General features: G+C 37.1%; 4 protein-coding genes across 12 annotated transcripts; 3 read left to right on the top strand and 1 right to left on the bottom strand.

Annotated features, from left to right (window-relative positions):
• Positions 1-50037: 50037 nt before the first annotated feature.
• LOC130429117 (A-kinase anchor protein 13) lies at positions 50038-115953 on the bottom strand. Of its 8 annotated transcripts, none has more exons than XM_056757520.1 (38): positions 115701-115953; positions 108037-108073; positions 103729-103885; positions 100549-100836; positions 98744-98927; positions 95705-95897; positions 93342-95169; positions 90362-90444; positions 78378-78444; positions 74346-74458; positions 71544-71827; positions 70905-70952; positions 70164-70229; positions 68892-69078; positions 67746-67848; positions 66749-66791; positions 65786-65894; positions 62421-62571; positions 61889-61956; positions 61723-61789; positions 61507-61651; positions 60295-60398; positions 59957-60103; positions 59622-59872; positions 58574-58699; positions 58378-58495; positions 57950-58201; positions 57719-57795; positions 57400-57581; positions 56896-56978; positions 56333-56500; positions 55986-56138; positions 55317-55378; positions 54168-54212; positions 53605-53652; positions 52641-53078; positions 52271-52565; positions 50038-51975 (listed from the first exon to the last, which is right to left on the bottom strand). In XM_056757520.1, the coding sequence occupies exons 2-38, from the start codon at positions 108067-108069 to the stop codon at positions 51917-51919; spliced, it is 6825 nt and encodes a 2274-aa protein (XP_056613498.1). In that variant the 5' UTR covers positions 108070-108073; positions 115701-115953; the 3' UTR covers positions 50038-51916. The 8 variants fall into 8 exon arrangements, with proteins under 8 accessions (XP_056613498.1, XP_056613481.1, XP_056613491.1 ...); XM_056757503.1 differs by having other exon boundaries at positions 53605-53655; positions 115701-115951; XM_056757513.1 differs by lacking the exon at positions 115701-115953 and adding an exon at positions 112569-112682 and having other exon boundaries at positions 53605-53655.
• Positions 115142-131583, top strand: sv2ba (synaptic vesicle glycoprotein 2Ba). 2 transcript variants are annotated; one of them, XM_056757571.1, is made up of 13 exons: positions 115142-115283; positions 123283-123949; positions 125273-125453; positions 125536-125687; positions 125774-125907; positions 126071-126160; positions 126321-126434; positions 127728-127816; positions 127953-128117; positions 128216-128349; positions 128456-128659; positions 130584-130743; positions 130890-131583. In XM_056757571.1, the coding sequence occupies exons 2-13, from the start codon at positions 123490-123492 to the stop codon at positions 131071-131073; spliced, it is 2067 nt and encodes a 688-aa protein (XP_056613549.1). In that variant the 5' UTR covers positions 115142-115283; positions 123283-123489; the 3' UTR covers positions 131074-131583. The 2 variants fall into 2 exon arrangements, with proteins under 2 accessions (XP_056613549.1, XP_056613558.1); XM_056757580.1 differs by having other exon boundaries at positions 115142-115288.
• Positions 131584-134844: 3261 nt separating this feature from the next.
• Positions 134845-135981, top strand: mespba (mesoderm posterior ba). The gene is made up of 2 exons (XM_056743140.1): positions 134845-135507; positions 135856-135981. The coding sequence occupies exons 1-2, from the start codon at positions 134845-134847 to the stop codon at positions 135979-135981; spliced, it is 789 nt and encodes a 262-aa protein (XP_056599118.1).
• A 4444-nt stretch (positions 135982-140425) lies between these two features.
• On the top strand, positions 140426-141374 carry mespaa (mesoderm posterior aa). Its single transcript, XM_056743127.1, has 2 exons — positions 140426-141016; positions 141288-141374. The coding sequence occupies exons 1-2, from the start codon at positions 140426-140428 to the stop codon at positions 141372-141374; spliced, it is 678 nt and encodes a 225-aa protein (XP_056599105.1).
• The last annotated feature ends 1266 nt before the right edge of the window (positions 141375-142640 follow it).

Raw genomic sequence — 142640 nt, 5'->3', positions numbered from 1 at the left:
TGTGTCTTGTTAGCTGTGCAGCTCACCTGGAGACATTACTGTCGTGATGAGGGCTTTGGGTAGCAGTACAAGCCCCACAATGTGGCAACCTCATTGCAGTGTTTATAGTGCGACGCCGTTTTAAAAACAACCACAGATGAAATGAATCTCACAAAAAAATGAAGTGTAACAAAACTATGGGTTTAATTTGTACTGCTTCTATACGTGAACTTATAGGCATACTGTACGGATAATTTATAGTTCAGCACGTTTTAAGTTTATGAAAGTACACTATCAAGTATACTCTGAGTAAACTACTGTACTGTTTAAGTACTTTTTGTATACTACAAGTATACTGTACTTGTAAGCTCTCTAAATAAACTAAATATTATATTTACAGTTTACTAGCATTTTGCACTATATAAATAAACTAGCATTGCAAGTTTATAATACATGCAGTATTTTTAAAACGGTATAACGAAAGTATGCAAAAGTACACTGTAAAAAGTGAATTTTTATATCTCAACAACCATATTATATTATGTTATGTAGCTTCTAATTTAAAAAAAAAAACATTTTTAGCTTAACTTTAAATCCTTTGATGATGCAACACAAAAATATTAATTACAAGAAAATCTCAGAAGTATGCATAAAGTGAATGGAAAATTTAGAGTTGTGCAAATTAAAGTTAAAATTTAGTTAACCTAACATTCATTTCCAGTGCAAGGAACTTAATATTATCAGTACAAATGCTGTGAGGAATACCCATGAGCCCTTGCGTCTAAAAAGTTTGATTATTCATGCTTTTTTAAATAAAAAGCACTTTTGGGGCATATATATATAGATGTTAATTTTAAAATGTAAATGTATTCTGTATTATTGATGTTGTTTTGTAGTGAACAACCGTTTTCAGTGAAGTTACAATTTAGGTGATTTGTGTTTGCTTTGGTAAGCATAGACCCTGTTCAACCCATCATATTTCTTACCACAATAAGGAATACACACATCAGAAATGCAGTATGTTGTGTGCTTCTGTGAAGAAATGTCTAAAAATGGTGCACATGTATTTTAAGTAAAGTCAACACATATTTTTTAAACTGTACGTGTTCAAAATAATAGTAAACACATAAAGCATACTTAGAATTATTCATCATAAAGGTACTTTCAATTATTAAATTAAAAGATTGAGAAGCCTACAAGACAAGTAGGTCATATATACTTATCCTTCATTTTAAGTGTACTGTATGTCTGAGAGTACATAAAAAGTAAACTAAAAGTAGCTTATTTTTGAAGAATACTAGCACACCTGAATCAAATTATTTTTTTTATTGTTAGTGAAGGCATTTATTTATTTATTGTTTTTTACTTATTGCATTAACCTTAAGTTTATATGTACAGTCACAAAAGTTACACAGGGCTCAGAAACAACCTTTCATAGCCCATAAACATCATAATCATGTACTCTACCAATGTGCCTAAAGTGTGACACATCCTGTCTTTTAGTAACAGTTTACAGTGTCAGATGAAAATTCAGCCACTATTGCTAAAGAAGTTGTCTTACAAAATATCTCTAAAAATCAAAATCTCTGTATAGTGTACAACTTTCTAATAGATTCTTTGAAGTGCGTCTACTTGGATGGGAGACAAAAACGACATTGTGCTATGAGGTCAACTCCTTGCGGCAAAGTCTAAAAAGTTTGAGTGGTGAAGTGCAGGTTCGTGGCGTGATGTACCCATGTGTGATGAATGCTTTATGAGGTGTTTTCAGAAGAATGAACAATGCAGAGAAGGTTTCGAAGTCGACCGTTCTGGAAATCACACATCTGACTGGAGAGCAAAGTTTTCATTATATATGTCTACTGTACTTTTGACAAGGTGTTGTCTATTCTCCTCAGCGACTTCTGACATAGGCAGTGCTGAAGAAAAGATTCTTTATGTTGTTCAAAAGCTCTACAGGGGTCTGAAGAAGATGTACTAGATGACGTTTGGCTAGAATCCTGTGAGAAGAGCTCAACCATCTGCTATTCGGTTCAATAATCAAAAGCTGAGGGGTTAGTCAACCGTCTTTCAATAACATTTCCACTTTATGTGTGCGTCTATACACATACATCTGCTTCGGATTGATTTTTCCCGAATGTATGACTAAACAAGGCAAGTTTATCACAACCTAATAGAACTAGCTTTTGATAGTTTATGGCACTTTTGCATCATCTCTAGTCCTGATTTATTGTAATAATTTGTTATCATTTATTTACCCTCAAACAGTGTGACTTTCCTTCTTCGGTGGACCAGCCAAGAAAATATTTTGTGTTTTGTTTCCTTACAATGGAAGTCAACGAGGTCCCATGTTCTTTGGTTACCAACATACTTCAAAATATCTTCTTTTGTGTTTTTACGAAGAAAGAAAGGCATTCAAGTTTGGAATGACAAAAGTAAATGTAAATAAATGAGCACAGTGTGGAGTGACAGAAATATTCTGTAAAATAGAAAAAATCCTGTAAAATTTCAGTATATAAGGATATATAATAAACTGTTTCCTGTCTTTCTTGTAAATTTGCTGTAAATTTACAAACTTTGGCCGTATTTCAAAAATTCATGAAAAATCAAATTTTATTTTCTGAAGAAAGCGTCAACATTTTTTTTACATTATACGTGGAAAATCTGTATAGAATAACAGAAACATTTTGTACTTTTTTACAGTGAAATTACATGATGACGTTAGTAAATAAGTAAATGATTTTTCATTTTTGGGTGTAGTGTCCCTTTAAGATAATTTAAATTGCGAAAATATCTTACAGGCACAGTACACCCAAAAATAATTTCCTGATAACCCATCCAAAAGCTGCAAGCATACAGTATTTTCCTTCTCTCTTTTTCTCTTTATCTCACTCACTTCAGTCAGGGTGATTGGAATACCATCCAACCATCTCTCTCAACCAGCTATAAGATCTTATAGTCACTTACTGAGTCTCGCTCTATGTCTCTCTCTCTGCCCTTTCTTCAGCAGATATTGTTTGATGTGGTGTAATAAATCACAGTATTTCATAATCGGGTGTTAAGTGATTCAAGTGACAGTTGGCGTGTTTGTTATCAATAACGTGTGTGTTAAAACTCTGTCTCGCGCGGGGGTCATCCTTGAACAACAATGAGCTCAAAACTTCATTGCTAAAGTCTGCAGTAAGTATATTACAGTCATTGCCATCAAGTTTCTATATAAAAAATGAACATGCAGTATTTTAATTTAAACCTACTAGGTGCAAAGTGCAATAACCCTTCTCGTTTGGGCTGATGTCACATATGCCTAGTACAAATAGATATTTGTAAAAACAGAAAATTGAAAAATGGCAAATGTATTTACGCAGAAAATATCAGACAGGCTCTTTTTTACATTTACATTTACTCATATAGCAGACACTTTTATCCAAAGTGACTTACAAATGAGGTAAACAATGGAAGCAATTGGAACAACATAAGGAGAACAAAAAGCATAATTGCAATAAAACTGGTCTCATATAGCCTATACCGCAGTATACAAAGCCAAGGTTTTTTTTTTGAAAGAGTAGAAAAGAGATAGAAGTCAGAACTGATCGGTCAGGTGCTGACGGAAGAGATGTTTTTTCAGCCGATTCTTAAAGATGGCTCCAGAATCTGCTGATCTTGTAGCAGCGGGCGCATCATCCACACAAATGTGGAACTGATCCAGAGAACGTACTTGAGAGAGATTTTTACCATTTTGGGATGGCACTACAAGACATTGTTTGCAGAGCGTAGAGATCTGGTGGGTACATAAATCTGCATAAGTGAATGAAGATAAGGGGTGCCAAACCAGTGGTGGTCTTGTAGGCCAGGAGCAGAGTCGTGAATTTGAAGCGAATCGACGCTTGATGTTTGTTTCATTTAGACACAACAGAATGTAAAGGAAAAGGTTAAGCATTAAAGTGTACATAACCAGGAATTTTTAAGGTCCTACTTTGGTTTATGGAGTGTCCAACAACAAGTTTATATACATAGAAGGTCTAAAAACACTATTATTTCGTAATAATAGGCAGTTATTCTTGCTTTACTTCTTGACTGACTCTCAAATGATTTCTTCCACCATTCATCTGTTTATACACTCTTTTCCGCTAGCCTAGTCTGATGTGATTGGTCAGATGGTCAAGTGTGCTGTGGTCTACCGTGAATGAAGCTCACGAGCTACAGTGTTTGGAGGAGAAGAGTGAAGTTTTTGTGGGCAGTCCTAGAAAGACGTAGTCAACGTAGTTGTGTGATTCAGAGTCGACTCCCTTTTTCCAAGCCAATAACTTTATTCATTCACCTTCGGATTTACGACTTGGCAGACTGCTTACTTACAAACACTGCATGAAATATCATTTTCATGATTTCATGTTATGTACTCTTTAATATAAAATGTTTCATCATTTATTCACCCTCATACTTATAATAGAAGTGTATGACTTTTTTTAAAGAAATCAAGAACAGATATCATGAGTTTAAATGAATAACTTTAACTTTGAATAACTGAAATGAAATACATTTTCTGTTCCTCACACAAAGTGATTGGATATCATCAGACTTAAACACATTAAGAAAATAATATTGATTCAAACAATTAGTTTTATGCTTACAATATACAGGAAAAAATTGGCACAGAAATTCTACAAAAATTAAGCTTCACGTAAAAAAACGTACAGAGGAAATAATGACTATAATAATAATATTTTCCTTTCATTTACTGTCTGTCAGTCATCACCTATCTCTGTGAGACGAGAAAACATTTAAAAACTCAAAAATAGTTTTGCTGGCGCTCAAAGCGTTGTCAGCTATTCATTTGTATGACTTTATGCAACAGTCTGCCATCTCTTTGGCAAGATCCATCAAAATAAAGCCGCGGCACCTCTTTTGACATCTAGAAATGAAGGTAATGTTCTGTCTGTACCTCCCTTGGAAACGCATGGAAGGGCATTATGGGTGATTTGTCATTGTTGGCAGGTGTTTTATGCAGTACTCACTGGACCTGTAGTGCAGCGTTTTCTCAGACAGACGCTGGGCCGCGTCCGACAATCAAGTTTCTCTCCTTCTCTTGTGTTGTGCCAGAGCACTATAAGAGCCTGTCTGATGAAATTCTTTTAACGCAGTGGACCAAAAAAAGATGCCAGGAAACATGGGACTGGGGCGGAGACGTGTTTTGGAATCTCGGCTTGGTGGGCGTGTCCTGTGTTGTTTGCTATATTGTAGGTCACGGTGAAAAATCTGTGTGGGTCACTTATCTCACACTGGTTTTAACACAATCTGATTTTAAATCTAGTTAAACACCTCATTTTGTCCAGGCGTACAGGCATCTAATCTTTGTTTTAACTTTAGTTTTATCTCTAAAACCTATTTAGTGTTTACTCAGATTTTTATGTATATTTCCGGTTGGCTCTTTTGGACAATGGTCTACTACTGTTTTTACATAATACAAACATGAAAGTGAAAATGATTTCAATATTCACTCAAAGTCATTACAAACCTGTATGTCTTTTTTCTGCCGAGGAACACCAAAGAAGATTTTCTGAAGAACGTTGGTAACCAAATAACATTGGCCCCCATTAAACTCTGTTGTTTGGACAAAAGGACACCGAGACATTTCTAAAAATATCTTCTGTTTCTGAAGAAAGACTCATATAGTGGTTTGGGTATGGGAAATGAATGACAGAATATCTATTTTGGGGTTAGCTATCACTTTAAGGACAAACTTTTATTAAAATGTTGTTGTATGTCAAGTGAAAAGATCCATTGACTGGAATAATGAAAGTGAGACTCTCTCTTTTATATCCTATTGTGGACTTTTCAAAGGAAAAATGTAATTATTTTTGCGATATGAATCAACATTCAAAAATGTTGACCCAAACTTTGACCCAAAGCCCATCGTGTCCAATTATAAAGTCTTCACTTCTGCTTCACACTTGAAATGTGTGTAGAAACTAATGAGACAAAGTTCTTATCTGAACAATATGGATGAGAAAAATCACGATACCAATCACTGACTATCTTCATCTATTAAGATATATAAATTAATATCTGATCTGTTTGGTCAAATGCATTTCTTAATCCAATTCATAGCCATGCAAGGCTTAAACACTGTAAGCTGCGAAAGGGTTTAATGAAATGTAAATGTTATTCATTTTTCATTGTGTTGGAGTAGCAGAATACATTTGGTGACCTCTCTGGTAGCAACATTTCAGATCCGCCACTGACCTTTGACGTCTCACTGGTAAAACCTCAAACCGCCTTCTGCGATTCTTACAGCTTTTCAAAACACAGAGAAATAATTATACGGCAGATTTGTTTAAAATGGAGACCATGAGGGATAGGAAATATCTGACATGGGAAAACTAGAATCTGTTTATGTATATTTCCAGCGTTGTAAACACTAGAGACCGTTCCTTTGTGCCGAGCCGAAAAAGAAAAGCTTACAAACGGAGCCTAAATGACTCATCTTTATGAGCTCTAATTTGTGAGCAGGACTGCACAGAAAGCTCATGTAGATTTACTGATTACGGATGTGATTGGGAAAGCTGTTGTGTATAATCGCATCACAGTTTCGCTCTGACATTTCACATTCACGTATAAACATCATTGGACTTTGGGCTCATGGGTGTTTGGCTCCGAAGATCTTTTGGAGACATTACACAGTTGTTGAGAATAATGGATTATTAAGCATTTACACAGATATACTGATGTGAGAGTCACACATCATGAGACCATGTTTATGAATGACATAACATTTATTTTTTTACACAGAGAACCTAAAGAATATATGAAGGATTGGACTTTGTCCAGCAGGAATTCATGTATGAACATTGGTAGTTCAGGGCATTGACCTGAATTCGGTGGGTAAGCAAATGAATAAATAAAGTAGTATGAATATTTTTCTTAACTAATCTTTAGGGTAAACACTAGGGGTGTAACAGTACAGTACACGAAATTCACGCTTTGGTAAGTACCTCGGTTTTTAAGTCATGGTTCAGTTAAAGGAAGGAAATGCAAAACAGAATTTTGCTTGCATTTTACTATCAACATTTGAAACATCAACAGTTTACATTTTTAACACAATATTAATTAAATGTCTGCTTGGTTTAAATAAAAAATAAAATTGAATAAAACATAAAACATAAAACAAGTTCTATACCATAAATTATATATTATAATTATATATTACAATAAATACATTTCAAATAAATTAAACACAATAGAAAATGTAGTAATAAATAAAAAAAGGTAGTATAGTTATTAAAGTTTCATTTTATTTAGTTTGAATTATATTTCTTTTAAAAATTTTAGTTTCTATGTTAATTTTAGTTAAATGTTTAGTAATTCTGTTATGCTTTGGTCATTTTATTATTCATTTATTAATGTTTTATGTTGCTATTTGACATAAATACAATTTTAATTTGAGGGTTTTTTTTATCATTTTAGAGCCCTAAGCTTATTTCAGTTTATTTCTGACACATCATTTCAATTTTTTGTTTAGTTCAGGTATCTTCAATTATTTTTAGGACAATACTTTGAAATAAACAGGCCATCAAAACAGAAGTCACTCAAACAGATTATAATCTAATAGAAGAACTTCACAAATGACAGCCAACAGTATATTTTAAGACGGCCCACTGGACCACTTACACACATGTATCATGTACTCTGTGATGATCACTAATAAGAACATGGTCTTTTTTATGTTGCATGTCAATTGACTATGAAATTGCCCATTTGTTCTTCTTGGTGGGCATTAAATTTTTTCCAAACACAAGTCCACACTTTCCCTGTAAAAATGCTGGTTCATTTTCAACCCAGTATTGAGTCAAAAGGGACAAACACAACCACTGTTCCAAAATGCTGGGTTGTTTTAACCCATGGTTGGGTCAAATATATGCTTTTCTGGGTTAATTTTTCCCAGCAGCTGGGTTTATCTCTATTTGAGCCTTCACTGGGTTGAATATACTACAATATTTTTTTTAAGTAGAAGCTTAATCGTAATCTTGCATCTCTCATCTGGGAGATAATTTTATTGAATACCTGTAACCTGAACAATATTCAACAGAATTGCATTACTGAAGGGAGGTAAACAAAAGTAAGGTTTTTCTGTTTTTATTTTCTATTTACAGTACCTAGAACCAAACACATTTTTTAATAGTGTCTCGGGGCGAGAATGTTACACTATGTTTGTCAAAGTCATTCATTACAAGCAAGATGTCATACTCTGTGAGGAGTAACATTATTCTCTCTATACACATTAACTTGTCACACTAGATTAAAGTGAACACATATCATCAGATATGTGGCTTTACATGCAAGTTGCTCGACATCAGCAACAGACACTATGCCTGGTTTTTACGTTAAGGATGTTGAACGCTTGGTGCTCCTGGAGTAGCGCATGCATCATATTTAATAATTGAACAATGTGGCTGTTGTTAACAGTGAAATATTTATGTATTTTCTGCCGAGTTAGGGAGGGGCTGGCATGAAGAACAGAGAGTTATTGCAGCATGCGCATTATTGAGACTGTATAATGGCTAAAATGTATGGTGGTTATGATGGTGGTTAGAAACATTAGAAGAAAAAGTACTTCACTGATTGTGTCATTATTTACAAACTCGATCCTTCATGCTGATTGGTAAAAAGCCATATTTTATTCTAAATTTCTTTTGACTGAGGTATGACGACAGACACCACTACTTTATAAAATTTCGCATAGCAGCATTTTGTGAAGATTTATACGTCAGGTGCTACATGACTGTAAAATGGGATATAATTATATAATTTAAATGTGTATTTATTTATCAGATTAAAGCCACCATATGGAATAATTTTTGTTTTGAAATATCCAAAATCTCCCCGTGACCCGAGGTAGTTCGGATAAGCGGTAGAAAATAGAATGGAATATCCAAAATCACTTGTACAGTGTGATATACGCAGCCCGTACGACTGTATGATTGTTTTAAACACGTTAAACTATGTAGCATTAGGCTACCAAATCTATTGACAAAGTCCAATATCATTCGTGGGCTAACGTACCATTACATTCCACCTTTCCTGCAAGCTAATTCATTGCAATGACATAAAATAAAATCCATTCATTACCTCGTCCGTGAACATGACGGGCGATCTTCATACGCCTATGGATGGTGAAAATGACATGTCTCATAATTAAAATCTCCTACTTAACAAAATTTAGCTTAACATTAAGTTAAGTTGGATGTTGTGGTTAAGATGATGTTCTATTGTGAATACATTTACAACTAAAGGTGCTCAGAGCAAGTTTAATACATTATTGCTTAAAGCAGTATTCCGTAACTTTTTCGGTAAAAAAAAAAAATCTTTAATGGAGCAAGTGAATAAAAACCCTGCAATTTCAAGTTTTTAATAGATATAGCAAAATGAAGGCAAAAGTTACTTATTGAAGCTTTAAAGAAGTTAATCCAACACAATCTCACGAGAATTCGTAACAATTTTACAAGGAGGCTAATTTGTATACATCCGTACTGTGATTATTAGTTTTGAGCATCTGCCAATTGTGCATAGTATAGCTGTTTACTTTTTTATTTACAGTCTAGCAGAAACTATTTCACATGGACACATTCTCATGTGGGTTTTTGAAGTATCATCAAGGTAAGTTTTCACCTTGACACTACAAATGTGAAACAAACGGCTTTATCATCCCCAAGGGGATTTGAAAAGTGCAGCTATTAGGTGTCAACTGAAGTCAATTGAATCTGGTTACAGGGAAGCTAGAGATAAAATGATGTATTGCTGTATCAACTAAACAGATGTATTGATATAACAGTGCATGACATAGTAGATTGCTAGTTCCATGCTCTAACCGCTAAGCCGCAGAAAAGCTAGAATTTACTTTTCCACTTGCCAACCATTGACCTATTTTAGGTGTGAGAAGCAAAAACACACCAATGTCAGATTGCCGGTCCCTGAAATCCAATTAGAAGCATTTTGTGAGGGAAAATCTTGTTTGGCAATGAACTTCTTTTCTAGGGAATATATTTTCAAATTAAAGTATGAAAAGTCTATTGTTTTTCATTTCCATAACATTTTGGGGTTACTTTTCAATTCATGTAATTTAATAATAAATATAACCGCACTTGAAGGCCTGGATTGGAATGCAGAAGAGTATTAACATCCATAAATTGAGACTTTGATCTCTGTGAAATTTCAGTGACAGATGAGGAGGTGCATTACAGATACTTGAAAGCCAACCCAGAGCCCAAAGTACAAAGAAAAACTGCTTCCTGTAAATTGTGTATAAATGCAATCAGACCGAAAAGCATTATGTGCATGTCACTTATTTACATGAAGTCAGACAGATTATGTCTCTCACATTGTCCTTTTCACACATTGTGTTAACGTGCACCACGTTCATTGTGTTAAAATGAGATTTCACCCGTTAGAAGTGTTAAAGCTGCCCGCACAAGAGCACAATTTCTACAGAGGAGTATACAGTACGTGTTACATGAAAACTATGTCAGGCAAACAATGCAAAACACACCTTTCTGAATTGAAAATAAAAAACACACCTGCAAGTCAAAGATGCTGGATTCGTTCAGCTTACACTACGGAAAAAAATAACGCTGTGAACTGTTGGTCGAATATAGGTGCATATTCAATGAGATGTAATTAAAATGTCTAGTCTATGCGGTGCCTTTATTGTAGCTCAAGTGTTAGCAGGGTGAACGTCATTGGTTTGATTGCTTAAGAACACACTGATAAAATTGTACTTCGGCTTCTTAAAGGTATAATATCATGCTATTAGTATACCTATTTTAAACAAAAAGAACTAGAGTATACATTCAGTCAACTTTCTATACTTCTCAGAAATATATTTAAAATGACACTTTACCCTTTCACACATACAGTGCCCTCCACTATTATTGGCACCCTTGGAAAATATGAGCAAAGGAGGCTGTAAAAATAAATCTGCATTGTTTCTCCTTTTAATCTTTTATTAAAAAAATCTACAATATTCCGACATTTCATGAAAGTTAAACAATTTGAAGTGTGGTGAATATGACGTTATGAAAAAATGTTTTTTCTCTAAAACACCCTGGTAACAATTATTGACAATCCTAAAGTTCCAGTATGGCAGATTAATATGGTTGAGGTTCTTTTTGCATGAGAGCAGAAGATTTACGTTTCTTTTACGTAGGAAGATTTACGTAGGTTTCTTAAACAGTGTCCCAAACAACTTGTGATGATGGAGGTCCAGTTTATCTTTATTTTTATTAAATGCTTTCTGACCACAAACTGATTTTAGTTTAATCAACTGATTACTGCAATTTTCCATGTGCCCTTTGAAGAGTCCTATGCCACTCAAATTCTTCTCCTTGCTGTGCATTAAGACAATATAGACAAAATAGACAATTCAGATTTTCAACATCTCCAGTCCATTAAAACTTATTGATCATTGCCCTGATGTTGGAAATTAGATTACTAATTTTTTTAACTATTTCCTTAAGCCATTTTGTATTTGTGTAGCTCAACAGAACTATGTTATTTGGTTTTATCCATTGTGATCAAGGATTAAGGGGGTTTGAGTTTTGTGTAACTAATATTTATTCTCCTGCGCAACAAGAAGTCATGACTGGACAACATCATGTTTCGAGTCACCTTGGTGTGCTAAGAAAATGTAAATATAAAGATGGGAGATATTATACTCATAAGAATTTCTAAGGGTGCCAATAATTGTGACCAGGGTGTTATGGGAAAACAAAACTTTTTTTCATAATGTTATATTTCCCCCACTTCAAATTGTTTTACTTTAATTTATATTATTAATATTTCAGATTTTTTATAAAAGATCGAAAGGAGAAACAATGAAGATTTATTTTTAAAGCCGTCTTTGCTCATATTTATCAAGGGTGCCAATAATAGTGGAGGACGCTGTATAGAGTCACGACAGTGGACAGTCCATGTAAAATGTGCACTAAGTACACTTTATTTAAGCAAACTTCCATAAGGAACTTAACGTTTTCTATTGCAACACATTCATTTTGTGGTTTTGTACCTCTGTTCAAGATGATTCAAAATAGCAAGGTTGAGTATAATTAGATCTTCTTAAGCAATAAAAACACACACACTTTTTTTTAACCGAGGTTGTCATAAATCCTTGCATTAAAGGATTGAGAATACATGATACTGATAGAAAAGTAAGTACTGAAAAGGAGCATACTTCTATTATAAAAACTACTAAACCAGTAATTTACTCAGAGTGTATTTTCATCAACTATAATATTGTTCTAAAAGTATTGAACTAGTTAACTATTAGTATACTTGAAGTTTCAAAAGCTAGTGAAGTTATACATTGTTAAGATTAAAGTATATTTAACAGTATACTCACATACTAAAAAGTCAATTTTTTCTTTTAAGTATACTACTAGTCCCTCAGTAATTGTACACTTACTACGTAAAGTATACTTGAAATGTACTTAATTATAAATTAAATAAATGTGAAGTATACTTATTTTTGTAATGTTCACCAACTAAATGAGACTTGTTTGGATGTTTATTGTTCACAACTTATTTAAAAATCAGCTTTCACTCATGATGTTGGGTTAAGGGCCGAAGTTAAATTTTTTCATCATTTAACCTGATACAAATTCAACAGATTTAACAAATTCGATACTTTGTAAAACAGTTCCCATAATGTTAGATTGAGGAATGTATAGATTTCTCCATTTTACCTAACCGCCAAAACACTATTTGATCCGATATTGTACAGGATTCTGCAAGCGTTCCATAAGTCACATGCCATCACCCGTGACCCCTCATCTCTTCTGGGACCATTACTCAGGTTAAACTGTCTGCCCGGAGCTCTCGACAGCCATGACCGGTGTCTTCAAGCCCGGCCGGCGCCTGCTGTGCCCTTGCAGCAGGAAGAGCTCGAGGGGCAGTGCCAGGGTGTGAAGACATGATGAATAACAGATGTTTCCCGATTGGCCGTGCCATTTGTCATGCACCTGCCTCGCCTCAGCCGTGCACAGCTCAACAATATGTCACTGTCACCGGGCGGATGGCCACGATGCATCAGCCCATCTGAGTAAGACTCAGCTCAAGAGATCTTCCGCTTTTATTGAGTCATATTTCTCCTCCCAGCGCTGAATAAAAGAAAACTGGACAGCTTGTGTTTTTTCTTACATATTATTTTTTCTTGGTATTTTCATAGCTCTGGGTTACGGTCAAGTGGACACAGTTGGGTGTTTTTTTAATGTGAGGACCCCACGGCTGGAAGACTTGTTTCATAAGCAGATTCGATCAGAATCAAAGGGCACACACCCTGCAGATTTCAGAAAGATTGTGTTTGTATAACAAATATTTTGACTAATTCGGGTATCATTTCAGCTATTGGTACAGTCGTATATTTTTAAGAGTGCTAGAAATTTGAAGTGTATGAAACATTTTTTGATTTTTGAAGAGAGAAAAAAATCAATAAAGGTCACATCCAAAGAATGGTTGCGACTTTTGATGGTCTTTTGATCTTCTTAATCGTGATTTTACAATCATTGGATAAAACTGCTTTTCGGACATTCATACATCATTTGATGCATAAAATAAGGCTGGTTATGTTTTCATATCTAAGTTGACCATCATCATACTGCCGAACCTGGTTGACATTGGGATGCACCATCACATGCTATGTACTGTATGGTGTGTTTCTTCTTAGCATTTCTCATTCAACCCCATTCTTCTCCTCACAATCACACAACGCCTCACAAATACCGGTCTGATTCTCCTTCACATGTTTACCGCTTCCATATTCCATACACACGACAAACATCTGATCTCCCTTTGCGACATGATCAAAAAGGCAGCTGAACAATATGTCTTACATTTTTCTTCTGATTAATATTTTAGATTTCTCGAGCATGTTGCAGTCTCTCTTTCACCCTCGAGTGATTAAAGAGAAAATGTGTTTTCCTCGTTCCACGTTTTTTTTCGTACCTCATAATTTAGGTATTATCCATGCTCGAGTTGTCAATGCTGAGCTACTTCAATGGAGTGCTGTTTTTCTATCGGCTCATAAGATTATATCAAACAACAGCCGGCGGGATTACTCGCTCGGTTTTTCTGAAAACACCTTTGATGAATATTATAAGAACTCAATTATAGACATCGACTAGAGTGCTATACTATACTTGAAGAGCTTTTACCCTGATAAATTAGCCTATATTTTACTCGCCCTCAAGCCGTCCCAGGTTTATACGATGTTCTTCTTTTAGCCAATCATAATCTGAATTAAAATGATTGATTTCCTGGCTCTTCCCAGCATTGCAAAGGAAATGGACAGAGACCCAGTGTTTGTAGCACCAAAAAGTGCATATACCCGTCATAAAAGTAATACATACTACTCCAGGGTTATATGTTCAAAGATAAAGTCTCATGACACAAAACGATACACTTTTGAGCGAAACTATTAACATTTTAAGCTAATTTAGTCACGTTTGGATGTTAACAAGACTATTCAGTATGTCCCAATTCGCCTACTTATACTGTGCCCTTATAGTAAGTATTGTTTTTGTGTTGGAATAGTAGGTACTTTTGATTGTATAGCAAAATATTATGCACACAATGGGACATACTGACGTTGTTTTTGGAGCTTCAAAAACTGGGTCTCTTTTCATAACCATTATCATTGCAAACTGGGAAGAACCGGGATATTATTCAATATAACTCAGAGTGTGATCCACTAATAAGAAAGTCAAATAGACCTGGGACGCCTTGACAGTAAGTAAAATATAGGCAAATTAAATTTTTTGGATGAACTGTTCCTTCAAGCATTAGAGAAGAGCATCTACTGTGGGTTGTCTGCAGTAACGTTTCTTCTGGTGGAGATAGGTTTATTAAATCTCTCTCTCTCTCTCTCCGCCTCCACATCTCCGCTCAGATTAATATCAAAGAAATGCAGAATAAGACAGTGATCGTTAAATGGTGTGGGTTTGAGATACCAGTGACCGCAGAGGGTAAAAGCACTCATGCACTCTTATTCAAACCAGCCACAAATACGTCCCATTAAGACCTCTGCTGCCATTTGTTGCCACTTACTGCCTCACCCCATCGGCACAGTTCTTCAACCAAGTATTATCTTTAAGGATATCGCTCTTGCGTTTTTGATAGTACAGTAAAATACAGTATTTACATGACAAAATGCTGATTTAATTTTGTCTCACAAAATCTGTTATTCAGCGCTTGAGAAATCATGCTAATTCAAGGACTGATAAAAGCAACAGTTGTGACTCACGCTTTTCATCCCGGCTAACAGTTCAAAGGATAAAATAAAGAATGCATTTCCATAATTTTCTACAATACGCCTGCTATTAATAATAGTAGTTGTGTTGTTTATACTGTTTTAAAGCTTATAATGACATGGAAATTATTCAATTTTAAAGGAAATAATAAGAAAATGTGTTCACTACAGTATAGGGCATGTTGGTGCTACCTGTTCTTCAGCAAATATGTATTATTTAGTCTCTGTGAACCAGAAGATGCAATCGTTTTTACTTCCGTATTTTGACGCAAAATAGTGGGTGTGACTTGTATTTTTACACTACGATTTAATCGGATGTAATAAAACAGCCGTTGCATTTTGAAATGGAATAAATAGCAGACTGACAGTCGAAGGGGGGGGGGGGGGGGGGGGGAGTAAACGGATGATCAGTGTCATGAACTGTCACGGATCTCGTGGCAAGACAGGGCAGGAGAACCCAAGTGCAGGCAGGCTCAGACGTAGGGGTAAGGGTAACAAAGATATTTATTAAACAATAAACACAAAACAAAAACCCACAATGGGGTAAAACAGGGTAAATAATAAACTTAAACAAGAACAAACACTTGATTACAAACTGAACTGACACTTACTTAGGACACTTAGGACACTTAGGACACTTAGGACACTTAGGACACTTAGGACACTTAGGACACTTAGGACACTTAGGACACTTAGGACACTTAGGACACTTAGGACACTTAGGACACTTAGGACACTTAGGACACTTAGGACACTTAGGACAACTCAGACTAGGACCAGGTATACACACAGCATACAAGTACAATGCACGAGCACAAGACAAAGAACACGAGGGTTTATAGGGGAACAAACACAGGATCATAACGAGCAACAGGTGCTGGGGATTAGCACTAAGGAGAGGTTGACGAGGAACGTGATGCAGGGAACAATGACGAGACACGAGAAAGAAACATTCAATCTCACATAAAACCATAGGTTATGCCATGACTCCACTCAAATAACACGAAATAAACATGACATGATAGTGGAATCATGACATCAGCCCGCATGCCGTCTAACATAAATCATTTAAGATGGATAGACACTTTATGGCGGATGTGCATTTTCCGATTTTAACTGAAGATTATGAGGGTATATGAATTTAAAAAGAGAACGACCCACATTGATGATCTATTTACAATAACGCTGAAATATATTATGAAAAAATTTGAATTTGAATTTCAATGGAACTTTAAGAAAGTTTAAGTTCTAATAGGGTCATGTTGTCACTGTAATTTATACACTGTAAGACTGTAAGTGGTAACACAATGATTGGCATTCATTACTTTGACTACTGTATTGCTTGAAATTCCTTATATGGTTGACTATTGTTTAATTATACAGTTTACATTATTGTGTGGATTATTTGTTATGTGGTTTTATTGTGACAAAAATGCTATAGTAACTAGGCCCTATATGTTATATATCTTAAACAGCTCATAAAGATGAGGTGTATGGAACAAATTGGCCAAAACCATAAACATGAATCAGGTAGCATTTTTTTCTACTACAAAAAACACTGCAAAGAAAACAAAATCTTGTACAGTTAAAACGTTGACAACGATTTTACAGTTGTCAGTTGTCACGTGGCCAGTTGTCAGTTGTTTATACTATGTCAATAATCTCTGTGCATTTGTTTTTTTTTACAGAGCCTCCTCAAATTCTCAAAGCTGAGCTTCAGTTTACACCCATAGTAAAACAATGCAACATGAATACAAAGTTCTTAGAACTCTAAAATCTTTAATAATGTGCAGTAGAAATCAGTTGTTCAAAGTTGGACATCTATATTAAAATCAATACATTTAATCATGCAGTGCTAAATGAACAATGTAAATGTAGAGAGTAATGTTATACAACTAACTGTGTGAACAGCCTAGTTTAATAAATTAGATTAAAGTGTGCTTTGTTATACTGCATTGATATAAAATGCATGTTTTGCTAAATGTAATAAATAAAAACCTCTTATCCATTAGGAAAGGGAAATAATAAAACAATCTTTTATTGCATCTGAAGGGGGATGAAAAACCTGGAATGAGATTTAAGAGGAATCTTCTGTGTGCCTTGTGTAGCAGCTTTGGCACTACATCAGATGAAACGGCAAAAAATTCAAAGTTTGTTTTGTACACAGTACAACCGCGGGTGCTCATTTATATCTGATATTTTCTAGCTGATAAATACAGTAATAACCAAAAGTGATGTCCAACGTTGGAAAGCTGACATATTTACAGTTTATTCACATATTTTATTGAAGACCTATTAAAAATGTTTGTGCGTGTTGTGTATTGTGACTGGCTTGTTAAGTGAAGCTCAGCTTTGGGAAGAATTTACGGAGGCTTAGCAAAAATAACACAAACCACATGCGCTTATTGAATCGAATCTCAGGAGAACTGCTGTTGTCAAAAACAAAATATGAAGAACTGATTAAAGTATAGTCAAACTTTGCTTTTTCTGTAAGCTTTTTGTTTTCTATGCTTTTCAAGCATTACAATAAATGCCATATTCTCTCTTTTCCTATAGTTCTACCAGAAAGACTCAAGATTATGTGACATTGAACATTTATTTAGACAGCTGATTGGTGATAGGTTACAATTTAGTAGCATATTTGTATCTTTGGAGTAGGCCCCGTCCATGGCTTACGTCCAGAGGGTCATAAAAACCTGGACTTTTCTTCCTGGAGCTGAAGGCAGGGCTGCAGCCAACCCCTGAGGTGTAGAGGCTTGCCTCTAGTGCGGGGCCTACCCCCAATGATGTTTGGAGAAGTTTCTACCCACCGGTTGATGTTACTTGAGGTTCCTGAATAACGAGATTAAAAAATAAATATGTTAGTTAGGCATCTATCATGAAATCCCCAGAGTAAGAGTGATGCGTCGTAACATCATTATACGCCTTTGAACATTTATCGTGTTGGAGAAGGTGCCGGCGTGGAGGCTGTGGGGGAGTGGGAGAATCTTAGTAGTGGTATGGTTGCCTAGACATTGAGACAAAGGCCTCGATAGGCCAAGATATTGAGTCAAAGGCCTCTCGATAGGCCATAACGTTGAGACAGAGTTCTGGCATTGTCTGAGCAGAAACTTCAGTACCCACATCTGACAAATCTTTTCTCAGTTCCTCAGCAGTCACACGGGGACTTTTCTCCACTCTACGCTTCAGGTAGCGCACAGCAGTCGAAGTCAGCATCTTCTTTCTGCCACGACCAGGTAGCGTTTCAACAGTGCCCTTTGCCTTGAATTTGCGAATGATGCTTCCTATGGTGTCTCTTGGTATGTTTAACATCTTTGCAATCTTCTTATAGCCATTGCCCTTCCTGTGAAGATTAATCACCTGTTCTCTTGTCTTCCTGGACCATTCTCTTGACCTCACCATGTTTATAACCACACCAGTAAATGTCTAGAAGGAGCTGAGTATCACAGTCATTTTAAAGCTGCCTAATTGGTGCTTATTAAGCTTTATTGCTGCTCCCTGATATCCACAGGTGTTTTCAATACCTGATTGAAAACACTTCATTGAACCTCTGTTCTTCAGAGTGGTAGTCTTTAAGGGGTTGAATAATTATGTCAATGAAGAATTCACAAAAGAAACATTTACTACTGTATTACAAAACTAATTGATGTCATTTTAGTTGCATATGGTTCTTTAAGAAGTACTTGTAGGATTTCATTCTGAATACAATTACAAATGTACAATAAATTCCCTAAAACCATTTACAGCATTGGGGGTTGAATAATTTTGAACACAACTGTATTTTTGAAATAGTTATGGTGGCGCCGGAACCCAGAGTGTCAGTTTTAGAGTGCTTAAGGAAAATCGTGAAGTATATACCTGAGAAACTGATGTTGGAGAAAGTAAGACCTCCTTTAGGGTCGAATTGTTTTGATTCTGATGTCAATTCCCCCGGGCACATGAAACCGTAAAAAGCTGATAAGAACAGAGCTTCTAGCAGGGTTTTGATGTAAGGAGGGAACTGTCCGTTGCGTACTGATGTGATTAATTTTTGTAGAATGGATAGGGTGATTGGTAGCCGTTTGTCTTTGTTTGTAAGAGGATTTAGCTAGACCTTTGAGTAGCAGGCGCACGGACGTTGGTGAAAAGGCTAGGATAGTCGAGAATAAATTATCAAGGTAAAATTGAATCCCTGCCAGCAATCTACGGATAGAAGATATATTTAAATTGGGATTCTCGAAGTTGTGATCTAGAAAAGACGAAATGGTGGTGATCATAATCGGAAAAATGGGGATTTGAAATGAAAAACAAAACAAAGTTAAGAGGGCCAACAAAGCCACACCTTTTGAAATGTAATATCGGGACGATTTAAGCAGATCTTCTAATCCAATATTATCTCCACTAAGGTGGGGCATGGTATTGAATTCTGGTTGGCTGGTGGGCATAGCTGTCTGAAAGCCTGAAAACGAAAGCGGGAGAGCGCATCAGCTATGACGTTGTGGTGGACTGGAATATGAACAGCCGTAATAATAAAATTGTGAAGAACTGACTGCCAGATCAGGCTTCTCAGGAGAGGCATAATTGCCTGGCAGGGAGATCTTCCTTTGTTAATTATTGCTACTGTCGCTTCCTTATCGCAGAAAATCGTAATGCGTTTCCGAGACCACGCTAAACCCCATAAAACGCTAGCTGCCGCTATGGGGTATGTTTCGTAGAGAGCGGGCGAAACGCTACCTAACGCCGGTTCGGCAAATTCTTCGGCCATTTCTCTGCGAACCATTGGCCTTGAAAGAATCCACCGAATCCAACTGAGGGATGAGGGGGCTGCATCCGTGAAAAGCTGGATTTCTAGGGATGATTCGGGAGTTTCATTGTAGAAGAAGGAAATGCCATCCCAGTTATTCAGTAAGTGAGCCCAGAAACTGAGATCGGACTGGTGTCCTTTGTCTAGATGAATGGGATCATATAAATTCAGTACGGAGTGGGCCATTGTTAGTAGGCGAGATATGAATGGTCCGCCTTGGGGAATTATGCTCATGGCGAAATTTAGATGCCTGAGCAGAGATAGCATGTCGCGTGTGGATACTACTTGTTGTGATTGTGTTGTGTGTTGAGATAAAACTTTTCATATCCGCCACAATTCTTACGAGCTTGTTGTTTGGGAGAGAAGCTTGCATATTAACAGTGTCAAGTCGGATGCCCAGGAATTCGAGCGAGGTAGAGGGACCCTGCATTTTCTCACTCGAGAGGGGACACCGATGTCGCTGAAGGTCCGTTTGAGCGTGTCAAGAATTGAGGTTTGTGGTTTGGGGATTTCAATTACCAAGAAGTCGTTGAGTAGATGTAACACGAGTGGGAGTTTGCACACATTCGATAGTATCCAGCATAGAGCTTCGGAAAGGCTATTGAAAATGTGAGGGCTGCTTCTGCAGCCAAAGGTGAGCCTCACTGCAAAATAGAATTTTGAGTTCCATTTAACGCCAAAGAGGGGCCACTCTGAAGGGTGAAGCGGTATGTTTTTGAAGCATCTGTGATGTCTGCTTTAGTGAGTCAGGAGCCTTGGCCAGGCAGTTTGATTAAATGAATGGCATTTTTTACCAGAATATTTGCGAGTTGCAACGCAAATTGAATTGATTCTAAAGAGAAAAACGGGAGGAGAATCAAAAGGGCCTTTTACGTATCCTTTATTTACTTCTTTCTCTGGCAGGGAAGACAATACCTCAGGTTCTGAGATGGCAGATTGTAAATTCTTTGCGATGAAAGAGGCAGTAAGATTAGACAGGACCCCATCCCTGAACCCTTGGGACAGGCCGGTGATTAAATAATGTTCGAAAGGTGGATCGGGGTGAGACGAAAGGAAATTCGAAAGCACTGGGACATTACTGGGTGTAGATGGGTGTGTAATTTGATGTTTTTCCAAGCCTTCCCTCCGGTTGTGGGTCTATATCGTCGTGGGCAGACCGATTTTGGATGCGGATCCTTGCTAAAAATACAGACATGGGCAAATTTGCATTGAGAGAAGGAAAAAACAGATTCTTTAAAATTGTTGCATAATGAAATACCATTAAACTCCTCGATAGGGCGACCTCTAATGTCGAATTGCGCTCTTACTTGTTCCGCACCGCGGGCATTGATCGGAACTTTGATATTGACTGATTTTGGGCAGAACGAAGCAGAATGTCCATGAGCATTGGATAGTACGCAAGTCAAGGTCTTCTGGCCCCCAAAATGGCGGAAGAGCAGTTCTGTATCGGTGACGGACCAGTCTAGTCTCGAATTGAAGAGAGAAATCAGAGAGGCGGATTTAGCGGAGAGATTTGTGTTACTCGTAGAAAAGTGTGCCCCCATAACGTTGATTTAAGCCTGCTATCATGGCTAGGTAGAGATATAATTCTTCCCTGCGGTCTAGAAAAACTTGGCACAGAATATCTCAGATGATGTTGTTTCTCAGAGGGGGAGACACCATAAAGACCTCTCTCTCTACCAGTCTATTCTCTCTTCCTTCTCTGCGGATGTCTCCTCTGCGAAAACTCAATACTACCACACTAAAATCAACAACTCTCCTGACCCTCATACTCTCTTTAAAACCTTTTCTGCTCTCCTCTGCCCGCCTTCCCCCTCACCTCCATCAGACTTAACAGCTGACGATTTCGCATCGTTCTTTGTAAAGAAAACGAGCACCATCAGCAATCAATTCTCTGCGGCACCGCCTCTTGACCACAGTCAATCCCCTGACACATGCTTGTTCCCCTCGTTCTCTCTTCTATCTGAAGAGGCAGTTTCCAAGGTAATTTCTTCCAAACACCCGACTACCTGCCCTCTAGATCCCATCCCCACCCATCTCCTCCAGGCCATCTCTCCATCGGTTGTTCCCTCTCTGACTCACATTATCAACTCGTCTCTCACCACTGGCACATTTCCTACACTCTTCAAAGAGGCCCGTATTACCCCACTACTAAAGAAGCCTACTCTTAATCCTGCACTGTTAGAAAACTATAGACCAGTATCCCTACTCCCCTTCGCTGCTAAAACTCTAGAACGTGTTGTTTGTAACCAGCTCTCATCTTTCCTCACCCAGAACAACCTCCTGGACAGCAATCAGTCTGGGTTCAAGAGTGGTCATTCCACTGAGACTGCGCTGCTCTCTGTTATCGAAGCCCTGAGACTGGAAAGAGCCTCCTCTAACTCATCTGTTCTTATCCTACTAGATCTATCTGCCACCTTTGACACCGTTAACCATCACATCCTCCTGTCCACCCTCAAGGCAATGGGGGTCTCTGGAATGGTGCTACAATGGTTCAGGTCTTACCTCTCGGGAAGGTCCTTTAGAGTATCTTGGAGAGGTGAGGTGTCGGAGTCCCATCATCTCGACACAGGTGTGCCTCAGGGCTCAGTGCTTGGTCCGTTGCTATTCTCTGTATACATGACATCCCTTGGCTCTGTCATTAGGAAACATGGGTTTTCCTATCACTGCTATGCGGATGATACTCAACTCTACATGTCTTTTCGCCCTGACGATCCGACTGTCTCTGCACGCATCTCAGCTTGCCTAGCCGACATCACGCTCTGGATGAACGCCCATCACCTGCAGCTGAACCTTCCAAAAACAGAACTGCTTGTAATCCCGTAGTCGCTCGCATCAAATTCAAAACTCTGCTCCTGGCCTACAAGACCACTACTGGTTCGGCACCACCTTATCTTAAATCGCTAATGCGGACATATGTACCCGCCAGATCCCTACGCTCTGCAAACGAACGACGTCTTGTGGTGCCATCCCATAAAGGTAAAAAATCTCTCTCGCGCACCTTCTCCGGATCTGTTCCACCTATGTGGAATGATCTGCACACTGCTACAAGAAAAAAAAAAAATGTATGAATGAATGGTTCCGTATACTGTGTTAGGCTATATGAGACTAGTCTTCTTTTTGATTGCACTTATGCTTTTGTTGTACTTATGCTGTCCTAATTGCTTCCTTTATCTACCCCACTTGTAAGTCGCTTTGGATAAAAGCGTCTGCTAAATGACTAAATGTAAATGTAAATAAAGCGCCTACCGAAATCTAGTGCTGGGACGGCTGTGGAGAGGTTGAAGAGAGGAAGACACGGGCGGAGCAAAATTATCCTGAATTTGTATCGGATCCGCGGGTCTGTGCTGTGGTGGAAGTCGAGGGTGTGTGCTGATTGTCCCTTCATCCTGGGTGAGTAGAGACTTCGGAGAGATTCAGAACTCGCCTGGGGGTTACTTACGTTGTTATGGAGGGTGCTTTCGAAGACCGACATTTTCGTTTCTAAACTTTTCACAGTCCGCGAAAGGCTTAGGAAGGCTTGGGCGAGTTGAGTGTTACCTGCGCCGGGATCGGAAGGATCAGGGAGAGGAGATGAAGTCCGTATATGCTGCGTGGATCGTTTAGTTGGGTGAGGTGGCGATGACTTGCTGGTCGTCTTCCTACCTGTTTGTTTTGATTGTGTTATCGTTGCTGGAGTGATCTGCGTTCCGTCCGAGATGACCGAAGGGCTGCGCAGAGTATCGTGAGCCAAAAGGAGCACATTTTACTGGAATACCGTTGGCCTCGAGAGTACTTGTATTTTCTTCTGTTGATCGCTGGGCCCATGGAGAATCACGGCACTGAATCCGTGTACTACACCTCACTTGAAGAAGAGATGGAGAGACGAATTCATCTTCAGAATCAGAATAGTCACATACGGCCTAATCATTTTGTGACATTGTTGCGAAATTTCCACGGTTTGTTCACGAGTAAATCCAGAGACTTCAACTGTGAATGCAGACATAGGGTAAGTGACGATCTTTTATACTACAGTTGTTTAAGTGATGATTGGTTAGACGATAATTGGTTCCCGACAGAACTTGCGCTGAAGCTTACATTTCTGTCAAAATCTGTCAAATACATTTTCAAACAAATACATAAACCAATTTCTATTTTTCCATTTTGTTACCTTTAAGATACTCTCCACCCAATGCAAGAGAAAAGACAGAGGTGAAGGATTTACGTCAAAGATTTATATATACATATGCATGGCTCCCACAGACATGAGGAGAGCGTGAGGAGCCGTCATGATATTTGATTGATGTAATGGAGGCAGTTTAAGAAGCTGGGTGTGTGTGTGTGTGACCCACTCCCTGGAGCAGACACACTGCCAGTTTGATATGATAATGCACCCCTGTGCCAGTTCTCTGCACCATATGCCAATCCTTTCATTGGGGAGATGGCTGCAGATGGCAGACCTCACTGCTAATAAGAGGAAGAGCTAAATTGGAAAGGGGGTGAAGGAAGCCGTAGTGTAAAACTCTAATGACAAGCCCACCGGCGGCACCTTCAGTCTAAAAGAGCAAGGTTCAACTTGGTTTGCCTTCTTTCAAAAATCACATCAATTTGTCATGAGCAGCATGTGGAATAAAGGGTGTTAAACCTCTTTTAAAGATTACTTTGCGGGGCGGCATGCTATGTAAGCAGGCCTGCAACTAAATTTACATACTTGTGTTCTGAATGGTGTGTGAATTACAATTCATTCATGTTGACTCCCGAGATGAATTTAAGCATGATAATGGTCATGACATGAATGTATTTGATCTCGGGAAAATCTGCTTACGCTGCTGCTGATGTTGCAGAGCAAGTATGAAGAATACACTACTAATGTACACTGTTTACAGCTTAAAACTGAAAAAATTGTGTATTTTGGTCATTTATTTACATATCAACAGCATTTGGGAACCTGAAAACACAAACTTAAAAAACATTCAAAGTGTAAGTGTTTTTATGATAGTTATTGTCTTTGCCTGAACACAAAAAAGGTGAATTTGCGACAGCAATATGTGCATGTGTTTTAAAACTAGCATTATTCCTAAATCAGTACTGTTGGTTTTACAAAGTGACAACTCTTCTGGCATGCATATTACAGCCAGAAGTGTTTTTAACCATCACGCAAACTACGCAATTGCATAGGGCCCCGCAAGCTTGAGGGCCCCCTAGTGGCTACGAGCAGTAAAATCATTTGACGCTTGATTTAGACACTCAGAAATACGCAATGAATCACACGTATCAAAGCGGTGCTCAAAAACGAAAGAAAGCAAAAGAAAAGAAATCTAATACTTATTTTACGAAAAAAGCAAAACAATGCTATGAAAAGAAGCATATAAAGAAGAATCGTGCACCTTTTACTTTCTTATACTGTAGCTAAAAGCATTCTGTATTATTCGTTATAAAACAAAGGACACGTTTTCATCCCAAAACCAAATTCTTATAACAAACGGTAGAGAATTTTGATCTGTTTTGTGCTGTATGTTCAACATAAAATAAATCCAGTTTATATTTGTATGTTTATATGTCTCAATAATTCCATGCACTTAACACTGCTGTTCAAATAAGAAAAAAATGATAGGCAATGTGTCTTGACTTTGCTTTGGGCTCCCAAAACAAAAACACTTCCCTGATTACATCGTTTTAGTCCTTTTCATGAATCTGTGTGAATCTATTGTTTTGACACTTTTAACATCTTTAGACCAAACCGTTTAAGCGTCAAATAAAAACTCCCATTTTAGTATGGAAGTATGTCATTGTCATGCAAAGGTATATAACAGTGGGCAACAGACTTGTTACAATTTTGTTTGCAGTTTTAGTGTAGTTTTACTAATACAAAATGAAATATTCAGCAATTTTGTTAAGTGCTTTCATCATTTTATTATTTATACATTTTTATTTTCATTCATACAAGTTACATTTATTTTGTTGTAGTCCTACGTTGGTGTTTATTTTATCCAAATTTATTGGAGAAAAAAGTAGCTAGTCAAAAGTAGGCCCGTTTTAAGATTATATTTCCCATAAAGCTTTGAAGCTGAAGAAATTCTGTCTTTAAATTGCATGTTAAAAATTGAGATATTGCTTGTAAAAAACAATGCAACAGAGGATGCATTTTATTTAATTTAATATTAAAGGTTCCGTAAGCGATTTTTGCAAAATGTTGTTGTTATTTGAAATCGCCAACAAAACTAATCCACTACTACGCAAAAGAAACACGCTCCCTCCTGTCTTGCTCCGCTCTCAAACGTGCTGTGCAATGCAGGCATGAAATGCTTAGCTTTATAATAGCTAAGACCATCCAAATTATAACAAATATTAATAAAACAAACAAAGACGAATCGAGTATATAGAAGGAGCACACTGGTATGAACAATGACGGTCAAAACCGCTGCGTTACAAAGCTAACATTACAACAATAACATGACGAACAGCAAAACCGATGTTAATTACATACTGATCCGAATCAAAGCCTCGGGGTCGCTTTTTAGACGATCTTGTTCTCCAACGTCTCTCTACTGAAAAGCCTTATGCTAGCGTAACCGATGCTAGCGTATCTTCGCTAAAAGTCTTCAGGAAAGTCTGGAAAGTCTTTATAATAATTACGCAGGTCCTAGCTCATGCCTTTCTTTAATCCTTATTTTTACACTTAAAATCGACAGACCCTTTATGTAATAAATAAAACATAGCTCTTTCTACAGTCATTCTAATGCCCGTTTGCTCTCTTCCCTCCGTCAACATAAGCGGACACGCCCTATAACTGCTGATTGGTTTGTTTTGATACTCGGCCCGACTCAGTTTTCTAAAGCATATCTGAAAAACTACTAAACGTGCCTTTAAGCAAATGCTTCTCTATTGTTATGATTGGGAGATCCACCAACAATATGGCTACTTCGCTTGTAGCTGTATGTATCTGCTGAGAAAGTATTTTAGCTAATTATATAATGGCTTTACCTTTAGCCATGTGTATAGATATTCCTGCAGTATTATTGACTCTAGTCAGTAATTTGTTTTGTGCGATGTTTTGCCTCTTTCCAACATAATTTGAAAGAACTCAATTTTCTGTATTTATTTCATTGACAAGTTTAAGGGAAGCGCTATCTGACATGACCACTGCATGTAATTGAAATTTGTCCAAGCAATCTGATTTGCCTTCATTCCTTTTCATTTTTTTTTTCTTTCAGTTCTTTACAGCTCACCTATTGATAAAGAGATTCTTACATTAGCGTTTAAACACATGAGGTCAGAGGACAGGACATAACTGATGGGCAGTATTAAACCTCGGTCTATCTGCTCTTTCATTACTGTCAGCTGATATTACCGTGCTTGTTTTCTCTCTGTCAACAGCCATCTGCTGTGTCAGTGGATAATCGGTGTAAATTGAGAGCAGAGTGTGGCTGAGCTCTGGGGAAGCTGATGTAAATGTTCTTTCTCAAAGAGTGAGATGTACAGTGGAAAGGGGTCAGGTTATTTACTTAAAGGTAGAATAAGAGATTATGTCCTGAAGCAAATTTAAAAAAAAGTTTTTCGGTGTATAAATAACGAAAGTTTTACTATGGTAACCATGGTTTATAGTTTTGTGGTAGGATAACCATGTTTTTTTTTAACTGTAGTAAAACCATGATTGTAATGGTTGTAAAAATCTCTTCACTTCTTACTTCACTTAAAGTAAGCGGCAAGACCATAAAATGTTTGTCCAATCGTGGCATGCCTTCCGATCGGAGATACTGCGTTAACAGCTAGCATGCTAATGCTAACCTCTCCAAAACTGCCTACCCTAAATGATGTATGAGATGCCATATTTTTGTTCGCTGGTGTGATTTACAAATCTTTATGATGTTTACACGATTTGTCTATCAAGATAATCTTTACAATTTAATAAAGTCACAACAGTTTTGACTTTTAGAGTGTAAATTCAATACATTAGCTAGAAGTGAAAACCTAATAATTATGAGGCTATAAACAGACAAGGCTACACTATGGTTGCTCAATATCAAAGTCACTACCACAAAGCCTCCGACAACTCAAACTTTATAAAAAATGTGTTACCTTGTAAGTAATAACTTTGTGAATGAATCCCCATCCATGTTTTTAAAGATCTGTGCCCATGTTAAATTATTTGTAAGATTTATATGTGCAAATATGTCAAGTGTCCCCGCTAAAGGAGGTAGTGGCTTTTAGCAACTTGTTAGGAACCGTCATCTAAATGACACGATAAAGCTTTAAAAAATCACTTGTATGTTATTACTGGTTTATTTTAGGTGCATTATTCGTGAATATATTTAGAGATTTTGTTAACCACAGACCTTATTTTGGGCGATTTACCAAAAACCCTTTAAAACAAACATACACTTTGGGGCAATGGAAACAGAAGGGCTAAAATACTTACTCGCTACCAGGGTTTGTGTACAAAAATACGTCATCTCTCCGGTTCTCCAATGCTCACATCAGAATTCTCTCATAACCGACCCGTCCTCTTCCTCTATATGACTTCATTTCTTCAGTTGAACATAAACAAAAACATTATAGTATTAAACTCAAAATGGCAAACAGCATTCAGCATATACTTCCATCATTCATTTATATGACTCCAGTAGGTTAATAAATGTCTTCTGAAGTGAGGTGATACGTTTGCAAGAGAATATAAATAATATTTTGTGTGATAAAATTTGCTCTGAGCACAAATGACAAATTGCCACAATTGCATTTGAAATTTTACTTTGCGTTTAAACTATTCCATTGAGCATTATAATGTCAATTATAAAGGTATTCTGACAAATTATGTACAGTATGTTTTAACAAAAGTATGTTTTATTTCTTATTCAGCAAACGCAAATTTTTGATCTTTACAGAAGTTATTGCTCTACCCCCAGTAACGAAATTAAAACAGCTTTATGTCAAATGATAGATCTCTGAACGATTTGCTATGATAAAGTTGGTCATTAACCAATCAGTGTTGTCTGGTCGTTCTTTTGCTTTTCACAGAAATAAATTAGTTACACATTAACAGCACATGACACAAATGTACTGTAACTGTATCCAGAACGCAGCATACAGGTGACATACCTCCAGGGCTGCGCGACTGCTTTGAGATAACTGGGAACTCTGATTCTCTCTGCACGTGTTATAGAATTTCCTAATACCTGCCAGAGCTTTCTATAGCTTTTGTGCGTTGTGTTCTGTGTCTGGCTAATGATCAAACAGACAAAATAATGCCACAGAGGTACATTAATGATATATTCAGACTCCCAACCCAGACAAATCCAAAGCAGGCAGTAGAACATCATGCAGTGGGCTGTAATGACTAAAGGCAGTGTATAGAGGCCCTGTGTGTGGTCCCAGACATATCCAGGTACCACAATTTAATAAAGACATCTGAATGGGTTTTTCTGACACCTGCAACTGGCCTATGAATCCCCTGAGGGCTCCAGGCATATCCAGGAAACAGAATACCGTACATTCATGAAACATCACACGGAAATTGCCAGGCTCTGACATCAGGGCAGTGCAAGCGCCACATTTATAAATTGGAAAAGCTTGGTTTTAGTTTTTTAAATAGAGTTCTCTTTTATTCTCATGGTTTTATTTATGAAAGAGAGATGTCAGTCCAGTGCTGTGCTGTAGGGAAGCTGGATTTGTATTCAGAACGCTACGTCAACTCATCTGTAGAAATTCGTGCTAGTTCATTTGCTGTAGAATGCAAATTTTTCCCAAGAAAAAGAAAGTTTAAGACAATTTCTGAACATAAAACCCGTATAATACACATATTCTTCGCTGGAGCCCCGGGTAAAAATATTTTCAGAGCTTGGAAAACATGCAATGAAAATCTCTCGGATGCCACAGGCTCAACGTCCTACTTTTAAAATGAGAAATTATGAATTTGCCTATACTTTTCCTATTAGTTTTACGGACTCAAAGAGAGACTGACTGAATGTTCTACAACTATTTTGAAACTTCAGTCTAATATTATTAGAAATTATATTCAAATTTATGAAAATATCAACAAATCACTTCACGAAAGGTCAACATGTCGCCAGGAGCCGCTTTTTTGAATGATGTGCTTTAGGAACTCTTAGACTGGTGGATCCCATGTACTCCCATTATATGAAGCAGAGAGGAATGCGGATTTACCAAACAATCCTCTTTATGGTTCTACTCAAGAAAAAATGTCACCTACATTTCGGATTTCATAAGGGTGAGTAAATAAACGGCAAATTGAAGTTTTTGGCTGAACTATCCCTTTAAGTCTGCTTTGTGTGGTAGGTACTTCGACTATAAATTAACTTAGAAATATACTGATAGTTACTAGTTCAATTTTTATAACGTACTAAAAAATTAGAGACATTAAGTCACCCAACAGCAATGTGAAAGACTGACAGCATGACAAGACACATTGATTAAAATGTTGAACTTTTACATGTTGTTTTGCTTCAAAATGAATATGAACTGTTTTCTTGCTGTATTTGAGGTGTAGAAAATACAGTTTTCATTTACTGCGACTTAAAACAAATTGTTATTTTAAATTTAAGAGAAGTAGTGTTTCTAGTATACAGAATGAAGGCTCAGATTTTTTTCTGCCGTTGTACATTCTTATTTTTAGTTTAAAATAAGTATACAAGTGCCCCACTTGAATAAACCATTTTAGTAAGGGAATTTTCAATTTTCTCTACTGTACTTATATAACATGATCATGGGTTCTGGGAGCATCTTAAAAATACAAACATTATACCTGTTCAGCTTGAAGACCTTGTTCACCTACACTAGCTTTCCCAAATATGTGTGATCATTGTATTCTTGTCGTATGTCTGTCTTGTATTCCCAGAGATGGTTCAGCCTGGCAGGCTAACAGCTGGTTGTGTAAACATCAACTCGGCTGTTATTATTTCCAACCCAGAGTCCGCAGTTCAGGTCACAGATGTGTTTTCCGTGGTTTAGTCGGACCAGAGCCTGTCATTAATCACATCACAAACACTGCAATGTGTTGGAGCTCCAACTGTGTGGATATGCAGCCAACAACAGCAAGCACCTCTGGGTTCAAGATACAATATCAAATGAGTGAGCTGACAGCATCAGTGCGATGCTCCTAGCAACAATTTATACAATAAAACAGCTTTTTTAGATTCAGAATATACTCTGAGGCCTCCCTGTGGGTTTTATATGTGTGTGGGAGCTTGCTTACATAATTCTAATTTTAGCATTAAGCAGTCTTGGTCCGTCTTTCACTGTTTTTTACGTGCCCGAATTCTCCCAGACATTCTCAAGTGAGTCTCTTTGAGGAGGATAACTATCCAATTATCAAAAAGCGCGTGAAGTGGCCAAGTGTACATACCCCATAGACACTTGAGCATCCAAGGGATGCAGGACACCAACATGTAAGAGGTCAGAATGTGGACATCCTCTTCAAATGGGTTTGGCTTGAAAATGACTTTTGAGGGATAATGATACAGGGAATTTTTTTTTCGTGAACATCTGACATATACTCTACGAGGTTATTGTAATCTGAGCATACTGTGCATTTCTGAACTCAAAACATTTTAGATAAATACATCTGTAAAAGCTTGACAACTACATATTGACACCTAGTAGAGCTGGGTTTGATATATAAATGCAACAAAATAATGTGTATTGCAACAGATGTTTCTATTTCAAATTCTGCAGAATGTAAATAAGTGGGTGTGGTTAACCCCTGCATGTTAGATCATGAACATGAGAGTGTCCAAACTGTTCTCAAAGCAGTGCGTGGAATAGACACAAATTTTTTTTTTGGACACTCAACACGACTTTCAACACACACACCACGTCTGTATGTACATTTCTATATTTATAAGACCTGATATCAAGATAAGTCATATTTAAGGAGGTGGCAACCAACACCTAAACCCAAACTGTAAAATCACAGCTGCGACGGCTAATTTAGCTAAAAACTAGAGTTTCACCAGGTGTCAAAGCAATAATAAATGCCTCCCCTTATTCCCCCCTTAACATTGCGTCACAGGGGTAAAGTCAAGTCATAACAAAACATACGAATAAGATAGGAAAAGGGATTTCACACGAATAAGCCACCTTGTGAAATGAGTAAGAATTTCCATCAGATTGCGTTGATATATAATAATTATCAAAGATACGGTGTGTTAAAATACATTTCGTGCTGAGTGACACGAAAAAAGCCCTATCCATCAATACAAATTATTAGAAAACAGTTCTTGATAATGTCAGAAATTCCCGTGGAGTGTGATGAAAAAATTTGGAGAAAGATAAAGACTTAAAGATCACGACTACACACAAACCAATCCGAGCTGGAGGCGGAGCTTATGAAAAGATTCTTGCAGAAGAATCCCAAAGTTTTACCAACTTCTTACTCCGTGAAACAGGGTTTTGCTCATCCCGCCCACCTCTAACACCTACATTGACTTAATCGTTTTATTGTTTGACTCTATTCCACTCAAAGTTCTCCGGGGGTTTTGTGGTTTATTTAATGTAATTTTAATTACATTAACATTTGAGAAAGAGATGCAGTGTTTCATGACACTGTGAGCTAAAGAGATTTCTCTTCAATTTGCTAAAATGTATAATATTCAATGCACAAGAAAGATGCCTTTTTCAAACGTGTCTTTTATTCTTGCATCTCCTTGTTTAATATGAAAGACTATTATATGTAATGCTTCCAGGCAGTGAAGAAACGTCACAAGCTTATTTTAGAATCTTGGAATTGATTCAGTATGTAAATAATTAAGAATAAGGATGTCAACTTCAAGTTATTTCTTCACTTTTGAAGATAAAAGCATCTGCCTAAATGTAACTTTCCCAAATGTGACTTTTCCAAAAAAGAGCAAACAAAGTCTGAAAGAAAATAGCAAACACATCAGAGCTCTCACAGGTCTCCTGATGGGACCCAGGCATCAAGCTTCATCTTTTGGTATTTGTTATCTTTGTATTATTTTGAACATAAACACTCATAGGTAAAATCTATACTCATAAATAAATACAGTACATTCAAACAGCGTGCCTGCGCAACGAACAGCATCCCATATGGATTTAATGAGAACTTCAGTTCAGTTAAATACAAGATGTTTTCATAATGTGCACAACAGTTGGCAACTCTTTACAGTATAGTACAGTATCAGTTGCTGATTGTAAATCTAAAATAATGATCTACTTTTGTTTTAGAAAAAAAAATCCATAGAGAAAGCAATAATGAATCTTAACAAATGCAAATCTATACTTCTGCTGTTTATACATCTGCAGATTTCAGTTTATGATACAGAATGTGCAGTGTTGATTTACAGTCCACGAGTTAGCAATTCCTTAATGAAATATTGCATGTCCTATTAATTACATCCATCTGATTCATTAATTTAATATTATCACTGTGTGGCTGTGATTTAAAGAGCAGCTCGCGGCATCAGAAAAGCGCAAAGAATATGACAGATGTCAGTGAAGTTGCCCGGGCAACAGGGATTTTTCTTCCGTGATTGATTTGCTACAGTCACCGGCCAGACATTACAAATGAGTCACAGGAACCCAGGAATTATTAATACTGACAAATCTATTGACTAATGCTCAACTGAGAGGAATGTAGATGAGAGACTGTGTATAGTTCATATGGACTACATACACAAGGCACAAACTAAATTGTCTTAATTCTGCCTGTTGAATATCATCTTCAACACATTTTTACAATAGAATTGATTTATTTCATCGAAGTGCAGCTTGCACCTGGCTGGAATACACTACAAGACTTTTGTTGGGATTCTTGCCAAGATTTTCAGTCTGGAGTTGTTACAGAAAGTCTGCGCCAGTTTGCCGATTTTATCATGTATTGTTTTCTATGCAAACGTTCAAAAAATCTGCAAGTGTATGAAATTTCAGATTTTAAAAGTCTTGTAGTGTATTCCAGCCTTAAACATTTCATCAAGAGCATTTATTATCCGCTCTCTGACCCTTCAAAGTAAACACGTTATATCTCATACTGCACCTTGAAGTTATCTATATGTAAAAGACCACTGTTGTGATTGACACCACGAAAATTCACACTTTCACACAAAACTAGTTTGGTTAAAGCTGCGATCCATCACTTTTGCCTCTCTATTGCCATCTATTGTTTTTTTATACAAGACCCTAAAAATATCATTACCGTAACAATAAAAAATGTCAATTCCATAGCATGTTTTGCTAAAAAAAGCCACAACGCATAGGCATGTTTATATTCATCATACTATTTAGACATAAATAAAGTATATACTGTATATTATAGAAACTGTAACTTTTTTAATGTGATAAAATCTGCATGTTACGGTCATGATAATCAAAATGTACACGAGGGTATTTAAGTTTTAACTACAGAGATGTAAAAATATTTTTAACCTGGTAGTCATAGTACTTGCAGATGTGTTAGTTCGAAAAACAAAAACCAAACTTAATGTAAATATCTCTGTGTGGGAACAGTCTTTTGAAAATGTTATGGACGATTAGAACATTAATCGTGGACACTTATTTTTTAGACTATTTCTCCAGTTTCATTATTAATTGATATGTCATTTGAGAACATCTAATAAAACATCCTTCATTTTTCAGAATATTTCAATTCAACTGGATGTGTTACACAATGAGATTTTTTGTAGAAAATGCAATGAAAGGTTAAACTTGTTCTGTATAAGCTAGAAAACACTTTTTTTGTGTGTGTAACTGAATTATGGCCCAGTTACACAGGCACATCTTAGCTTAAGCAAGTACAATGCCTTATTTATATTAAGCTATTTAAGTCACTTTTATAAAAATGCCTTAGAAGAATACATTACTGGTGTGCATCTCGAGACAAAACAATGGCACTGATATATTTTAAGATATTTCTGGGCAAATTATATTAAGTTTAGACAGGTTCATTCATTTTAGTCTAAAAGCCTTAAAGGCAGGGAAGGTGATCCTGTCCAGAAAAATTTTTTGTCATGTTGTTAGGAAATCTCTTTTCATCCTGATAGAAATCAAGAAGTACAGTGATCAAATGATATTTTAATAACTATATATCATCTGTGAAAGGCAAAGGACCAAAAAACATTCCGACCGAACGCTGTGACTGGTCATGTGTAAATTTTCAGCCAACGTATTTTGCATACCACTGCGCACACGATTAACGTAGACATCATATGTCATCAGCGCTCACGTCCGCTGTGTCAATGTAGGGAGAATCGCGGACATTCGGTAACAATCAAACTTTCCTGCGGAACTGACAACAAGTAAATCTACAAAATGAAACTCTACTATTGAATAAGATGTGACGAAAAAACGTCTGGATCAAGGGAGAGGGAAAACTTGAATTAACATCGGTTCATGTTTTACACGATGGACACATGTCCGGCAGGCAAAGGATCTGAAAGACTTTCCTGTAGCACAGTGGTAAGAGTGGACAGGTGGCTTTGGATGGCTAATCGGATAGAGGGTGGGGTTATAATTTCAGTGCAAGCAGGCCAAAATTATATCTTTCCAAATCAACCACCGCACCTTCAAACCTTGTCTGTGAAACCGGGCCTAAATGTTTTATATTTAAAATCCTTGCTGCCATGACCTTTCAATGGTTTTGTTAGTATGACTTTATTATAATCTTACAGAATCAGGGTAAGGTAAAGAGACAGACAAATAAGAGTTGGGCAAATTGATGAATACGGAATTGCTACTAAAAGGCAAACACTGAGTATCAGATGGATCATGGGATACCAACCTCTGGCTATATAATACCCCCAAACGAATTCTTAAAAGACGAATGAACACCATTCTGCTGTTTGGAGCAAAGCCGGGGCTTTCTTTCGATACAGTCAATGCAGTGTTGTGATAAATGGTTTACATTGATCAAACAGAGAAGTATCAGTTGCTCATGTAAACCAGTCTTTCTTTTAGAGGAACGTAAACTTATTGAGCAACACAAGGCATCAATTTCGCTCCGAACACATATCGATGTACGATACATCTTCTTAGCCCCATAACAGAAATAAACTGAATTCCACTATTTAATGGGAAGTAAAGTGAAAGCTTTTTGTTGCCAGTGGGAAGCAGAGAAATTGAGTTTGGCGGTAATGAGAGACTTACTAAATGATTCAGCATACTGGCAGCGGAGGAAAAGATTTCATAGAGCTAAAAGTAGATTGAGTGAAATAGTTTCAGGACACTTTCACATAATACAGAGTGCCGGGGTTCAGCCCGAGACCTGTACTTAACACTGCGTGCCTAAAAGTAATCCGTGTTAGAGAGTACAAACATGATGTGATGACATCATGAATATGCTAATTACTATGATATGATCGCATAGCATATAATTACCACCTTTTACAGTTTTCCATTGGAAATAGTTGGGAACGTCTTTAGTTTCTACTAATTGACAAGATTACAACCACACGTTCAGAAAAATTACTACTGTGATTTACTGATAAAAAGTGTGTATTATCATAATCTTCATAGTAAGACATAAGACATATGTTCCATTAAGCTGGATCAAATACTGCAAGAGCGCATGCTTTGACTCCCAGGAGGGGATCATCAAAATGTTGTATTAATAAAACTTTTTCAGCAAAAGGTTGTATAGCCAAGAAACATTGACTACTAATGCCTTTTATATGAATTATGCCGATAAATATGCATATCAGTTTAACGTAACAGTGCGCAGTTACTTCATCATGGTGACCCAGATTCCTTCTTATTCCAGACGATTAAGACGACCGCTTTCAGCCGTCTGCTAAACTATGCAGATTGCATGCTGGAAACCACAGCTTTTTCAGTTCTATCTTCCATATCTATTGCAGAAAGTGATGGAAACCAACACATCTTACCGTATATCCTTTGAGTGTTGTATTGCACATATTGTTGAACTTTGAGGGGCAGAGACATTTTTGCCTTTGACTTCCAAGTCCAAGTTAAGTACATACATACAGTATAGTGAATAAGAGCATGCATTGAATTATGAGGAACACTTAAACTCTTTCCATCCATTCCGAAGTAAATTAAGTCACGTTTTTGTTCATGCAAATAAGACCAGGAAAGTTTAATAAATGCAGGTTCATGCCAGTGCCGTTGCCCCAAGGACACTTGTTTAAAGGCCACACTGGAGCAACGCTTTAGGAGAAAGCACAGGTTTGGAGGAGAGATGCATCCGCAATTCATTCAAGTAAACTCCACTGTATTAAGAAAATATATATGTTCATCATACCATAAACTGTGTTTTAATAAAGCAAACAGAATGAAAACATCAGTTTGTTCTGTTAGAAATGAAACGAGTGTAGCGAGCAGGGCATGTACAGTATTTGTTAAGAAACTAAATGGGAAAGTTTCAGCCTCATGGTTTGTGTTTATTTTTTTATTCTTGCCGTAACTGAATCACGAGGAAAATATAGTTTCACTAATGATAAACAAATGACTTTCTGAGAAGGAACAGAATCCATTTAGACTTCTCAAGTCCAGCTCTGCTTTTATCTCATTACGATATTATCTGCGTATTGATATGATTAATATCTCAGAATCCAATTGTTTGCTTTAGGTCATGCTGGGCAAAGAGAAAAGTTTTCTGTACGCCGAAATCTGGAGATGAATCTGCGTTATTAGATGTGTTTTAGAGAAGATGGTTTCCTGATGTGTAATAGACCACATCCCAATCGATCAGATAAAAAAGACCCAAAGAAAATCTTTCCCATCTGTGATGTAATATTCATGTTACAGGAAATGTAAAAGAGAGGCTTGCAAAAATGTATTCAATGAACTACAAATGAGATTCTCCTCTTTTTGTCTAAGGCTTAGAATCCCATATAATCTAAAGTGTAAAGTCACACAAATTTGTGAGAAATCTTAAAAAAAAGTGTACAATTTATTCTAAATTGGACTGCAACAAAGTCAAAGCAATCTTTCGAATACTTTAGATGTCATATAAACTCCCAAACGTTTATTTGATACCCACACAGTATTGTGCTCAGGTTTCAGTCACTTGTAAAGTGAAGATGAATAAAATAGAAATATGAAAGTGCAAAGTGCGTAAACAGAAGAATGGAATCAATGTTTGGTGTGTTCTGTTGCAAAGTATCTTTGCCAAAATGGCATTGATTCTCCAAAGAGCCTGGAAGCCACAGAATCTCTTCCAAAACCTCTTGTTCTGGTTTTTATGACGCACATTAATACGTATGAATTCAATGTGAATCATACAAAAACGTATCATTAGAATAAAGCAATACTGGAGCCCCTCCCCTAACCCCACCCCTAAAACTACATTTTCATTTATAACTATGCATTGGCAGATGGTTTTATCCAAGTGACTTACATTGCATTATACTGTACATTGTATCTGACTATGTGCAATCCCCTGGGATCGAACCACTGAGCCACAGGAAAACACTAATGTCGGTGCGCGAGATCAAATCCTACTAATACGTACGAATGACATTTGCACAAATTCAATGGAACTAGCCACCTCGTTCCTCCTACACTGCTGTTTCTGTTGGGTTTAAACACATGTATTATATTGTTGATCATAAGCACCTGTTTGGTATAATTGTTATATAATTATATTATTATATGTTATCATATACTTGTGCACTGGAGTACACAACATCTTTGACTGTGAGAACTGATGCTGTTCAAAGGCAAATGGTGTCCAACACAAATGTTTCTTTGACTCAGGTTTTTCATACACATTTTATGATATTGATGAATATAAAATCTTTGAATGTACTTGTTTGAACGCATGCTCACTTTACACTAGTATGCATCCATTAACTCTTAACCAAATGTATCTATGTATATTCAACCTACACTACAATTAAACTCACAAGTGTGAAAAATCTGTAGAAAAATAATAAAATACTTCAAAATTAATATTTTTTACATTGTACAGTATACACTTTAAGAGTATATTTAAGCACACCCAATTTATGTTCATATAGATTCCACGTAAATTGTGCTATATTTACATTAAATCCCAAAGTTTACTCAAAGTATTATAAGATTTCATGACTGACCATAGGTCAACCATTAAAAGAACTTGAATATGCCTCCGTAGCTTCTCTGTGAGAGTCGGAGACCGGTACAATGTGCAGGTGATGCTCATTATCACTTGCGTCACAATGTGCAGGTGATTCTCATTATCGCTTGCGTCACCCGCCTCGCGCCGTTCCCCCACGGCCCTCGTCTCGCTATCCCTGTCACAAACACATTACTTAAAGCGGGCATGCAACGGTGTTTCATGCATTCCGATTTCTTTATAATGGTACACGTGCTGTCTTCTCATTCTCAACATGGTCAGCTTGTCAAAAAACGAGTTGGCCGTATTACGTAGTATTTCTGTGCTCGATACACTCCCCCAGTGATCGTACAGGTTTCGGAAAGCTTTTTCTTAACATTTAAAACTGTTTCGTAACAATTTTTCTTAGTCCCTTACCGGACAATTCTCTCTGCAAAACACGCGGCACGCCAAGGCGGCAGCAAGGAGAGCAGGAGAAGGAGCATGTGAAATGTCACTTTCACTTGCGTGCAGGAGAGAGTGAGAGAAAAGTTCAGGTGTTTGTTTGTTCACTGCATTTGGGTGATGAATGTTGTGATGTTTGGGTGATGAACAGTGGATATAGCGCTGGATTTGGTGATTGTTTGAAACTGAAATGGAGCCGTCCCAGCGCTAAAAGATACCGGACATGAACCACTTGCAATGAGTGAAACTGATGTCTTGTTTTGTTGACAATGGGTGCTCACATGCTCTAGTTTAGCCTACCCCTCCCCCCCGCATGCTGTCGTATGTTTTCGGAAACAATCGTAAAGCTATATCTATCTTTTATAAATGTGATCAAAGTAAATACTCCTCGCAGATACAAAATATGCATTACCACTCTATAGGTACTCAAAATTAATTTGAGATTGGCAGAAACCGCATGTGTTATGCCCGCTTTAAGAAACCCACATTGGACCCCTCTACTACCGACAGTTACAGACCTGCCTCTCTTCTCCCATTTATTGCAAAAACACTTGAAAGGGCAGTTTTTAACAAGCTGTCTTACTACCTATCCCAGAATTATCTACTGGATAACAAGCTGTCTGGCTTCAAAACAAACCACTCCACTGAGACTTTACTGCCATCGGTCACAGAAACACTGCGGCTAGCCAAGGCGGAATCTAAATCCTCTGCCCCGATTCTGCTAGACCTATCTGCAGCGTTTGGAACTCTCAATCACCAGATAGTGCTAGCAGCCCTGTCATCTCTTGGAATCTCAGACACTCCTCTCACTCTTCACTCACAGTGCAACACAATCTCACCATCCAACTTGGCAATACCACAATCACTCCTTCCAAAACAGCCAGGAAGTTCCGAGTCAAATTTGATTAACAGATGTCCTTCAATGTTCATATTTCAAAGACAACGCGGTCATGCTGATATGCTTTATTTAACATTAGAACGATTCCTACAAAGGCTATCAAACCACTCCAGCTGGTTCTTTGTTCTTTTCATCTCTCTCCACTGGCTACCAGTTGAAGCCCGCATCAGCTTCAAGTCACTAATGCTTGCCTACAGGACTATCACTGGATCTGCACTGGCATACTTTCACACCCTCCTACACTCCTTCACCCAATCAAGAACCCTGTGTTCAGCAAACCAGTGGCCTCTTGATTTGCCTTCCCATAAGGACAGTAAATCGCTTCACAACTCCTTCCTGGTGGAACATTCTTCATAAGTCGGTCCGGTCAACCACATCTCTCACAACATTTCAAAACTACTTAAAACCCATCTCTTCTGTGAATTATTGACAGACAAATGAAAAAAAACTTTCTCTCATCAGGTATTGGTCTAGCTTTTGCTGAAACAATTAACTTTGTATTAGCACCTATTGTATAATTGCTCCTGTATGACATCTCTTATTGCTCCCTGAACTCTCTGTAAGTCGCTTTGGATAAAAGCGTCTGCTAAATGACTATACTTAATGTTAATGCATATTACCTGAACTGTAACTTGTTTAGTGTTAAACATTATTGGAAATTTAAAAGTAAGTCAAAAACCTCTATGACCTTTTATAAGCAGTTAGTGAAATGCTTAGAAAAGAAAGAATATTATTCATTGTATTTTGAATGGATAAAAATTGTATATTCATTGAGCTTTAATTTGTAGGTGTTGGCTACAGATTTTATAGGTTAATATGGTTAAATTACAATTTATTGATTTGATATGCTTCACATAAGGGATAATGTACAAGCAGCCTGTTGTTATCGCAGAAATATGCCCTGACTGTGTGATCACACTGAATGGGCTTATTGGGCCATAACAACCGGCTGCTTGTACTTTATCCCGATAAATACATGGCTACTTGCCACATGAGGAAAAAACTGGACATAAAATGTGAATAAGCGTTTAGTTTTGGCTTTAAAGTAAGCATCAACGTTCAAACGTCACTAACAGGTAAATTGGTTTAATCATTTTTAAATAGAATGTCATAGATGTTGTTAAAATACATATTTATAAAACATTTTGGTGTAATATTAAACTTTCCCTCTCAAAATGATTTGGAGCATCCGGGTTACAGGGTGTTATTTATGTCGCGACTGGCCAATCAGAATCAAGAATTCAAATGAGCTGTGTAATAAAGTGGTATAATATAGATTTTACTACAGTAAATTGTACACTATTAAATATGCTTTCATGTGTAGTTCTTGCATGTTGCTATTGCTGCTTTATAATGTTGTTTATGTATCAATAATATTAGGGGAAAAAAGGGGAAAAAAAACAAATGAAGTAGGTAGTGGTGGGCCGTTAACGCAATGAGACTCTTATCGCGCGATAAAAAAAAAATGTCGCCGTTAATCTATTCTCAAAGTTGGGTTGGCAGCTGGGTCTATACTACGCAAGCTATGATGACTTTCACCTTGATATTTTAGCGCGGATGTATACCAGCTTAACTGCACTGTACGGGGCGAGAACGAGATTTTTCAACTCGCGTGATTCGCGTCATTCGCGGAAGCAGAAGCCGCCTCATCATCTCATAATCAGGGCTTCATTCGCGTCCTTAGCGCCGCCTCATCATCTTGTAACATTCCCTTCTTTTTATAGGGTGTTACTCTGAGGAGGTTCAACAGAAATTCGACTGATACTGACCATAAAACCACTTCATTCAAAGAAATATTCCTTTTATTTCTAAGGGCATATATATATATAGAATCCCTCCAACCACCAACGATACACTGAAACAGACAGCACTGATCACAGCACGAATGTGCTAACAAACGAACCCCACATCAAAGTCCAGTCCTCTTTTGTTTGTGAAGATATGGTGATGGTGATGAGATGCGTCCAAGTCCACCAAGTCACTTAGAGAGCGATGCAATGAATACAATTCAACAGTCCAGAATGAAGGCCCAGGTGAAATTAGGCAATGTCACCTCAAAAGTTGTGCAGGTCCACTGATCATAATGACTGCTAATCATAAGTCCTTTATCCTCCCAATCAGAATTCCACTGGTTAGCAGGTAGCACAAAGGCTAACCATGAGGTTTCCTTCTACCTAATGCCTTTCTCTTCATGGGTTTTTTCCCCCCTTATAACTCATAGCCATCATGCACTAGTGCCCTCCAGTGGCTCCTCCGGGCCTCACACCTAACCCAGATACCCATTTTTGTGCAACCGCCCAAGGCTAAACAATAATAATACACAAGTAACGTTTTACACTGTTACATACCCCTCCCCGTGGTCTTAAATTTTCCCATGGAATTTTTTTAAATTTTGGGTATGGTAAGTATCTATCTGAGTCGGATCCGACAACATAGCCACCTTGTAATTAACAGGTCCTAGCTTTTTTTCCACTCTTGCTGGGCCCTTCCATTTAGGAGAAATTTTTGCCATAAAGGCATCATCTGCTTGTGAGAGGGGATGAGTTTTTACCCATACTAAATCTCCCTCATCAAAATCCTGAGTCCTTCTTCTTGAGTCATAGTACCTTCTTTGTCTTGTTTGAGCCTTTTTTACATTCTCCCTTACGGACTCATACAAACTCTGTTGGCGTTCAAGGGTAGTATACGACAGTTGATCAGGGTCTGGTGGAATCTGTAAGCCTCTCTGCAAAGGACCTTTCAGCTGTCTGCCTAAAGCGACCTCTGCAGGTGAATAATCTGTGCTTTCGTGCCATGCAGTATTTAGAGCAAATCGGAACTCATAAATCCAATGATCCCAGGTACGGTGGTTTTGCTCAACATATGTGGCAATCATCGTCTTTAGATTCCGGTTGACTCGTTCTGTGAGGTTGGACTGAGAATGGTATGCTGTTGTGAATTTTTGGGTTACATGCCATTGCTTACATACTTGGTCAAGAATGTTGGACGTGAATTGCTCACCTCTATCAGACACAATGAAAGCTGGTGTTCCCCATCTCGTGAAAATTTCTTCTCTTAAGACTCGCACAATGGTAGCAGACTTGGCAGCCCTCATGGGAAATACTTCTACCCATTTTGAGAAGTAGTCCACTATAACGAGCAGATATTCGTTCTGACGGGTGCTTCGGGGAAATGGTCCCATGATGTCCATTCCCAACATATAACCGGGCTCGACTAGGGGTACACTTTGTAGGGCCCCAGCTGGTTTTAAGTTAGTCGGTTTATGTTGCTGACATTTCTGACAATTCCGGCAATGTTGCCATACATCTGTGCGAATTGAGGGCCAATAGGCGAACTCTAAAAGTCTCATCAGTGTCTTAAATTTACCCAAGTGTGCACTCAGGGGATTGTCATGGGCATAAGTTAAAATTGCTTCCTTCAACTTTACAGGAACGACTACTTGGAATCTTTGGCCTTCTTTGGAGTCTGGTACACTCCTAAACAACACTGCATTCTTGAAAACATAGTGCGTTCTCTTCAAATCCGTGGATTTCTGGTTCTCTGCTTTAACCATCAATTCTTGGCACTCTGGGTCTAGTTTTTGTTCTTCTGCAATTTGTGACAAATCCACTGGCAGATCACACGTGACAGGATTAAAACCGCACATAGCTGGGGTATGTAACACCACCGCTGAGGAGTCAACTGCATACCTCCTTGACAATACGTCAGGCACTACATTACATTGACCTCTTCTGTATCGTACAGTAAAATGATACCCCTGCAGCCTAATAGTCCATCTTTCCAGTCTAGATGTTGGTTTTGGATGCTGAAATAGCCAGACTAGGGAAGCATGATCTGTGATCACTTCGAAAGCTCTACCCTCCAGGTAATGGTGCCACTTCTCTACAGCCCATACCACTGCAAGACACTCTTTTTCTGATGTTGAATAATTTTTCTCAGCACCTCTGAGCAATCGTGATGCATAGGCAATTACTTTCTCCTGGCCATCCACCTCCTGCGTTAACACGGCTCCTAGACCCACATCACTTGCGTCAGTCTGTACTTTAAAAGAAGATTCGAAGTTAGGTGTGTTTAAAACCGGTGCCTTAGTAAGTTCATCTTTAATCAGCTCAAATGAACGTTGGCACTCTTCAGTCCAATTCCACTTTATCTCTTTCTTCTTCAGTGCATGCATGGGTGCAGTTTTACTAGAAAAATCAGGGATAAAACGATGGTACCAGGCTGCAAGACCCAGAAATCGCTGCATCTCCTTTAAGTTCTTAGGTGTAGGAAATGTCTTGATCGCATCCACTTTGTCTTCATCCATCTTAACTCCCTCTGCGGTGATGGTGTGTCCAAGGTAGTCCAGTGAAGGACAAATGAACTTACATTTTGTGAGGTTAAGAGTGAGACCGGCGGTGTGTAAACTCTGGATCACTTGCTTGAGATGGTGCATGTGAGACTGGATGTCTGGGGAGTATATGATGATGTCGTCGATATAGACCATGCAACATTTGTTCTTATGCTCCCTTAATACTTGTTCCATAAGTCGTTGGAATGACGCGGCGGCATTTTTCAGGCCAAAAGGAAGACATAGAAATTCATATAGACCTGAAGCTGTGACGAAAGCGGTCTTTTGTACACTTGCAGGATCCATTTCAACTTGCCAATAACCACTCTTTAGATCTAACGTCGTAAACACTTTGGCTCCTTGGAGAGAATCCAGAATGTCTGTGATTTGAGGCATCGGGTATGCGTCCAGGTGTGTCTTAGCATTCAGACCTCGGTAATCAATACATAACCTAGATCCCTTATCTTTCTTATCTACAACTACCACCGGTGAAGCCCATGGAGACGTAGAATGTTTGATGATTTTCAATTGAAGTAACTCCTTAATTTGCTCTTCAATAAAATCATTCTTGACTTTCGAAACTCTGTACGGTCTCTTTCTTATAGGAAGTTCGTCAATAGTTTTAATCTCATGCTTGATCAGGCTGGTGCGTCCTAGTTTTGTGGTGCATACCGAAGGCCAATCATACAGGAGAGCTTTCAATTGACTCTTTACCTTAACTGCAGCCCGAGAGTTTTCCACGACTTGATCGATTAAATTCAACTTCTCACCGCACATCAACTCAACTTCTCCTTGGGCAGCATAAAATCGTACAGCAAGATGCTTGAGCGTTTTATTAAAACTCATGGGATGACTTGAGTTAGTATCAGGCAGAGATATGCGTGATGCATTAAAGTCAATGGTGACCTTGGCTTCTTTGAGGAAATTCAAACCTAAGATGATAGGTACTGCCAAATCCTCATCCTTCATCACATAGAATGTAACCTCATGTTTTGATCCGTACATCTCACATTGCCAGAGTATTTTACCTTGAGTTTTTTGACTCTGGCCATTAGCAAGCATGAATGTCTGATCACTTCTGGTCAAAAGCTCATCCTTTCTCTTTAGTCTCTGCCATACTTTCTGCTGTATCAAAGAAAAAGTACTTCCTGTATCAATGACAGCATTGAAGAATGAATGATTTAAAATCAAGGGTGCCTGCAGTACATTATCACACTGAGAGCCAGCAGCCGGATCTAACAGCATCAGGCGATTAGACTGACTTTTCTCACCAGTAGAACTCTTCTTCTGTTCCTCACTTTTCTCTTGACTCCACCTTCTCTTATTCTCCGTCCAGTCCCTCTCTATTTGGGTACCAAGACGAACCAGTTCATCAATAGTTTTCACCGTTCCCCTCAACAGTGATGCCAACCGCGGATTGCAGCTTCTTAAGGTTGCCTGCACTAATTCGGCTTCAGGCAACAAAGGGTTAATTTTTAGAGCCATCGCCCTATAGTTGAAAGCAAAATCTCTCACCGATTCGTTGACCCTCTGTCGGTAATTTGCCAATTTCTGTGCAGCAACTTCCTTGTGGTCTTCATTCAAAAATGAGAACAGGAATTTTTCTTTGAAAGAATCCCAATCTTGAATATACTGTTTCTCTGCTCTCCACCAGCTCTTAGCGGTTCCCTTAAGACTGACGGATAATGCTGCCAACACCTCTTCATGGGACATGGGTCTCAGTTCGTTATATTCTTCAAAGCGATCTGTAAATTCAATGGGGTCTTCTGAAATCAAATTACTAAAGGAAGGTAAATCTATTTTAACAGGAGGTGGATGAGATGCTGAAGAATGATGCGATACTTGCCTCGTCGTGTCTTGTGTTATTGAGGTAATCTTAGAAGGTGAGGGGGATTTTCTGGCAGATGCATCTGTACTGAAATAAACAGGAGTTGATGTGACCGGTTGGATATCCTTGAACTGCTTCCCCAGCTGTTTATCACGTCGTTTCAAACAATCCACCATGCTCTTAGCTAGATCATCAATTTTGGCATAGCATTGTTGGTGAACTCGATCTATCTCTCTTTGAAGACGATAATTAACTCTGTCTTCATAAGCTTTCAGTTTCATACTCAATGCCTCTGAGGTAACAAAGTCACTGACTCTGTGTTCCAGATCCGCAAGGTGCTCTTCAATACTACTCATTCGTTGCACTTTTTCATCACTGCCAAATTGTACCTCCTCTTCTTGAAAATCAAGTGGTGGGGGAGGTAAGGGTAAGTCATCTTGTTTCACTCTAAAGTCTGATGGCTCAACTCCACCTTCCTTTTCTTCCTCTGAATCTAGGTACAATTCGCTAAAAGTATCTATCAAAGTTACCACCGGATCCCTTCGATGAATGAAAGCTTCATCAGAATAATCAGCGATAAGCTCCCTTTCTTCCATAGCAGATGATTGTTAGGAATATTTGTTTGTGAAGGGCTTTCAGTACCGTCGAAATGTATTTTTAATTACAAGGAAACCCACAAAAGCTAATGAGGGTCCCTGTTCGGGCGCCATTCTGTAACATTCCCTTCTTTTTATAGGGTGTTACTCTGAGGAGGTTCAACAGAAATTCGACTGATACTGACCATAAAACCACTTCATTCAAAGAAATATTCCTTTTATTTCTAAGGGCATATATATATATAGAATCCCTCCAACCACCAACGATACACTGAAACAGACAGCACTGATCACAGCACGAATGTGCTAACAAACGAACCCCACATCAAAGTCCAGTCCTCTTTTGTTTGTGAAGATATGGTGATGGTGATGAGATGCGTCCAAGTCCACCAAGTCACTTAGAGAGCGATGCAATGAATACAATTCAACAGTCCAGAATGAAGGCCCAGGTGAAATTAGGCAATGTCACCTCAAAAGTTGTGCAGGTCCACTGATCATAATGACTGCTAATCATAAGTCCTTTATCCTCCCAATCAGAATTCCACTGGTTAGCAGGTAGCACAAAGGCTAACCATGAGGTTTCCTTCTACCTAATGCCTTTCTCTTCATGGGTTTTTTCCCCCCTTATAACTCATAGCCATCATGCACTAGTGCCCTCCAGTGGCTCCTCCGGGCCTCACACCTAACCCAGATACCCATTTTTGTGCAACCGCCCAAGGCTAAACAATAATAATACACAAGTAACGTTTTACACTGTTACAATCTCATAACCTGGGCTTCATTCGCGCGATTCGCGCCGCAAGTAGGTCTATTACCTCTTTGCATTAACATATAAATCACTCGCGCTTGACAGACACGCCATTCGCGTTTGGTCTGAACACAACATAACGTTACTGTGAAATTACCGCATCAAACGTGACGTGCTAACATGGATGCAGCTATGAAGCCGCCGGGTTTGCTTCAGGGAATATTAATTTTTAAGAAGCTTCCCAATAGAAACATCGACAAGACTAAGGTTGTTTGCACCTTGTGCAATGCGGAATTGGTTTTAAAAAAAAACACTTTCTCTCAACAGGTAGTGGTCTAGCTTTAGTTGAAACCAGTAACTTTGTATTGAGATCTAATGTATTATGGCTCCTGTATGACATATCGCTTGTTGCTCCCTCACTCTTTTTAAGTCGCTTTGGATAAAAGCGTCTGCTAAATGATTAAATGTAAATGTACAGTAGGAGCTCTTCCAGTCTCAAGTACCACCTAAACGCAAATCATCCCTTAGCTAATGCGGAAGTAAACACAAGTTCATCTTATTGAACATAATTTAATTTTCATCACCAATTATCATAGTAGAACAGCTTTCTCAAGCAGTTTGTGATGCATTTTGGAAACAGGAGATTTGCCCCTGGTCTAATGCGCCACCTGGCTTGAGAAACCCGTTCTCAAAGACTTACTTTTAGTCATTATTTGGGTAGCACACATATTCTGAATGCCTTCGGCAGAATTCTAATGAGCCATTTTGATCTAGATTAATCTAGATTAAAAAAAATAATCTATGCCCACCACTAGAAGTAGGCTACTCAACCAGGTTCTGTCATTCTATACGCAGCTCTCTTCCCAGCATACTCAACCATTCTCTGTTATTCGTTCTAAAGCAGGTGGATACTCAAAGTCATGTGTGAGGTTTTCTGCTCATTTCCTGTCACAGAACAATAGGTCACATTTCTTTAACAGACTGTTGTGTGTTTGTTTAACTTTTACTCCTCTTTGTTACGTCCTATACTATTTTACACATTTTTCCTATCTTAAAAAAGCCTCCCGCTGCCTCAAGCTGATCTGAAGCAATCTGAGCCATTTACAGAAAATGCCCGTTGATTTAGAACTAACTCCTGTTATAGCACACACAGCTCTTTGATGAACACCACTCATTCAACAATCTTTCTCATAATATTTAGTGATACCCGCAAGCGCACGCTCTCTCTCCCTGCAATCTACTTGGTCTGTTACCTTAGCAACAGGTTTCACGGAATCGCAACCAACAGTTGGCAACCCACATCACCGTCATGGAGCTAATGGATGGAGAGAAAGCAATGAGGGGCTGGTGGAGTCACATTCACTTGAAAAAGTGCTGTCCACGCGGACAGATCAAAAAAAAAGATTTTTGCTGCCTGTCCAATTAACTTAACTTTATAAGTTTAATCAACACAACTTTTGGAAAAATTGATTTGTTATGTTTAATCATCTAAATCCATTCAGGAGGACAACATAAAGGAATTATTTTATTTAAACAAAATAGCTACAATTGGGCAGAGGACTTATATTTCCCAGCATGCTTTGCGTAGTCTATAACTGCATTTTGAGTTATTTTCTTAAGTTTTATTGTATGCATTTTTCAGGCAAAAGAAACAACTGTTAGTGTTTAATGTTCATTTTTTAAAGGTTTTGAAGAGTTTGTTATATTTCTAAATTTGACTTTCTGTTGAGTTATTTTAACTCAAAATCTTCTTATTGGAGACAAATGAAGTGTCTGGTTAATGTTAAAAATGTATAACATAAAAAAAATTCTTGAGTGACTTTTTTATATTGGTTTTATGTAAAATATACATTTAAGCATAATAGAATTTCATCAAGTGGATGATATAAAAAAACAAGTCTCTTAAACTGATTCAACTAAACAACATTGCATTAACTTGATGTAAGTATCTTACATTTACTGAAATATGTAATGTTAATTAAATTCAACTTTTTTGAGTGATTTGTGTCTTCACATATTTACAAAGCAGTGATTTCTTAAAATATATCAGTGGTATTAATCTGTGTCCATATCCCGTCTAATGAAACCTGCCGGGTGATGAAGAAATAATAGATGATAAAAAAACAATAGGAAGAGAAAACATGAGGCAAAACTTGCAATAGCTTTTAATGTGAGGAAAATATTGTGTGCCATAAGACATTAATGATAAATAAAGCATACGTCTCACAAAACACATTTTACAAAATTAACGTTCATAGTTTTAACAATAAACATGTTACACAAACATTATTTACATAATATTAGAAGGTGTTTATTTAGCAAGAAAACACATGTAACTTAATCTACAAATGAACCTAACTTTCAAAACAAAGATGAATAAAATTCTACTCCTGAGAAAATGCCGGCTTGATATTTTAGTGCATTTCAACGTTTCCTTAAACCTAAGCAACTTTTATGAACGTATCTGTATGCGTTCTGCTTTTTCCTGAGGACTAAAGTGATACTGTGTGTTCTGTAAGGCCGTAGGCTTTCCTGAACGACAAATTCCTTTTTGCACATGTGAGGAAATAATCATTCTTGCACGTCATTGCTTCTGTGACCTCACTTTGATGTTACGCAAATGCACAGGGTCTTCGCTATTCCCCGATCTCTGCCGCCCCCTCATGGCAGAGTCGAGTCAGTGCGGGTTGCACGAGAGGGTTTTTTAAAGCATGCACTGCTTTAAAAAATAAATTAAACAAACAAATTTGAAAAACAATATAGTCGAGGAAATAGGTGGACTCTTCGAGTGAAAAGAATATTTGAGGACAGAGTGGTTAATGTATTAAAAATGGGCATTTATAAGAGTGAGATGTGACGTACGTGCGGATGTATCTGTGTTACCTGTCCAGCAGGTAGTTTTAAATATCCTCCCAATTTCAATTTGGAATTAACCGCTTATCCTTTCACCAATGTCATTACGTATTAAACAATGGATTCGTAAATGTCAAACTAACATGAAATGTGTGGATAAGCTATACAATGGCACAAAAACGTTTTCACCTAAAGGGCGTTGGAATGCTAATGTAAAACAGATTTTGGGTAGAAGTATTTGAGCAGTGTTAAAGTGCTAAGTGGCATTTCAGAGACGAAAGTCCTTTGACAACCTAAAGTAGAAAAAATCGTACGCCACCTCCGTTAAAATGTTTAAAACCTTCATTTATTTAATACAGCTTTGTCCGCACAAGAAGGCGGTCAGTACGGGGCGCTGCAATGCCATTTGTGCATCTTCTGAAACTTCTGCTTGCACGAAGGGTCGTTTTAGAAATCCATTAGTTTTTTCCTTCTAATCTTCTCGAGAACATTTAAATGCGCAAATCGTTTTGTAAAAATCTTACAAAAACATATGCAGGAGACTTATGATTCCTAAATCAAAAGTAAAAAAAGATATTCTCATCGTCAATGGTGATTCTCATTGATACAAAACAATATTTTACCTTAAAACACATACACTGCTGTGTACAGTACAGTGATATGCTTTGCAGTATATATATTTTGTATTACAGTCATGAGAAACACTTTGTTATTACTAAAATAACAATTTTGGAAGTTTTAGGAGGCTTCATTACTTTTAGAAATGAGATCTGGATGTAAAAAAAATAAACTTATAAATCTATTGAAGATGTTAAGGTCATCTACACTTTGGACTTGCAAAGCAAATATTTGTTCTGAATTATTTGTGACTATTAATGTAATTAAATTAGGTTGAATTAAAATATATTCACACTAAATGAATGCGTTAAACCGAAAGCCCTATGCCTTGTTTTATTTATGCTCTTGACTTTGAGGGGGACCACGCTAAAAAAAATCAGATCGTGTAAAATTCACTGTTAAATCTTGGAGAGATTATAGGGCCAGCCTCCAGGATTTTGCCATGAAGAGGTTGCTTCGGACCACTTCCAGCGTGATCTTATATAACACCCATAAGAGAGAGAGCGGGAACGGTTGGGGAATGGTTGAGAGAGAAGGAGCGATGGGTAAATCAGCAGAAAAATATATCCCCGTCTGTTGAAGGCTCAGTCAGGGGCAACAGTTGTGATGCTGTGAAAAGAACGACAGCATTGAGTCACTGCAAAATATAAACAATTTTAAAACCTTCTTTTATATTACATTGTGTTTTGTCAGTAATAGTTATTCTCAGTTTGAATGGGGCTCTTGGACGGGTCTTAAAAGACGGAAAAGGATGTTTTTACAATTAAAATGGAAATGTGGAAAAGAGTGTCTGGTTTCATTCAGAGCAGATATGTGCCTTCGTGGTTTGCTTGCTCATTGAATATATTACAATCATCATCTATAATCTGCATTGAATCAGCGTGCGGGAGACGTCGTTCCTCACCTGCTTCCTGAGGTGCCTGATTCTTGCTCTTCTTCTTCTTCTTGTCTTTCTTGTCCTTGGACGTGGCCAGCTGGAGCAGTCGGGAGGGAATCTGGTTCTGGCTGTCTGTGCTCTGAGTTTTGCTGCCCAGGGAGAAAAGGCTGCGACCCTTCTGTTTGGAGTCTATCCTGGAGAGGGAGTTTTTCCTGGGGCTGCAGGATAGCTCGCCCTCCCACATCTCTTTCTCCATGGAGCCGCTGCTCTGGAACTTTAAGGAGTCTTCGGAGGTGCTGGATGAGGTGCGCTGAATCCGTGCCTGTGGGTTGTATGAATGTTAGTTTAAAATTTTTCTTGAAAATAAATGATTTCAGACTAAAATATTTGCTCTCACCTCCAACTGCCGTAGATGCTCCACTCTCTCCACCTCGCTCTGCACATGCTCCTTCTCCCTCTCCAGCCTCCTCTGAGCGTCTCTCAGTCTCTCCAGATCCTTCTGATAATCCTCCTTCCTCCCCTGCAGCTCCCGCTGCCTCTCCTCCAGCTCGGTGTGCCTCTTCCGCACCTCCTCCTCACTCACCTGGAGCAGCACCTCCCGGTCGGTGAGCTCCCGCTCCCTTGCGTCCCATTCCCTCTCCCTGCGGCGTTTCTCCTCGACATGGGCGGCCTGCTGACGCTGCAGGGCGGTGGCCTCCTGCCGGTGGCGCTCCAGGCTGCGCTGTTTCTCCTGCTCCACCAGCGAGGGGGGGCGTGAGGAGGGACGGGACGGGGTGCGCTCGTTCAGAGCCTGACGCTGGTCCTCGATGAAGGTGTCCTGCTGAAGGACAACAGCCTGCACGACAAACCCATATAAAGATAATTTAGCTACCACAACGTAGAATATATCACATCTGAATGTATCACAAAAAAATCATTTAAGTCCATTACATTTATATTCATTTTCATTTATGTCAAAGAAGTTTATATTCTGATCTGTATTATTATAGGGTTAATGTTGAGTAGTTGTTTTCACAAATATCTGTTCTGGTTAGGTTATATATTTTTATTGTCAATGGATGGAAACCACCATTTGTGTTTTTTATAAATCTTTACATGTGGTCAAGCTTTACATGTGGTCAAGCTTTACGTCTGTCTGTGTGTTTTGCAAATATTTAAAAAAAGTGATAAAAAGAGCTTACAAATATAAATTTGTACCACTATAGATTCCAATTGAGACTATTAGTATGTAATAGTTGACTTATTTGACTTTGTATTCACATATATGTTGCATATACACATTTATTTATGTATTTTTTTATTATTTTATATATCCCTAAACAACATTTATCCTTCAACACTGTGGAACTAATGAAACTCACCTGCAGTGAGGACAGGAGGTCGTGCAGGTGGGTGACACTTGACAGGACCTGCTGCCGGGAAACAGAGAACAGGATAAGCTATCATTTGTGAAGACCCAAAAGAAATGAAGAAGTTATCTTTCATATACTTAATACATACTATTAAAGGTATTGCATTTATAATTTAAATGATAAATAACATGAATGCACAATATTGTTCAAAAGTTTAGGGTCACTTACTTTATACACATTTATAATTTTTTTTTTTCATTTAATTTAATAATAGGCAATTCAACAAAAATATGCAATAACATATATGCAGCTATAGGAAAAATATTGTTACTTGAAAAAATCCCAAATAAATCAAACCTGTTACATTTTACATTTTAGTGACACTGAAGGGTTCTGTCCTGTACATAAAAAAAGAAATGATTGACACTGAAGAGAGAATGCTCAAAAACCTATTACATAACGGAGGTAACAGATAAGATTATGCAAACCCAAAGTATGCCAAGTCTTTTAGATAAGTTCAACCTAAGGGCTGTTCATGCCTAAAACAGTCAGAATCCCCGGCCGTGTCTTACCTCACTGTTTCTCTTCAGCAGGAGGAGCAGGTTGGCATTTCCTCCCTGAGGAGAAGGCAAGCAGAGTGAAGCTGTGAGTGTTTAATCAGCCCAGCGGTTACCAGCGCCCAGCACACCAGCGTTCATTACACACATTACAGAGTCAGGCAACGCTGGGTACTGCTAATGGACCCTTATTCATTTCCACCCTCTGCTGAGCCCCCGGTCCACTAATGACTCTGTTAGCTAATCAACCTAACAGGAAATATTCAACAACAACTATGTGGAATGATGGCTGGCGGACGATAAGAGAGAGAGAGATAAAATATCTCTAGTGTCCATCTGCAACTTTGTACAGTATGTCCTCATTTCGTGATTTTTAGGTTTTGCTATAAATCCTTATTATTACTCACTCTTTATGTATGTCAATGGGTTTTGCAAATATTTGAAGTATTAAAAAGTGCTTGACAACACATATTTAGTACATATAAGTACAGTGTTTTTTATTCCAATTCCTAAAAACTCCGCCATCTGAGGTTTCAGACGGACCGAGGCGATATACACCATTTCATAGTGGTACATTGCCACAAAGTAATTTGTTTTGTTAAATTTGAGTTTGTTCAATAACAAGCCGTTCGAAAGCGGTACTTTAGTTAAAAAACATTAACAATACACATTAACAAATACTTTAAGCTATTTTTCTTATGCGGATTTGTCATTGCATTAGTGTTTTATACAATGCTGTACAGGCGTAATTTATTCCGGTCTATTATGTTTGAATACATTTTCAGTTTGAGTTGAGTTTTTATTGATTTTCCTTATTTCAGTTTATTGCAGTCGGTTTGTTTTGAGCCATTTACAACAATAAAAATAAAGCTAACCAACACAATAAAAAAACAGGATTTTTTTTTAATTTAAAATGAAGTTATCTCACTTTGGAACCAAACTCTTCATTTATAGTTATCGTTCTTAGTGTAAATAGACCTTACAGGGCAATCGTTGTGTTTCTATTTGTATGATATTAAATTCTGCTCTATACAGCTGAACATTAAATATCAAACAGTCTAAATGGATTTGACTTTGTTATTTTGCACATTGTAATGAGTTTATGTAAGAATTGTGTTGAATTAAGCCTAGTAAGCATAAGAATCCGGTGAGAGGCTACAGTACCTTTTTCAAAACACTGTCAGATTCTGTTCTCCTCAGATCTTCACACTCTTCTTTTTCACTCTCTACAGACACACGAAATAAAAAGGCTATTTAATAATTACACTCAGTATATATTTAAGATTATCAATGCTAACACACAATTGATCGCATTTAGATCAACTGTGGGCCACTGCCCCCGGTGGGCTATAGCTGTATTGCAGGTGGGCCAGGGCTTAGGCCCAATCAAAATAAAAAAATGTTTCATTAGAAATATAGTTAGTAATTGAAGTCTTTAAAAGATTTGTTATCTGACTGTGTGACATCTGTTACACACTTTAATGTAAATTGTAAATACATTTGTATGCCATGTTATGGATTACAAACACAATATGTATATTACTCTCACCTCAACCAGAATATGATTGACCAATTTTGTGGTAGCCCTCATGAGAAAAATACTAAGGTATACTATAGTATTTACAAAAGTATAGTATAATAACTGTAGAAACCACAGTATTGAGTTCTATTAGCTATGGTCAATTATTAGTATTTAACATTTTAATATATTCAAATATATTTGAATATAATAATATTTTATAATTAAAAAAATCACTATAGTACAGTATTTAAAAATGTGAATATAGTAAAGTATATCTACATGTCAACATATGAAAACTGTAAATGTCTCACGTTTACACATGCTCATCTGGTGGCTATCAAATCCTCCGAAGGTCTCGGCTCTGCGGGGCAGACACACAGGCCCCACGTTCCCCTGGGCACAGACCACCTGCTGACCCACCGCCCCTCCCAGACTGCTGTTCACCAGCGTCTGCAACATCTCCACTGCCACACGAACACACACACACATATACGCACATCACTAACCGCATTACATAAAGTGAGTTATACTAAAGACTCCTGAAAGAACACGAGAGATGGAAATGAGCTGTTGCCACAGCTGACACAAAACATAAATAACAGCTGGATAACTTTGAGAAAAACAGAGCTCAGATGAAGATGTCGGTGACGTTTCTGACCTTCTTTAAGAGCGTCCATCATGATGGGTTCCCCTTTGGGCACTTCCTCATTGTTAGCCCTGAAAAGCATCTTAACTGGGTCGTCGGGCGAGCCGCACATGTCATGGAAAAGCTTCATCTTCTCCAGGAGGAGCGAGACGATCTGTTCGTCTTTCCTCTGCACCATATCTGAGAGAAACAGTGCTGTTTACATATACTGTAATGTTGTCTGATACAGTAAAAGTAATTTTCCCTCAAGAATATAAAACACAATCCTGTTTATAGGATTAATTGGGACATCATTTTATGACTATAAGGTGCATTACCTCACCAAATTCTCAATACTGTAATAAACCAAAATGTGGAATTTGAGCAGTTATTTATAACAGTAGTTATCTTGTCACACATTGTGTAATGAGATTTGAGGGGCTAATTGTCAGTTTTTATCTGATTGTCTAGTTTTTGTTTTTGTGGTATGATTTGAGCCAAACTTGTTTTCCATATAAAAATAGATATTATTATTATTATAAATCCACACACATATATATATATATATATATATATAATAGGGGTATTTTGCTCACCTCTCATTTCTTTGGTTTTGATTTCGAGTAGTTTCTTGTCTTCCTCTGTTTCGCTCGGGATGCCCTCATCCTCATCTTTTTCTCTGTAAAAAAAACACAAATTTTCTTTCATTTACAACGTTTTTTTTATATCAGAATTAACACTTTTCATCATATTTTATATATATTTTAAATTCATTTTATTACTTACATTACAACCTACAATCAAATTATATTCAATTATAAAATATATTCATATGAAATGATTACAATGTAATATTACATTAGTTTAAATGATTAAATTATAAAAGAGTACAATCATATTAAATATTTGATTTGGTTTACTATAAATACAAACTAGTCCAAAGATCAAATTTTGGATTTTCTCCATAAACAAGAATCATACAATTACAATAACATTAACCTAAAATTTACAGCATAAAATCGTACTGTATATTAGTCTTATGTCAACGGCCCACTAGTAAACATGCCAATGAGACACTAGTGTGTGTGATGAAGACTCACATGGAGTGCATTGCGTCCTGTATGAGCCGCATCCATGTGTTCCGCTCCTCACGGGAGCTGGTGCGCACCTCCACCATCTCTGGCTTCTCAATGCCCGCGGTGATGAGGAAGAGACCTCGCTCCTCCTGAGCCACCTCACGCACGATCAGCTTCTGCAGCGAGATCACGGTGGCTCGCTGGTCCTGATGATGAGACGAGGGCGAGACAGAAACAGGAGGAGGAGTAAATGAGAGAGAGAGAGAGAGAGAGAGTCAAAAATTCAAGTCAACAAGTAGTAACAGCCTCTTTCTCTCTATAGCATCGTGAATAATATTCCTACCAGAGAAGCAAAGACATATTTCTGGTCTTTTTCCTGGAGGAACACCAAGACGTCAGCCAGAAGAAGTGCGAGGACATCTAGAGGTGAAAACAACAAAGATGCTCGAGTGATAACAGACTTTCAACTTTAATGATGCAATACTGACATTATGTAATACTTATTCTTATCATATGGCACACTTCTATTAGTATGCAGAAACATTCAAGCTTACAGATCAAATATGATATTTACCCTTTAGTCGGCCAGCAGTGTTCTTCAGCTGTAAAGGACCATCGTGGAGAAGCTTTCCACTACGCTGTAGATCTTCTCGAGCGAACATCTGACCGCCCTTCATACGTGTGATGGATTTGCTGTCCGTACGGCCATAGATATCTTTCAGCCGTCTCTTCTTGTCATGTTCATGGATTTTACTGTCAACTGAGGCTATAATGTCTTTCACCAGCTGTAACGCCCGGGTCAGGTCCTCAAAATCTTCCTCGCTCTCTGCACACACATATACACACACACGAGTAGAATACCAAATATCAGATTGCCCAAGTGATGCGTTTTGATTGTGAATTAGATTAAGGGGATAAAATGCCAGTTAACATCAATAACGACAAGGATAACTATGAAGTAAAAGTTAAACTAAAAGTTGTTGATACTGTGAGTCCTTTTACCTCTCGTGTGCTGCAGGATCCTCTGTAGCAGCACCGGGTACTTCGTTATCCGTTGAGTGACCAGTAAAATACACTCGGGGATGCCCAGACGCCGGACCACGCTGCTGCTCATTTTTTTCTATAAACAGGACCACAAAACTGTGAGATGTTTTCATACACAGGGAAGAATTGTTCAGATACTGATGTAAACATTTACCCTGATAAAAGCCTGGAAGCGTTTGTCTCTAGCGTGCAGCTCTTTGTAGACGTTAACTGCTTCGTTGTGTCGACTGCAAAATTTGCCATAGACTTTCCTCATGCTTTCTGTGTTAGACTCTGAGAACTAAAGAACATTGACAGAAATGATTTTGTGAGAAATGCGAGATATTTTTATAACGCAATACCTTTAAAAATCCCAAAGAGAAGGAACTATAAAGAGCATAGGAACTATATTTTCTACCAGAAGGACTACACTTTAGATGGGTAATAAAACGTGTCTGGGGGGCCTTTGCCTTAACTATGATTATATATCTGCCAAACCAGAATATATTATTTTCCCCGGTCGAGCCAGCCCAGTATTGGGAGTGTTAATAAAATAGAGTTTGTAACAAAATATGTACTGCTTTTAATATATACATTTTAAAAGATAAAAGTATTTTTAATTTTATTGTAATAATAAAAAAGAGATTGAATATATTGAAATAAAAAAAATAAAGATTATATTTTAAAAATATATTAATGTAATTCAATGCTATTTTAGATATTAATGCATACGGTTTTTATTTATTTTTCAAAACATATAATATATGTGTAATAATAGAGTAATATATAAATAAATATATTAATTATAATTAAATAATAATTATATATATATATATATATATATAATTATAAAAAAAAGTATTTCGTTAGTTTGTGGTTATATTCATTTTATTAATTTGGTTTTTAAATATTATCTTTATTTATTTGATTTCCATATATTCATTGGAATATTATTTTTATTACTATTTCTATTATAGGCATTTATATCTGTTAATGCAATATGCAAAAACATTTGTGTATTTTTTTAGATTAAAGCATACAGTGCTTATTCATTTTTCAAAGTATAATATATAAAAATAATATATAATATAAATTATATCAATTGAGATTGGTGGTTGTAATCTTATAATCCTTATTTTGTAGTTATATTTTTATTTAGTTAATTTGTAGTTTGTAAATTATATAGTAATAAAAGTCTAATACATAGTATACAGTGTCCTCACCTGGCTGACCAAAACGTCCCCTATTCTGTTGATCACAATGCCCCCGTCCAAACCCTCCAGCCGGGATTCTCTCCTCCTCTCCAGTAGTGAGCTGAGGAACATCGTGTGGAGGTCCAACAGATCGTCCAACACGGGGAACATCTTCTCTACCATCTGAACATCCAGCTGCAGGTCAGTCAGTATACCCTTATTGTAGACATCATACATGATCCGCAACGTCCGAACGTGATGAATCTCTGTCTGAATCAGTTCTGAAAGGACAAAGGAAGAGGATGTTAGCATACAAACACCGACAATACACAATGGATGTGTTTGCTAGCCTTAATACATCCTACCGTAGATCACATCTTGTCTTTTAATGATGTCCTTCTTGAGTTGCCTCAAACATGTTTTATCCACAGTGAGACTCCAGGAGTCTGCCTCGAATTCTTTAATGTCTGCCTCGAAATCTCCCATCAGATGCCCGTCAATGATCTCAGTTCCTATACAGACATACGGTACAAATGTTTATTTATATCTTCTACAAACAAAAGATAAACAAAATTCAACAGCCGTAGGAATACACATTTTTAATCATTACGAGACAACAAGGTTGAAAGTAATGTAACAAATTTTGCCAAATATTAATATTTTTTGCATTTGGATTAACTGTATAGAAAACCGTGCTGGTCACCTTCATCTAAAGACTCTGTAGATTCTGTGACTTTATTTGTTTTGTGCAGAGAGTCTGTGGATTGAGACAGATACCGCAAGCCTTTGAGAGGCATTTCGTCAAACCTGCAGACAATAAATACGAAAGTTGTGAGATCATCTCATCGCCTCTTACAGGAAGATGCAAAGCCTATGCACACTTGACCTTTCCTTTTTATTAGTAATAAACATAGTGAACAGATACAAACGACATTTAGCTCTTGACTGGTTATTTGTGTGCTAAAATCTCAATTTGCACAATACCTGGATAGTAATTCAATATGGATATTAACATTCAAATTACAGGGAATGTGATATAGCGACTCAATTTAAAATTGTAAAAAAATGGTTAAGGTCAATTTAAAGCTATCTAGTTGTTTCATCTAATTTTTTTAGTTGGCTTAAAGTTATGAATTAAATTCACTCAGTAATTCACTTCCGCAGAAATAAAGTAAATCTCTTTTTTTTCAGATTTTCCCAGATTTATTATTTATATGTACGTCTTTAAGTAAAATGTTCATTTTTGTTTCATTCTGTGAACTAGTAACATTTCTTTTCAATTCTAAATAAAAATATTTATTTTGTTTTCATACACTTGGAGCAAATTTGTTCGCATTTGACTTGAAAATGGCGCTTTTTTAGTTACAAAAAAGCACCCGGCAATGTATAGAGGCTTCATAGGCAGCGTTACTGAGTTCTATTTGAATTATAAACAGAGTGCGTATTTGCAAGAACCGATCACATATTTAAAAACTACAATACTAATTTCTCAATTGGATACAATCAAAAGTTATTGAAAGTGAAAATTAATTCTATTTTTTGAGTGTTATCCTTCTACTCGTTTGTCATTGGTTAGCTGTGAAAAAGGTGCTTGAGACGTAGGCCATTTTTTTCTAGAAAAGTTAAACTCTTTTGAGGTGTAGAAAAAGACGCCGGTGCTAGCGTTAAAACAAGCATTCGGGTCTTTTTTTGTAAACAAACTTTACTCCACAGTATTATAATGTAAAACAAACGCTAGGAGCTTTAAGAAAGAAGTAAAATGTGAACATAGTCTTGAATGGCACACTACATGCAGAAATGCTAAAAGACAAAACTGGAGTGATCTCTAGATTTTCCCATTACTGCATTCTTTTAAGATGCACATTTATTTTGATGCCAAGTGTTCTCCGCCTCTGGTGGAGCTGTATGTACTTACATGGCTATATTGTTAATGGACATGCTTTTGGAGAGGTTGCTGCTGTGGAAGGGGATAATACTGGTGGGTCTTCTGTATGGTGCGTTAAAATAGTGCTCTTCAGGGGACAAGATGGCAGACCAGGGCCGTTCCCGCATTGTCGATGCTACACAAAATATCACAACATTAATGTCAGGTTGAGACTATCAGATTGTGGGCTATAAGAAGCAAATTTACATTTTGTTCGTAGGGTGACACCATGCATAGCAGTCGATTCTGGTATAGCGAACTGCTGTTTCTGAAACTGAAAAGAGGGAAGAAGGTGATTTTGAACAATACATAATGGAAACATTTTGGTCGATCTGTAACGCAGAATATGACACATTTGAAAACGAAAACAAACCTTCATTTTCCCTTTTGAACAAATGGGGAGATATTCTCTGCAGCCCTTGTGAACTCTTACATTGCAAACTGCAATAACAAAAAAAAGTTGAAATTTCAAACTCCACCAGGCACACAAGTTAAAGCTCAGATTTAGACAAACAGCAAGTGTCTGAGCACAACAACCATCGCTTCAGATTCCGACTACAGTATTATCAAACCTTAAATCTCTAGATATATAAGGGCTGTTTAAATAATGAGGCAAAGTGAAACAAAGACTTCTCTCTGAATGAATAAGAGTTTCTCTTTAGCAGCTCTGTGAGGAAGTAAATGATGTTACCAGAAAAACTTCCCATTTTTGAGCAACGACTCATTCTTTTGAAATACTTGACACAAGTTAGTCATTAACTTAACACTGTGTTTGTCTATTCTTTGGTGACACAATAACGTGAGAGTTATGAGCCTTTTTCATTGAAATTATTCGATTTTATAGTTTTCATCTGTCTGTACATCATGTGATCAGACAATGGCAGGCTCTGATTGGTTGGTCTTACTTGTGCAGTTCACAGCATCTTTAGTGTTGAGCGTTTTGTTGCACTGTTGACATAAAGCCGGATGAAGCGTGTTCGATGAGCAGAACTGATGTCCGTTCACCGTTCTCTTATCTTTGTCTCTGGCTTCTTTTTCCCGACATTTGTCTTTTTCCTGTGCCGGAAACAACAAATAATGACCATAAATATTAACATCTAAAGCATTCAAAAGACCCGCTACACTTTTTAGGTTTATTCTCCTCACTTTCTTCCCGACATTTGTAAATACTTTCCTTTGCTGTACCAACAACAAAAACCTGCAGTCGGCATTGACCACTACACACACCAGAACATGTTCCTGGGATATTTTTTGACGCATTTTGAAAACCTACAAGTCATTTTCAAACCAGTTTACGGTGAACAAACATCCTACCACTTGTTGTCAAGTTCTCCTGCAACAAAGTTCAACTTCCCACTCGTGAAAAAATAGATTTCAAGTTAAGCAACACCATTGAAATTGCAACAGTTTTTAGTCATATGTTACAAGGGCAAGGAACACATACTGTATCTGTTATATCGATCAATAATATTAAAATATTAAAGCAAAACTATATCAAACCAAAATATACACAAAAGATGCTGACGACATACAACAGTCGGAGAGAAATTAATCAACAAGAAAATCTATATAAATCAGGCAATCAAAGTGTTAACCCATATGCAGATTTCTCTCAAATTTTGAACTAACTGCAACAAAACGTTAAGAGAAAAATCCTCGCTTTCGTAAGACGGGACACAGTCTCACAAGCCTACCTCTTCTCCCTTCCAAGTCTTTATCTTCTGATATCGGCCCTGTACCTCACAAAACTTTCTGTATAACATCACTGCGGGAGGCAGAGTCTCAGCGAGACCCTCTCAATCCAGACGATACGTTCAGCATCCTCCTCGTTCAGGAGGAAGTGATGAACTTATGCTGGGAGGTGCTGGCCTATTTATTTCCTCTTTTTATTGTGCTGCCTTACTGGTCTCACAACAGTGAAGTATTGATCGAATGAAAACATTCTGGTCAACTGTAAAACCACGATCTACAGGGTTACTGGTCAATAGCCGTATAAATAAAGAACGTCGGTTCCAGAAGTCTTTTGTATGAGTTTTAGTTTTTCTTAGAGCATGAAATAAAATACATGTGAAACTAGGACCAGAACACCACGGAATCGCTTCCGAATGCCTTTAAAGAAGTTAAGGTCTCATAAACTGGTTACACATATGCACAGTGGTGCCAAAACGTACAAATATTTAAAAACCTGAGTTAAAAATATGAAGAGCTATTTTCCAAAACAAGGACAAGTAAAAAAAATGAGTTTGTCATGCCATTTTGCTGTGTACTAAACCTATTCACTGCTCCATCAATGTTTCATGCCAAATCTCTATATTTCCTTGTTTAAAATGTACTGCAAGATGCAGTTTCTTTCCAAAACGCTATAAGGGCCGAACCTGTTTTTAGCCTAAATGCGATATGTCCTCTCGACCAATCAGAATTCGCGTGTTAGTGGTATTTGTATGCGTTATTTTTGTATTACTTGTTGAATGTGGTGGAAACTATTGACATGAAATTGAAAATATTTATTTTATTTGACAATTCAGTTTGTAACTATTTATTTTATTTGGCTGTTATTTATTTCATCCATTTGCATTTATTTGATTTATATTAATTTATAGTATGAGTCCCTGGTCTCCTATGTTTCATCTTCTCTTGTTTGTTTGTTTTTAAAAAGAAATAAAACAACATTTTTTTGAAAAAAAGGATGGATTTGGAGCGTTTGGAAAAAAATAAAAATAAACTTTGAATTTATGATCGACAATATTGTTGTTTGATTTAACAATCATTATTTAACATGCTCAGACTGAGCCAACAGACCATTTTAAGAGGATAAATTGAATATTAACAAAATGTATGGGTCTAGGTAAAAATATGTTTTTTCATGAAAACTATTAAAATAGATTTATAGCGTTTTGGAAAACAGCTCTTCATATATAGAATCGCTAAAAAGGATATCAACAAATAGATTTTTCTCAGATTATTCCAAATACATTTTTCATTTTAAGGTTAAAAAAAATGTCCTATGTAGTCACGACATGGGTGCAGTGTATTAAATTAACTACACATTTTGGGCACATTCGATAGCCCAATAATATTGTATAACTATTTATGTGTCAACATTTTGAGATTTCTTATTTAAAAACCATTTTGTAAAATGTTTTTCTAGACAAATGTGCTTGTTTTCTTTCAAAGTTATCAAAAATACTTTTGCAGTAATGTTAAAAGAGTGTTTTGTTAATATTACTGTATGTGTCGTGGCTAAACATTTAAAAAATGTTGCTATAAAAACATTATTCTTACATTGTTACATTCCAAAATAATGTTTTCATTCTTAGCACATATTTGCTCTAATATTAAATGGGTAAAGACTTTTTGAGACAACTGTACAGTATATTTTAAAGGAGGGTATTGTACAGATTTATATACAATGGGGTACAAATGCAAGTACAAAAAAGTGATAACTAGAAAAAGTAGTTGCATTATAAATCTGAATGTATGTGAAAAGTATTAAAGGAACACTTCACTCAAAAATAAAAACTCTGTCATCATCACTCACCTTCAATTTCTTCCAAATCTGTATAAATGTCTTTGTTCTGATGAACAATGGAGGGCAAGATCTGTTTGATTATAAACATTCTTGCAAATATCTTTCTCTGTGTTCACCGGAACAAAGACATTTATACAGATTTGGAAGGTGAGTAAATGATGACAGAATATACATTTTTGGGTGAAGTATCCCTTTAAGTACTCTATGTCATGCTTTTATTTTACTGACAGCATGTATTGAGTTGTTTTGTGTAAAACCTGATGATCTGAGATCTGTTTAAAAGGGCATGTTGTGTGTTCTAACAGAAGCATGAAAACCTTGAACAAATGAGCTGATATGGTCATATGGTCCAGCTCGCAGATTTGCTTGCATTTGATTGGTTAGCTAGAAATGCCTGAGAGTCGTGAATATTTCTTCTTGATTTAAGATTTCAGTTTATTTCTGGGGTTACCAGATTTTGTGTTGTCAAATGTTGGACTCCACTGTACATCATGTTTTTTACAGTTTGTAAATAAAGCACTGGCCCTTTAAGAGGCCAAAATGCTGAGCTAACAGTATGAGATCAAACAGCTTCCTGTTTTATTTCCTCTTGCATTCAGCAAGACCCAACCAACCTCTGACACATTTTACTTCTTCATTCACGTGAGTAAAATAGTAAATTCCTATGTCATTGAATTTTCAAGCAAGAATTTTAATAAATCTGAATTAAGAAATGTATTGTGAACCCATATGTTGACTCACTCTGGTTTTCTTGTACATTTTACTCTTCAGGTAGCTGAACGTACGGCTCACTTTGGTGGTGCTTTTTTCGAAATCCCCTCTTAAAGGTCCAGGTTCCTCTTCTGTGATGCTAAAATAAAGCCAAAAATTCCATCACTATCCTAAAAGACAAACGTTATGGCTTGAGTATCTACTGTAATATACTGTACTATTTAATATAATGTCTTGGCCAAATACAATAGGATATCAACAAATATTATAAATTTTTTCAATATTATGTCTGCTTAATGCTATTGGTTGAGCTGGCAACACATGACCTACATCAACATATAAAACGATTAATTTTTGTTTTTAATTTGTGCTCTTACTGCTTTAAGAAGTTTGTTCTTAGCCTTAAGCTTTTATATTTCCTTTTAACAATTTATGTGTTGTGTTAAAATTCAGTCAATTCTTTTGACAAACTTATTCATTTTTTATTAATTTACATACATAGTTAATTTACATGGTTAAATTATATTTCAGTTATTGTTTTTATCACATTTATTAAAAATATTGTGACAATGTTGCACTATGATTTCAGTATTGTGTTTTGTATTTGCACCAATATGTCCAAAATGTACAAGGTTCACACCAAAATAAATTTATTTAAACAAGCGTTTCTTAAACTGGGGGCCGTGAACACCTAGGGGACCCCAGGATGGATCCAGGGGGGCACAGATTTGTGGCATTTTATGAAATATATACATTGTTCATAGATTTTATGCAATCAAACATCAGAAAAATGAGACCACCAACCAAAAGAACTGATGTCCCAGCACTGAATTACTAAGTTTAAGATTAAAAGGCTTTATTTGGGGGCCACAAAGCGAAGCACTCTACACAAAGGGGGCATTGGAACGAAAAAGTTTGAGAACCAACAATGTATATTCTCGTATTACTGTAGCAGCTCATTAAATATGTCTAGCTTTCAAATGAGGGTCTTACCTGTATCCCATTGAACTGGTTGTGTTGGTGAATGACCTCATACCTACAGAGACGAAGTCAAGTTAGAAAATCCAACAACAAACAGCCTCCATGGCCTCATGTTAGATCCTTATTTACACATGCAAAACTGTGTGTGGTTGAGAAATCCTTCCTATTTACAGACTCATCATGCCATGGATGTACTATTTGTAAGATTGTTTCACTTTGATTATCAATACCGAAAAATGTGTCGTCATATATTTCTCTTAGAATGTACAGAATAAACACAGCGATGCATTGCAATGCAAAGACTTACACGACTACAGGACATGGACCAACAGAAAGAAACTTCCAAAACATCAATAAGATGAAATGGAGAGCAAATGGAAACTTATGATCCAAGAAACAAGCACACTATATATTTCTAAAATACAAGGTTCAGGTTTTAAAGGGTGACAAGCATTTCGAGCACCTTCTCTACACCTAATGTAAATCACAGCGTGTCATCTGGGGATGGCTACTGGAACGCACTACGCAGATGTTACTTCACATACAATCCTGCAACTTACTGAAGCTGTCCTCCTCATCACTTGACGAAGAGCTTACAATAATGACGCTTTTAGATTTAGGAATTATTGGTGAGAGGTTGAAGGAAAATGAGATCCGTCTCTTTCGCCGAATCCTTCCTTCTCCTGGATGGTTGCATTACGAATAGAAAAGTCAAAGGAAGTGCTCATTAAAGCAAATCATTTAGGTGCTGTGCTAGGCCTGAGAAAAGTTAGGAGGGCGCGACTAACACAAACCAGATGACATTAAACGTAAACAGCTTGGGATGTTACATTGAAATCATGACCGATCACCCTTTGAATGCTAAATTCAGTTGAAATGCCAAAAAACAGATGCTAAAAAGTTGTTTCGAAGAATCGAGTAAAAGTCATATAAAAGAATATCAGTATAGAAGATTCAATGATGGCATGGTTACCAAAATCACCAGAAAAGAGCTAATAAACCAACTTACCATCTATATCTCTCTGGTTGATGGAAAACATAGAGACAGATTTGGTGAGGGGAAGAGTCACGGATGGACCGTTGTGCCTCAATGGATGATACCTCCTTGATTTCTGAAAGGGATCACAACCGTGATATCAGTATGGTTGTAGAGTTTTATAGCACGCATTGAAGCTAAAAGGACCAAAGTGCATTATTTCTGTATATCATCGCTGTTGAATGGAAACCTCATATCTCCAAAACCACTTCTTTTCTGGAAGAAAACACTGTGTGGTCAAAGTTGATGAGTTGTTTTTCTACTTTTTGTGATGACCAAAAATCACAAAATATGGATGAACGATATTCTTGCCCAACAATAATGGATAACTGTCAAAAATCATATCATATATAAATAAACCTGTTTCCTCATGTTCACATGCATATCAATGAGCCGGTTAAAAAATGAAAAACTTGTATCAAGGAAATTTGAGACATGTCAGGTTTCTCGTGTGCAGTGTTGTCAGTCTGGATAGTAATTAAAAATGCAGCGGGAAATCATTCAAAAGCTGTATTTTTATATCTCTTCTCACTACCTCTGCAGAGCATTTTTTGTTTTCGTCGTTGTATAATTAATATGCAACAAAATGTTATGACCAAACAGAGACGAAAAGTTAACTTTGAGCCAGGCGCATGCATCACACTATACAAGAACAGCGATAGTACTTTTTTAGAACACATGGGGAGCACCTAGTATCTAAGATGGTAAGTGCACAGTATGTACAAAAGAGCATAAAGTGCTAGCGATATCTGAAAGTGAAAGTGACCTGTTTGTCATGTATGGTGACCCATACCCCAAATGTGACCTCTGCTTTTAACCCATCCAGAGAGTAGTGAGCCCACGCACAGCAAGTGGTGAACTCATGTACACACGGAGCAGTGGGCAATTAAAACACTGCAGCACCTCGGGGAGCAAGTAGGGGTAAGGTGCCTTGCTCAAGGGCACCTCAATCGTTACCCGCCGGCCCTGAGGATCGAAGCGGCAACCTTCTGGTCACGAGTTCGACTCTCTAACAATTAGGCCACGATTGCCCACGATCTGAGCTCATTGTAGCAAAGCACCTTACAGTTGATTGAGAACATTTCCCAGGTGTCTTGACAAAAGTAAACCAGGCCTTACCTGACCCCCTGGACTGCAGAAGTCTCCCAGATCCGACTGTGTACCCTCCTCTGTGAGAGACATCAGTGAGCCCCTCTCTTCACTGTCCTGTCTCTGGACCCCTCGCTGATCCTTAGACGGACCACCAGACTGCGGCATCCAGCGTTTTCCATCCTCCATCTCAGCTGCCAGCCCCTCTAAACTATAACTAGAGCAAAACACATCACAGAGACCTCAGCGAATGAGCTGCTTCTGATCTGTCTCTCACAGCCTGATATTCATGAAAAAGCAAAAATAGTGTTAACCTTTACTACATTTTATTTACAATTCGTGTTACTAGACGAGACGGTGGTTTCCTTTTTAGCTGAAAACGTGTGTTGTGCACTACTGACCCACCTGATGCAAAGCATGCAAAGTGGATGTTCATATTACCGCACACCCAACACAAAAGTGTCCATGTAAAAAAATAACATTTGCTCAGATGAGAACATTTGTATTTCATTTCAATAAACATAACAATAAATAATTTGGAAATAATAAAAAGCAACTAAAGATAAAGTGCTAAATAAAGCTGACTTTACACAAAGCAAAAGCAGTGCTATTTTTTAGGTTTCACAAGAGCAGATGTGTCAATAGATGTTTACACATTGAGTTTACACTTAAAAGCAGACAAACCGTAAAAGATAAAAGCAGCATATTAGATGTCACCATGACAAACCTGATGATTTCTACATTAAAAATGAATAAAAGCCGGTAAAATCAATTAAACTTAAATAAATTAGACAAAACACATCAAGCTTCATTGTCCAAAAATTATGTTTTTGTTTTTCTCTTTATAACATAAATTCAAAATCCCTTTTGCTTTTGTTACCTAATGTAGTCAAGTGAATTGGTTAAATCATCAAATATTTTGGAGATAAATATTTTTAGCTGTATCTACTTGAGGCAAATTTATGGTGCCACAATTTGAACAAGCTCTTACCTTACATTCGGCTCAGATGAGAGAATATCAATATTAGTCATCATGAAAGTAAAACAAACAAAAAACTACATTGAGAAAATTTGACACTACACTAACTTACTTCAAACATTATTTATCTAAGATGTGAGGCTGAATCAGCATCATAACAAAGCTAAACTGTCTCTTTCTCTCTTAGCTTCACTGTGCTCTCGGACAAACAGGCAATGCAAATGATGATGATGCAAAAGCTCTTTGTGCTAGTTAAAGGGGGCGGGCTCTTTGGCTGGGTTTGCAGGAAGCTTGCAGGTGGCGCGTTTACACACTTTCAGTACCTGATGAGCTCTCTAATGTCTTCCAGGTCTGGACGGATGGGGGGGTCACAGGGGCACCAACTCAAACTGGGTGGAATACAGGGGGCACCAATGGGCACAAATCCAGTTAGAGGGACAGTATAGTGTATAAGTAGCATTTATTGAACAAAAAGAAATGTTTATATATAGGGCTGATTCTGTGTAACCATGGACTTTTCAAAATAAAGGTTCTTAAAGGTTATATTGCCGCTATTCCACAAAAGAACCATTTTTCGAAATTTTCTTAAAGCAGCCGTGCAACTGTGTTTCATGCATTCTGACTTCTTTACAATCTTCAACGTGCTATCTTCTCATGCTTGACATGGTAAACTTAAACGAGTTGGATTATTTCTGTGCTCGATACCATCCCCCAAGGTTCGTCTAGGACTCGGAAACATTTTTTCCAACATGAATTAATAAATGTTTGTATATAATTTAAATTATATAAATATTCTTATATACATTTGCATTTATAGTTATTATATTTGCATAATACACATACATTTATCAATAAAAAATGATATGCACAGTACACAGATATATATTATGTAAATACAAAGTTTTATTCTGTATGCGATTAATCGCGATTAATCGTTGATTAATCTAAGTAGAAACTGAGCAGATGAGTCTTTTTAAAACACTAAAGTGAAAAAAGGAAAAATCCTCTACACTTTCACACTACCTTTAAAAAAGGTAGATACCTTTAAAGATAAAAATAGATACCTTCTTCTGTATAATACAGGCTTTTCATCTCCTGCACTTCTTGCTGAGCTGGAAATGGACAGATGAGATGAAAAGTGATGAGAAACATGGAAATACAAAAGTGAAAGAGAAGCGCAAATAAGGGATTCAAATGAAACTTCTAATGTATAAAAGTCCTTGTAATGTAAGATCTAATAGCTCTGAAAGTGAATAATGAGCAGGTTCTAAACATTTGAAATGAAAAGAGAGGGTTTCACACGTTCTTTGAGCATGTCATGTTGGTAAAGGTGCTAACACATTAGCATGCGGTGTGACTGACTGGGTGTGAATTCGAAGTACCCCAAATGCTTTTTAAAAAACAGAGCAAGTTCTTCATCACTCATTTGGTTGTAATGAAGTCAAGGTATAGTAAAAGCTAGCTACTCTCCATTACTTTTGTATTACAATTATTCACGGTTGCATCATGATTCCCGTGAAAGCACTTGCTCAATACCAAATATCATAAATTATGCAGTATTTTCAGTTCAGTCATGGATTACAATCTTCAAAAGCATAAAAATGAATAGAAAGAAATGTAGTGTAACTATGTTATATAATTATTTACTCGATGCGTAGATTATGGAATGTTAAAAAATGAAGGAAGATCATGATCCCGTTTACCTGCGCCGGTTCATCTCGTTTCCCCCTCCCGGGTTCTTCCCCGGACCCCAGCTGTGTCTGCGAAAAGGAGAGAGCGAGCGTACTGTTGATCGGAAGAGAGAGGAGCGCAGAGGCACCTCCGTCAACCTGTCTTTGGCCTCCTCCGCCGCCTCCCCTCTGTGCCGCACCTCCTCCGAACTCTCGGCCGATGAGCTGGGGTGTCCCACGCTGGCCGTGTCGTCTGTGGAGGAACAGGAGATGGAGACCTCGCTGGTGCTGTCGCCTCCACCTACTGCCTCCTGCGCCTGAGACACAAACGCCAGACAAACCGCAATTCATTAAACACTTCTTTGAAGTATTATGACAACACCCTGTCAATGATATACCGAATGGCATAATTTAAATACTGGATTTAAATAATTGAAGCATTTATGCCTGTAAAATATCACATGAAATTACATTATGACAAGGAAAGACAACATTTATGAAGACAACATTGGGTGTCACTTTAAGAAAACAAACCGTATGAATCACACCAACGATCGAATGAGTCTGCTGAGCTAGCTGACGCAGACACATCTACATTCAAACCCGACACACACTGTATGTTTATACAATGTGCAGTACATCTGCTTTCATACCCACCCCCACCCTACACCCCCAAGACTCCCTCACCCATCCGAGCACCTTGTGAACATACACTAACAGAGCTCCCACACCTCAGCTTCAAGTTTTGATGGGTCTATTGTGCTGGGTGTTGGTGCTGAGAGAGAAGAGGCGATGAGGATTTGTTAAGATTGTGAGGGTAAACCCCTGTTCTAACAGGCCTGAGAGAGATTTCATTGAGCATGTGTGTGAGCAATAACAGGGGTGGTTTATAAGCATGTGTGAGCGTATATGGTTTGAAAGAGTTCTAGGGAACTTCTAACCATCATGGCCACAGGATCTGTGGGGGGGACACCATAAGGGGGCTTAAATACACAGGTGCCCTAAAAACGAAGGTTACATGAAACTACATATTCTCAGATCAATAACGTTTAGTATTTCATCCTAGTATCTGTAGGGTTTTTGCTTAGGCAAGGAAAAATTTTATTAAGTATTAAACTTCTTTGTCAACCTGACTAGTGACCACATTATCATACGGATTCTGATTCTGAATTTATTCCAATTTTTTGCGTATTGAAGATCTCAAGTATTAATGTTAAAGTATTACATTGTTTTGGTCATGTGGCCATATCTAGAGACCAGAATAACATGAAGATATTACTCGGGTCAGTTAGCAGCTAGCTAGAAACCAATACACCTCGCAACCACTCGGAACAACCTAGCAACAGGATAGAAATACACTAGAAATTAATCAGAACACCTTAGCAACAGCATAGCAATGCCCTAGCAACTACACACTAACAACCACATAGAAACACCATAACAACCACAATGAACAGCCTAACAGTGTGTCTGCAGGTTGTACATTAACACTTGTAAACAACACTTTTTCCTCAAAAACATTGAATGATGTGAAATGCTATTATTAGGGTAACAAGATAAATTTAAAGTTGAGTATTTGAACAACTGCTAACCGGACAATGCGAAATGGTTTCCAAATAACGTTTCTGTATTCGCCAAATTCACATGTATTGCGCTGCCCACAGGGAAGCTTATAGAGTGACATTATTTACAACAATGGGAACTGACAATTGCACATATTAACCACATGGGGAACCATATAGCAAAAGTTCACTAGTGTTGCTTTAAATGACATATCACTAATATCACGAATGTGCATGTCGCAATGGTTTGCAATAACTTAATGACTGTACTCAGGGGTTAAATTGGGATCTGTTATGTGGTGGGGCTCTGTGGGGGAATTTTAGGGGTGTGTTTACAAAACATATAATATTATCTTATTAACTCTTTCACCGCCATTGACGAGTTATCTCTTTATTTAAAAAAAAAAACGGTTCCCCGCCAAAGACGAGTTATTACGGCAATCAGTGTTTGTACTTTTTTACAGCAGGTGGCGCTATTACACACCTTTGGGAAAAAGTACAGAATCCCAGAACCTAGAACGTATATGTTCAAGGGGTTTCTAATGATTGTTCTGAGTGTAATCTGGGCAGAATCTTTGACAAAAAACCTTAATTATCTCAGCTGTTTAATCAAAATGATGCATTTTTGAAGAAACCTACCCACATCTACGGAGTGATAAAAAACGAACACATGAAGATAGAAGAATACGGTTTCTTTTGTTTGAAAGCTGAGACTCTGTTCTTTCATTTGCCATATTGTTTCTCCATATATTCTTAACAGAAAATTTACTGTGAGCCATTAAAATTGGGTGAAAATGTTAAAAAACGCTGGCGTAGGCTGGCAACTTCTCTTAAAGAGAGCCCTCTGCTATGAACAATAAAATGATATTTAAAATCATCGGCACCGGACAAGAAGCAGCACTGCACATCAGGTCTACAACTCACAAATAGGCGGTGCATGTCTGGGCAATTCAGAAAGGAAACACAAATGTGTGCTGACAGGATTTCTGCGCGAACGCAGTTAATGAGCGACTATGAATTGGGTTAATACGTGGCATACAGATCAATTTTTTCGCTGACAAAAAAAAGGTCAATTGTTACTTAAACTAGAGATTTATACTGGGGTATATCAGATTTATTCTGGGGCAGGATGGGGTGCCACTCCATAAAACAATTTGTTTGTAATTTCAATAGATTTTCAAGCATTATTGTATCACGTATAGTAAAAGGCCTTGTTAAGCAAGTTTTTCAAAATTGTACAGCCCTGGTAGTTAATATTCTCTCTCTCTCTCACCTTTATGAAGACGTTGTCCTCACCAGCGTCTGGACTGAGAAATCCATCCGTGTCGCTGCTGGAGTCTCGAAATGTGAGTGATTCTGAAGTGCTGTGACAGTCTGGAAACTTCTCTGTGACAAATATAGACAAGAACACATTTATAAAAAAGTCTTTTATCTGGTGAACCCGTTAACATCCACCAAAAAGTCTAGAAAAAAGTAAAAAATACTCTTTTATATCTCAAAACGTACGATTCCGACTTCAGAAAAGATCCTTGTACACCAGCGTGTGCATTCACAAGAGTAATAGGTGTTAGACCTCAAGAGACCCGTTTGAAGCATTCTCCAACACCGCACCATTGCGTGGGAAACAAAACCATATCAGGTCACGTGGGTGACAAAACTCTCATGTCAAACCTCAACAGGTTCCATCACTTACAAAAAGTACCGTCTCTCTTGCTTTCACTTTAAATTCAAACACCACAAACTCATTCTGTGTGAGAGGTTGGAGAAGACTTCAGCACTGGAAATGTGTCACAAAAGTGTGAGCTTGGTCAGCTGTCACACCCACCCCACAGGTGGCTTCATGGCCTGGGAAGAAAAGGAGGGGTCTTGTGTGGGTCACTACAGCTGCCCTTTCTCTTTGTGACCATGTGTGTGTGTGTTTATATTTGTGTCAATGACTGAAAGCTGCAGTGAAAGTAAACATCATAACTTCAGCTGTAGACAAGTGACAACATAACTGAGGAGAAGGGTCATGACAGGGCTTTGAAAAGTCGAGCATGCTTCACAAAACATAATAATCATGTACTATAGACAAAAAACAAGTCTCTTCACATCCTGACAGGAATCAATATGTAGTCTAAATACATATTTTCTTTAAAGCACACCTTCTGTGTAAGTCTTAGAAACATAAAATGTTCTTCAATCATTTCATTAGTTTACACATAACTTTGAGAATACTGTTCACGCTTAAACCACAAACTTATAAAACTGCTACAAGTTCTATAAAATAACCGCAAATAAGATTACTATTATTGTAATTTTACATGCTTTGTACTTTTATGTTGTCTTCGAAATAAGAAGGTGTGGCTTTGGAGAAAGCATGTGAAGTGTTGGATCTTTTTCCTTTAATGCCATCAAAGCCAGCTTGCTTATTGCTATTCGTTACAAAACTGCCTACCCCATAGATGCCGTGTTTGTACTGTTTTAAATTCCTCCATTTTGGAACGGTCTAAGCCGGTTGGTAAAACAGGGGCGTCAAGCACCATTTTCAAAAACTTGTAATTGTGATTTAATACATATTAAAACACAAACAGACTCTTACCTATGAAAGGTTATAAAAAAAATGTGGCCCTTTATATTGCAATTTTTTTTTACAGCTGGATACTGCTCAATATAGTGCCATTTTACCAAACAGTGATGACATCAGCTGCATCTACGCCAGGACTAGTCAACTAGCGGCCTGAGGGCCAAATGCAGCTCACCAATCATCTTTACCTGGCTCGCATTAACATTCAACTAAGTCTAGAATTTTAAGACGGTGTCCTTGAAGAAATGCACGTCCTGAGTGACAACATTTTTCAAAGTCTTTGAAAGTCCCAACCGCTTCTACATTTGTTACGAAAGTGTTTTCCATGGCTCATAACAATTGACGTCTTATAAAGCAATTTGATCGGTATGTCCAAGAAACGTAATTATTTAAAGCATTATAATCTGTAACAGGCAGTTGGTTTCCACACACGATAGGTTGCATTCCAAAATGTGTCTTATGCCCTTAAAAGTAACTGCAGGATGGGTACTACACCACGTGAACGGTTGTCTCAGTTAAGGGGATTTTTTTTAATTAATGCATTCATTATGTATGATTTGAACGGCCAAATTTAACTCACACTACTAAGGATCTGACCTTCTAAGTGCGTGGGGCACCCGAAGATTCGATAATAGTGTTCAGTTGTTTGCACAGATCAATGGATTTGCTTTATAATACACCAGTTTAACATCAAGTGGCAGGAATTACTTTAGTGCTGAATTTAGTAGCGTTTTTGACTTTCATTAATTCAACCAAATATCTTCATAAATAGGCAATCTTCATGTAAAAACAGTGCCACCCACATCTTGGGTGGAATTGTGGTGAATAAATTAACAGCAATTTTATTTTTGAGTTAACTTACGCTACAAGGAATATAAAATAAAATGAAAAAGACAATATCTCTTTGAATTAAATATCATGAATATCATGAAATGAGGATATGGTAAAAAACTGGCCCGCATCTTATTTATACTTTTGGGATCTGGCCCTCAAAGAAAAGTAGTTGAAGAACCCTGATCTACGTAATTGAAGCAGTTATTGATATCTATGGCCTACCCTACCTTCAAATTGTTCTATACTAGCTTTTCTCTAACCAAAGACTTAACAAAGGCATGAGGTTGGGGCGGGACTAAACGCTTGTCAGACCAAACGCAAGGTGGCCGTTTATGACCTGTTTAAATACCATCCTATTTTTTCAGTTGTTATTTGGTGCACAAACTTTATGACGTCATTTTTTTGCCATAGATAATTTGTATATGGACCACTCTAAAGAGGTGCAAATTCATCTTGAAAAAATATTTTTTTCCCCTGAAATTGTATATGTATGCAAATAGTTTAATATCATAGGTACACATTTCTAGTAATTGTGCAGTTCATTTTCATAATGTTATTTCAGACGGTTTTGGAAAATTCTTCCTCTCCACAAATTGTGTCACTATTTATAATATTTCACAATGGAAAAACAATGCAAAAACTAATTACTATAATTATCATAAGTTGAAATTTAGGGGTTTGGGTACAGGACATATATATATATCGCATATTATTGTGGGTGTCAATAGATGATATAAGGACCTTAGTAAACAACTAAGATATGAATACTTATATGCTTTTTAAATGTGTTTTTCGGATGTGGACAGCAGTTTGCTAATATTCTGCAGAATGGCCCATATACAAGTGGGGGGGGACTGCAGAGAGGCTGCTCCAGATAGCAGAAAAACGGAAAGTAAAATTAAGTACACCGTCGAACAGAAATGTGATCTCGAGCGGTAAACTGGAGACATGATCGGTACACGATTGAGAATGAATGGGTTTAAGGCGAGCGTGACCAAAAAGTTTAAGATTTGATAGGTTGAATGAATAACTTCAATTTCAGTCTGTTCATCATTTAAAGTGATCGCATCACTATAGAAGACTTCTCCATAAGTTTGATTCATTGAGGCATATGAACACAGCAACTACACAACAAATTTGGTCCGAGGATGATCGCTGCAAGAAGAAACATGGAAACTCTGACTGTTAAGAGGACAGTTTACTCAGATTTTTGACCGTTTTGAAATGTTGCCACATGAAAGCAAACTGAACCAAGACAATTCCAACATTGTCACAATTTGGACTCTATTTCAGAATTAACCAAGTCAATTGGTCTGAAAACACCTCACACAAAAAAATATGAAAAAATACAGTACACATGTATTTTTTTAATGAAAACTTCATTGTAAGTAGACTGAAGTAATTCTACTGAAAGTTGTATTAGATGACAAGGAACAGACTTTGACGTCAAACCTCAGGACAAAGTTGTAAAATATGAGTGCCCGGTTTCACAGATTATTCTTAAAGCTGGTCCCAGACTCAAATAAACTTTCAGCTGTTTTAATGGTCAATTACATTTTTTTGTCTCAAGATGCACAACCGTAATGTTTTTATCTAGGGCATTTTAATAAAAGCAACTTTAATATCCTAATTTAACCAGGCATAGACCTGGCTTAAGATAAGTCTTGTCTGTGGGTCATGGCAAAACATTTCTTTTTTCGGCAACATGATCCAAATTGATGTGTTACCAACTAAAAACGTTTTTGTTTTATCGGCATAAGACAGGATATGAAAATATAACCTTGGGAGCGCTTTAAATAACCGCATGCACGTATCACATGAGTTTACATTAGGATTACAACCGACTAAATAAATATAAGTATTAAAAATGGGATGATATCATGCCAGGGATGCATATGGTCTTACCTGGGGATGCAATGCTGTGTCTCTTCTGGGCAACACTGGAACACAGAGCGTCTTTGTCTCTATGAATCTGCAGATAGAAAAGGGAAGATGTGGTCTCACACTTATGCATGTGACTCTGTCTAAATGGAAAGAATGAATTGACAAGCCAACAAAACATATAAAGGTCAGATTACACATCATAGTTAGACCTATCTGTGTGAAGCTCAAGATGTTTGACATTTTCTTTCTTTACGAGTCGAGGTCAATAAATTTGAAGGTCATTTATAAGTAAAACTTCGAATTCATTTCGCTCAAGGACTCCAGCATGTGCGCTTTCAGTTCAGTCTGTGGTTTGTGGACCCACGTAACAGCTGCATCTCACTCATCGCAGACCACACAACAGCCTGGAGGGACAACAGCGGCGACAGCAGTCCAGACTTAATGCTCAGATGATCCACCCAAGCCAGAGATCAAATTAAATGAAAACGTTGGAAATGCGTTCTAAACTTACACTATTACATCGGACTGGATAAGCACATTCAAAGCTGCTGCAAAATAAAGCAACAAACCAAGAGTGGTCTTGGGTTACAGTGATGTTACCCCCTACTGTAAAGTACAATAGAGCATGCAAGGCCTACACTGGGATACTTTAATTATTCTGGGGATGGAAAGTTTGCACATTGTCCATTGAAAATTTCATGGAGATTTTGTACTTTGTACTTTGTTGTACTAAACATTGAATATTAGATATTATTTACATTTATTCATTATTCATTATCAGCATCAAATTTAGATAAAAACCAAGGCTAATGGGCCAAAAATGGCACTAAAAGGCAATTTAAATTCTCCTTTACGCCCAACGGGATAACTATTCAATAAGGTCGCTAATTAGCATGAAATCGTACATTGTGAATCGTACAAAAACTGTTGCGATTACTAGAAAAAAAGCAACACTGAAGTCCCACCCCAAACCCCGCCCTTAAACCTAACGTTCCTGGCACGAAAGCAAATCGTACTAAAAATGTACAAATGAGATTCTAGGAATTCATACGAATTAGCCGAAATTAGCCACATCGTATAACAGTTACGTTTTTGCTGTGAGATTATGTTGTTTAAGGCTCAAGAGCAGCGCCAAACCGTAACTCGTCATAATGAAATATATCAAAACTCTTTCACCGACATTGACGAGTTATCTCGTCATTTAAAAAAAGTCGCCAAAGACGAGTTATTACGGCAATCAGTGTTTGTACTGTTGTACAGCAGGTGGCGCTGTTAAACACCTTTGGGAAAAAGTACAGAATCCCAGAACCAAGAACATATATGTTTTAGCTGTTTGTAATGATTGTTCTGAGTGTAATCTGGGCAGAATCTTTGACAAAAAACGTAAATTATCTCAGCTGTAATCAAAGTGATGCATTTTTTGAAGAAACCTTCCCACATCTAAGGAGTGATAAAAAAACACATGAAGATAGAATACAGCAGAGACTCTGTTCTTGCATTGGACATATTGTTTGTCCACATATTCTTTACAGAAAATGTACTGTGAGCCATTCAGGTTTGGTTAAAATGTTAAAAACCGCTGGCGTATGGTGGCAACTTTTTTTTTAAAAGGCTGGCGGGGAATGAAATAAAAGAGACACTGAAGAGAATGATGAATTCCCAAAAAAAAACATAGGGACTAATATGAGGATGGTTTGGTTTTCAGGAAACAAATACTATCAAAATTCTCAACACAAACTTAAACTTACGACTGCAAGCACCAGTGTTTGTTCGTTTAGGGTTTCATATCATGTTCGTTTTATTAAGGTAAAAGAAAATGAGGAATATGTAACGATTTGGGATGTAGGGATGTAACGATTCACTCAGTTCACGATGCGACTCACGGTACTGATCTAACAATTAAAAAAAATCCAAATGAGAGATCAAATTTGTTTTTAAGTCTCTTTGGATAAAAGCGTCTGCTAAATGACTAGAGGAGACAAATAAGAAATGAACAACTGCCCTTCTATTATTTCTCTAATGCTGCACATTTCTTTGTAAAATAAAAATGTCTTTCAAGTCAAATAACAAAACTAAATTGCAATTTTAAAACAAATTTCAAATCAAATAAAAAAAGAATAATACAAAAGTATCTTCAATATAAACAATGACGGACTTTTCCTGATTAATTTAATTTTAAGAAATATCCTCTCCCTTACAAAGTTCAATTTCACTCTGAATAATTGTGGTAATGATATGATCAAATAATCGAACAATGTCTGGCTTACCTGCCCACTATATGTCAATCTTTGATACGAGGTAGTGAAAGAGCGAATACATGCCCTCTATTGGAAATGTTTACACAGATCTCATGTTACGGGCAGCGCTGCTACTGAACAGCAACCAGAACAAAGCACCCACAATAGAAAGCCTGTATTGAAGTGACCTGCGGCCCTGATGGGTATTCACCCAGCTGGAGAGCTCGCTGAAAAACCCCTTCGCCTTTGTTATAACCAGCTAAACTTTGTCACGGGGTCAACACAGGTGATTCAGGATTGGACAAGAGAAAAGACGGTCAACAAAGGACACAGGTGAGGGAAAGAAAGATGTAGAACGAGAAGAGCCAGAGGTGAGAAATGGGACCATACAATTAAGTACACCATACAGTACCAGTCAGAAGGATTGGAACTCCTACTCACTTATTCTTATTTTTTCCACGTGGAAACGTGGTCTAAAAAAAAGGTAAAAAGTTTATCACAATCAAAACATCTGATAGAAAAAAAAAACATTGTTATATTTGATATTCTTCATTATTTGCAGAAATGTTCTCTTGGCATTTTATCAAGCAGCTTCTTGAGGTTTAACCCTGAAATGCTTTTTAAACATTATTGAAGTGGTTCCAATCTATTCTCAGTTTTAGTATCGGCTGCTCTGTTCTTATTAATAAGTCAACCATTTAAATTTAGTTTGGTTAATTTGGTTAGCTTGGTTAATTAGTTTGTAAAAAAAAAAGTTTATATTTGCACAATTATATATCAACTTATTTCTGATATTTAAGCATCCACATTTGGTTCAAAGAATGAGAAACATTTTACTCAAGAGGTCCAACTTTTGACCGGTAGTGTGTATGATGATAAAACATTTTTACAACCAAATGAATTGTTTACGACACAACGGCTTAATAATGCTTGTTTTTAATATGTGCATTGTGTGCAACATTTTAAAGGTTAAGATGAACTGTTTTAAGAAGGCCAGTGTGTCCTCAAGTGAGAAACAAGAAAATAATAAACATTTAAAGGGAAGGTTTTTACACACCCTCAGGTTGTTCCATATCTGTATAAATGTGTTTTTCTGCCAAACACAAAGGAAGATATTTGGAAGATCTGTTTGGTTATTGACATTGTTCCAAATATCTTTCTTTGTGTTCAGAAGACAGAATTTTCATTTATGGGTGAACTATCCCTAAAAATGCATATATATTATATGCAAATCCGCATTCTTGGCTCTGCAGTACAACAATAATTTTGAGGAAGATTCAAGCTTCATTTAGTCCTTTTTGGATGTTTTACCTTATCTAGTTAATGTTCTATGCTACTAAATCGGTTTGATTAAATATTTTTAACAGACCATCAGAATCACCGGCAATGCCCACTGTGTCAAAAACAAAGAAAGACCAAAAACAAAATCATTCCGCAAGTAGCTTGCACTTTTCCGTTTCAACCACAAAGCCCAAAACTTATTCAATGCAGATTCAATGACTGAGACCTTCCTTATCTTACTTGATTTTTGTCTTATCTCACTTGACAGGTTATTAACTTTCAGTTTGTCCTCGGGCACGTGAGGCTCAACGAGCAGTTCACATTTCCATCCTGGCCGGGGACTAATTATGTTTACACCCACTGAAAATCAAGTGGCCACGCACAGTTTAAAAGCAATACACAATACACAACGCTCTATTGATGAGCTGGCATACAGGAGCACTGAGCGGCCACTGTGTGCTTCTGAAGGCAGTACGCCGGAGAACACTGATGTCTGTTATACTGCCTACAGACAGGCACATTGGGTTATTCCCAGCGGTTCCAACCAGACTGTGTGACCGTATCACAAATCTGCTGCCTTAGAAAAACAAATAATATCATGATAAAACGATAAAGGCGGTGAGAGATGGTGAAAACTAGCACATAGCTGTAAAGAGCTGTATTGTTTTAGCGTGCGGCTGTGGTGTAAATCTAGAAAACAGCTGTGATATTAGAACTGGTCCGCATGTTTGTTTCAATAGTGTACAGGTTGTTTTCATTGTACGTCTGAATTCCTTTTTTATTTGTTCACACTGCAGCATATTCTGAATTGATTTGCAATTTCTCAGATTGACTCATCTTGCAAAAGATGATATCACATCTGTTTGTCTGGACCGTGTAAGCTGTATCACGTCAGTTGCCATAGTACAGCATCGACTAAAGCATCAGCGCGTCAATAACTGCGTCAGTGTGATGTCAGAACACCAGGTCATTATGAACTGAGGGATGTAAAAATTATGAGTAAAATATTAGTGAATTTTACAAATGTGAATAATACTTAGATTGCGCATACACTACACGAAGATCTAGACCAGTGGTTCTCAACTCTTGCCCGCGAGATCCATTTTTCCTGCTGAGTTTAGCCACAACTCAGATGTATAACACCTGAATAAGCTAATCAGCGTCTTTATGAAAAGATGCATTTAACTTTAATTGCGATTTTTTTCTAATATACAAGAAAAGAAAGAAAAGTAAACCTTGCCTGCAGCTGTTATGAATATTTTGTTGATTCTCTCATTTTTGACTACAGTTGACTCCTGGCTCTTGACTAAATAAGCTTTGCTCATGTGTTGAGTGTCATCTCGAATTCCTCTCAAAGCTGAGCTTCTGTTTGAATGCCGAGTACAACTACACAACAAGCGTACAAAATTTGTAAAACATCTTCGATAATACACTTGAATAAATGAATGTGATAAATCGATTCTAATATAATTGTATGTGCTTATACAGTATTATATGTGTGTCAGTGGCGGCTGCTGATCTTTTAAAGAGGGGAAGCTCATTTTCGGCCTAAATCATAAAATTTTGTCCATTTATTTATATGTAACCCTGTCGTACCAACTAGGCGTCTTTTCCAGTGACTTTAATTAATGAACAAACGATCTAATATATATATATATATATATTTAACTCAACGGGAGGAAATGTGGGAATTATGTTAAACTGAAACAATGAATGTGGTGTGAAATTGTGTGAAATATACGATGAAGGTTGCAGCAGTTTGTCTTTCGACTACACATGCAAAATCCGCGATGGGACTGAGTTGGAAATGGAGACACAGAGTGATACGCGTCATAAACTGAAGACCACGCCCACACCAACCGTCTCTTTGCATTGCGAGAAGCTGCCGCCTCCTTGTCATTTATGATTTATATAAAAAAAAATGTCTAAAAGCTGATATGTGACAATGTGTATAGCAAACAAGCTAAAAAAAAAACAAGAAATACGTTTTTATAAGCTGTCGACCCCAAAAAACAAGCGTTTTAGGACATAAAAGTGGATTAAAAAGAGATGACAGACCCTCCAATCATCACGCAGACGCTCGGAGTCCGGGCCAGCCCACTCCTCCATTCATCCCAGAGACGCTGAGCGTCCGTGGGCGGGACATAATCGCATCATTATCCAATGACCGTCTTGTTTCTAAGCACTGAAAAAAACTGTTTAAAGCAGCCCCATTGAAGTCAATGGACGCTGGGCTTCAACAGAGTAATGCACTGTACGCTACGGGAATGAATGAGAAGGAAATCGAGTCAGCCGACCTAAGTAGCTGATTCTGAACGAAATTGTTTTCGTTCGAGATGAATGTGTTTAACGCATTTTTAGTCAATAAAATGTTAACATAATAGTACATATATTTGAGCATTCATTTTTTGACAATTATAGGGGAAGCTGAGCTTCCCTTGCAGTCTTAAAGAAATCGCGTCTGATGTGTGTGTTGTGTTTATTTATATGTCTATATAAGTAGACAATCATACATGTATATATTTACTGTAAGAAATAAGTGATTTAAATATGAATTGTATACACACACAAGTGATAGAAACACAAAAAAAATGTAATCGATTAATCGCGATTAATTGATTCGACAGTCATAGTTTTAATACGTACCATTCAGGTTCACATACTGTACATATAAGTTTGGTACTGATATGCACTTTATGGAACCATTATGTAACGTTTGAGGTACTCATTTGAAAAATACTTTTTAAAATGATACAATAAAACGCTTGTCAGACTACTGATATTCTCATTTCTAATAATAAACACATTTCTAAAATGTATCTGTGTGATCTTTTTAAAAGCCTACAACAGCAGGAAGTTAAAACTGGGCATGCATGGATGAGTAGTTATTATTTGCATCATTAACTAACAAAAAGCTGACTGTAAACAAAGCTCATTTTAGTAGATAAGATAAAGAGCGTCCGTTGGACTAATGTGCATTTATTGATTTCTTTTATTAAAGTATATTCATTACTGACTTTCAGTTTATAAATTCAAAATGCACTAATGTGACGGCAGAAAAATTGCTACAGGACATTCAATTTTCATGCTTTATGTATTTGAACAGATGATAACAAAAACAAATGACTGGAGAAGCAGGTCATGCACTTGTCCTTATTATTCTCCTCAATTCTCTGGCCTTCCATGATCTTATGGATCTAACCATAAAGGAAAATGTCCATGTGAACATGTCAATCCTAAAATGACATCTTAGAAAACACATAACGCTGTCTCAACGTAACCAACCTTTTAACAACCTTTAACGTAACAATCTACAGCAGTGGTTCTCATCCTATGCCAACATCCTATTTTGCATTCACTAAAAGTCCCTGTACCTTCCTCTGCTCCCCGTAGCACTCAAATACAGAGCCCAACCCTCAAGTCTGCTCCAGAGCCAAGCATGGTCCAATCTTGCTCTGCAGATTCTGGCACTGTTGCCGTTCTCACTGCATATTTGTGGAGTCAGGGGAGAAACCAAAAAGGGGATGCCAGCAGACTCTGTCGAACGCAGGGTATTCAAAATTGTACCCAATAAAAACACATCTGGTTTGAAAACACACAGGCTGAGCCATAGTTTGTGATTCTAGACAACAAAAGGTCTTCAAGATAAAATGTTTGGCACAATACATTGGTGTTAGTGGGATCCGATTGTGGTTATGCTCCTTGAGGAACATTCATTGGCTGTTTCCAAGCTCTGCCTTGGGAAACTGTGCAGAGCTCGAGAATCTCGGTCTTTCCTGATTGTAGGATAGTGAATTTGTGTTGCTGTACACGGCTATGAAGTCACTTGGCCAAGGGCCCATTTCCATCATTCTCTCCAGGCTCAGAGCCAAAGGAAACCGTTAGGATTTGAGCAGCGGCTCCCAGACTGTCACTAAATTCATTCGCCCCTTCGACTCGCCCGGTTCTCGACCTCCACAGATGACTCCATTTACAGTCAAAACATTGTAGGCGAACCGTCCCGGAGGCACTGGTCTGAGCCAACAGCCATCTAGTCTTTAAGAGTCATTAAGAAAAGACGACTTACAAAGCCATCTAAAGTAATGTACTGGCGATTTGAGATTCAAGTCGAGAAACAGCATTCGAAACAGAGTCAAAAACATGAATCAGGAAATGTATTTATTTCATTAAGTTTATGTATCTGTAATCTACTGGATCGTAAAAATAGGTCTCTGCGATAGAAGTGGTCAGAGGTAAGGGGGTAAAAAATTAGAGGCCTTGATGTTGAAGAGGCGGAGCCAAAACTCTCGATACAAACTCTCTGACAGCTAATTTTAAATTATTTATGTGCACTGATTATTCATTCACATCTCACGTTAAATAACTTTAATAAATAATTAAATCAATAATATACTAAATCAAATGAAGAAAAATGAGTCATGAATTGCAACATGAAAAAGCATATTTCAGACATGGAAAAACGTTGAACATTAAACAGCTTATATCGATTCACTACACATCCAGATAAAAACCTTTCAGGTTTGCATGCCGCTTGAAAAAAGCAGTGACATCTGGGCTAATGACTAAAGACCAATCACGCCTGTATTTTCAGTGCATGATAAAACTGGCAGAAAAGTGCTCCAGGCTATCTGTCGGTTAAACCACATGAAACATCTAAAAACAAACCCCACCTTGTGCACATACATGCGTACACACACTCATTCAGATGAGCTGACATGATTTGTGCATGTCGTTTAGCTGTCTCCACCCAACACAAAACTATGAATCATATTTTAATCTAAAAGACAATAACATCTGGTGCTTGGAAAGAACAGCTGAGTGCATTAAGTCCATCAAGTTTTGCAGGAAATAATTTTCGCTATTGCGCTTTAAGTTGTCAGGCAACTTACGAATTCTGTAAAAACACACAACTTTTTAAAATCAGTACTGAATTGTATGACACAACCATAAAATTTTACAGTTTCTGGAACGCAATGAGATTAAATGGAGATCATACGTGTTCGATATGAATTTAGCTACAACATCCATGTAAATTTTATAGCACAACTACGTACAATATAAGTCTATCCACAACGTCTTTTTTTCAGGATAATTATGTGACACAAAGTTTATATGTAAATTAAGATACCCCTAAAACGTTTTTGAATAACAAGCATTAATATGGTGTGTTATATTGCAGAGTTAAGCTGAAAATACATACATTTAGATTCTTAGAGTTTAATGTACAACTACTGATCTACTGTGCCATACATAACACTTTATTAAACCTTTTAACTAAGAAAAGTACTCCAAGAAAGTTTACCATAAGTTTCCTAACACGCAAGGTCACAATTCAATGACACTGAATGTAAACACATCATTCTTACCTTGATCAAAACTACATCCACAGTTCTCTCTCCCTTGGCACACAAACTGTACCGCCGCTTGTGTCGCTCGTACATCTTCCCAACACGCGTACGCAAAAACAGTGACACTGAACGTTGCTTATATCCCACATTAGGTCCTGACAGACACAATCTCCACGGCTGAAGCGTTTGGAAAAATGAGACGCTCCTAATCTTTCACATCTGCGTGAAGGGCCAGCCCCTTTCCCTCGCTCTCTCTTTCTCACACACACACACACAAACACACTCGCTCTCACATATGCAAACAGACTCTTTTCCTCTTTCGTGTCTGCAGGCCAATCCCAGCCTCCCAAATACTCCTGTTCACATCTGCAGATGGGCCAATCCTACAATACAGAGAACTGTCCTATCCTTGTTCCCTAACCATGTCTTATTGGATAAAATGATTGAGTTTATATTAGTTCATGTTGTCACGATAACATACTTGAAGGTAAAGTCACCCTAAAATGAAAACTTGTTCCAAACCTGTATAAATGTCTTTGTTCTGTTACAATACACATATATTTAGAAGAATGTTGGCAACTGAGATTTGAATATTATTAAAATGGTTGTCAAAGGTGCCCGAGAACTGCTTGTTTCCCTCAATTCTTAAAAAAAATATAGAATAATTCTTTGTACTATGGTACACTCTCAAAAAAAAGATTCTTCGATGCATCTGATAAAACATCTGAAAAACCATTCTGTTTCATAAAAGGTTCTTTGTGGAGATAAAAGGGTTCTTTTGATTATAAAAAAAGTAAGAAAGAGATGGTTCTTTAAAGAACCTTTCAATGAATGGTTCTATGTGGAACCCAAAATTCTTGGTCAATGGCATCGCTGTGAAGAAAGTTTAAGGCACCTTTATTTTTAAGAGTTTAGTCAATGGTGCCCCAGAGACCAAACAAACAAAGAAATGTATACAGATTTGGAATATGGCTGTCAAACGATTAATCGTGATTAATCACACCAAGAATAAAAGTTTGTGTCAAACAAAATATATATCTGTGTAATGTGCATATTAATTTTGTATTTATAAACATACTGCATACACATACCTGTGTAGATATTTAGGAAGAAGTTACATATAGTTGATTGATAATTTAAATTATATAAACATTTCATTATTTTACTATATTTTATTTTTTGTATGTTTGTGTTTGAATACAAAATTAATATGCACAGTACACACACATATATTATTATAAACACACTTTTTTATGCTGGATCCAATTAATCATTTGACAGCCCAAGTTTGGAACAACTTGAGTGTGAGTAATTCATGACAGAACATTTTTGGGTAAACTATCCCATTATAGTTGCTATCCAGAACGTTCTTTTGTTTAAAAAAAAATGTTATTGAGCAAGTACATAAAATGTCACGTGACTTCAACATATATAAAGATATGTAAAGAAACCTGCAATGTCATGTTTTAAACAGAGATGACAATAGAGAGGCAAAATCGCAATCTCTGTGTTTCTCGAATAAGACTCTCTCTGACACGTTGCTTAAGCTCTTCACTGTTTAGCATATAAACACAGATACACAAAAAACACACCTTCTCCCTCAATGAGACATCACAGAGCGGCACCTAATAAGTGTTCTTCAGAGGAGAAACAGGCAGGACTCGTGGCTTTATAATGTCTGCAGGGTGCTTGACATAACTTGCAGGAAAAGACCCCCCAAACTCATGGTTCACTTAAAAGGGAAACCCCAACCCCCATTCCCAACAGTTGTAAAGAAAACTGTGGACCAACAGCTGGCCCAGGGGTCACGGCGTGACACTGTCAACGTCCAGCAAGAGAACGCTTGATCAATCCAAATCGCATCTATACGAATATGTACAGACAGCAAAACAACAATCTTTTACCTCACAAAAAGTTTTATGCTAAAAGAAATGGCCACATGACCAGTCGAACCGAGCCCACTTCTTGTCGGCCCATGCGATCTACTAACTTTTTTGCTTCCGTTTCTATGGGAACTGAGACAGCTGTTTGGATTTATGGGTATTATAGTTCTTAAACATTTTTGTTTATGAGCTTACTTGTTAACCTTTTTTAACCAGCTGTGTTCAAATCTTTCCCAATGTGTTGCAACATTATCTTTCATAAATCTCAGAGCATGTGGTAAGTCTGCCTTCAAAGATAAAAAACAACATATCGCCCAAACACACACACAAAAACACGAGATAAACACAAACACATGACCACATGGTGTCCAGCAACAGTGTCTCCACTTTTCTCTCCAGTCCTCTCAGAAAGTAAGCAACTCCACATGACTTCACTGTAACTCTACCACATCTAGTGATTCTATGACCTCACAGACTCAACAACTACTGTTTTACATTAATAACACAAGAGAAATCAACTTGTGTGTGGAGCACTTTACAATAAACCATCTGAACTTGAAAACAAGGTTAGCGATTCTAAAGAACACAAGGCTGAACATATTCAAACATACATGTGTATATTGCATATTATTGAAACTAGTGACAGAAATAAAAAAGTCAGTGCTTACGACTATTTAAATGTTTATCATATTTGTATCTTCATACCATTACGTAACAAGGGGCCTGAAGATGAAAGCAATAAAAAACATCTGTTTGCGGTTAAACCACGGGCTTAAACTACAGGGTCCCACTAAAATACAAAGTGACAGGAGGTTTTTCAAGGAAATTTCGCCCCCATTTGGAGTCTAGTGCTTAAAATGATCTGTTGCTTTGTGCTGAATGTTGGGCCATAATGTGTAATTTTTCAGTTTTGTTTGTCACATATGTGAAACACATAGGCTTATAATAAATGATGCAAAGCCTCTAACATAATAAAAAGTTAATATTTGATGTGTTCAAGTGCACCCAAACTGTTGTTTGGACATAATTGGTGGCAGCTGTAACTTGCACACAGAAAATACAGTTACTGTATGTATATTTATATTATAGTATTAACAAAAGTGAGTGTAGCGGTAAAGCTTTAATAAGTCAAGATCAGGTCAGATATTAGTCATTTAAGTCATGTCATAACATACACCCACAATGTATTTCATAAGTGAAGTGAAATTTTGTAAATAAAATATCTCGACTACATCCACTGTTGTGTAGGTACTAACCACTGGTGCGTTTCTGTCAATGTCCACATCGGTCCATGTTGTCTTATGAGTGTCCACTTGATCCTCAGAACAGCCATCTGCCCCTGTGATAGAACAATTAGCATTTAGTATAGTAATAAAGAAATATATTGTACTAAAATATATTGTACTATTCAAAACATATTAAAGGAATAGTTCAACTAAAAATGGTCCCCATTGACTTCCTACTATGGAAAGTCAATAGGGACCATTTTTTGGGATGAAGTATTCTTTTAAGGTATGAGGTAAATATGGTCAAGTGGAAAATATCAGTCATATTTTTATTAAGGGAAAAATGAACAGAATTTCCTGCGGCACAAATCCGTCAACCAATCACGGATATTTCTGGCCTTACATCTCGGCAAAGATAACAATACGCTTGAAAAAACATGGGTGTATAAGCAATCTTTTTTGGTCACTGTGAGAACAGAGAAAGAAGTTCAGGAAATGGACGATGACCTCGTCTTGTAACACTACTTCCCTGGTCAACCCATGACATCACCTGTTGCTAAGATACAGTCTGTTGTGAACATAAGTCATGATGTATACACCCTGTTCTCTCGGGCATGAGCATGATGAAGATGTTCTGGCCATATTCAATTATACTTTTGGATTCAAAAGGTATAATTACTGAATTTTGGTTGATCATAGAAGGCGTAGTGCTTTTGGAATATCCTCTTACGCAATCACACTGTAAAACGCTATTATTGTTGAGATAAATCATGGACTTAGGCAATGGATTTTAGTCTTGACTCTTAAAAAATACCGGTGCTTAAAGGCTGCCATAGAACAAAAGATGGTTTCTTAAAAGAACCATTTCTTTCTAACCCTTTTTATAATCTTTCGCCACTTGAGATGTTAAAGGTTCTTTAGGGTTCTTTAGGGTTTTTCTATAGCATAACGAAGCACATCTATTTTACAAGAGTGTTGCAGAAAACCTAGGCATTTAAAAAAAAAGTAATATTTGCGTAAATGTGTCAGTGTGTGTTAAAACGCTGCACTCGTCTATGTCACTTTTTTGAAAATATCCAATCACAGTGCATGATTTGCAGGACAAACAACACAGTAATCAACCAGAACATCTTGTACAACTAAAATACAACACAGAAGTAAATATTTTTGTGTCAGAGAATCCATGTCTGTACCAGATGATATCCCTGGGCTACATTAACATGTGTTGAAAAACGCAACTATCAGTATAGTCAGACATAAGTAAAACAACATCTAAGTAGATTTTTCGTATCATAGCAAACAAAGTGCTGTGGCGAAAAAAGAAACGCCATCAAGACCAAGGTCATTTTAGTTTACGAATGTTTCGGTTAACGAGTTCACCTGAGCAGATAATGAAGATAGCATGGGAAGTAAAAGTATGCGTGTTTGGCGTTCTGTCCGGGGAGCGGGTTAAGAGCTCGCCGGTACCATCCGAACCCGCAACGCTCCCGCCCCCCAATAGGTGCGAGTGCACCGAGCTTGGAAACGGCCGAAACCCAGAATTCTTCCGTGGAGTCCTGCTATCAAAAGCTCAAATAGAGGAGCCGGGGAAAAATCCTTTAGAGATGGCTTCAGGTAAGAATCCTTGTGTATTTATTTTATAGGGTAGAGTCTATGATTGCTGACTGCAAACCATCCGGTCTGAATTGTATGCTCTGGCTTCTCTCGAACTTTGTTAATCGTTAGTCAACCATTAACATCATTTCATTGAAATCAGATAAAATAAAGAGCAAACATGTTTTGAAAAACTTACCTAAAGGAAAAATGTTAATGTTGCCTTAAAAATAAACTGAAATAAGTTTAAAACACAAAAATTATAATAATAAACAAAATAAAATTCATTTCATTTAGCAATATAACAAACTAATTAATATAACAAATTAATTATAAAATGCCAAAAGCATATACCAAAATGGGTAAAACTTTAAATAAAATGAACATAAACATGAAAAATCGAAAACAGGAAAACTTAAGCTGTTCTTATTAAACTGCAGTTGCCTTGTTTTGATTTAAGACATAATAACTAAAAAAATACAGCTTACAAAATAAACCAAACTCTATTATACTCTATAAATATTAATAAAAAATAATATGAAAATCAAATAAAACCGGAAAGCTTCTGGATCAGTGTTTACATCTTGCGAAGTGGTCGATAAAACTACATCTTTGTATTTTATTGTGACTAAATATTGTTCTATATATACAGTATGTGAAGAGTTTGGTTGAAAAATCATGTTTTTTATTATGTTATCATGTTTTTATTCTGTTTTATGGTGTTAGTTATAGCTGGAATACACAACAAGACGTTTAAAATCTGAACAAGCTTTTTTAAAGCTAGACATTATACACTTGCAGACTTTTTAAAAGTTTCAAGTAGAAACACTCTAACTGATCAAATCTGCAGACTGGCACAGACTTTCTGAAAATCTTTGTAAAATATGAGCAGAAGTCTTGTGGTGTGTTTAAGCCTTTTGCTGTATTCACTGGGTTATTGTGGCTTAAATCAAAACAAACCAACGGCAATTTGAATGCACAATCAATTTTTTTAAAGGGACTTATCTAATTTTGAAACCAAACCCTTCATATGTTGTTGATTAAGAAAAATAAAAACTTGTGATTACACAGCTGTGGTACAATACAAGGTGCTTTTATTTATTTTTATGTTCTTCTTATTTTGCATTATTATTATTTTATAGAGCATAAGTATGCTAATACTCGTCATGGTTATAAAATAGATCTGTATATTTTATGTGATTAAATATTGTTATGCAAGTTATCAATAATTATATATTTTTAAATATTTTAGTATATATTTTGCTGTATTTGCCCTATATCTTTTTACCATATATGCATTTACCTTATTTGCTGTTTATTAAAAAATAAATATATATAAATTGTATACATTTACCATTAATGGTAAAGAAAACGGATTATGCACATTCTATCTGCAAATGTAACTTCTTTCACTCACCTTTCAGCAGGTCTTCTTCATTAATTGGTTGTGCAACCTCATGTCCTTCAACCTCTGACTCTTGGACGCCTTTAGGATATAATCCTGCCATGTCCTCCTGAGAATCTCGGATATGTAAGCCACCACCTAAATGGTCATTGTAGACCAAAGAATTTGACGGACCTTCTTCTCTGTCTCTTGGGTCTTCTTCAGAGATCCCCGTTTTCTTATCCAGTTTGTCTAAAAGAGCAAGTAGGATGCCATGATCCCCAGATTGATCTGTATGCATAAACACTCTACCTGCTTCCATTTCTGAAAAGTCTGTTTGTGATATGGCCTGCGTGACCTCATGGTTTGAGGTCATATCCTGCATCGGATCCTGAGGACTGTCATCTGGGATATTCACAATCTCCATATCTTCAGGCATAGATGACTCAACAGCTTCCTCCGGTGTCACTTGAGCTTTGCAAAGGAGTGTGTTCATCTGAACGTTACTACCATGAAGATTGTCGCAATTTATTAGAAATCTGTCTGAGGGCCAGAGCTCAACATCATCGGGTTCTAAGGTGTCCTTGCTGGTGGGCGTGTGAGGTTCTGGTTCAGTTTGTGATGTGTCAATACATCTCTCTTCGCCCTTCTCACCTTCTTCAACCATTGAATCAAGAAATGTTTTTTCTACAGGAAACAGCTCTTGGTTTATTCTACACAGTTGAAGCGAAGATTCCTCATAATTGTTAACCATCCTTGAGGTCAATTCGCTAAGCTTGCATACTGTGACATCCTTCTCCTGACTTCCATTTGTCTCGGAGAGTGACGATCCTTGTAACTCCTCTAACTTTTCATGAGCATCCTCAAACGACTTGTTGTCATCCTGGTCAACAGCTTTTGAAAAATCAAAAGGACCTCGACTGTCTTCCACATTACAGAAGATACCACAAACACCTTCCTCCTCTCCACCCTCGGATCCCTCCAACTCACGGGTTTCTGGTTCATCATGAAAGTCTTGACAAGCGTACATTTCCCTCTCAGCAAAACTTTGTTCTGAGCAGTCCGCTTCTATATCTTGCTCCGGGATCATCAATGAATCGTTTCTATCTATCTCATCCGCAATATAAGAATCTTCCAAGACCGAGTGTAAATCTGGTGGTTCTTGCTCGACCTTGTCTAGTCCTAACGCATCTACAAACCCATCCTCCCCCTCATCATCAGTCTCAGCTCCCTGAGAACAAGATTCAACATCCGAGCTTTCCGGTGTGTCTAAAGACTGCGTGATTCCCATATCTCCTGCCTCTTCTGTGTAACCAAACTCAGATTGTTGCTTCTCCTTTGAATTTTGTCCTTCTTGCTGAATCTCCCCCTCAGCCTGACCCGATGTTTCACAGATGAAGTCGTCCGCTTTATCAGTTCCCTCTTGCTGTCGTCCACAGGAAGGCGCTTTGCAGTTTATAGTCTCACTCTCGGATCTCCTCTGTAAACCATCACTACTATCTCCCGCGTCCCCGGCACTAACCACACCAACATCTAAACTCTCCTCTCGCTCTGTGTAATCTCTCTGACTGTTTTCACAAGCATACGCCCGCTGATTTTCACTGTTGCCATTGTGTAAGGAAGACACCGTAGTTTCGCAGCCGAGCGAGGAGACTCCGTCACCCTCCCTGCTGTGTAACAGATCCAGCCGGTCCTTACATGCTTTGTTTTCTTTTGTGCTAAAAGGAGTGAACCCCAGCTCTCTTATATCAAGGGAGTTGCGCTGCGTCTCCTCCAAACAGGGATCTCTGGTCTCAAGGCTGTCGACGCATTCTTGGGAAGTGTGCAGAGACTCGGAGCTCTGCTGAAACGCAACTCCTCCCTGATCATGAACACAGAACAACAGCTTTAGTGTTTCTCAAGTTCAACAAGCTCACTGTCTGCTGTCAAAATTGGACTTGTATTGTAAATGCTATCTGGAAAGTTAGAGAGTAGTAATGTGGAGAGGTCTTCTTGGCAGATGTGTTGGCTATGAGTTGGGCTCTAAGTATGAAGTGGTCCTTTAGTCCAACCAAAACTAAAAATTCTGACATCATTTATTCTCCCCCACATTGTTTAAAATCTGTTTATGACTCTTTATTATATGAAACACAAAAGAAAATATTTTGATAAAATTTGGATTTTGTGTCGATGCAATAGAAGTCAATGGGACCAGTGTTGTTTGGTTACCAACATTTTTCAAACTAACTTTTTTGTGTTCTGCAGAAGAAAGAAACATAAAGGTTTGGAATGACATGAGGGTAAATGATGAAAGAGTTTTAAATTTTATCAAACTAAATTCCATTGAGGAATTGTATGAACTGAAGAGGCAAATACAGTAATATAGAATGACTGACAGTCAAACTGACTCGACCCACCTTGCCCTGTTGATGGCAGGCGATCAATCTGTGCAGTTGCAGGATGTCAGCCTGCAGGTTGGGTGGAGCGCTGCCCGCCTCGCTGCATATAGAGAGGGTGTGAGAGTTCAGAGAGGGCTGGTGCTCTACCGTAAGTGTGCCAGAGGAGATCTGTCCGAGCGCCTCGATACCGATTCCTGCGTCTGAATCCCCCCTACATCAAAACATTGATTAACACAATCTGTCAACATCATCTTAAAGCAGAACAACATACTGCTTTTATCAAGATATCATTTAGTTGCAGTAGCTTTTGTTGAAGAGACATCAGAGAATGACTCAGATGTTAATGTAATACTCATTTACCAAAGTATTCATAATAAGAGTAATGTCTGAAATTTGTGCCTCTTGTGTTGACTAATTCTGGGTGGAGTGATCTTTTACAGTGAGGTCACAAGGAAGAAACATCCATGTCTTCACAAAATGATCTTTGTGAAAGAAGCTCAACTTCAAATATTTTGGCTATTAATAATGCACGCATAAAGAATAATGCCACTTAAAGTCCCAGTGAAATTAAAAATGACAATGACTATATTTTCATGAAATATTGTAGCATTTATTGTTCATCAATGTGGGTCGTTCTCTTTTTAAAATTTGTGTGTCCTCATAATCTTCAGTCAAAGTCTGAAAATGCACTTCCGTCCTGATGTGTCGATCCATCTTAAATTACGCTTGTCAGATAGGTTGGGCGGAGCATCCATTAACTCCTTCCCTTCAGCTGTCAGTCTGCTGCCAGTTCCATTTCAAAATGCAACGGCTGTTTTTATGAGGGTTGGGTACCGGACTACAGAATTACGTCGGTATTACAGAGTATCGATTCACATTAAATCAATCGGTACTGAGAGAGCAGGTGAGAGAGATAGATAGATAAAGAGAGAGAATTTTCACAAAGTGAAACTAAAAAACCAGGCTGTCCTAATCAACATGCAAAATGAAAATAAACACTCGTCTCTACATATGTTTATCAAATTTATATTATTTAACTTGTTTTGTTTAGAAAATTAAGCATACAATCGCTTTAAGGAAATGCACGCTTAGACGCAGCCGGCATTCACACACATAACACTGCACTAAACATTTAAGTTTGTTAAGGCGCTTTGTGTTTTCTGTTCACCACTGAATAAAATCATCTCATGAAGTCCCGAAACAAATTTATTAGTGACAGATTAGAGCAGTCGATGGAAAGAGGTGAGTGAGGCCGTCAAGGTGCAGTTTGAAGCAGCGCTGCAGGAGACTGATACACATTTACATTATGTATTATTGTATGATCAACATTAAATTTATATGCAATTCTTTCAAGTGATGATGCTGTTAAAAATATTTTTGATCATGTTCTAATGGTCTGTTAATGGTGGAGGCCTCATGGTTTAGGTAAATTATCACACTGCATAAATAAATGATTATGTGTTTGGGTGGAATCAGAGTAAGCTGGTTGTAATAATAATGCTATAGTTATTTCTCGGGTCTTTATTTCCTTTGTGTAAATTTTCAACAAAATGTTTGAATTGAGAGGTTAGGACTTTTTTCACTAATTTAAAAGTTGTTTTATTATAAAGTACAGAAAAAAGGTACCCAACCCTAGTTTTTATACATTAAATCAAATTGCAGAGAAAGACTACAGCCACTGGCACTATTTTTCTCATTAGAAATTACATTTCACTTTGAAATGCGTCAAAATACGTAATTAAAAACGATCGCAACTTTCGGTTCGCGGGGACTCTAAAGGGATAAATTAATCCCCCCTTCCGATTTTTTTTTTACATCATTAATTCAACCTGATGTTGTTCAAAATCTGTATATAAATCATCTCCATACAGTGGAAGTCAATGTTCTATGTTGTCTGGTTGCCAACATTCTTTAAATTCTATTTAGCACTTTTAACTTGACTGACAACCATTTTCAGTTGCTGTGTCAACGCCCTAAAACAGGATTCAAATACATAAACCAGGACACACTTGATTTAACAGTTGACATACCTAAGATTTTATGCACAGCTATTTCAGAACACCAGAGTGAGGAAAATGAGTCATCATGATATGATTCAACAAGCAAATATGTAAGGAATTTTGTACAGTAAATGTGTAAATGTAAATGTGTAAATTCATCCAAAAATCCATGTCCTGAAATCAATCTTAATTATTTTAAAACTACAATCCAAATATGTTGTGGGCTTGAAAAAATAGTGCTGTCAAAAATAACGTGTTAACACATTCGATTATTTTTTCAGATTAACGCGTTAAAATATATTTTATTTGAATGTATAATGTAGGAAAATGTAACATAAGCAAAAAACGATTTCATACAGTTGTAAATATAAAATGGTGACCAGTCATAATAGCTTTCAGGTACATTTTAATGTTAAATCCTGCTTTGATTTAGCAAAATTTTTTAAGGTTAATGAATTAATAGTCAACTCATTGAAGATCTTGCATGAGACTCCAATGCTATGATGTATATGCATACAGGGCGATGACGTACTTCCGCTCTCAGTGGTCTGAGGTAATTTTTCATCAAGCAATGACGATGTGCTTAGTAAGAAAACATAAAAATTTCAGCGAACCGACAACACTGCGGCTAAACATTTATAAGTATATGCCTTTGTCATAATGCCTCGAGTAAGTGCAAAAGTTGAATTCAAATTTTTTAATGTAGCATGAAACGGATAGCGGTAGCGCTTCTCCTTTTTGGTTGTCGATGTATGACGTAGTATTTGGATAATATGACTGAATATGAATATGATGTTGACTGTAATCCAATGTGCATCTTGAAGCAACCGAGTGAAAAACGTTATGTTTCCAATTGACGCCACGTGCGCTAGATGTAACAGAGCGGATTTACGTCATTAATAAAAAAACTAAAAAAAACAATCTTTTATAAAATAGGATATATCATAAGCAGTATTGGAGAATGGTTATAATCCCTTTTTATACTCCCATGAGATAATCCTTACACAACCTCTGTGATAATCTGTCAGGGGGTCAGATAACTTCAATTTGGACTCACTGTCTGAAGAGCTCCAGCAGTGCCATGTGTCCTCGGCTCTGGGCGATGACCGCCGGAGTGTCCCCCTCTTTATTACACAGGTTGAGGGCCTCTCGGGCCCCCGGCAGCTTCAGGAGAAAACTGGCCACTTTGAAAAGTCCTCGTCGGGCTGCGAAGTGCAGGAGGGTCTCTTGAGGTTCCAGCCCTGAAATGAGAGAAGAGGGTGTTCGTGAAGACAAATAAATGGATGTTAGTTATAATTGACAAGCAAAAACAAGGCATGCGTAATTGCACATAAACAAACACATTACGCAAACACACCTTTATTCTCCGTCACAGCTGACACGCTTGTCAGACATAAAGCCTAAACGCTCAATCACTCAACACGCACACAATGATTTATTTAGAAGCCACAGGAGATGAAATTAATTAAGGTATTTGATTATATAAAGGACAGTACAAGCTCTTGGCAAGACTTGCAATGAACGAGGCAAATGTACAATTAGTTGATCCTATAACATGTTGAATGAACTGCTTGAATACTTAGTGTTATCCCTTGCACGTGTCCTTAACACACCCTAAACTGTCCCGTAAAGGCTCACTGAAATACTCAGAAATTCTCAATGTTATTAATACAATCCAAAGGGTGTAGCATGATTATATGCATGTATTCATCAATATGCATCTTTTTTTTTCATTTAAATTACAGTGGTGTTTATTTGCGTATTTGTCCTGCTTACATGATCCAGATCATCAACGAATGTTTCGATTACACAAAGAAAACCAGAGTAAATACAAAATACAGTTTTTAAATCCTTGGCTTCATCAGAGCCAAATAGCGCATTTAAAAATGTAATTACTTTATCGGCAAATCTGCTTTTAAAATGACTGATGTCGATAATCGAAAAAAAAACGTAATATAGACGTCGATAATCAGCAAGTTCCATACTCGGTCGACCCCTAATGTGAACGGCCCTTTAGTCCAGTGTCAGCCACTGTTGGTTGCAACCTCACCACTAGAGGCCGCTAAATTTGATTCACTGGACTTTTAAGTACTGTTGCCTCTGGTGTTCATTTGTTTATGCTATTACAATTGTTCGTAAACAATCATATCTAATACGGAGTATGAGCCATAATAAAAAATTATTGCCATAAATATTTATATATTATTTATAAATAACAACATAATGTTACATAAAATGAGAAGAATTTTATTTTTTGATTAAAAAAGTGTTTTCCTTTGTGATAATACTTCTGCATTAGAGGGTTAAATAGGCAACTGTTATTTATTGTTGGGCTATAAAACGGAAAACTGATGTGTTGTTGCTGTGAACCCAGAATAACTTAAGATTGCTTGAAACCTGATTTGGAGTCATTTATGGATGTTTATAACTGGCGGAAAATACTTGCACTATCATACAGAACATTCTGTTCCAAATCTGTAATCTTGACCAAAAAAGAATGAAAAATTTCGAAAGAAATAAGCCAAGAATAACTTGTAATGTTTCCACAGACCTTTGCAAAAAAGCAAGTGTTATAAGGACCATGTACCCAGTAAGTGGCTATAAAGTGTTCAAAATTGTCTTGACAATAAAATATTACCAGAAAAATTAATATTTTGTCTCAAAACTTTATCATTTAGTTCAAGTTTATTTAAATCAACCTTCAATGCTCTCAATACAAAATCATTCCCTTTAAAGGTACCTGGGGTAAAGTGCACAGCTCAATGTGTCATTCGCGTAAATTACACAATGGATCGTCCATTTTAAGGTTGAAGCTTCAACATTTTGTTTACAAGAACAAATGTCACACCGAACAGCACTCACTTGTTTCATCTCCCAGCAGGTTCCAACCAGGGGGCAGTGTGAGATGTCTGAGGGCCAGGGCAAGACTCTGGTCCATTCTCTCACACTCCTGCAGGGGGATCTGATGTTCATTGAGCAGCAGAGCCTCCTCCAGCACGTCTGTCCTGCCCACGGCGCTCACCAGGAACTGGGCCATGTCGAAGGCCAGATCCTGCATGAAGAGCAGGTGTCTGCTGGCCAGAGTTTGAATTAATCCATCAGGTCCCGCTGAACACAGGGTCACCGGCACGGACTCACAGCAGTTATGAGCTGCAAAGCAAAAACAGAGAACGGTGACACACTTCCATAACAACTCATGCTCAGAACTTATAAGGAAATTAATAACAAGCGTATTCAGGTTATTTGTTATTTGGCGGATGTTATGAAAGAATATAGGTAACAATAATATATAACAACACGTCAAAATGAATCATTTCTGTCTCTTACAGAGCATCTATGAAGAGCCGTGGAAAAAATGATCTGAATTTACTATTTATAGTTGTGTGTTCAGGTAAAACTATCATTTTGGTTTCATTCTGTGAACTACTATCAATACTTCTACCAAATTTTAAATGAAAATATTGTTTCTATTAGAAAACTGGAGAAACAGGTCAAAGTAACAGTAAAGATTTTCAGTATTTTCAGACCTCAAATACAGCAACGAAAACAAGTTCACATTTACTGTTAAGCAACAGAACAGTACTATTTCTACATGTATTTAGGGAAAGTTCAAACTAAATTTCACAGTTTCAATGTGTCTCGTCATGCGGTCGGTCTCATGTTGCTGTTGTATTTCATTATGTCTTCTTTGTACTAGACTCAGTATCATTTATAAACACTCAAACTAGGTTAACACAGGTCCATCCAGAAAGAGGAAACACTTTCTCTATAATCCGACATCAGTAGAATTACACCTGACACTGATTCAATATAACAACAAACACACAAGATTGAGAGCTGATGTACCGGACCTCATTCATTCAGACTGGAAGACAGTCATGAGACCAAAGAGACAGAAATGAAAATAAAACAGCATTCAAAAATGACACTTGGGTCTTACAGTGAGAAGAACAAGCTAATGCAGACAGAAATGAACAGATATATCTACTGCAGCACACTTACTACACTGGACCGTCTCTAGTCAGATTCAACGAGTCTCTATGGGACTAAGCTACAGCATGTGTTCTGTTTGTCTCAATCCACCTGAGCCCGTAACAGGATCACGAGGCAAACATGTTTTGTTGACAAGCCCCAAGCCTGTACATATTTAAGATAATATAGACAAACACTGACCTTTGACTGCAAACAACAGCTGAGAAAAAAAGTCTAGAGGTGTTTTCACACTTAAATTAACCCTGGGTTAAGAACTTATTAGTTCTTTAAAATGGAAATAAAATAATAAAGTAAAGTAAAATTAAATTAAATTAAGTAAAAGCAGGGATTATTAACCCTGCTGTCAATTGTGGACAAAGTCCCAACCAACTTGCCAATGAAACTTCAATCAAAGCCAGGAAATGAAACTTGTCTTTATCATTCTGTATTTTCAGATATTTGACTTCTCCCTGTTTTGGGCTAAGGGGTCTCCGAACATTTTGCAAGCGAGGGCTAGCTGAAGGGACGAAATCATCCAGAGGGCTACTTGTTGTATATAATAAGAAAATACTTTCAAACTTGAATGAGCTTTGCATTATTTTTACGTTTTACTCAAGTTATAATGAATCCTTTTGTTTTTTGTTACAGTCAATTTCAACTTAATCCTACCTTCACTTTAAGAGCTAATACATAGATGCAGCATATTGTTACGCGCACATTTTATTTTGAAATGTTTACATATGTTACAGCAGGGTCAGACGGGCCATCTTTTGACATCCATTGGAAATGTCATAACGTTATGACGCCATACTTATTCGAAACAGAAATTGTCTGCTAAAATCCCACTCAAGCACAGTGGATTCTGTGCGAATCTGGACCTGTTTCGCCAGAGCGCCATTCACATTGTTTAACAAATATTACATTTGTTAAAAATCTTTATTAATGTAAATACTGAATTCACCCTGGATTGCAAGATTCATTTATCCCTTTAATAATAAACGTTTTCAGTCTGGCTTATAATGTTATCAACAAGGGTAAACTTTTTTTAACTTGAATTCGCGCATGCAGAATTACTACATTGCTATAAGCAATCCATCCAGTGAGTCAAAGATAACAAAAACGTACCTTCATTATAATCTGGCATCCAATATGACTAAGGTAAATTGAGGTTTCTTCAATCGAATAACTAGGTTGTCTCATTTCATAAATAGGCTATATATATAATTCAATTTGCTGCTCAGAGCGCTCAATAAACAAGCGCCTTTCGGAGGCGAATGCCTGCTCTTTAGGAACGCAGTTGCATAAGACTGTTATGGGAGGTAATACCGAAGCATTTTCATGTCAGACTTTGGCTAAAGCATTTAAGAACATGTGTACAACGAGAGCCGACCATTGGTTGGTCCAGTTATGCCGTCAATTGAGGAAAAGCACATTCGTTTATGGATGCACATTGAGGATTTTTTTCAGTTAATATGTTTAATATTAATTAATTAATATTAATTAAACATATTTAATTGCGAATATCTTCTTTTTGGATTCAAATTAATGTTGCCAACATTGATCTCTCTACAAAGGACAAAGGGCAGCATGTGTTTGATTTCAGCAGCACTTCTTGTTCTGTAGAACCCTAACCACCCCCCCCCACTGAGTAAACATAAAGATAATCCTAAATACACATTCGGAAGAACATGGACAAAAGTTAAACATTCACTTGCAACGTGTGTAATATTTCTTTGAAAAACCTATTTACTTCTTGAAAGTTAAGTCATTCTTGGATCACTAGTGGCATCAAATGCAATTTAAAAATATAGCTGCAAGCAGCCATTATGGGGTCAAGACAAACAATAGCGCAATGTGGAAAAATTTGGACATGACCGTTTAAAGTTATAGGTGAAAAGCACTTAATAAATATTTTTATTGTTAATAATACAAAAAGTAACTGAAACAATGTATGTTTTCAAACAGGTTTCCTAGACACATCTTCGTCTTCTATTGTTTCAACAAACAGACGGCCCCAGCCACACTCACTCTTGAATTCTTTTGTGGATTTTAATGCAGTTCGTTACTGACCTGGACACACAGCCTGAAGGGTGGTGTGGTTAACCCTCCGTGTGCTGGTGAGATGTCTCTGAGAGGAGCCCGTGAACAACAGAAAGAGCTCCACCTCGCTCTGTTCTCCCTCGCGGAGAACTTCATTGCCAAGATGAACTGTTAACACACAATTGCCCTGACACAAAAAGGAGAAAGGGTTTAAATTAGTGGTGGGCCGTTAACGGCGTTAACGCCGTTAACGCAGTGAGACTCTTATCGCGCGATAAAAAAAATGTCGCCGTTAATCTATTCTCAAAGTTGGGTTGGGAGCTGGGTCTATACTACGCAAGCTATGATGACTTTATGATGACTCTTATTTTAGCGCGGATGTATACCAGCTTAACTGCACTGTACGGGGCGAGAACAAGATTTTTTAACTCGCCTGATTCGCGTCATTCGCGCCGCCTCATCATCTCATAACCAGCGCTTCATTCGCGCGATTCGCGCAGCAAGTAGGTCTATTGCCTCTTTGCATTAACACATAAATCACTCGCGCTTGACACGCCATTCGCATTTGGTCTGAACACAACATAACGTTACTGTGAAATTACCGCATCAAACGTGACGTGCTAACATGGATGCAGCTATGAAGCCGCCGGGTTTGCTTCAGGGAATATTAATTTTTAAGAAGCTTCCCAATGGAAACTTCGACAAGACTAAGGTTGTTTGCACCTTGTGCAATGCGGAATTGGTTTAAAAAAAAAAAAACTTTCTCTCAACAGGTAGTGGTCTAGCTTTAGTTGAAACCAGTAACTTTGTATTGAGATCTAATGTATTATGGCTCCTGTATGACATATCGCTTGTTGCTCCCTCACTCTTTGTAAGTCGCTTTGGATAAAAGCGTCTGCTAAATGACTAAATGTAAATGTACTGTAGGAGCTCTTCCAGTCTCAAGTACCACCTAAACGCAAAGCATCCCTTAGCTAATGCGAAAGTAAACACAAGTACATCTTATTGAACATAATTTATTTTCATCACCAAGTATCATAGTAGAACAGCTTTCTCAAGCAGTTTGTGATGCATTTTGGAAACAGGAGATGAGCCCCTGGTCTAATGCGCCACCTGGCTTGAGAAACCCGTTCTCAAAGACTTACTTTTAGTCATTATTTGGGTAGCACACATATTCTGAATGCCTTCGGCAGAATTCAAATGAGCCATTTTAATCTAGATTAATCTAGATTAATTCCAAGATTAATCTAGATTAAAAAAAATAATCTATGCCCACCACTAGTTTAAATACACAAAGCTTAACAATTTTAATAGATTTTTTTTACATATAAAAAGCCTTTCTAGGTATTAGTATTGCAAATTTGCTTTATCTAGAAGCACAGTGATACATGCATTGTGTTTCAGTGTTATTTATATTGTATTTGTCCCTATCCAAAATAATGAAATAAATATAATTTATAGGTTAACGGATGAAAATATTACTGGCTTACGGAATAAGGTTTAAACATTTAAACACAATCAACAAATGTTCCCATTAAATAACAGTCAGATGGATGCAATGACTGATTAGGTTATAAATCTGAACAGTTTGCCACTAGGAAAATATTTTCATTATGCTGTATAGGCTGTCATATGTTGAAAACAATGAACAAATGCAAAGAGGTAAAAGAGGTTAGAAATAACCGAAGTTGCGGTTTTAACAGGATATGGGGCTGGTCTGCTGAGATTAACACAGATAGCAGTTGCATTAAACCTCTAACTTAACGGCACACACCCTCATGTAGAGAAGCTTCAACCCGACACTGAATAAAACAGCAGGTCAATGTGTCTAACTAACTTAAAAATGACCTGTTCAATCGAAAAGCACTTACAATAAGTACCAAATCATACCAATTGAAGTTTAAAACATACTTTAATGTAACATTAAAGACTTGCTAAATTTCCAAAAAACATGGCATAGGTTTTTTACAGATCCAAGGTGTTGCAATATCCTTAAAATTCATTAAACCACTACTGCATACACACTATTATTGCAACAGAGATTTTTTAGGTTTCGATGGGGCTACGCAATTGCTTGGAAACTATAATTTCAGAAACCTGAGCCGTATGCTTCTGCAAATGATTTCAGGAGAAAAGATTTTCTATGGGAATAAATAGACAATAATGGATGGCACAAACAAAACTAACCTAATCTATCCTATATCACTATAATCATTGTATCCATTTATCTTTGTGCTTTGGATAATCTAATATCGTTTCACCTGTTAATTACAAAACATGAACACAAAGATGGTTGTTCTTTTGAACCGTCATCATATTTCACAGCTCTCGTTTCCGATCGCCTCTGCTGTGACAGCTGTCTGCAGTGTGGAAATGTGCAGCGTAACAGCCACTTGTAATATCTGCAGCAAGCATTCGGAAAAGTGTTAGATTACAATTTAATACCAAACCCTCAAACAAGTGGACGGATTACAGCGTGTTCACTCAGCTCTGTGATGTTGTGATAGAGAACACAGGTTAGCGGCAACTTCGGCGTCGCTTAGCAAACCCGTTTCCTGCTTCAGTGCCCTCCATTTGGGAAAAGCCACGCTGATGTTTTGGTTAGGTTAGGTTTTCTGCCATTTTTTGTCTCGACTTCGCCTTGCTGCATCGTATTTTCTCTTTTTTGACGACACAGATTGACGCTCTGTAGGCTCTTGTTCAGATTATGTGTGGTCCGCCATTAGTGCAAATTTCACTTCTTACTGCAACAAAGAACCGTTTCTATTTCTAATAAAATACACGACAAGTAAATTTTGTTATTGTTCTTCCTCTTCTTCTTCTAATCCTTCTATGTAGTGGCTTTGCAAGCTGCCTCAAAAAACACAGCCGAAGAAGAAGAACATAGTCCTGTGCAACCTTCGTTTTACGAAACGCGCTCAGTTTGTCCGTGTAGTGCTACTGTAGAAACATGTCTGTGCCATTTGAGCAATTACATGTAAGGGTGTGCCCGCGGTGCATATACATAAAATGGGTCATTGTAAGATTATATAAACATTTCGGTTCATTTTGTAAGGTATTTCTTCACCACTCAAAACATAGTTTTGTATTATATATTACATATTGGTAAATAAATCCTTCAAAATGCTACACACTGTACCTATAACAACAATTTCAAGACATCTGCCAACGATATAGTTTAATCATTGAGTAGAACGAATGTGTACGGCAAGGGCGAGTATCAAACGGCGTTTTTTCGGAAAGGTGCACAATACGTAGTCTCGTCAAAGATATGGTGAAATATTGAGTTCCTGTATCCCTCCATTCGCCAAGTGTCATTCAAACGGTCATATCACAAGATAAACATCAAGTGCTCAGCCCTTATTTGTGAGTAGGGAACATATGCGATTGGAACGCAGGCAAAGCAGTTTAGCAAACTGTGCATTACCAGTTATAATGTTGTAAATAACGTTCAGTTTCTTGCACATTTCGATTGATTCGCTCTCAAATAAAATGTCATTACATCGAAAGAAGCCGCAGGGATTACTTTTATGTTGCCTCTATCTATATTTTGAACTTTTAAAGAAATGAACCATGAAAACCATGAATCACAACTTCAGGTAAAAATCTCATACATCTTGAATGGCTTGAGGTTGAGTAATTGATCAGCCAGGTACAGATATGACTGTTAATGCAAATACAATGCAATTTAGATTACAAATGTTTTGCATGCAGTATTTGGGGCTCTTATTTTATCATTTCTGTATTGTAGGGCTTATTACACATGATTGAACAGTGTTGTAAGTGCATAAATGGTTTTATCTGGAAAACTAAGCTCATAATAGACAGACAAACAAACAGAACAAGACAGTGAATGGTTATTATGTCCGAGTTGTATCCAGTTACAAGCTTTATCGGTAAGGTAAATTAGCTATTTTCTATATTTGCGTCTCCAAATTTGATCATTAATTATTATTCTTAATTTATTAAATAACATCGCCTAAAAAGGAATGAGTAACTAGTACTCAGAGTAGTTTTTGAGAAGAGTAATTTTTACATTTTCTCAATTACTTTTTTAACACCAGTACTTTTACTTGTAATTGAGTACAATTTCAGCAATGTAACAGTACTTGTACTTAAGTACAATTTCCATTACTCTTTCCATCACTGAAAATAGCTAAAAATCATAGCGTCGTAAATATTGGCATCCTGATCACCTCATGAGGGATCACTCATACCAACTAGATGACTATACATTACCACTTATATGTCATATCTTCTCCTCGTGTATGCAAAAACTTTACCAGTAGCTGTCATGTGAAACTGTATTTGACTTAGTAAATAATGAAGGATACTTACATATACTGGAGCTTGACAGGGACTCAGTTTCATGACTCTAAAAACAACAACAACAACAAGAGGAAGATGCTGAAAATAACTCAACAGTCCAAAGCTGCTCACAACACTTACGGTACAACAACAAATACCGATATTTCGTTTCTGTAGTTGTTTTCACTACAGTAATAAAAGAGTTTCATGACTCAATGAGTTTATAAATGAAAATACCTCTGGCAAATGTGGAACTCATTCAAATGAATGAGCTTTTACTGACAATAGTACAGTTAGCTGTTTGTTAAACTGCCATTCAGGCCTAAAAGAGATCGACAACACCTTTCAATAAGTGAAGCAGGTCATGTTAAAATACAGCCCTGACTCTCCGATGTCTCATATGAGTGATATAACGTGTTTATTGGTTTATGAAAATGTCTAAAAGTGATATTTCACACCGAATTGAAAATTCTGTCATTATTTTCCCTCTTGGCATTTCAAACCTTTGTGACTTTCTATCTTCCGCAGAACACCAAAGAAGATATTTTGAAGAACGTTTGTAACCAAACAGCACTGGGTGAAGTATGAATTTAGTGAGTGAAGAAAATCTAGGTCACATTTCACCCCAAAACAAACCAAACAAGAAATACGTTATAATATTAATATTATTACATAATAATATTATATTTCTCTCTTAAACAAACACATGTTCTGCATACATGTGACAAATCCTAACTCATGATGAACCCATGATGACCTTTCAACACAACACTCTACCAACTGAGCTAAGGGAACGTTTACACATCATGAAATATTTCTTACATATTTGAGCAAAAGACTATCAAACAATGCATTTTCTGGGCACACTTGTAAATAATAAAGCAGTGCTGTTAGATTTAAGGAGGATCAGGTGAAGGATAATCAAGATGCTCTATTAATACACTCTTCTAATCCTCTTTCACGCTCTCAGTCTGGACCACCTTTTCTTCACACAACCAAAACTATTTGATTTTTCTTGTATTAAAATAAAACTAAAATTTGAAATAAATGTTATTTTTATCCAAAAGGGAATAAAAAACATTTGTTGTACATAATATCTTTCCTAATGTAGTTCATTTACATTTTTAGATTTTGTTTAAATCCTTGTGGTGCAGTGTATGACAACATAACATAACATAACATTTCTAGCATTATGGGTGTGACATTTTGCGTTATGGATGTGACATAGAAACTCTCAGAGAATGTACTCGTTACCAATATATTGAATCATCTGTTTATATTTTAACAAACCCCTGCTGATAAAATCTGAACATATCATAGTCTATGCATGAGTTTTCTGTTTAGAAAAAGGGATTTAAACATGTGCTATGGATGGGACAAAAAAGGAAACAGTTTCTGATAGACAAATAGAAAACCAGAAGCAATAATACCCAACAAATGGAAAAGGAATGGCTCTTGGTGGAACATTAAATAGTAACTTGATTTTAATTTTGTGTCCATTTATGAGAATTATGGACCACTATGGATATGACGATTTTGGAAGCACAATTTATCTGACTACTTTATTAAATGTTGACATCTAACTATCAGTATATGGTAAAAAGCTGTGGTAAAATCTTTATTTTTCCATTGTAAGATTGACAATTCCATGGAACTGCCCATCTGCACTGTAATACTGTATATACCTTTAAATGCTCATATCTCTAACAATTTAGAATTTGCAATCCTAGGAGCTCATATGAAGCCACAATAGTCCAAACATCAAAGGAGATGTGCCTCGCCACACCTTCAGGCGAGGCAAATCTGTCATGGGTTTTTTTCATTGTGTTCTATTTCTTAAACAGAAGCACAAAGGCAATGCAAGTAGCAATTTATAAAAATACACTTGCATGTGACATATACAGATGGATCTAATCCAGATTTCCTATCAGATGATGAAATTGTTCTAACAACCTTTTCTCTGACACCTGTTCATTCATAGTAACAAACAATAGCCTACATGACAGATTTTGTAGGGACGGAAGGAAGCAAGCGGTGTGTACGCCTGCAAATCTGTCAAACTGCCATTTCCCCAGCAGCTTTTGTGTTTCTGAAAGGTTTATAAACTCGATGAGGCACAGCTGGACTGTATGACCGAATATACTGTTACATACCGTACACATATTGTGTAGTAGACTTAGTGTGGCTATCAGCAGGCGGAATGTCTTCACAAAATGTATACATACAGAGAGTGTTTAAAATAACAAGATGATTAAGTAAATGATGACCGAATTTTCTGGTTGAACTATCACTTTAAGGTTTAACTGTATTTCTTCAACAACACATGAATCAATTATTTTAATGGATGTTGTTAATACATCATAAGACAACAAACATAATGGTTACCTGACAATGAAAACAAAGCTGATGTAGTATTCATACAGTAGTGCACTCACACATACTGATTTACAAGCAAAAGGTATTGTACTAATAATAAAATGCACACAGACAATATCGGAAAGGGTTATTGCATACTAAAATGAATCGCAGGTTTGTCCAGACAGGGTCTCGGACAAGTAAAACGAACAACCCTGGAATATGTCTGAGAAACTGTTGTTGTTGTTGTGTGCTAAAGCACATGGAAAAGACACTGAATGGTAAAATATAATCCTGGTTGCTTTACCGCCATCTGATCGTGACAGTACAGGTGGAAAAGGCAAAGCCTGTTTTTCATTTAAAAGTCATGTGGAAACTCTTGGAAGAATCATTCAGTTCATGCATTTAAAAAGAGTGAATTCATCTACTAGATGATTCTCCAGAGAGTTGTGTTACTCATGCCTGAATGAGTGACTGTTTATATGACTGTTTGGGGATGTGTGGGCCGGTTGGAGCTTGATGTTTAACTACACGGTCTGTTGAATGAATTGTCCTCTCCATAGCAACAATAAAAGGGAAATTGGTTTTCCGATCGTTATATCCAAAGTGATAAAGACAGGAGTTACAGTAGGAAATATTTATATATAAACGATCAAATTATAAATCCTTATTGTACATTTTAAACAATTTGGAAGATATATGGAACAATGCTTCTAACCAAACAGATCTTGCCTCCCATTGACTCCCATAGTAAGAAAATTACTTTGTCCTTTTTTTGTTTTGTTGAACACAAAATAAGACATTTTGAAGAATGTAGGACAGCAAACAGTTCTGTGGCACTTTTGACTACCATTGTATTTTTTCCTACTATGGGAGTCAATAGAGAGCAAAATCTGCCTGGTAACAAGCAATCTTCGTCTGAACAGAGAAATGTATACAACTCGAAAAGTGAGTAAATGATGACAGATTTTTCATTTTTTGGTGAAGTATTCCTTCAAGCAATGAAAATTGTATCTAGTTTTGTGTGTCTTCCTCACCTCACATTCTTTGGCAAATCCAGCAACAAACCCTTTGTCATTAGAGCTCATTGTAGCTTATGGGAATTTGTTAACACCTTCACCCTGACTCTCATCAAATTTATCAGAAGACTGTTAATCTGATTGGCACTCACCAGTCTTGTTGGAGAGTATGTGTGTGTGTGTGTGTGTGTGTGTGTGTGTGTGTGTGTGTGTGTGTGTGTGTGTGTGTGTGTGTGCGTGTGTGTGTGTGTGTGTGTGTGTGTGTGTGTGAATGTGTGAGTAGCATTCATTGTCTGAGGACAAGCATACAGTATTCTGCTGTGTATTATAATGATACATTGATGAATGTTCAATATTTAATTTATTATTCGCTCACTTTCCAAAATTTGACGTAATCCAAAGAGCGTATAATTCATGCAGAGACAGGTAAAAGCCAAAATAAATATTTCCATTTAATTAATATTTTATGTTAAATTTGTTCTAGTTCTTTTTTATTTTGTATGAGCTTTTGACTTTAATTGATTTATTCTTTAATTTTATACGATAATAATATATTATAATAATATAGTATATTATGAGGTTCATTTATTTGCATTTCATTTTCGTCTGATTAAGAGCTTGCATGCTCGAAACGTCACACGCTATGTGATTAGTTATATCTAGTTATATCTTTTGATATATTTCGGAGCTTTGGTGTTGCCGACTTTGCATTCCTAATAGGCTTCTACTTGTTTTTTAGTCGAGCATCCATTTGAGATCGATGTGAGTACTCTGCTTGCTCTTTGATATATTTTTAGGTGAAATATCCCTTTAAAGTTTTTAGACCTTTTCTGTTCTCTGTAAGTTCCACTCAGAATGCCCTGTTTATAAGCAAATAAACAATACTTTAAACTGTAAATGTTTTTAATTTACCACAATATCACGGTTTAGCGCCACACTACTACAATATTTTAATTTCATTCATATTTGACAACATGACGTTAATTTAAGGAAATAAAACAGTTTGCTGATTCATCAAAATGTTAATGACCAAGAAACATAAATTTCCAATCACATTCACTACAAGAAATGGCCTATTTGTTTTTTTCACTAGCTCAACAACCGTGAGGCTGTACGTTTTTCTCACAGGACACATTTCTCTTTCAATCCTTCCCATCCGAACAAACTCTCTTGATCCTGCGAGCTTACCTTAGCTCTTGACAACTCAAAATTGAGTCCAGCTGAGCTCATACCTCCATTATATCAGCATATTGCAAGAAGAAAGACCCCAAAAGAGCACACCTCAATCCTCACACATCTCCAGTGCATGACAGGTTAGGTCACGGCGATGGTTAATACAAGCTAAATACGGCTTTGTGTTTGGCAGCCGATAAGAGGCGTGTGATGTCACGGGTGGGGGAGGTAAGAGACCGTGGCTCAGGTGTCCGTTTCCAAGTGCGCTTGAGTAACAAAGACCCGCTGTCTGTTTGATTAATGTTCTCCTATCTGCTGCTTTGAAAAACCTGCTGATATTGCTGCTATAACAGCTTTTTTTGGGACATTATTGCAACTTGTATTGCAATTACTGACATCATGTTTTAAAAACTGGGTAACAAACCGTGATGAGTAACACTGAAAGCAACAAACATAGCGAATCACTACAAATGAGCGACTGGCCATTCCAGTACCTCAGAGATGACGTACTCTGTAGGCTGACCCAGAAGTAAGCGCCGCGCTGGTTCCCTTGACCAAAAGCCTATGCATCTTCCCATAGACTTTTAGAAGATGGCAAAAATTAAGCAATTATAAGTAATTATAAGCAATTATATTATAAGTGATTAACAAAGGTTTATGATGATGTTTACAAAATCTTCCAAAATAGCCAAAAGAATCGGTAGAAGTAAAAAGCTAACACAATGCTATAAACAGACTACACTTAAAGGAGGCATGAATTTAAATCACAATTTTAACCCGAGCTTTTATTATATAAGAGTGAAACTAATTCACGCGAACATCTTGTAAGTGTCAGAACTGAAAACGGCCTTGTTACTGAGATTACATTTACATTTATGCATTTGGCAGACGCTTTTATCCAAAGTGACATACATTGCCTTATCCTTTACATTTATACATAGGTATGTGCAATCCCCTGGGATTGAACCCGAAACCTTGCGTTCTGGAATGCAACGGCAGGTTCTGGAATGCACATATCTATGACGATATTGATAGGTTGAACACCGCCTCCACAGAAAAATACTACTTCTCTAGCCCCGCCCACTGGTTCGCGCATGACAGAACCAGGGAATAACATTGAGCGTTTGTTTTTCATTCTTTTCTCTGAGGATTCCTTTGTGAACAAGGCAGAGATCGGCACTGAATTTGTTTCAAATTAACTCACTATAGCTTTTTAGAGATCGCTTGATATCCGGAGCACTTTTTGCACAAGATTAGTTTTACCCGGGGACCTCTAGTCCTTTGTATTAATTGCAGATGTTGTCTTTGATCTTAAGCCCGTGTGAATCGCCATCTCTGTGATTTGGTTGGCTCATATATAATTTTTCAAGGTTTAAACACCGTTTGTGAATAATGGAGGCTGCTTTGAAGTGTTTTGGTATTATTTCGGGTGCTGGGTGATATTCATAAGTTATCGGGAGTCTTCAGTTTGTTATTTATCATGGACACTCTCGTAACATTTGAGACCCGCGATCGTGGTGATCTTTTGTCTGGTTCGGGATCAATGGTCTCAAATGCTGACAGGTACAGTCATATATCATTAAATGCAATACAAGTATAGGCTATACAAACTATAAGCAAACACTTGCCATCACATCTGGGAAATAACTCAGTAAATTTGAGTAAAATCATCCCTTCCATTTGCGTAACATGAAATACTGATAGGGGGAGTTCATTTATAAATCACAGGAGGTCTCCAGATAATACTGATGCCCTGCGAAAACTGTGAATGGTGTGAATGGTGCTAATGTGTAACCTAAGGTTACTTCTCGAACCATATTCACTGAAGGATCCAACTATTGCTATCCAATCAAAGCAGTGGGTGTTTACTTCCAAGTGCCTTTAATGCTGCACGCCCATTAAAACGGTGCGTTTTTCCTCAAAACCTGGGTAGAAAATAGCCTATTATTTATTGATTTTGTTGTTATTGTAAGCAAAAAAAAAACAAGTGAACATCATAAGTAGACCTCATATAACAATATAAAACAATAAACAAGATCTGTTCATCAGATTTTCAAGGTCGCTTGATATCAACGTCATCACCACCAAGCCTCCGACAACTCTTTCAAACTTAATTAAATATGTGTCCGTATCTACGTTTTAAGAGATCTGTGCGCATTATTTGTGAGCTTAATATGTGCGATGACGTCTAACATTCCCGCCAAAGGATGTAGTCGCTTTTAGCAACTGGTTAGCAACCACTTTTTAAGACACAATAAGGCTTTACAAAAATCACAAGCGGGTTATAACTGGTGACTTTTACGTCATAGAATAAACGTGAAAATATTTAGAGGTTTTGTAAAGCAGAGACCTCATTTCAGGCGATTTACCAAAAACCCATTCTAAAAACCCATAGACTTCGGAGCGATGGAACCGGAAGGCCTTAAATGCTAACTCGCTTTCGGGGTTTGCGTACAAAAATACGTCATCTCTGAGGTACTCAATTGCACCATTAAACAAATATTTTCCTCAGGAGGTTGAGAAACCACTGTGATGTATCCTTCAATGTTTTCAGATATTAAAACATACCAAAATACATGTGTTCGCCTTTGAACTATAATCTGGAGTAGAAGTACTCTTAATACCATTAAATATTTAAGGCTATTTCTGATGTCAATTGTTTTAAATTGCCAATAGGATTGCTTTACACCCATGAGCGACAGACACATCATCAGACCATCAATAGAATTGGTAAGGTAGGTTTGCCAGATAGAAACTATATATTTAAAATATGTATACATTTGCAATAAAAGTTAAGTATACTAGAATATAAAACAATGCTCCCACAGCTGCCAGACAGACATGACTTTGACTTACAAAATTCTCATTTCAATTTCATGGGGTCTTTAACAGTTAGGGTGTTTGGAGTCAGGTTGTGCACCTGTTAAGTATTAAACAAAGTAAAAAGATATATTCACATTTTCCTCCCTTTAACCTTAATAAAATCAAATCTATTAATTGTTTTATTACAAAGTCCGCATTATCGTAACACATGCCCGCAGTTTTCACAATGGCATTTAAACGTTATAAACAAAAGCTATTAAACACACTCAGTTTAACACGACTGTGTGTTTCTCAACTTGTTACATGTATGAATTAAACTCTTACCTGTTGACCGGACACTTCTGAAGTTACAGACACACCGGTCTCAGGTCAGATGAAAGCCATGTTTCATGTTACTTGTTCGAGGAAACTAACTGTGGTGTTGAACATTTGGGAGATGAATGCCGTTGACTGTGTTGCTCCAGAGGCTGTGTCCTCTAGAGGGCGCTCGGCGGCTCACAATCGAAAAAACAAACAACAAATTCAGGACTCATTGTGCTTCTTAAAAGAGATGTTTACATTATAAAGCATAACCATTACATTCTGTTGTTTCTAAATACTGTTTGTTGATATACTCACTGACATCCAGCTCAACTAAAACTTAAGTATTAAATGCATGAACTAAAATGTATCGTTTGATAATCACGAGCTGTTGTGATTGGGTCATTCTCGTCAGCGCTGAGAAAAGTAAAAGAATACCACTTGCGTTGAACAACGAATGTGGTGCTGCAGTATGGCAACAACTTACACAGACATTATGAAATCCAAAAAAGGTTAACAACCGCATAGTCAAAGATATTTGATACTATAAAGGATAAAATTATCAAGAACGTGCGCACATGACTTCCAACTCACGCAACTTCCGGGTAGTTATATGAAGATGTAAATCATAAATATATTACGTTCATGCATTTCGTATTACCCACAATATACTTTAGGGTTTGTATGAAAGACTTTCTATACGATATGATTTGTTTTGCAGATGAGGGCAGATGTGGGGTTGATGCAGCGGGCGGTGCTCAGATAGTGAGCACTTTAAAGCTCTGGCTGAAAGGCTCTTGACTTTCTTTTGTGGCATGATGATGAACTATGGCAATGATAATGGTAGTGACAGATCCCCCAAAACAAGACTGCAATATATGGTCCCTTATTGGTATAGTCTGAGATGTTCACTCAAAGAATTGCTCAATTATACTAATGATGATGAGTAATGCCATAGATAGGGACCGTCTTTCTTTATATTTTCTTTCTTTATTACTTTCTTAAGAACCTTGTTTCACTACAAAGAATCATTACTTTTTTTAACTCTTTATATTTCCTCCCCCTATATCTCCCTGAACTCTCTGTAAATCTTGTTGGATAAAAGCGTCTGCTGAATGGCTAAAAGTAAATCTAAATATGAGATTTGTTGTCATCTAGTTTGTTATAGTGCCACGCCGTCTATTGGTCAATAATCAGATTGCAATCTTAAACTAAAGGCGTAGATACAAAAACACAATAAATGAACAATAAAAAATCCTGCATGTTTAACTAACTGTGGATGGCTGTAAGCCTATAATATGGTGAAATGGAAGATGAAGGCTCTCTGAATAATGAGCTTCATGGTGTTCAATGAACTTCCCCAGTCTTCAGAAAAGCCCAGACCACCCTTCTCGCCCAATAGAGCTCTGGTGTTAGATAAATAAGGAAACAGTTTAAGAAAGACTGCCTCGTATGTCACGCTGAGCTGCACTTGAACACATTTGTGACAGCTGGATGAGGGAAAGCGTGGGCTGAATTTCAATACCTCGTCGCATCACACACTCAAAGAGCGGTGGAAGACAAGCATGGTGTAATGAAGAATATCGCTAGCTTTGTCCAATCACAGAAGCTGTTTTGTATGTTGAAGAACGTGCTGGAGGAGTAATGGTAACTGGGTGGGCTGTCAAACTGTGGCCTGCTGTGTCAAAGTTCATTCGATGTGAAGAAAAAACTATGTGGTGCTTTTGTAGGAATTGAATCCCTATATTGTACATTTTATAGAATGATAGTTGCTGTAGGTCAGTTGGTATTTGATTGGGTATACACTCACCTAAAGGATTATTAGGAACACCATACTAATACTGTGTTTGACCCCCTTTCGCCTTCAGAACTGCCTTAATTCTACGTGGCATTGATTCAACAAGGTGCTGAAAGCATTCTTTAGAAATGTTGGCCCATATTGATAGGATAGCATCTTGCAGTTGATGGAGATTTGTGGGATGCACGAAGCTCCCGTTCCACCACATCCCAAAGATGCTCTATTGGGTTGAGATCTGGTGACTGTGGGGGCCATTTTAGTACAGTGAACTCATTGTCATGTTCAAGAAACCAATTTGAAATGATTCGAGCTTTGTGACATGGTGCATTATCCTGCTGGAAGTAGTCATCAGAGGATGGGTACATGGTGGTCATAAAGGGATGGACATGGTCAGAAACAATGCTCAGGTAGCCCAACGATGCCCAATTGTCACTAAGGGGCCTAAAGTGTGCCAAGAAAACATCCCCCACACCATTACACCACCACCATAATTGCATTAATGAGAAATTGAACAGGTGTTCCTAATAATCCTTTAGGTGAGTGTAGATATATATTGTATGATGTATGTATTATATGTATAATAAAGACTAAAAAATAGATGTATAGAATACAGATTGGATTTTACTAAAACACTCATTTTTATTGTATTTTATTAAAAAAGACATTTCTAAAAATAAACATGTAATACAAGTATAGAAACAACAGTAAACACACATTTAATACATTGTGATCTAGTAATGCAGGGGTTCTCAACCTTTTTGACTCCAAGGCCCCCAACTGTATTTAACAACATTTAAAGGCCCCCCTCCCGCTCACAAAAACTCAGTATTTCAGAGTTTGACATTAACTGGAAAAGTGTTAATTCGATATGGACAAGAAATACCTTGTTTTTTAGTTGTTTCAAAACGTATTTCACTGCATATTTTGTCTCAATTTAAATGATTAGTCATCCCGATGCCACTTGGAAGTCAAGGACCCCTGTTGAGAACCACTGCAGTAATGGTTTATATCTGTAATTGAAGTCAGAGGTTTTAAGGCATTGTCCTTCCACAAAGAAACACCAGATGGCGATGTTCTCATACTGACTCTTTCTTGTGCAGCTTTTACATTCAGCATGTCTGTCACTTTAAAGCATTCAGATCACAAGCAGTCACATGAGCTGTGATTCCCTTCAATCAGCTTTAGAGGTTTTAATGGGGTGGTTGTTTGTGGTTGTGATGCCTTACCTCCCTTCCAACCTTCAATACTACACCAGATTACACTCATTGTCGTCTCGTCTGCCCGTTGAAAACAATAAAGACTAAAACATGTATGACCAGTTAAACAACACAAAAACATGATTGTAAACTTTGCCCCCTCACCCTTCAATTTTGATGTCCATTACAGATAATGAACCATCAGCTCTTTTTCTAAACCATTACAAATGTCTTTTTTGTAGTGCGTTTTGCCCTTTATTCCAGTAGGATTTAATGGCATTTCATTGGATCCCATCTGCCACATAACATCCCACCAGTAAAAACCATTACCAGAACAGAACCATAGATAGGCCTACCATTGGTGTTTCTATTAAAACCAACACGATTCCCATTAATGTGATAAAAAATTGCTGTTTCCATTGTTTGTTTCATCAGGAATATAATACGAAAACATATTTAATATTCCTATTAAAGAATGGTTTGATTTTTAAAAATACTGTACAGACACAAACCTGAGACCGCTTAAATAATTTGCACATTAAAAGATTATTATACAAATTATAGAATTATTGATTATCATGCTAAATATTTCAGAGAAATTTGTGAGGAGCTTCATGGCAAAAAAAATAAAATTTTGAATAATGATAGTCTATAGTTCTGCATTAGTCCAACCTAAGATTCAGTCCAGGAACAAATTCTGAGAGGAAAAAAAGGGGCGGGGAAAATACAAGGAATCTTTGTGATCTAAATATAGCCAATGGTTCTGCTGGGGTGGAGCTAATCCTCTTTGCAGTAGAATTACTGGCTGTGGGATTAGGCATCTTTACTCTGTGCAAGACATCCACCCTCTCTCTACAATACTGTCCCACTACATGCCATGCGATCTTTATCAAAGATATTTGAAACTGATTGAGCAACTTTTTGCATTTGATGTTGTTCGGAAGGAACGCATTTATGTACTTATTTGTGTACTCACTTTGTCAATTATACTGGAAGAGTAAAAATACTGAAATATATGTATGTTGTTAAGCCACGAGCAATTTATCATTTTCCATCAATGTTAGATATAACCTTTAGTATGCAATAAATTACAACATTTACAGCATCACTCAAAACCCTCCATTCCCACACCAACCCCCCCCCCCCCCACCCTAAGACATACTCTATAACATCAGGTATGGTTTAGACTGAATGTGGACTCTACCATTTGGCATGAAGCACAAAGCGTAGGGAGATTCTATCAGGATGAACAGTGATCATGGGGTCGACCCATAATCCCCTGCTATGTACAACAGCCTCCTGTTAGGGTGACATGGACGGTTTCTGAAACTCTCTGCCAGGGTTCTCCTTTGGATTGTTTAAATTTTTGGACGTTTCCTTTAACATCAGAAAATGAGCAACTTCGATTATGGTAAGCTATTGCAAGTTCGCTTTAAATGTATTTCGAAATTGCATTCAATGTCTTTGCTTTGAAATTATGCCTCATACACATTGCACTTGTTTTTTATGTTACATAGTCCAATTTTGTCATTCTGTTGTAGTTAATAAATATATATTTAATGAAACACTTATTTCAAAACGATTTTTTTTTCATTTACACAGACAAGACAGTAAAGATTAGTATTAACTATTAAATGACACAACTGCAAAAGAAAACGTAATGGATCTATATTGGTTCGAAATGTCCCAAACCATGACATGTTCCATTTTAGGATGACCAACAGATTGTTTATTGATTTGTATAGCCATTGACATTTTGGCTCTGTCTGGTCTCCAGAGAGATTACAAGCAATGAAACAGAAACAAAACTGAGAATTTGTATTTGTAAATATAACAAAGAGAATTTTATAAATGTTGTTTTTATAACAAAATAAAAGGGTGCACATATCACTGGTGCTTACATATCAAAATGCTGCAGCACAATACAACATAGGAACATAAGAAAGTTTAACTAAATTATATGCAATTTAAAATTAAATATTGCGCTAACAAATGCACCAAAAAGTCTTTAGAACAAAATACATATATTAATATTCATATGAAAATTTAAAATCTTAATTTAAACCTTCTGGGGTGTACTTTCACATTTTTTGTGTTCCAAAAGTAAATGATTATTATTGCCTCCGCGCTGTGAAACTTCATGTGAGAGAATGAAGTATAATTTGACATCACAGCATTCTTCATGGTGGTTTTACAGGTGACATGCTTAAGCAAACGTGCCCTTCAGAGTTGCCCTCCATTTAGTGTCACCTCCTCCCAGTGACATCACAAAAGACACGCCCACACCATGTGTACGTTTGTCCATATATGGAAATGTCACCTGACTAGGAGTCACTTCTTATTTGACCTTTCTAATCATTCATGTTGGTGGTGCATCGTGATATAATGTGATAATGTTGTGTTTGACATAATTGTGTAGTTGATATTGTCAAGACTCTACTTATATACTTGCCTATCGCAATTCAAAAAATATTCTGTTAATGCATAAAAATCAATCCTGTCCAGTAATAGTCCCTAAAGTCTGGGTTAAGGCTTTTGGTTACAGTTTGTCTTTTGGATTTATTGCCACAGTAAGTCTAAAGTTACATAATGGCCATCTGTGAGCATCATGATGACCAGGTTTAGACAGGACATTGAGCGAACATAGAGCCGTTTTCTCTGTTATCTCTTTTCAACCACATTTAATATTCGGGCAAAGCAAATTGTTTGTATTTAATGCTGAAAAGCCTTTTATAAATTGACACACTCTATGCAAATATGGAGTTATGTCTGCATCTATACTGTATTTGACAAACTAGAAGCTATTGATTGATTTCTGGATTTTTGCATAAAATCCAAAGCAATTTACTCAAGGTTCTGGATCTTATTGCTCTTGACGTAGCTGCATGCTTTACAAATAAAGCTACAAGCAAATTACTTGTATTTTTTATCGTGGGACATTTATCTCACACCATATTTAATCCGGTCATCTGGGAGTCCTCACGCAGAATACAATTCAGATGGTTTTAAGATGGATTAAATCATAGCTTTCATTTGTAATGTCATGTCATTATGCATGAAGATATTTTTCTGTATAGTAGTGTATTATTAGTGTATCATAGATACAGAGATACATTGCTGCTAGTACATTTATTGCGTTTACAAAAGAGAATAAGATGCAAGTTCTCTGATATTTTATATTCAAGTTGTTTCAGAGGATCAGACTCTTGTTTACCTGCAAGAAATACTGAAACTATCAGGGGTTCTCAGGTTCGGCCCCGGAGGGCCGCTGTCCTGCAGAGTTTAGCTCCAACCCTAATCAAACACACCTAAACAAGCTGATCAGGTGTGTTGAGGCACGTTAGAGCTAAACTATGCAGAACAACAAAGTTTGGGGACCCCTGAAGTAAATTAATAAACTGTAGTAAAAATCCGTAAAAGAAAGTAATTGTCTGGCAGCTGGGGCTCCAATAAAATCCAGTAAAATCCCAAAATTCATCCCGGAATATCAATATCACTGAATTTTACTGCAGTGCACAATAGTAAGTAATATAATACACTACACTATTTTTTCATGTATGGTTTTATTAAAGTAAAAATTAAGTAAGTATTAAGTAATTGTAAAAGCTAAATTTGTCTTTGCATATACAGTTATTAGGACTAAACGTTAAGTTTAGTGTTATGTTAAAAACAATTTTTTTTTTAAACCAAATAAATCCAGGAAAGCACTAAAAGTGTCGAAAACAGTCAAAATGTTTAGTATAATACCCATAATCCCTTGAGTCTAAATAGTATTGATCATTTAAGGTCAAAGAATAAGAACTGATGGGGCCTGTTCAACATGTTGTGGAGACAATAATTCAGTCCTCGAATTCAAGGGGAGCCCCTTAGGTATTAGGGACCCCCATAATAAGTAATTAATAGACCTATGATTTTGAGTGAAGCTGATTTCTCTATGCATCCTGTTAGGTTTTCATGTTTAAACAACTCAACCCTTGCATAACCCTTAATGTCTTGCATGAATTATTATTAGGCCTGGTTGCTAGAGATTCCAGAGTGACAGCTTTTTATGAATTATAAAGGGAGTGCATGTTGTGCGGTTTCTGTCTTCTATATAATCCATTCAGAATGGTATAATTTTTTTTCATGCTGATACAACCAACGCCCACATACACGCTGCAAAGTTTCGGGAATTACATTGAACTAAAGTGGGATTCACTCTTGAAATAGCTATGATTGACATATTGATAGCCATAGTTTCTGAATAAAGCAGACTTTCGGGATGAAAAGGTTGAAAAATCTGCTGACTGATAGACTCACAGATAACAGTCCCTTGCTGTCACCTACTGGACATAACTATGTAAAATGCACTAAAATTTCATGTTAATATGTTTCATGTTAAATTTAACCCAATTAGTTTCATTAAAAATGGGTAAACGGGTGTACACACAAATTTCTGGTCAAATCAACACTGGCTTTAAAGTGTTTTGTTGTATTGTATATAACCACGGTTTGACCATTGTCAAACTATAGACCAGGGTAAGTTTGTGGTTCCTTTGGTTTAGGGGGTTAAACATTTGTTCTTAATCTAAAATATCCCTCACCGATAATGGAAATATTTCTGTTCTTGCAGGTGCATCATGTGATCTTATGTAAAACCAACTACAAGAAACTCAATGTCAACATAACTATTGAGGCCTTATCCTAAAAAAGTGCAATTGAGAGTTTTAAATATTCCCCTTTTGCGTGGGATCTGTACATTTCATCAAAAACGAAAAAACTACTGTGGATTATGCAAATTTAGCTGGTTTCATCTGCGAGAATATAACATATCCCCAAAATGGACGACCCTTACCAGAACAACATAAACCAGCAGAGAGAAACCTACCCCACATATGGAGAGGGGGGAGATGATGGCTACCCCTATCAGACAGACTACCCTCCTCAGGAGGAAGATGCTGCTAGTGATGTCACCGAGGGCAACGATGAAGACGATCAAATGTATGAGGGTGAGTACCAGGGTGTTCCGCACCCGGATGAGATCAAGGAGGCCCGGAGAGCCGCGCGGAGGGAGGCGAGAATGAAGGCCAGGATGGCTGCAGAGGCCGAAGAGGAGACGTTAGCGGACCAATACGAGACCATCATGGAAGACTGCGGTCACGGGCGTTTCCAGTGGACCCTCTTCACGGTGCTAGGTTTGGCCCTTATGGCTGATGGGGTGGAGTGCTTCGTGGTGGGCTTCGTGCTGCCCAGCGCTGAGAAGGATATGTGCCTCTCCAATGCTGATAAGGGCATGCTGGGTGAGTGAATCAGAGAGTGTCAGTTCTTACGGATATGAAATAAACCCAAGATGCAAGATCTTATTTTTATCTGTTTTGGTAACGTTGCATTTGAGGAATACATTAAATTAATGGGAATCTTTCTCTCAATACCACATTGCTCTCCCCCTATACACTTATACAAATCTAAGACCATGTTAGTATATATTTGAACACCCTCCAGGTGCCATTGGAGAATGAACGACACCACAAGGTAAATCTGAACAGCTTGTGTTGAGTGCCCTAGTGAGAGAGAAGCAGGAAAAGTTTCGATTGGGGATAAAAAGTACCTGCTGTCTGGCACTGTGTGTAATCCACGGGGGGTTTACAATCCCTGCCACGTGCCTGATAATCTCTCATCCCATTCTCTAATAAATTGTTTGTGAGAGAGTGTGTGTTTGTATTAGTGTCAGAACCGTGAGGGAAGGCAAGAGAGACTGAAAGAGAGGGGATACAGGGGCATGTTGTCACAAGAGCTATGACTGTCAATGGAAACCTATCTGGACCTTTTGTAAGCTTTTCGGTACATTAAAATATTTTATCATAATTATTATTATTCACAACAACAACAATATAATATATATTAATAATAATAATAATATGGTGGTTGTCACAAATGTGACAACATTCCCTTGATGTTCATAAAAATACCCTTGTCAAAAAAATACATTTTGGTTTTTAATAATTTATTCAACTTTGGTTTTTCAATTATTTAAAAAAATGTAAACTGTATTTTCATTATATTATGGCTGAACTGTAGCTTCATTATAATATCATTATGTTATAGTTCGCACTTGTTTAAAAGTTTAAGTTTTTATTCTGATTATTATTTCTTGCAAAAAAAAAAAAAACATTATCACAACATTGAGTTTTACAATATTATTTATTGTGATAATCTTTAGTATTTTAGTTTAGAAGTAATACAAATATTGTAAGCAATATATGACAGTTTGAAGATGTTTAAAGCAAACTTACAAAACCACAAGAAAACACATTGTAATTGGACTTTTGAAATAAACCATTTATGACGTTTTTTATGTAATAAATCATCTAAAAAGTCTAAACTTCATTGGAATAAGAATGTATAAATTCCTGCTCTATATACTGAGCACTTTATAAAGTCACCCAATGACTAAAGAAAGTAGAAGGTATTGAATGATGTTATGTCCGTAAAAAGAAACAATCCTATTATTTTTTTACATTTTGGTCCATAACAAAAAACTACATAAATGCCATAAATTATATAATGTTTTTTGGTTTATCATCTCTCACTCTCCGGCGTTGTGTTGTTATATCATGGTTCAGGTTTAATCGTGTACGTGGGCATGATGGTTGGTGCTGTTGTGTGGGGCGGTCTGGCTGATAAACTGGGTCGACGGCAGTGTTTACTTTACGCTCTGACAATCAACAGCATCTTCTCCTTCCTATCCTGCTTCGCCCAGGGTTATGGCTTCTTCATCTTCTTCAGACTCTGTTCAGGAATCGGGTAAGACATTCAAAGCATGACCAAGCACACCAATGTATACTTTATACGTTTATGGACAGAGCACTCTCACTATCTTACTCAGAATTGGAGGGTCCATCCCCATCGTATACACATACTTCTCTGAGTTCCTGCAGATGGATAAGAGAGGAGAACATCTCAGCTGGCTCTGTCTCTTCTGGATGCTGGGAGGCCTGTATGCCTCCTTCACCGCCTGGGGAATCATCCCACATTATGGTAGTGATCATTCGACAGATTGTATGTTGTCAGGGTGAGGAATGCAAAAGTGATTTTTTAAAGTCAATGAATGTTCTGTGTTGTAGGTTGGGGCTTCAGTATGGGGACAGAGTTTCAGTTCCACAGCTGGAGGGTGTTTGTGCTGGTTTGTTTCCTCCCATCTGTGGCTGCTCTCGCTGGGCTTGTGTTTATGCCAGAAAGTCCCCGATTTCTCCTGGAGGTAATACAGATGATTGTCTTCGGTGCTGGAGGTTGTTCACTGAACAACTTGAAAGTTTAGATGTTACGAAGTTAGTCATATAGAAGGCATGTCTTGCATGGACCTTTTACGATTACTGCTTTTACAAGGACGCTTTTATTCAAAGCAATTTTGTCTTTTTTAGAACGCGAGACATGATGAGGCCTGGATGATCCTCAGGCAGGTCCATGACACCAACTGGAGGGCAAAAGGAGAACCAGAGAGAGTTTTTCAAGTATTTGTTTAAACTAATAAAGCCTCTGTAATATAACACATTTAGATGGTTAAAAGGCAAAAATTTTGGGTTTAGTCTGCCATGTTTTTTCTCAATATGGGTTTTTTTTTCAGTCATTGAATATAGGCCTATCTGATGAAGTCAAATGCTTCTCTTTCAGGTCTCTCAAATTAAAACACCTCAAACCCAGGATGATGAGTTCATAGAGATTCAGAGTGAAACTGGCACTGCGTTTCAGAGATTCATGGTCAGACATATGACTCTGGTCAAACAGGTATTTTTGACCGATTTTACATAATTGGCTAATTTTTTCCCGATATGTTTAAACGCTTTGTGTTACTAAGCTACATTTGTGATACGCATCACTGTTAGGATAAGGTATCTGAACATACATGAACCATAAACATTTTTTAATGATAGTCAGTCGAATTTGAAATTTCCAAGTAAAATTTGGTTGTTGACCAAAAAAACATTGATTTTCATTGTTACAGTTGCCCAAGCCATATCTTGAGAAAAATGTCAGTTTACATAATTTTTAAATATGGTAAAAATGTGGTAAAATCTAATTTATATGCTGGGTAGCATGAAACAATTTATACATATGAAGATTGAATTATAGGCGACATAAATGTAATTTTTAACCTGATCTCACAGGAATTTGTACAACATGGCTAATTTAAATCAATTGACAAGAAACAGTTATGTACATACGATAATTAGAATAATGCAATACTGAAGCCCCTCCCCTAAACATAACGTCACAGGAGCTAAAGCAAATCGTACTAAAACCAAGCGGCAACCTTCCAGCCTCCCTCGTGTAAACAACACGGAAGTTACTTTAACTGCAATTCATCAACTGTCCGCTAGAGACTGGTTCCAAAAGATAACAGAAACTCAATCAGCCCCATGTTAGGGCGTACTGACATATATCCCGGTTGCTCTCCCCACTCCCCCGCTGTCCTGTGCTCACATTGATCTTTTAAAAAATCTTTATTAATTTGTTAATTTTTAATTCCAAATAAACAAGTGTAAATACAAAAATTGTTATTGGGCCAATGTGAAAAGGCCCTTAATCTGTCCAACTTTACAGCAGAAAAAAAAACATGTTTACAGCCTGTGAGGGGGTGAATTTTTTATAACTCAACTGTTAAAATGATATTAAGCCTTAAAATTCTGCACAATTAAGGGCATGGGTACTTGAGTGACAGATGGTTTCAGCAACCGGGCACATCAGCTCCAACAACTTCCCACCTGTTACCCATTTTCAGTTATCCGGAAATGACATGAAGTGATGCGCTGCTCCGCTCACTTTAGGCTTCAAAAAAGCCCCTCAGAAACCTATGGGTGACGTCACTAACACTATGTCCATGTTTTACATGAATTCCTACAAACTAGCTACTTGGTTAAAGCTACCTTTTAAAATACGTATGAATTCCCATGGGTTGGTTATTTTACGCTAGAATACTACAGATTTTTGTATTCACCCTAGCAGTACTTTCTCAAAACCCTGGACAAGAAAAACTCTCACAGATTTTCATTGTGTTGTGTTTCTATTGTGTTCCGGAAGGTCATGAAGAACATGATGTCTCTGGCTTCACCAGATCTCAGACTCCACAGCTTGCTTATTGGGATTGTTTGGTTCACTATGGCTTTCAGGTGAGAAAATCATGCATTACCTGGGTGACATCTCATGGGTGACACCACATGACACAATCACAATGAATCACAAATGAGTTCTGTAATGATTTAACACATACATATGCTTACAATTCATTGATCTTCCATTGTGCAGCTACTATGGGCTGGGAGCTTGGTTTCCTGACCAAATCAAGTACCTTCAGTTTGAGGAATATGAGTCTAACGTCAAGATCCTCCATCGCGAGAGAGTGGAGCGATTTCATTTCAACTTCACACTGCAGAATCAGGTTCACAAAGAGGGCGAATATATTCATGACAGGTGCGCGATCAGATTATCAATTAATCTTTAAATTTCTATAATATAGTATGTTTATAAAATGAATGAATGACTAATGGAGAAATGCTCATCACATGCAGATTTGTCAACATTGAAATAAAAAATGTGAAGTTTGAGGACTCGCTCTTTGAGAACTGTTATTTTGAAGACATCAAATCGACAGAAACCTTTTTTGAAAACTGCACGCTTAAAAGCACAGTCTTCTACAATACAGGTGCTCAATTCATGCAATTCCAACAATTTTAATATCATTGTGTGTTTTAATTATTACTTGTATTGTTCTTTGTCATTTACATTTACTTTATTTACTTATTTTACAGATCTGTGGGAAGATTCAAAGTTCATTGACTGCAAACTGGAAAATACAACGTTTTTGCACCCCAAAAAAGGTTGCCATCTAAACTTCCAGGAGGAAAATGACATCTTGATCTATCTAGTCAGTTTTCTCGGCAGTTTGTCCGTGTTACCAGGCAACATCATAGCTGGCCTATTGATGGATAAAATAGGAAGAATTAAAATTATAGGTGAGTGATACATAAAATTATATTAAATTACAGCACATTAAAGGGGTCATATGATGCGAACACATGTTTTTCTGCGTCTTTGGTGTGTTATTAGTTGCCCATGCATGTATTAGATAAAATTGTGACGTAAAGAAATGACGTCAATTGCAAAAATTTAAGTGTCAGGACAAAAGATGCATTCGATCTAAAAGCAAATGCTCACCCAGACCTGCCTGCAACGCCGTAACCACTTCCCGGCGAATGTACGTCACTTCCTAACATGACTTGATTTAGACAGCCCAAATCTGAACGCAAGTATAGCGGCGTACTTGTAAATCTCATTGTATCGTATCCGCCAAGTCATGTTTCGTTGCGAAAAGAAATCCTCAAAAAAGACAACATAAGTCCTAATAATCAGTAATAATGTTCCAACTAGAGGCAACAAATGTCGTGTTTATAACAGGGTTTATTGACTTTGTTGAGTCGCGACAAGATTTGGCGTAACACTGGTTGATCAAGAAGGGCCAACGCGCTCGCGTTATTTATTATGTTACCATTTCCTGCTGTAATGCGAGCTTGTTTCTATCTCACACAAACTCTGTGTGATGTATATGGTTGTTTGTTTATAGTCTTTACAACGTCGTATATAAAAGGTAAAGCAGTTAGCTATAGTTTTATCTATTTAACATATGTTTTTTAATAAAACCTTACCAATCCTTTACATCCTGCTCAAGTCGCGCTCGCAAAGTTGATGTATCAGCTCGATCTTTTTCATTTTCCGTATCAGATTCGAGCTCGAATTGATATAAGGAAGAACCGATTACATGTTATTATTACCTGTCAGTAGAATTGCTTTGGAACCTGATGTTCCGAATATGGTAAGAGCCGTTACATTTCCGTGGAACGCTTGCAGTATTCGACCAATTACTACGCACTGGTTTACTGGCCAATCACAGCACACCTCGCTTTTTAGAGCGATGAGCTAGGCAAAGAGGAGATACAAACATGCAAGGTATGTGGAAAATACAGCGTTTGTGAACCTTAAATCGTGTATACACGTTACATTACATTACATCTTAAACAAATAAATCTGGTTTTCATTTTCGTCATTTAATTAATTTATTAAAATTTGTAAGGAAATCCTTTACATATATTACCTATAAATTCAAAAAAATTCCAGAAGTTTACAAAGCATCTCCCAGAAATATGATAAAAGTTCACAGTGTTTATCGGCTTTCTTGCTATTAATATCGTCCAGAATTTTTAATTTGTGTTGTCTTTATCATATCCTATTTAGTATTTATCTAACAAATTTTAAACGTTTCTTTACACAGAAAAAAATATAGATGGATAGATATTTTCGAAAAGGGGTTCCCTCACAAAAGGTTAATCATATGTTGGGGTCTCATGGCATCATAAAGTTTGAAAACCACCTTATTAGGCCACATGTCACAATAAAAAGAAAGCACACATATTTTAGGGATCTGTTTTTAAAACCAAAAATTTTATTGTAATTTTACTGTAAAAACATACATGCACTGTACATTTCTGCTGTAGTTCCGCAGCAGGTTTGCCAGTCCCTTCCAGTAGATTTAATTACTTTCCTATTAGTACTGCTTTTAAGTTCAAATTTTTTCTGCTCTTCTTGTAAAAAAAGCCTATTTGAAAACATGGATATCAATAATAATTATATGTTAGTATTAGAAATGCTACTGTAAATAAAGAGATTACACTCACTGGTGGATCATTTACCATTACGGAAACATATAAAATATTTTATTAATCACCAATAATGTTAGTTTAGGGAGGGCCTCTTTGACAAAAGCCTTAAACAATACATCAGTAGTCAGTCAATACATTTGTAAAGCATTTTATATTGAAATGACTATCAGTGTTATTTTTGACCTGGTGAACTTTGTAAATATGTGTGTGTTGGTGTTTTCAGGGATCTCAATGTTGGTCTCTGCTGGCTGTACGTTCTCTCTGTTCCTGTGCTTCAATCAAGGTTCTATCATCATGTTCCAGTGTCTCTTCTTCGCATCCTGCGCAGCCGCATGGAACGGCATTGAGGTGATCACAGTGGAGCTTTATCCCGCGTCCAAAAGGTAAAGTCACCGAAAGACATCTCATACACTTTATCAATTTCTCAATAGTTTTTCTTCCAGCATTATATTTATTAGATGTTATATCATATTATTTTTATTTAAAAAAAATTCTTATTCTAGTATCCTGTGCTCACTTTTGTCCTCAGGGCGACAGCGTTCGGCGTGCTGAACGGCACCTGTAAACTGGCAGCCATCATCAGCAGTTTTATCTTCGGCAAGTTTGTCAGCATCACCAAGATTATACCCATCATCATGTCCTTCTCAGCGCTGGTTTGCGGAGGACTGCTGGCGTTTAAAATGCCCGAGACCCGGGAGCTCATCCTTCAATGAAAAAGCCTAACTGAAAAAGCCTAAGGGATGTCCCTTTGCTTGGATCTCTGAACACTAAAGGATTGAGCTATGTTGAGCTAATATGATGTCATGTTTCAACGATGTTATCATAGAATTTGTTTCATTTCATCTTTTTTTTCTGAATCCGTTTAGTAAAATGTTCAGAACGGCTACACGTGGGATATTAAAGGGTTGGGAAATGCTTGGAACATATTCTTACACCTTTCAGATTTCTGAATTTAACCTTATTTCAACTATTTTGTAAATTAATTTTATTCATAGCATAATGACAGGAGTCTTTATCAGTTAGTTTTTGTTGTGCTGTAGTTCTTTCACAAGAGGTAGATCACTTTATTTACACTGTGTTTTTGAATTACCATCAACTGTTTCTTGTCAATGCCTTTTCATTAGATCGTAATGTAAGAATAATGTTGTTTGTGAAGATAGACATTTTTAAAATGGACTTAAGTTTTATGTGTTTTAAAATGTTATTTCTTAAGAATAATGTTTTATTCCAGCAAAAAAGAACGTTTAGATTGTATGATCAGAATTGTGTTCATTAAAATATGTGAATAGAAAACATTGATTGAATTTCTACAAAATATGCTTTAAATTGCACTGTAGGTTTGAATAGATTTAATCTATTATTCGTAAAAAAATCAACTCATTTTTATATGTTCATTCATTTTTTGTTTGTTCTGAGATTAAATAAAAAAAACATTATAATATAATTTGCAGTTTGTGGATACTTCCCTGTTCCCGGGTTCTTTAGCCGAGGGTTCCCATGATTCTCAGTGAGCTTCAGGGACGGACAGGCACTTGTAAAAACATGGCACACGTGTGAATCAGTCACACCTCAAGTTCTGCTCATTTATTTATGAAAGGGTGTGAAAGAGAAATCTAGAAAATGCCTTTACCAGATATAACTGCATATGTTTAAAAAGTGAAATCGTGAAGGTTACTAAAAACTGACAACAAAGGAAGCTACTGTAATTCATTCTTTAATTTACATGATTTATTTCTAGTACAGTTCTGTAAATGCATTTATTTATTAGCATGACACTCGCAGTGACTTTGAAGCCACGACTTCATTCATATCACAATGTTCATTCTTGGTGTATATACTTTATGATTAAGTTATTAAGTTACTTGTTACGTTTCACACCAAACGTGTGAACGTCATCACTCCGACGGCTCGCGCAAGGGCGCGATAAAACTTCTACTCTTCCAACTAACAGACACACAATGAGCTACCGAAATAAGTTCCAACAGTAACATGCATAACATCAAATACAAATGTAAAGATGTGCTTTAGATTATCATTCTGTTTGAGATGGGTGAGAGATGAAGACTAATAATGGGATTGCAGATGAGAAAGACACACAAATAGGTGCCAACTCCAGTCAAATCTCTGCATTACAGAGGTGCCAAATTTAACACTGCACTTTATCACACTCACAAACAGAAGCTGGAGGTCACCGAGCATCGGTCACAGAGTTCAATAGAGCCTCAATACAATAATGGTGAACTAGTTACGTAATAAAGTGGTGGTAAATCGAAACCATTTTAAAAAAATGATCTCACTGTCAGGGTGAAACAAGACCTCTCTTCTGGGGGATAGGGTTTGTTTTGCATTAATGAGCGGCTATCCTTTATATATTTTTAAATTCTTTACATCCAACCTGATCACGAAACACATTACCGAGAATCTTTTTTAAGAAAAAACACTCCATGCTACATGGTTTCGTCGGACGCATGTGCCTGCTTCCGGCATGTGTTTGGTTATAATATATAACAATTAACATTAAAACCGATATGTATATAAATTGTATTAAATTTATTTAAAACTACCTAATGGTTATTGATTCTTTGCAGAGGTTCACCGGAAGTAAAGTTTGGGCCACTTGACGTTAGTTTATGTTGTTGCCCCTTAAACCGAGTCGTCAAAAGTTTATAAGGTCATATACTCTTTTCACACATAAAATAGCACAAATGTAACTATGGGAGTTATACTGTGACTACTTAAAAATAAAATAAATCAATCAATAATAATAGTAAAATGTTGTTTAATTGTAAATATTTTTAGCATATTTAGTTTATCCTAAATAATTGTTCAAACATTTTTTTTTTACATTTAACTTCACATCTGTTCTGTTAAGCACCTTTTTCTGTTTTTCTTACAAGTCATCCATTTCCATAACATTTTATTTATTTTGATTAAAAACAAGGTTTGTTGTGAAATAAACTAATTTGCACTATTGTGCTTTTACATACAACTCTATTTTCTTACCATTGTCATGTAAGCATGTTCCATCAGATCAAAAACTATATAGAGAATTATTTTAGTTAAGTCACCGTAAATTTTGTGCAGTTAAGAGTGGTTTGATTGACAAGAAGTAGATTAAAATGACAGGGCCTTAGTTAAATAAACACGTCTTACGAAAAAAACATTACTTGTGTGCATTTTGAGACAACATGATGACACTTTAAGATATGTCAATGCAAGTTGTTTTCAGCAGGTCTAACATTTATTTTAGTCTAGGACTAGTATTAATCCATGTCTGGGAAACTGCCTTGTTATGTTTAAAAAATGCATTTTATAATGTATCACAATTTTTATTTTGTGATCAATCATTCAAGCTGTTTTTAATGAACTTACTCTCACTTTTAGCCTCTAAATGAGACACACTGAATCCCAAAACTGCAGCAACAGTCACCGGTGTGTGTGAATGTCACACCTGAAGTGTAATCTGCTAATGCAGTTTATTAAGCATAATTAAACATCATTAGGCTGCTTTGCTCTTTGAATTACAACCACCATACGGACAGACACTGCGGTAAATGATGGAATTTCAGGTAATTTCATTGTAAAATACTAAATAAAATATACTTAAAGCAGCAATCTGTTTATTTGAAAAATAATCAAAAATCTTTTATGGAAGTACATCCATAAATGCTATTCATTATTTGCCATGAATGCAAAAAATGCTTTCCTGTAGCTCAGTGGTAGACCATGGAGTTAGCAACAGCAAGGTCATGGGTATGATCCCAGGGATTGCACATACTTAGAAACAAGAAATGTGTTGTATAATCCAATGCAAGTCGCTTTTGGATCAAAGCGTCTGCCAAATGCATAAATGTAAATGATTGGGCTAAATATTAATTTAAATACTTCAACTAAATGAAAATTAGAAACTAAAATATGGTTATGTTGAGGCTCTAAAATTATTATCAAAAATAAAATTTAAACATAAAATATCAAAAAATTCACATAAAAAGAAACCCATAAAAAAAAAAAGTTTGTTCAAAACTAGCAACAAAACTAAAACAAATTCAGGTCACTTTAGTGACACTCTTTATTATTGTCAGATTTTTGGATTGTCATCCTATATAGTATCGAAAATTTTATATTTTTTTTTTATAATTTCTTGAATTTCAAAAATGCCACGTTAAAATAAATGAAATTTTCTTTCTATTTTCTTTTAAAACGGCCCTTTAATGCTCTTGCACAAAACAGATCCAACAGAACACATTGTTTGGTCAGTTGTAGAGCAAACTCAGATGTTGTTTTGAAGAGGAGTCAAAATTCACACCTCTGATCCTGTGGCTTTCTGAGCCTTTCCCAGACAGATCCAGAGCCGAGTCCTGGGGTCCAAGACACAGCGATGACTTTGGTAAACCTGCGGAGGTGTCACCTCACACCTCCGAGTCCAGCATAAAAACCTTCAACCCTCAGTCCACCCCACATTCAACCTCACATTCTGACACAAAATGGACAGATCAGGCAGCAACCGGTCGAGCTGTCCCGGCTCAGAGTCTGAGTTCTACAGCGTTTCCTCACCAGAGACGGTCTCGTCGGATCCATCCGTGGACCGGAGCTTCACCCCAACCAACCGGGTCGCATGCGCCAAATCGGACAACCCCCCTGCAGTACTCCAAGGTGCGATCAAGAGGAAACGGCGACCAAGGCTGAAGAACCCAAGCGAGCAACGGCAGAATGCCAGCGAGAAAGAGAAGTTGAGGATGAGGGATCTGTCCAAAGCTCTTCATCATCTCAGGACTTACCTGCCTCCGTCGGTGGCTCCTGTGGGCCAGACGCTGACCAAGATTGAGACGCTGCGACTCACCATCCGCTACATCTCCTTTCTGTCCGCTCAGCTGGGTCTTAGCGAAGAAGAGCTGACCCACAGGAAACAAAGCCCATGTTCTCCCGAGATTTTTGGATACTTTCAGTGCAGCTCCATGGCTGGACAATGGAGCGAGAGGGGACAGGGTGACTGTAATGGACAGTATCAGGGAGGTGACGGCTCTGGTCACGCAGGACAATGTGTTGAGGTGAATGTGGAGCAGTACAACGTAGAGCAAAACTTCTCAGCAAATATAGAAAACTTTCTTCAATCACAACAAAGTTTTCAAACAACACAGCCCTATCAAGTATGTTGAGTAATTTCAGTTTTTGAAAAAAATATTTTAAAGAAAGAAAAATAGGTTATTTCATCATTTGTTTACCCTCATGATGTTCAAAACCTGTATATGTGGAACAGAAAAAGAAGCTATTCTGAGAAATGTCTCAGTGGTTTTGTGTTCATACAATGGAAGTCCGGTTATCAATATTCTTAAAAATATTTTTTTTTCATATTCTGCAGATGAAAGAAAGTCATACGTGTTTGAAATGTGAATGAATATTGAAAGAATTTCCATCATGACATGTATTTATTTGGGTGAATTCTTTCAAGAATGAGGAGAGAACCATTTCTTTAACTGTTCTATCCTCCATTTCAGGTTTTTGGCAGAAACTTTGGTTGTCAGCTTGTTCCTCGGCTTACTGGAGCTGACCGAAACACAAACACACACATCTTCAATGACCATCGCTGTCGTGATCTGGATTTACAGCTTCTCTTCTCATGAAGCAACACATGCAAACCAAAGTTATTCCTAATATTGTAATAATTTAAGTTATATATGTTACCCATGTCTGTCCTTTGTAAATACAAAACTATTTTGATATGTATTTATAATAAATAACATTTTGTATATTTAGTTTCTAGGATTTTTTTGCTGACATTTTGGGAAATCCAACCTGAAAATAGCTATGAAACTCTTGTCAGGCTTATAATTAATATTGGTATTTACTAGGTACACTGTGTTTTTCATTTCAAAATACATTTAAATTATATATTTTCAACATACCCTTTTACATTTTAAGTAAATTAAACAATTTAAACATTTAATGCAGCATTTATTTATGTATTTATGTCATTGTTTGTTAGAAGGTTTGTGGTGCCCCATTTCCAGTTTTGGGCAAAAGGAATATATGCGCCCTCTATCGGTAACCTTCAGCACTTACCTAAAACAATGACATCCCTAAAACTCACATTTTACACAGGCAGTCTGAAGTGAATGTGTTAAACAGGATGACAGGATTCATCAGGAAACCGTTAAGTTATATGTTCTATATAATATGACTTCTACATCTATCATGTTTTTATTGTTATGCTACCGCATGTTCGTCCTCCTAACAACCTAACACATTATTTATTTACTAAGGCATTGTCTACATATATTGGTCTAGATCACTTACACTGAAAAGAATGGCTCAGTTCAAGGTGTATATTAATTATTTATTAGCTCCCCAGCTCCAGTGACTTTATGAGATTTAAAAGTGTCTATAAAAAAGTGAGGGATAAAATCTGGCAGGTATCAGTGAGTGGACCAAGGTGACTGTAAAGCTTCAACATGCCACTAGATGTCAGTAACCGCTCAGTTTGTTGAAGAATAAAGGAACGTGAAAGCATTGACAAGACATGACATGCAAAGTTAGGAATATTGTGACAAATAGATGGATTTGTCGGCTGTAGTCTTTTCAGGAATTTATTTAAAGTTTATTTTACCTTCTACTCTGATTAAGTTATTTGAAATGTTACTGGAATATATTTGTGTTTAATGGATTAAAGACCTGTCAATAGTACCAACTACAGGCGTGAATTTTGTTCAAGTGAACAAGTGATAGTGACACACATCTTCCTGCAGGTTTTCACTAACATATTATCCATCCACACTTCAGAAGGGGGTTCACCCATGACAGGGTTTTACAGCAGACTGGGAAAAAACATATTTATTGAATTTATAAATATCTAATAATTATAATACCTTGACATACATGTTGCTTTTGGGAAAATCTGAATAGATGGCTATCTTAGAATTGCAATCAATGGACAAACTTGTTTTTTTGCCTCCTGTGTAAATGCAGTTACAATGTCTGCCAGTAGGGGCTCCAATGTGACCAGTGGACGCAGGACCCGTTTATAAACTCCTAAAAGGGTTTTAAAAGTCCTTTATTATCACACTGGTGTTTTAATATCACGTGTTAATTAAACTTTTAATACGTTTGTAATTCATTTCAGCAGTTTCTTTGTTCTAAGGGGTCCTAATACAATTTTTTTAAATATTTTTAATCATTTTAAGGATTGTGGTCATATCAGTTATTCGCATAGGCCTTTAAATACTGTAGTGGGCAAAAAGTACTAAAAAGTTATATTTCATCATTATCTATCAGTAATTGTTTAACCTTCTGTTGACTTGAAACTGTGTTATTTAAATGTAGTATGTGCTCTTGTACTTCTTGTTCAAGCTACAATAAAGTATATTTTATAAATAAATAATAAAACAAAAAAATCTAATCTTACTGGTTGTTTTTTACAGTACACATTAGAAAGCATTAAGCAACCAAACACAATCAAGTGCTTTGTGCAGATTCTTTTTTCAATTTGTTTGTGAAATCCATGAATTTGACGTAACTGTGTGAAGTTGGTCTCAATTTTCTTTAAAGCAGAACCTTGTTCATGTTTTATTGTGCAAATTATGGTTGTAACCATACACCAGTATGGACGGTAACCGCGATATCAATAACCATGACTTTTGCTGAATCTATACATATGATACAGTACCAGTAACTGGTTGACACTCAAACAGGTGGTGATTTTGCCCTTACTTCGTATTTAGCCTAAAACGCCATAATATTTACAAACTCTCTCTTCTTTATATTTTGAGTATGATTTACTAGCAACAAAAAAGAGAAAATACAAAATTAACAGAACTAAAGATGGATTTCATGATATAATTATTTCCTTCGATCATGAATTCTTTCATTCACTTTAATCAAAAAGTATAAATCTGATATTGTGACATTCCTGTAGTGCAAATGTTGTATTGTGACTTCTTAGTCATAAAATAACTATTTTTACTTTTCTTTGTCTGTCTACAATAATGATTTAACAACAGGACACTTTTCATCATACTGAAAGGTTGATGTGTCGTTCAGTTGATTTAACTACAACGATAACCACAAATAAAAAATAAATAAATATGAGTAGCAAGAGAGTTCATGTGTATTCTGCTGGTGACAAGTGAAGCTTATGGCTGCTAATGAACTTTAACTTGATGTGAAATGCTTGTTCACACCACTAAGTCTAGCCACAAACAAGCTTTCAGATGCTTTGAGATCGAGCTCTAATGTGTGACAGCCCCATTTGAAATGCATAGAACAGTTGCGTGTGAATTATAGTATGTTGTGGAATTAGGCCCCAAAGTTTATTTTACCGGCTTGCAAGAGACATTTGATGTGCAAATCTCAATCTGGAATACACACATTTAACCCTTTCATCCTGCAAGGCAAATACACAATTAAAACGTGCGAATGTGTAACAATCACTTGTTAATCGACTCATAATCACATGAGTGTTAAACAAAATTAGAGGAAATCCCCAAATTAAGACACGCTTGTCAACTCCGTGTTCAGGATTCTCTTGTAAACCATCAGAAGGTTTTCATTTTCCGGTTTCAGATTGATTAGGTTTTATTCTCTGAATCTGTGGTCAAATGTGGAAAAAGAGATCATTATTAATGTTCATTTAATCACTATTTCTAGATGTATTTTGGTAATTTCAGTCCAGTGTCTGTTGAATTTCAGCCAAATCAAACCTCAGGGGTGACATAAAGTCATCCAACAGCAAGACTGAAAGCATGACAAGACACATGAAAACTGTTATAAAAAAATACTTTTGAACGTTACCAAAATAAATGTAGAAATATGACTGTTGAATTGCTTAAAAGTGAATATGAACTTGTTTTCTTGGCAGTATTTGAGGTGATATACAGAGCATCTTTTTTGTTATTTTCACCAGTTTCTACACGTTTTATTTTCTGCAATGCAGATAGAAACTGGTAGAAATTTGGTAGAAATATTATTCATAATTCAAAGAATTAAACTTTTTTTTAACCTAGACACATAACTATAAATAGTAAATTAGAAAAGCTGAAAATAATTTTGAAATGCTCTTTCCCTGGCTGTATATATCCATATTAAAGAGTTTTTACCCTGGTGAAGTCCATGAGAAGGTCTAGAACCAACACACATAAACATTCCTGAGGTGTGACTTTACACCTACAATACAATTGAGAAACTACACAACCATTACATTTCAACATTATCATAAATTAAATAAATACATAACATGTGAATATATCCATGCATTGCCCCAGGCTTTTTTCAGACAAAAAGTTACAAAGTTTTAAGTTAAGAGTATTAGTTAATCCTGGAGGAGTGCAGGAGTAAAATGTAACACTTGTTTGTGGGAACTGCAGTCGGTGATGTAGTCCACCACCATCTTCTGGATCAGCACCACAGGGACCCTTAGAAGGTGTCCCATTCAGACCCCTGAACTCATAACTTCATGTCTAGCTAAGAACGTGATGGACGTGGTGTTAATCATGTTATTGTGAATGAAAGACTGTGATGTGATTCTACTTTGAAAGAGGTCAGATTTGCTGATACAGATGCTACAGAGACTATCCAAGAGCAAAATGCAAAGGCTATGAGCAGAGATAAAAAAATCTGGAAGCACTTTTACTCACTCTCAAGTTGTTTTAAATCTGTGCAAATGTCTTTGTTCTGGTGATCACAGAAGATATTTGGATGAATGCTTGTAACCAAACAGTTCTTGGCCACCTTTGACTACCATAGTATGACAATGATAGTCAATAGTGCCCCAGAAATGTGTTCTTTCCTACATTCTTTAATAAAGAAATGTATAAAGCAATTTTTCATTTGACATGTTTAATCTATATTTTAGACAAAAAATTGTAACAGGCAGTGATTGTTTGATCAGGTCTGGATCTCACACCTCAAACCTGAGTCTGGACTAGCTGCTCTTTCCCACAGACCCCCTGCATCCAGCGTCACTTCTCCTCTCAAGTACTGACCGGAATCCTCTGAGGTGCAAACTCGCACCTCACCAAGGATATATACCAGAGCCCCGGTCCACCAGTGACCACAACGCTCAACCCTCCGGCCATGGATATCTCCAACTCATCTCTTCAGGTCCGAGACGGCACTCCCTTCCTGTTAAACTGCCAGAGTTTCCTGGATCAGAGTAACCTTGTGTCGGACGCCGGCTACTACAGTGGCAGCTTGTCTCCAACCTCTTCCATCGATTCCTGTGGCTTCTCTCCTCCGACGTACTCATGCGGAGCAGGACGACCACAGATCTACCCGCACAACACCACACAGCTGAAGAAGTCCCAGCCGCCCAAGAGAACCGGACGGCCCAGGTCGAAATTCCCTGGGGTGAAACGGGAGACTGCAAGCGAACGGGAGAAGTTGAGGATGAGGGATCAGACCAAAGCTCTTAATCACCTGAGGACCTACTTGCCTCCATCAGTGGCTCCGGCTGATAAGACTTTGACTAAGATCGAGACCCTGAGACTCGCTATTCAGTACATCTCCTGTCTGTCTGAGCAGCTTGGGTTTGGGTACGAGGAGGCGAATCGGGTTTCTTCAGAACAGATTGAAAACGAAGCTTCGCCGAACATGTTGAACAACTTTAGTGGAGAGTCTTCAGTCTATCAGAGTTTACCAGCAGAACAGTTTCAGCCTTGTTATCAGGTATGTAATGTACATGTTACATCTCCACCTTTGACTATTTACACTTGATTTACGTCCTTTATATTATTCAATTTACAAATGCAAAGGTCATAATATTGTTAATACATGGACATAAATGTAAAAGTCGTAACAGATTGTTTACTATTTACACATTATTTATATTTACCCATGACAATAATTTTAATAATCATTTTTTAGAAACTTGAGGTGACAAATAATAAAGTTGACGTGCTATTCGTTGATACTAATCTATGTTTTCTCCGTTCTACAGAACACTGATGAAGCCCATTTCCTCACATTCCAAGCTCAAGACTTTGGGATGCACCAGCTACACAGTTTCTTCTCTGGACAGTGTTAATAGAAACAAAATTGTATGCAAAGACTCTTTAAAAATTGACATCACTTTTTAACTTTTTGTAAATATGTTTACACAGCTATTTATGCATATTCTATGTTTTAAAAAGATCTATATATTTATGAATTGTAAATTGTCTGACAATAAAGCCTTGAAAACCTGCTGTTATTCCTAGTTGATAAATGACTGTTCTGGGGAACCACTGACTACGATATTACGAAAAACTATTTAGTTTGTCGGTTCTGTCTAACATAAAAGACGATATATTTGTTTAGGTTCTGTTGGACAGAAAAGTAGATATTTTGAAGAATTTAGAAAAAGATTAGTTCTTGGGCACCACTGACCTTCACAGTAGGATTTTTTTTATTATATTTTTTTGGTGCAGTTGAACACAAAATAAGATATTTTACAGAATTTCGAAAAGCAAACCGTTCTGGGGCACTTTTACCATTTTATTTTTTACTACTATGGTTGTCATTCGTGGCCAAGAGCTGTTTGGTGTCAAGCAATCTTCCCAATATTTTCTTTGTGTTCATCAGATTAAAGAAATGTATAAAGGTTTGGCACAACTCGGGGGTTGAGTAATTCATGAAATAGTTCATTTTTGTTTCCCTTTAAGTCCTTCAAACAAGAAGAAAAGTTGTTTTTTTGAGTTCTCAGTCAACATCCCAATGAGAGACAGCTGGGTGATGGTCCTAACACGCACTCATTCACACTTTTAGGGAAAACCCCCTGTAGAGCAGTATTAATGTTGGCAGGACAGTAAACTAATACTCACAGCTGATGGCCTTTAATACCCAGTGTGTGTCAACACAGAGCGATGTTTATCCCTGCAGGACACTTCCTCTGAAATGCTGGAGTCAGAAACTTGACCTGAAGGGATAGTTCCCCCAATAATTAAAATGCATTTATTCATCCACATGTCATTTCAAGCCTGTCTGACTTTCTTCTGGAGAACACAAAAAAAAGATTTTGAAGAAGGAGGTTGGTAACCAAACATTGACCCCCATTGATTTGTACGGACACAAAACCACATTTCTCAAAATATCTTCTATAAGTCATATACATGTTTTGAACAACATGGGGGTGATTAAATGACGTCAAAATGTTTATTCTGGGTGAACACCCTTTAAGAAAACAAGAACAGACTCTTGTGTGGCCTTAAAATAGACACAACTTCAAGTCTATGAATATTTCAAGGGAATTTTTAACAATTTGATGTCGGCTAGAGTTCATGCTATTATTAAATGGTTAGTTCATTCAAACATT

The sequence above is a fragment of the Triplophysa dalaica genome, chromosome 1 (genome assembly GCF_015846415.1).
Source record: "Triplophysa dalaica isolate WHDGS20190420 chromosome 1, ASM1584641v1, whole genome shotgun sequence".
NCBI classification, from domain to species: domain Eukaryota; kingdom Metazoa; phylum Chordata; class Actinopteri; order Cypriniformes; family Nemacheilidae; genus Triplophysa; species Triplophysa dalaica.
This window is presented reverse-complemented; position numbering and strand designations above follow the sequence as displayed.

Excerpts from the sequence above, each read along its gene's own strand:
- sv2ba (XM_056757571.1), top strand. The coding sequence starts at position 123,490 with ATGGACGACCCTTACCAGAACAACATAAACCAGCAGAGAGAAACCTAC. Across the intron at positions 128,118-128,215 it reads GGCGAATATATTCATGACAG|ATTTGTCAACATTGAAATAA; the intron begins GTGCGCGATCAG and ends CATCACATGCAG. Across the intron at positions 128,350-128,455 it reads CACAGTCTTCTACAATACAG|ATCTGTGGGAAGATTCAAAG; the intron begins GTGCTCAATTCA and ends CTTATTTTACAG.
- mespba (XM_056743140.1), top strand. The coding sequence starts at position 134,845 with ATGGACAGATCAGGCAGCAACCGGTCGAGCTGTCCCGGCTCAGAGTCT. Across the intron at positions 135,508-135,855 it reads AAACAACACAGCCCTATCAA|GTTTTTGGCAGAAACTTTGG; the intron begins GTATGTTGAGTA and ends CCTCCATTTCAG.
- LOC130429117 (XM_056757503.1), bottom strand. The coding sequence starts at position 108,069 with ATGAAACTGAGTCCCTGTCAAGCTCCAGTATAT. Across the intron at positions 58,202-58,377 it reads GATCCTGCAGCACACGAGAG|AGAGCGAGGAAGATTTTGAG; the intron begins GTAAAAGGACTC and ends ATGTGTGTGCAG. Across the intron at positions 56,501-56,895 it reads CAAAACCAAAGAAATGAGAG|ATATGGTGCAGAGGAAAGAC; the intron begins GTGAGCAAAATA and ends TGTTTCTCTCAG.
- mespaa (XM_056743127.1), top strand. The coding sequence starts at position 140,426 with ATGGATATCTCCAACTCATCTCTTCAGGTCCGAGACGGCACTCCCTTC. Across the intron at positions 141,017-141,287 it reads AGTTTCAGCCTTGTTATCAG|AACACTGATGAAGCCCATTT; the intron begins GTATGTAATGTA and ends TCCGTTCTACAG.